We start from the raw sequence: 140,707 nt of genomic DNA on the forward strand, positions 1-140,707 counted from the left end.
AGTTTGTCCATTTTGTGTTTCTTTTCCTCACCTTGATGCTCTCTTCTGCAGATTACATCTCGTTTAGCAGATGTGTTCAATCAAAGGTGTGAAGTGAACCGAAGGGCCTCTGTGAGTGGCTGTGTCATTAACACCTGTGGCTGGGTCAAGGGCTCTGGGTACCAGGCCCTGGTGCACGCAGCCTCAGCCTTCGAGGTGGATGTGGTTGTGGTTCTGGATCAAGAACGACTGTACAACGAATTAAAACGGGACCTGCCTCACTTTGTCCGCACTGTGCTGCTCCCTAAATCAGGGGGTGTGGTTGAACGCTCCAAAGACTTCCGGCGGGAATGTAGGGATGAGCGTATCCGTGAGTATTTCTACGGATTCCGGGGCTGTTTCTATCCCCATGCCTTCAATGTCAAATTTTCAGATGTGAAAATCTACAAAGTTGGGGCACCCACCATTCCAGACTCCTGTTTGCCTTTGGGCATGTCTCAGGAGGACAATCAGCTCAAGCTAGTGCCTGTCACACCCGGCCGAGATATGGTACACCACCTCCTGAGTGTTAGCACTGCTGAGGGCACAGAGGAGAACCTTTCTGAGACCAGTGTGGCTGGCTTCATTGTGGTGACCAGTGTGGACCTGGAACATCAAGTGTTTACTGTTCTCTCTCCAGCCCCCCGCCCACTGCCTAAGAACTTCCTTCTCATCATGGATATTCGGTTCATGGACCTTAAGTAGAGATTGGTAGGAAGCCTGCTGCCTGGGGCATTAGAGATATTCTGGCCATCACCAAACGCAGGTAGACTGAGGTATGAGACTCTGTTGAGGCCACGCAGACGAGTAAACAGTGAACTAGTAGAAAGCATATTTCTACCTCTTGAAACAGGTGGTGGAAACCCAACTCTTCTAATCTTGAACCAAAAGGACAACCATGAGAATATAATTGGTTTCTTGGATCACCAAAGGTGCCACTTTGAATTTTCTGAGGTCCCGGAGAATCCTATTCCACTATGCTACTTGGTGGACTGATTTCTAGGAGGAATTTTTTTTTTTTTTATCATCACTGCTTTATATTCTGTATCTAGTACTTACTATCTCATTTTTACAGGATGAAAGATTGAATCAGAAGGCCTCTTTCTAATAAAGTTCAAACTTGGAAAATTTTAATAAATACTTTTGTCATCTCATAGAAGCTGGTATAATTTTTTAAAAATTTTGTGTTTCCCCCTAAGCAAGAGGGAAACATTATTGGAATGAGTTATGGCTAAATGCTTAGAGGAGAGGAAAGCCAAGAGCCAAGCAGGTGAATTTTTATAATGACTCTCCTTTCCTTGTACGTAAATAGATTCTAAATCTTTTGTCAATCCCAGGTTTACGCTGAGGAGCTACAGGGGCTGGTGATAAACTTGGATTGAGGTTTCTGGTCTAATCATTTCCCAGACATAGCCCATTTGCTCTCAGCTGCAGCTATCTTTCCTATTCTCTGTCTGATTGGAACTGGGCCCTATGGCAGTGTAAATTGAGCTTTCAGGTGGTGAGAAGCTGGGAAAGCCCCATTCTCCGATTCCTTTTTTTTAAGATTTTTAAAAATTTATTTGACAGAGAGACAGCCAGTGAGAGAAGGAACACAAGCAGGGGGAGTGGGAGAGGAAGCAGGCTCCCAGTAGAGCAGGGAGCCCGATGTGGGGCTTGATCCCAGGACCCTGGGATCACACCCTGGGCCGAAGGCAGATGCTTAACGACTGAGCCACTCACGTGCCCCCCATTCTCTGATTTCTTGCAAATGATGTGTGTTCCTAGTTTAGACTGGATTATTGAGTACTGTCTAATGCCCTTCATCCATTCATTCTTTAAACAAATATTTATTGAGCATCTATTTGCCAGGAACCATTCTAGATGGGGAACATGTTAGGCAAAGTCTTCCGGAGCTTGCTTAGAATAAATAAACAAAAAAGGCAAGTGCTATGTAGAATTAAAATTGGGTGGTCTGAGACAGAATGACTAGGAAAATGCTTTAGATTGGTCAGGAAAGGCCTCCCCTGAGCACATTTCACATTAAGACCTGAATGGCTGTGTGAAATTGGGATATCTTCCTGGTGGAGGAAACAGTGCAAAACCCTAAGGAAGGGAAAAAAAACCAACAAAAACCTTGATGTATTTGATGAAGGGAAACATGGTGTATCAAGGGGCGATTGGTAAAAATTGAGGCTGGAGGGGGCGGGAGAAACCAGATAATGTAGGGCTCTTGTAATCTAAGAGCAGTGGCAAAGGATGGGAAAGGGGTGGTATCTTAGTTCCTTCAGGCGGCTATATAACAAAATGCCACAGACTGGGTAGCTTATAAACATCAGTGGTTTCTCAGTTTTGGAGGCAGGAAATTCCAAGGTCAAGGCACCAGCATGGTCGTGTTCTGATGATAGCTGTCCTTGGGGTTGCAGACGGCTTACTTCTGGCTGTGTCCTCCCATAGAAGGGCCAAGGATGCACTGTGGAGCCTCTTTTATAAAGGCACTAATCCCCTTCATGAAGGTTTTACATTAACGATCTAAGTGCCTCTCAAAGGCCCCACCTCCTAATAACATCATCTTTGTGGGGTTTTTTTTATTTTAATGTTTTTTTTATTATGTTAATCACCATACAGTACATCCCCGGTTTCCGATGTAAAGTTCGATGATTCATTAGTTGCGTATAACACCCAGTGCACCATGCAATACGTGCCCTCCTTACTACCCATCACCAGTCTATCCCATTCCCCCACCCCCCTCCCCTCTGAGGCCCTCGGTTTGTTTCTCATAGTCCATAGTCTCTCATGCTTCATTCCCCCTTCTGATTACCCCCCCTTTTCTTTATCCCTTTCTTCCCCTACCGATCCTCCTAGTTCTTATGTTCCATAGATGAGAGAAATCATATGATAATTGTCTTTCTCTGCTTGACTTATTTCACTTAGCATTATCTCCTCCAGTGCCGTCCATGTTGCAGCAAATGTTGAGAATTCGTTCTTTCTGATAGCTGAGTAATATTCCATTGTATATATGGACCACAGCTTCTTAATCCAGTCATCTGTTGAAGGGCATCTCGGTTCCTTCCACGCTTTGGCTATTGTGGACAATAATACCATCATCTTTGGGGCTTAGGATTTCAACATAATGAATTTTGGGTACATATTCCAGACCAAAGCAGGTGGTTAAACAGAGGAATGGCCTGATTTTGAAAAGATCATTGCTGTGTGGAAAATGGATTATAGAGGGAAGAGTAGGAGCAAGGATACATTAGGAGACTTGCGGTAGTTTCAATGTGAGAATTGATGGGGGGGATTAGACTAGCAGAGGTGGAGTAGGAGAGGAGATTTGCCTTTGGATCTTTTGGAGGTAAGATGGAACTTGCTGGGATGGGAGTGGTGAGGAAAAGAAAGTGGAATCAAAGCTGATTCCTGGTTTTTTTTTTAATATATATTTTTTAAAGATTTTATTTATTTATTTGACAGAGAGAGACAGCCAGCGAGAGAGGGAACACAAGCAGGGGGAGTGGGAGAGGAAGAAGCAGGCTCCCAGCGGAGGAGCCTGATGTGGGGCTCGATCCCAGGACCCTGGGATCACACCCTGAGCCAAAGGCAGACACTTAATGACTGAGCCACCCAGGAGCCCCTGATTCCTGTATTTCTGACTTGAGTAACTAGATTGGATAGGAGGTTGGGAAAACTCAGGGAGGGGATGAGAGATTACCAAGAGTTCTATTTTAGCAATATTAAGTTTCAGCCATCTACTAGTCATCCATATGGACATGCTGTGTGGACACAAGGAAACAAGCAGTTAGAAGGTTTGGGGGTGTTAGTGCTGAAGGTTCATGGAAGCTATTGGCTTATAGAGGGCTTTTTAAGGCAGTATTATTGGAAGAAGTCAGTTAGGGACTCCGTAAATGGAAATCAGAAGACAGAGATGGACTTTCAGGGCACTCCAAACAAAAGCGGTGAAGTGTAATGGGAGCTAGCAAAGGAGACTGGACTATGGATCTGGAAGCATGGATGTCAGTATTGACCTCAGAAGTGTAGTTCTGGAATGGTAGGGATAAAACTCCTATTGAAATACATATATTATTAAAGAAGTAGAGATAACCTCCACAGACAAGAAGCTTTGCTAAGAAAGGGAGGGGGGGCCAGATGTAGGGTCAAGGGAAGGTTTGTTAAGTTTTTTAGATAGGATGCCTCAGCATATCAACAGACTAGAGAGAGAGAATTTAATGATGGGGAGGAGAATCTTCTTGACACCATTCTATTTTTTCTGTATTTTTCTTTTCTTTTTCTTTTTTTTTTTTAAAGATTTTATTTATTTATGTGACAGACAGCCAGCGAGAGAGGGAACACAAGCAGGGGGAGTGGGAGAGGAAGAAGCAGGCTCCCGGCAGAGGAGCCCGATGTGGGACTCGATCCCGGAACGCCGGGATCATGCCCTGAGCCGAAGGCAGACACTTAACGACTGCGCCACCCAGGCGCCCCTCTGTATTTTTCAAATACAACATCAAAGAGGGGCACCTGGGTGGCTCAGTTGGTTAAGCATCTGCCTTCGGCTCACATCATGATCCCAGGGTCCTGGGGTGGGAGCCCTGAATCAGGCTCCCTGCTCAGTGGGGAGCCTGCTTCTCCCCCTTCCTCTGCCTGCCAATAAAAATCTTGATTTTAATTATTTATTTATTTGACAGAGAGACAGCGAGACAGGGAAAACAAGCAGGGGGAATGGGAGAGGGAGAGCAGGCTTCCCACTGAGCAGGGAGCCCAATACGGGGCTTGATCCCAGAACTTTGGGATCATGACCTGAGCCAAAGGCAGAAACTTAACAACTGAGCCACTCAGGCACCCCTAAATAAATAAAATCTTTAAAAAAAAATGTCAAAAAATTCGGAAAATGCAGGAGTGAAGGGGATGGGATCCAGAGCACGAGGGGAGAAAGTGCTTTTACAAGCAGAGACATTGCCTAAGGACAGGAGGAGAGGCAGCGGTATTTAAACATAAAGAGGTTGGGGTGCCTGGCTGGCTCAGTCGGAAGAGCATGTGATTCCTGATCTAGGGGTTGTGAGTTCAAGCCTCACGTTGGGTGTAAACATTATTAAAAAAACCAAACCAAAACAAAAAATTTCAAAAAACCCAAAGAGGTCACTGGCGATTTTGGGTATTAAAAAACTTCTCCGTGTCTATACCCAAGGGTAGCAGTTTGTTATGTCTGACTGTTTATTTATGGTAAGTTAACTTAAAAATGACCTTGTGGTTTGCCATCTATAGGCATGCGAAGATGCAAGAGAAGAGGACTGGAAAAAGTATGCACTAGAAAAAAACTATAAGGTGGGGCGCCTGGGTGGCACAGTGGTTAAGCGTCTGCCTTCGGCTCAGGGCGTGATCCCAGCGTTATGGGATCGAGCCCCACATCAGGCTCCTCTGCTATGAGCCTGCTTCTTCCTCTCCCACTCCCCCTGCTTGTGTTCCCTCTCTCGCTGGCTGTCTCTATCTCTGTTGAATAAATAAATAAAAATCTTTAAAAAAACACACACACAAAACTATAAGGTGATTACATGATAGCAATTTATTTGAAGTTTGGTGGCCTTGATACCCCATTGTTTTAGCCTAGATTCTACTGTGCAATATTTTTGAGAAGTGGCTGCTAGTTTAAACCTTATGTTCTATTAAACATCCTTTCCAGGAAATATCTTGCATGATCCTAAAATAAACTGGACAAGAAAATGTAATTGTGTGTAAACCTTGGGATAGTGATTATGTCACCCTTAGTGTTCATGCAGCTAAAAGGCTGGCATCCAGTAGTACAGCGTCCTAGGAGAGCTTTAGTATATGTGGTTGGTTGGTGGAAGATCAAATTTTTATTTTCATTTGGCAGTGTCTAGCCAAAAGACAAGACAATTTACGGGTTCTTTGACGGTTGAAAGTAGGAAAAGAAAGATGCCTAACTTGTGAAGTTGGGCAAATGGAAGTCTTAAAGATCCAAGAAAAATATACCACAGAAAAATGAAATTTGATTTCTTCGTAAGGAAACAAATTAACCTAATTTACAGACAGAAAAGCCTCTATAAATAAATACTGTATCTCCAACAATAACCTTTTATATAAAGTGTTTTGAAGATTTCAGTTTTTAATACACACTGCTCATTAAAAGAGAACTCTCTAGTGTGTTACAATAAATGGTGGCTTGAACTCCCTAGCAAGGATGAAGTAGACCCTGATACATATGCCATGTCAGAGAAGGTAGACTAGACCCCATAAAACTGAAGGCAGACCTTTCCCCTTTACTTTGCTGCCTAGCACTAATTAGACCACAGTTCAAACGGCAATATTTGACACCAAACCCGAGGACAGACCGCAGGATTTAGAATCACACTTTACGGGTGAGCAACTTTGGCTTCAGAAAAGTGGCTGCTGGAACACTTTTTTGAAAGACCGTTATGTAATAGCCAGAGCTCCTTTCAGGAGAGATGGCTTCGAGCTAAAAGAGGAGAGAACAACACCTGGCCTTGCTCTTGGGTTCACAGCTGGGTAGGACTAATTAGAGCGAAAGGGTGGCGCTGGGATGGATCTATGTAGAGTCGGCTAGCAGCTCGCCAGGGACAGCCGGATTCCAGCCTGTATTTGCGGCGAGGTTAGGGAAGCGCGCACCCACCCCTGTGCTGCAGTGAGAAACTAAGGGAATGAAGCCAAGAGGCCGCTCGCCCTCGGGGGGGGGGTGCTGCCCCTCAGGGGGCGCTCACTTCCGCGCCTCCTTTCACGGTTGGCACTACGGTGGGCTGCAAGCCTCGCGCCGCTGGGTGGGTGGGTGGGAGCTATTTAGTCGCCAAGCGGTTGGCCAATGCTCGAAGGGGCTGAACAAGGAGGACGGCGGGGCCGACTGATGATTGGTTATACTAGAAGCCTGTCTGGGCCGTACCACACTTACTTGGAGGGGGTCTGGAGAATGAGAGTGGCTCCTCGCTTTTGAGTATTTCCAGCACCCACATATAACTATTTTTACTTCCGAGGATTTCTTCTTGGATACTGTAGGAATTGAAAATAGGACGCAGGAAAACGGAAGACTCTCCCAGCTACTTCCCCACTTCTGACTCCTGCGCAGTACGCCAGTCTTTCTCTCCCAGTCGTCTGCGGAACCCGACGGCCGTGCGCGCGCGCGCTCGTTCTCTCGCGTGCGTACGGCGCTGTGCTCCTGCAGCCAATCAGGCCGCGAGGTCGCCGCGGTCGCCGGGTTCGCGCGCACGCCCTAGAGCGGAGTGGGGGTGGGGGCTATGGGTGAATGGGAGAGTGAACGGGGGCGGGCGCGGCGTCGCGAGCCGCATGAATGAGAGAAACGTGCCGCGCGCGAGACGTTGCGCGCGCCCGGGACAGGGAGCCAATGGGAACGCTGGGAGGGCTCGAGACCCGGCGCTGAGGGCAACGGCCGCGCGCCGGCTCGAAGACGAGCGTCGCCGGGCGGGAGCGCGCGTAGCAGGGCGGGCGTGGAGCGTGCGGGGGCCGCGCGCGGCCTCTCAGAGGCCGGACGGCACTGCCGGGAGGCGGCGGCGACAACGACGGCGGCGGTGACGGGAACCGCGCCGGGGGTGAGTATCGGGGACACCGGCCCCTGCGGAACCGGAAGTGCCGGGCCAGTGAGGTGGGAGGGGAGAGTGACCTCTAGGGAAGGGGGACCGAGGAGGGGGGAGGTGGTTTGAGGCCCCATTCCTTCCCCGGGCCGGGTCATCCAACTGCGGCGGGACCCGTGGGCCCCGGAAACGGACGACGAGTAGAGGCCGGGGATCCGCGGCCGCCGGGGCTCAGAACGGGTTAGTGCCCGGCCGCCCGGTCCTGGCTCGGGACCTCCGCGCCTGGCGCCCGGCCGCCGCCCCTTCGGCCCCCGGCCCTGCGCCCCCGGGCTCTGCCGTCTCCCGCAGCCTCAGTGGGCCCTACCGCCGCGGATTCCGTCTTCTCGGTCTTAGCCAGTTCTGCCTCGAATGGTGATTCTCCCTGTCCCAGCTCCGGGGTGGGGACGGGGTGCTGTTCCCCTTTTATGTCCCCGCATTTCAGGTCCCTTGCCCCCTTTTGCTGGTACTTATTTTGGCTCACGCCTCATCCTGTTACCTGTTCTCTCCCATCCGTCCGCTTCCTCCCTACCCCCATCAGCTGGGTGCTCCGTGCTTTTAGTACTTTGTACTTTTTGCCAGTGGAGCTCGAATGTGTTTGCCAATATTTTACCTATAGGAATCTCTTTGTGGGACAGGGAGGTGGAAAGTGTTTTACCCACTTGGCCAAATGAAAACACGCTAATGAGAAGTAAGAAAGTGACTTAAAAGTTATGGAAAGAGGTGTAGGATCGGATATGTGTTATACCCTAGACCATTTTTTGCGTTGGATTTTTCACTTCCTGGTTAATGCCATCTTGTCTAGGTTGATCTTATATCACATCCCTATCCTTTTATCCCAGTACCCCTCGTACTCTCTCAGATCTTTTCAGAAGGCTCATTATCACTCGTTTTTAAAAACCCACCTAATGCTTATAAGAATCGTATTGCCATGTACTTGGCTACTTCCGTATGTAATAACACCCTTATTAAACTTCTGCTTGTCTCTAGCCAACATCTTGACATGTGGATTATTCCTGATACCTTGAGTACTTTGTATTCAGATTTACTATATTGCAGTGTTACACTACTTTATTTCAGCATATGATAACTTGTGTTATCGGTGGTACTGCTGATACCCATCCACCCCTTTGAGGTACCTACTTGTAGTAAACATTTATACAATGTGATCTGTAGCTTGTTTTCTATGTACATATTTTCATTCCATAGATTACTTTGTGCCTGAATATGTCATACACATTCTTGTACACCTTTCTCATGCTGGTACAGATCCAGACTGCTGGTTGTGATGAACCACATTCAGCCTGCAGTCTCATCCCTACTGCCCACAGCACATTCTTCTGCTAAGACTTGGTGCGTCTTTGCTAAAGCGAATAAATTGTTCCGTTTTTGTCTTCTCCCTTCTGATGTATATTCCCTAAAGATTTCAAATGTTTATCACTTTTGTTTCCCAGTATCGTACTCCCCAAATTGCATGGCCTTTTATAACCCTGCATTACTATGGCAATATTAGCCCATGTGACTTTTCTCCTGTCAGAAGATATAATCAGAAATAATATGTGGTATCTAAATGATACTACTTACTTTAGATAATATTGAAGCAATGTAGTTTTCCATCTTCTCTAGTCTTTGGGGTTTTGAGGAGTAAGTTTAATAGTACTGCTCACAGACCAAGAATTTGCTTCTCATTGTTCACAAAGTTACCCAAATTAAGAAGGTTGGGCTTTGATTCCTATAGAAACTGAGTGGTAAATAATCATAAAATCAGGGGCTAGAGGGGGTTTATCTTTTTTAGGCCTTTGACAATTTCTTTTACTCTCTGAGTGGTCACTCTATTCTAATATTGCCGTTTGGCCCTCTAATACTCTGTTTTTTAAGGAGAGAGACAGTGCATCTTGAAGGAAGGTGTCTTTGCCTTCCATGCCACTGGTAAGAGAGGAAGTGATGAATTCCAGGGCACGTTTATATTTCACTGTTTGAATCTTCTGACATAGGAATTTCTGCCATTGGTGTTAAGGAAGATAATTGCTTGGGTCAAATAAACTTTTATTTTTATTTTTTTATTTTTTTTTTTAAAGATTTTATTTATTTATTTGACAGAGATAGAGACAGCCAGCGAGAGAGGGAAACACAAGCAGGGGGAGTGGGAGAGGAAGAAGCAGGCNAGAAGCAGGCTCACAGCAGAGGAGCCTGATGTGGGGCTCGATCCCAGAAGCCGGGATCACGCCCTGAGCCGAAGGCAGACGCTTAACCGCTGTGCCACCCAGGCGCCCCAAACTTTTATTTTTAAATTCTAACTTGAGTAAAATTTTTGGTCTGCAGATTCCAAGATGCAGTCACTGGGCAAGTAGTGTAGTGGATGAGAAAGTGGTAGAAAGGCTTTGTGTTGGCAAAGGGGCATGTGAACTCTGGTTCTTAACTTGACTGCTCAAGTGATTAAGTAAAATGGCCTTAGGCATTCTCTAGCCTTCAATTTTATGGAGTGGGGTAAGGGACTGTGTCACCAGATAATGTGAGTTAAGTGCTTTGAGATCACTAGATGAAAAGCGTCCTATAAAATCCAAAGTGTTACTTGGCTACTACTGTCAACAGAAATAATTGTTACTCTTAATCATATGGGGAATGTGGGGCTCAGCTGACTTCTGATGGGCCAGTGTAGGAATAAATTGTTGAATTGGGAAGAAAAGGACCAGCACCAATGGCTGACTCAGTTTCTCCAAGAAAGCAGCTCACCTTTTTAGCTCAAGGACAGTTCTCACCCAGGTCCTTTCATGGGTTATTCCAGCAGACCAAAAACTCGGCTTTTGCCTCTTCAGGGTTATAACTAAAAAGCATAGAGAGATAAGAGACAGAGACATACACAGAAGGGAAATGAGACATACTGTCCTAATTTTGAGGTTACTTTTTTCTTTTTTCATTGTTGCAATAAATACTCTCTGTCCAAAGAGAACTCTCTTTTCTAGGACTGCCCTTCACTGCTGTGCCCTTGTTTGTTTTTAGATTTTTATATTCTTGATATTTGGTACTGCCTGTTTGTGTCAGGTGAGATGCACCCCTTATAAGAGCTAGTTCTTTGATGGCCTCAGGCCAGGTGAAGCCATGTTCTTCTCTTTCCAGTATGAACAGCACTAAGAAGAGTGAAGGATTCTGAATCCATTGTTCTCCCAATTCAGAATCCTTTCCCACATGCACATAAGTTAAGTATATGCCATAAAAAGGCACTTTTTAAACAGAGTAGCCTGTGGGGTGTTAGCCTTGATGTTCTTAAGAAATTCTCTGAAAGAATTTATCTGATGAAGATACTTGTGTTTTTTTTTTCCAGGTAAGGCACTGTAACCCAGTTGAATTCTGCATCTAGAAAGCCCAAGACTGAAGAAGAAAGATCAAAGACATTGACTAACCTGGAAACAGGAACCTCTTTGGAACTTTGCTTTCATCCACTGTACCCTTTTAGAACTATCATTGAGTGGAATTGATTTCTTCATCTTATTTTGCTATTTGGAAAGAACATGGCTTCAGGGATTTTACGTTTCTCTTCAGTTTTGCATGAACTCGATAGGAAACAGAACCCTTAAAAGGGCTTGGGAATAACAAGAAGAGATTGAAGACAGACAAGCTTGCTCGTGCTCACTCTCTCTGTTTTCCCTCCCCCTTGGAAGAAAAGGATTTACAACTCAACCTTGTAACAGCTGCTGCCCAGCTTTAGCCATCAGGAGAAAATAAATAAAATTAAACCACCATTGCCAGACTACAAGCCCTGAAGTCAAGGTGTGGGAGTGGTGGCATTGAGAAAACTGTCTAAAAGAGACGAGGACTGCAGTAAAAACAGCTTCTCTTTAAAACTGGAAGGGGCCTCGGGTTCCCTTTTGGATTAAAATAGAAACACGGGACACACCTCTTGTAGGTGCAGCTCACATCTCGTGGAGTGTGGTAGTCGGGGAGGTGCTAGAGTGTTTCCTCAGAAGAATTTTGCCTTGCCCACAGTGTCCTCTCCTATCCTGATACTCTCCCCTGCTTGCCCTTTGAAGACTTGCCTCCATCCATGAGCTATTCCCTGATCTGTCTGACGGCCCATGTTCTCCACCTGCAGCCATTTGCATGTATACAGCCTACTGTTCGTCTCTGGTTTTTAAACTGTACTAGTTGTGTTTCTTAATCTCTCCCTCTTGCCTTGTTCTGGGGAGGTGGTTAGTCATCATTTGGAATTGCCTTTCCCCCTCCCATATGCTTTCCTTCATTTGAGATCTTTTGAACTTTGGTTTTCTTTGGGAGGGGGAAGGGTGATAATTTTCAATTTCTGTTTCCCTGGTTTCCTTCTGTACTCTTTTTCTCCGTTGTTTCCCTCATCCCGTTTTCTTGTCTGTTCTGCCGCTGTGTGGGCCTGGGCTATGCGGCAGGGCAGACCTCCCATCAGAGCTCCAACATGCCCGCAGAGTCTGGAAAGAGATTCAAGCCCAGCAAGTATGTTCCGGTCTCAGCAGCCGCCATCTTCTTAGTGGGAGCTACGACCCTCTTCTTTGCCTTTACGTGAGTTTCCTCTCAGTGGTGGTACTTGGGGGGCTCCATGGGAGGTGAGGGGGGTATTGTCACGTGAGTTTCGCTAGTTACTCGCCACGTGCCTGGGCGTCTTGATGTCTGATCGAGGCAGCAGCACATCTCAAGAGACGCGGTAAGCACGGGGAGAAAAAAGCCTGTCCTGTCAGCCTTGTTAGAAATTTTACTCTGTGGAATTCTCTCTTTTCACCTGCCTCCCTTCCTTGGGAATCACAGATGTCTTTGTGTTTTCCTACCCAGCTCTCCATCATGAGTTGATCATGAACTAGGAAGGAAGTAGGAGGAAACCACCAGAGAGGCTTGAATCAGCTTAAGCAGTTGGTTCTGTGAGAGAAAGAACTAGACTAGAGGTTTTTCACATAGTAATGGCTTTTCCCCAGGATGTCTGGAGCTGAGTGTACTGGAGAATTGCAGAATTGATTTAGGAGTTATACCAAGGAGACAGCTGGGCTTTTCCTGTTGCTCAGATGGTTTTCTCTGCACTCTTAAGAGCCGAAGGCTGGACCAGTGAAGGCCACTGGGAAAGGGCAGGTTTTATTTAGGAAGAGTCCTGGCAGGCTGCCTTCACATCCCTTCCTTCTGAAGGAAGGGATGGCAGTAATTCCTGCATTCCCTGGTCCTATTAGGCAAAGCAGCTGCCACCGAAGGGTTTCCTGCTTAGGATATTCAGACTTTGTTCATCTTTTGGTCCCTGGAGGAGACTGATCTTTCCTCTTCCCACAGTATTTTAGCTGTTGACCACCTGACCGGCCTCTTTGCCGTTACCTGTTTATGAATTAACGTGTAGCAGGCTTCTGAGCCTTAAACTGTTGAGTCACTGAGTTAGTGTTCTAGTTGTACCTCGTGGAACAATCAGAGCATGCTAGATTTTCTGGGGAGTTCACCTTACCATGATTTCAGGCTCAAACCTAATTGTGAGATGCTGTTTAGAGCAATGGGATGTTGCTGGGAAGAGGAAGGAAATGGATTGAAGTGGTAGGAAATAAAAGCAGTTTGGACTCATAGAAGGATGAATGAAGCAGGAATTGCTGGGGAGGGGGCAGTTACTATTATGGGGAGAAACCTAAGAACCGATATTAAATCTGAGGAAGGGAGGTAACCCTCTCTTCCCCCCTAAATTGAGCTTCAGATATCAAAAGGAATTCTAAAAGGTTTGGATTGTTTGGCCAATAGATCAGCAAAGTAATGATGTTTTTCGGTTTAGTTTTTAAACAAGGAAAAAAATGAATCTCTTATCTAAGGTATGAGCATCATCCTGCTTTTTACCTGTTCCTCTGGAGGGTAGAGGTCATGGATTCTTTGGCCCCCAGCTCTCCAGCCTGAGCGTGCCTGTTGAGTTCCTCAAGGATTTAAAGCATCACTACTCTTCTCTGTACTCTTCTTTATCTGACTTTTCCTCATAATTTTTTCCCTTGCTTAAATTCAGGGTGTTTAGTGTTCTGTCCTTCTTCATGTATTAACCGTCAATAAGGAGATGTGAGTCTTCAGTCTTAGACTTGTTTTGGTTTCTGCTATTATGGCCAGTAAATAGAATCAGCAATTTTTTTTTTAAAGATTTTTTAATGTTTAAGTAATCTCCACACCTAGTGTGGGGCTCGAACTCACCACCCTGAGATCAAGAGTCACATGATCTACCAACTGAGCCAGCCAGGCGCCTCTAGAATCAGTATTTTAACCAAAGGACAGTTATGTGGGATCTTCATATCCTTGTAGCAGTTGTGGTGCTGTGTCAGGAGGGTATGTTACAAGACCAGGTTGACACCCTTAGGCCTGTTTGATTGAGGAGGGTCTGTTTTCCTTCAAAAGGCAAGGCCTTTGGGAAGCTAGGAAATTCAGGGGGCTGACTGAGTGGTCTCTCTTTTAACCCATCTGTTCTTGGGATAGAGCAAGCAGAATCCTCGTTCTTATTTTGTTAATCTGAAGCCATTGAAGTGCTTGGCTGGTTATACCAGTTTCACCACAAAGAGTTGTCCTGACATAGGCATTTTCTCGACTGATAGCTGAAGCTATTTAACCTACTTTCTCATTCCCTGGTGCCAGAGAAATAGGGGCCCTCCTTATTCCATGGTCTCTCAGCCCCAGGAAAAAGAATTTTGGAGGACAATAATGGCCTTTGGAATTGCTGCCTCTAATCCAAAGTTAGAAGAGACTTAAGTCGTAGCTAGAGTTTCCCCTGGCGGTTTGCTCAGGGCCAGTTTCTGGGCTCCTTTCCCCCTCGAGTCTCCCCTATCCACCTCATGGAGACAAACACCCTATTTATCTTTTATCACCTAGCTCTTGGTACTTGTGAAATTCTCATCTTTTCCTTTACATCTGACCATAGCAGTTCCTCTGTAAGCATGTATCTGGGCTGAGCTGCCACTGTTGTCAAAAAGTGTTCCCCCACAGATTATATCCTTTTTTGAGGTTCAGTTCCTTGGAGAACCCCCCTCCCCCCGTTTAAAACTATATACAACCTAAAAAACAATTTCTGGTTTCAAGTAGACAAAAGGAAGCATCTCTTTGGTTGGTTGGTTGGTTGGTTTTGTTCTTTTAAGATTTTAAGAAATCTCTATACCCAGCGTGGGGCTCGAACTTAACAACCCAGAGATCTCTTGAATCACGTGCTCTATCAACGGAGCCAGCCAGGTACCCCAGAGGAAGGCTGTCTTTGAGCCAGCTCCTATTTGGGGCCCTGAATCTGTAACTATTCTGTCATCCTCCTATTCTCTTCAACCAGGCTATAACTGTCTGTTCTTATACCAGTCTAAGTCCCAAGCGGGAATGACTTGGGGACCTAGAGGACTGGGAGTAGGAGGGAGAGTCCCTTTCAGTTGGCACACATAATTAGTGGAGGCATGTAGGCTTCAACTCATTAGGAACAATTTACCCTTGGTGTTTCTCTGGCAGGTAGGGAAAGCTGTGAGCAGAAATTATCAGCTGGGTTTGGTCGCCAAAAGGTGACCTGCCCTGGAGAAGCTTGAATAGAATAGCTGAGGCCTTCCTTCCAGAACCCTGGTCCCTCTCATTCACTGAATTTGTCCCATACCAAAACTAAGTGGGAGAGTTATTGGGGATTCTGTTTTAATTCTTTTCCGTTTCCACTGTTGGGGAAGGAGAGTGTCTGCTAAGGTAGCCCCCCTCCTCCCAATTAGATCCTAGCCCCTGTGTTTAAGATAATGGGCCTGGATCCTCATCTGTCTTAGTTTAGTCCCCTATTGTGATTGGTGAGGGTAGGGGACAGTGTTATGTAAGAGGAAATCAGCACTGTTTGGGGGTCAGGAGACTAATTTTGGTAAAGTCTGTTAACCTTTGTGAATCTGTTCTTTGTAAAATGAGGAGGTTGACCGAGAGCAGTTTATTTAAGCGCGGTGACCCTTTTTCCAGTGAGATCTTACGCGGAACCCCAGCATGTAGAACATGAGAGGAGGGCTGCTCTGGGTCAAGTGAGGCTGGTGTGCAGAGGCCCAGCCACTTGGTGTCTCCTCTTTGCCTCACCCGTGAGTCTTTCTTAGAGCTCCTGGCAATGCCATTTGAAATAAATCACTGGGGGCGCCTGGGTGGCTCAGTCGTTAAGCGTCTGCCTTCGGCTCAGGGCGTGATCCCGGGATCCCGGGATCCTGGGATTGAGCCCCACATCAGGCTCCTCCGCTGGGAGCCTGCTTCTTCCTCTCCCACTCCCCTCTCTCGCTAGCTGTCTCTCTGTCAAATAAATAAATAAAATCTCAAAAAAAAAAAAATAAATCACTGAACTGCCTCCCTAAAATCTCCTTGAGCTCGGAGTTAAGTCAGCCAGTGTCTCACGGTGTGTCTATTTCTAAAGGTGGCAGGGAGGGCGCAGCGGTAAAATCTCTGCAGCCAGGCGTCCTCTGCAGGGAAGGGTGCAAGTCAGGGTTGTCCAGAACCCACAATGGTCTGCCCAGTGTCCTGTCTGTGGGAGAGCTTGCTTCTCCTCAGTTTCTGCCTCTGGCCCCTCCCAGCCCTTTACCCACAGAGTTGGGTACCTTAGTGCCTCTCCTGCTGGTCCTTTTCTTCTTGACTGCAGAGGTGCTGGCACCTGATTTGAGTGGGAGCAGCCTCGTGATTTAGGGCATTAATTGAGCAGTGGATGTTCCTTTTACTTCCCACGTTGTTTTTTCATCCAGGAATAAGTGCCCAAGTCCTACATCTTGCACTCAGCTGCTTGAAAGTGTGCGTAAGACACGACAAATCCGGTATCTTAGGAGAAACTTACCCACCTAAGAGGGGAAAAATTGTTTTCCCATGGAATGTTGAGGATCGCCAGGGGCAGGAAATGGACCACTCATTCCAGCCTTGCCTCATCAACAGGGAGCTCTAGCCGTAGAGTCAAACTGTGTGCGAGGCACGGGCGGAATGCTTAGACCTATTCTTCCGGAGGTAGCGCCTCTGTTTGAAGCGCTCTTGCATTTCTAGTACCTCACATGGAGGAAGTAGAATTAGGGATGAAGGTGGAACTGGAATGATAATTGATGATGATGGTGACAGTTGGTAATGTGGGGGGGGCATGTTTTCTAGCCAGTGTATGCTCAGTATTAAGCTAACTGGTTTAAAAAGAATTCCAGGATCTTTTCATATATTATCTCCTTCATTCTCATATCTGTATTATGTAGCTGAAGTAACAGATTGGAGAGGTTTCTGTAGATTACCTGAGGCTCCATAGCAAAGCATTGATTGAGGGGGACGGGATTAAGATCCAGAGCTTCTTGACTCCTACTTTCTCTTACCCAGCAACTTAACCATTTTTTATAATAGGAAGTGTTAGGGCTAGGAAACAGATTTTTCAGGAGTCTGGGTATTTTTTTAAGTTTATTTTTTTAAGTCATCTCCACACCCAGTGTAGCGCTTGAACTCACAACCCTGAGATCAAGAGTCACGTGCTTTTCCGACTGAACCAACCAGGTGCCCCAGGACTGTGGGTATTGAAACCCACTCTCTCTGAAAACAGTAGTGCTGGATGGGTGGGCAGAAGAACCTGTTCTTCCTGGGTTAGTGTAGGTCTGGGAGTCTCGTCAGTGAGTCAGCCAGCCTTCTGGGCTACCGCCACTCCCTATGCTTTGGAGCTCTGTGATTATTGCCATAGGCTGAGGACCAGCCCTAACAACTCCGGCTCAGCCCAGGCCTCATCTCCTTTCATCAAAAGCAACAGATTCAGACAGGCCACTTGGAGTGGTCACCTAGGGATTTGGCAAACTACTATAGCAATGACAAGCCTCTCCTTGAGCCAAGTAGAATATGGGATGTGGCAGGAACGGGCTCTGCTCCTTCACGCCTCTCCTTGGTGGGGTGTTCCGTCAGCTAGAGTGTGAAGGTTGGAAGCAGTGGGTCCTTGATTTCAGGCAGGGGGCAGATGCTGCCTGGGAAGTGGAGTCATTTGCATCATTTCTAGTTGCTGCTACTCTGGGGGTAGGCTTTATCTTGGCAACAGATACTGAAACTGGATTGTAGGATTACATGCTTCAGCTGGGATGAGTCGATATCAGGAATGTTACAGGAACAGGGCGCTTGGCTGGCTCAGTTGGTGGAACGTGTGGCTCTTGATCCCAGGGTCGTGCGTTCAAGCCTTCCGTTGGGTGTAGAGATTACTTTAAAATCTTTGGGGGGGGAAGATTGCAGGGGTGACGTTCATTATCCAGGGATGGGTGGGTGGCAGCGTATCCAAGAAGTTGGGTGAGTTTCTTCATTTGGAAATGCAGAAATTGAAGGAAAAAATGGGGTCAGAAAGACTGCCATCTGTGCCTGCAAAGGGCTGACATCTTATTCTCTCACCTTAGCTCCCCTCAGGGATCGAGGAACCTTTAGTCTGTCAGAAGCTCAAGAGGCCACTGTAGCTACAGTCGTCGATTCTAGGAATGAGACTTTTAAATCATGGGGACCTCAGTGTTCTAAGGATTTAATTTCTTTTTCCCTTCTAATTATCTTCCCAGGCTGTAGGAGTCAAGTGAGTCACCCTTTCTCCTCTTCCCCTGGCGGAAATCGAAGCGACAGCTAAGTGCTAGGGAGGGGCTCTGACCTGGATGACTGGTTTTCAGTTTCTGTCCCTCCCTCCTAAGGAGCCTGGGAGGTCAGCCTTTGGGTGGGGCTGTGTAAGGACTCCCCTTGCTTGTATTCCATCCCAAACCCTGCTGGTGTATAGGGACATCTTTTCCGAACCAGAGAACCCCCCCAGAGGAAGAGGCTTCCGTGGGAGATGTGGATAGAGGAAAAAGTCACCCTGGTGACTGAGGGTCTGTTTTCCCTTGAAATCAGTGCCTGCACCTCGCTTCATTATTTTGTTTCCCAGTTATGTGCTCACCTACCTAGAGAAGCAAAGAGTTAATTGATATGTACTGTCTAAAAAGCCTACCACACAATAAACATTTACTTGAAAATTTTTTTAAATGAATGGCGAATTTGAATAAATAGAGGTGGTAAAGACTTGTGAGATGTTTTGTGACAGTGATTTTTGTTTCTTCTTATTAGTTTATATCTGATTAAGGTGCTCAATTCCTGTGAATTGTCTTGAATCGCTGTTCAGGGCTGTGCTTTTTGTTTTAATGGAGACAGATCTCTCTCAACAGAATCCAGGAATACTGTGAATTAATTCTCAGGACTCATTTGCTGTCTTGTTCTTCTGGCCCCTTCTTCCTTTCAGTGAACTCTTCCTTTACTTCTGGCTGGTCTAGATTAAGGGGACAAGGACAGATGCTGTCCTCATTCTGGAGATTAAGTTCTCAGCCACAAAGCAGATTAGGGTATTTAGCCACTGTCTTGTAAGGGGAAGTTCTTCGTGAACTGAGATAGGAGAGGGGGCATTTGATAGTACTGACAAAGCAACCAGCCCATCCGATGTTCTTCTGAAACTTCCAGCTCCCAGGAAATCAGCAGAAAGGAAGAGTTCTTAACAGCATTCCTATTTAGACTCATATCCTGAAAGAAACTGAGTTTAATCCTGGACGAGGGCACACCTCCCTCTTTTTTGGGGGGGGGGTGTCAAGAAAGGTTACCTAACGCATATCTCTTGATTTGGACCCTGTGGAATTTGGATATGTTTGGCCAGTTTCTTTTTCCTAAAGGATTTAGGGCTGATTTGGTCTGCTCCCGCCCCCTTTTCCTCTCCCCTACTCTTCTTCATTTATAGACCTCAAGGAGTCTAGTTTATGTCTTGATATCCATACTTATCTGTGTGTGGTCCCCCTGTCCCCCTTGAGAACTAGCTTTTAGTTGAATAAAACTCTCAGGAATATCTGATGCAGTGAAGAAATTTTAGGCAGTTAAGAGTGGTTGAAAGCCAGCTAGGAAGAGGTAAGGGGAGCCAGAGAGGCAGGTGGTGTCCCATGGGTTGTGCCAGCGTGCAGGTCAGTGGGGCATGGCTGAGATCCAGCAGCCTCGGCCTGTGCAAGAGAAGGGAATGTAGCTGGCATCAGTTATGTGCTCCGTCCCCAGCTCTTGTGCCTGCTTAAAAGGAGATAAGGACAGATTCTAAAATGTGGAAAGATCCACAGGGGAAAAATGAATCTGATGAACGCAGACCTTTAGTACAAGGGGCTATGGTAGGAGAGATTCTGAGTCTTGTACCTTGATCTAAAATGAGCATTTCTGTGGGGAAAGTAGACCCACTTGTGAAGGATAAAGATAATTTGAGACAGCAGAGGTGAAATATAAAATTTATAGGTGTGGGGGCTGAACCTTTCAGATTTTTATATGGTTGGTGTCCCAAGTGTTAGGGGCAGCCCCTCATTTTCTTTATTATCTGTGCAGCTGTCCAGGACTAAGCCTCTATGTGTCACCTGCAGTGCCCATCTACAATGCGATTGTTTTTCTCTTTGTGCTGGCCAACTTCAGCATGGCCACCTTCATGGACCCAGGGATTTTCCCTCGAGGTAAGATCTCTTTCTCCTCTCTTGGAAACTCCTCAACTACCTTTGAAAAATAATGGTTTTTGGACATACACTTTTGGTCCTGGGCCTTAGGACTCTGAGGGTTTTCATATACTTCAATAGTCTAATAATGAAAAGTGGGTCAGAGTCTTCTAGAATAGATGTCATAACTTCTAGTCCTGTTCATTCACTTCGGGTCAAATTTTTGATTTTCAGTTACTCATTCAGCAGAGATTCATTTTGAGCATATGGGTCGGGCGTTATCCCTAGGCACAATAATAATCTAGGATGAATTAGACAGTTTTAACAGTGTGGCGTGAACTGTAGTGAAGGCATGAACAGTGTTTTTTTAGGCCACAGAAAAGGGTGCACTTATATCTGCCCCAATAAATTGGGGAAATGCTGCAAGGAGGAGGCAGGAGAGGAAATGGAGGATGGCAGGAGGCACGTTCTAGGTCCAGGAAGCAGCATGTGCCATGAATGCCGAGCTCAGTGGGGCGGAAGATAAAGCACATGGTGGGGCCAAAAGAGGTCGAGGTAAATGAGAGCCCAATTGTCAAAGACTGTGTGCTAATTAGATTAAATAGATTCTGTTTCTTTCTTTGGACAGCAAGCGGTCTTCAATTGGAGGAATCATGGGATCAGATTTCCTTTTACAAAAAAAATTCTCAAAAGAATGTACAGATACCTTTTGGGAGGCGATTGCCATAATGTAAACCAGATGAGAACTTGAATTCACGGCTGGATTTAGAGATTTTTCCCAGTAGACTCGAAAGATTTCTTCCTGACCATTTGCTTATCAGGGGAGAGTGAGAGAGTGAAGAGTTGTCTAAGGTAGTCCCAAGGCTCCTAACTTGGGAGATAAGTTGGATGCTGATGTTTGTAAACCAAGATAGGAGTTACAGGAATGTTGAACATGTTTGGAGGGAAGATAGCCTCTTAGGCATTTGAACTCGAGATAGTATGGTCATTCCGATACAGTTGCCCAGTGGCCAATTGAGTCATCAGACTCAGAGACCTTGGTCTTAGAGGCTTCAGCCATGTGGTGTTTGAAGCAACAGGAGTAAGATTGTCTAGAGAAAGTAGAACAAGATTAGGAAAGAACCAAGGTCAGATCTGACCAGCATTGGCATTTTAATAATGAGCAGAGGAGAAGGAGGAGCCATTGGAGAGGGATTGGGCAAGAAAGGTTAGTAGAAGAAACTGGACAAAGTGGGAACTAAGGAGGGTTTGTGAAGTTCATGATGGTTGGCAGTATCAGAAATGAGATCCAATAGTATGAAAACTCAAAATTGCCCATTGTTTTGGTAACTAAGGAATTTGTGATCTTTTTATTTTTAAACTTGTTAAAATTCAGAGATTATATGTTTGTTTTTTTAGATTTTATTTATTTATTTGACAGAGAGCACAAGTAGGGGGAACAGTAGACAGAGGGAGAGGGAGAAGCAGGCCCCCCGCCGAGCGGGGAGCCCGATGTGGGGCTTGATCCTAGGACCCTGGGATCATGACTGGAGCCGAAGGCAGACGCTCAACAACTGAGCCACTCAGGCGCCCCAGGAATTTGTGATCTTGACAGGCATAGTTCTAATAGTGTGTTTAGGTATGTATGTGGGGAAAATACATTTAAATTAGCAAAACTGTGATGGTTTGGAAGGCAGCGAATGGGCAGCGAGGAAGCAGAGCCCGTGAGTGTTCAGATTACTCTTTCATGAAGTTAAGCAGAGAAGGCAGAAGATGGAATGTCTTAGGGGAGAGAGAGAGGGGTTTTGGTGTTTTTTTTTTCCCCTTTTTTTGTGACAGAAGATTAAAGCACTCTGGTAGCGTGAGGAGATGGAACTGAAGGAGAGAGAGGAGCTGGATAAGGGAAAGGGGGATAATAGAATTACCTTCTGGAGGGAGGATGTGTTTTCCTGTGCATGTTGGAAGGGTTAAGCTTACAGAAGAAGCAGGGCGTTTTGGGAGAGGAGATGCGAGTCAGGAGCCGTCATTAGAGGTAGAGGTTGATAAGGGTTGGTGCTGATAACCAGTATTTCTCTCACCTGTGAAGTTAACTTGTAAGGGTGAGGCGTGAATCGGGAAGACAACTTTGGAGAGAATGAGGTTTTCCTGAGATCATTGTGCTCACAAAGCCTGTATCACTGTGCTTTGTGACTTTGTCTCAAAGATTAGTTGAACCTAAGGAACTTGGAGTCCCTAGCGCCAAGGAGGGTTTTTTGTTTTTTTTTTTAAGATTTTTAAAAATTTATTTGGCACAGAGGGAGAGAGCACAAGCAGGGGGAGCAGCAGGCAGAGGGAGAGAGACAAGCAGACTCCTCCCTGAGCAAGGAGCCCAATGTGGGGCTCAATCCCAGGACCCTGGGCTCGTGACCTGAGCCAGACACTCAACCAGCTGAGCCAGCCAGGTGCCCCAAGGAGGGCTATTTTAATGAGCCCTGTAATGTTCATACATTAAATATTTATTGATCTGTATGGAAGACTTTATCCTGGTCATTTGGGATGAGTTTTTTTTTAAAGGTCCTTGCTTTCAAATAGCTCAGTCTATAAAGAATGATAGGGAAGACGTTTCCATGAATAAATACCCTGTACTGTGCTGAGTACAGGAGTAACCTAAGAACCACAGAGTACTTTAAGAAGAGAAAGTGCTCACTTCTGGTGTGGAAAGATCAGAAATTTCAAAATAAGTAGCACTTTAATTTTTTTCCTTTAAAAGAAAACTTCTGTAAAAAGTAAAGATTTTAATAAGTAGTAAATATTCATTATGTAGAAAGCATAAAAAAGACAAATACCACCTGTAATTTCACAGCCAAAGGTAATTACTATTGGGGCACCTGGGTGGCTCAGTTGGTTGAGCCATCCGGTTCTTGGTCTCGGCTCAAGTCATGATCTCAGGGTCCTGGGATTGAGTCCTTCATCTCCCTTTCCTCCTGCCCCTCCCCCTGCCTGTACTCACTCTCTCTCAAATAAATAAAATTTTAAAAAAAGATAATTACTATTCCTATTTCCTTTCAGTGTTTTGAAGATTTATATATATAACATTTACATCTACCACTTTTCTATAGCAAATGTACATGCTTTTTTTTTTTTTTTAAGATTTATTTATTTTAGAGAGACTGAGCGTAGCAGTGTGGGAGCAGGGGGAGGGAGGGGCAGAGGGAGGGAGAATCTCAAGCAGACTCCCTGCTGAGCACGGAGGCCTACACAGGGCTCCATCTCAGGACTTGAAATCATGATCTGAGCTGAAATCAGGAGTAGGATGCTTAACTGACTGAGCCACCCAGGTGCCCATATGTGTGTATTTTTTTTTTCTGTTTTCAAAATGGGATCTTTTTGTTTGTACAGTTCTTTATCTTGCATTTTTTTCACCTATTTATATTTTAAAGCATTTCCCCAGTCAATGAAAGTTGGAAACTTAATTTTTAATCTCCTTCATTTATTTAATTTTTCCTTCCCGCATGTATTTTTTTTATAGATTAATAATAAAAAATAAAAATTGCATACTGTAGATGAGAAGGCAAATAGGGCCCTTTAAGTTTTGAAGTAGGATTATGAGTTTCTGATAATTGAAATTGAAAAGGCATTCAGGTAAGGAGAATGTCTTGAGCCAGCAAACAGTACTGAACTATATAGGGAGTTAGTAGAGTTGGGGAAGATCTTTTGGAGAAGGGGTTTGTGCATCAAAAAAGGGTCTTGGATTGCTATAGTTTTCATGTACTTGTAGACATTGAACTGTTATGCAAACTCATTACATATGTGCTTTGATATGTAAGTTATTTCTTTACAAATAGATTCATAGTATGTAAACCAAGTGTCCGCATACCCATATCAGAGCTACCTCTGAGTCATGTTCTCTTGAACCTCATTTCCAGTGTCTTCCGGTATTGTTGTATATAGGGCTGATTTCACAGTATTAGTTATTAGTTCCTGTTCTCTCTTCCCCAGTAGACTGAATTTCTCAAAGGCAGAGGCCATATTTTAAATATCGGTGCATCCCTCATGCCTAGTACAGTGCTGGCATCGTTGTTTTTTAATTGGTTTTTCCTCTCTGCAGCTGAGGAGGATGAAGACAAGGAAGATGACTTCCGCGCGCCCCTTTACAAAACCGTGGAGATTAAGGGCATCCAGGTGCGCATGAAGTGGTGCGCCACCTGCCGCTTCTACCGTCCTCCTCGGTGTTCCCACTGTAGTGTCTGTGACAATTGTGTGGAGGTAAGAACCCTGACGGGGGTAGGCCTGTAGGCCTCATCTAAGTTCTCTTCTTCCTAGCCATTGAATAAGAACTGAATCCTCTGCATTCTGGGTCTTGGGTGCAGTGTAGGCCTGGCTCACTGTCTGGCTCTACTCTGGCTCTGTCAGAAATGTTATCCATTAGATGAATGGATAAAGAAGTGGTGTATATACACAGTGGAATGTTATTCAGCCAAAAAAAAAGAAGGAAATCTTGCCATTTGCTGTGACCTGGATGGAACTAGAGAGTATATGCTAAGTGAAATAAGTCAATGAGAGAAACACAGATACCATATGATTTCATTCATATGTGGAATTTAAGAAACAAAACAAATGAGCAAAGGGAAAAAGAGAGACAGAGACACACACAAATCAAGAAACAGACTCTTAACTATAGAGAACAAACTGATGGTGACCAGAGGGGAGGAGGGTGGGGGTTGGGTGAAATAGGTGATGGGGGGGATTAAAGAGTACACTTACACTTATAAGTGGTATATGGAATTGTTGAATCACTGTATTGTATACCTGAAACTAATATAATACTGTATGTTAAATATCCTGGAATTAAAATTTAAAACTTAATTTAAAAATTTTATTTTGATTTTATATAACAGCTGTAAACATCAAACACTTACTCTTATGTGTATATATATTAGCCTTCCTGACTCATCTTTTTGATTATTTGTCCTGGCTTTGTGTTATCTCTTGGATCTGCTACATCGTGCTGTGTGTTGCATTCCGATCTTACAGCTTTTCTTCCTGCTTGTCCTTCTGCATCCCCTATCTTTTATTTTAACCCTTTTTTTTTCCTAATCAGTTTTTACTTAGCTATAAGCAGTTGCCGGCCAGATTTTCCTTCCAGGCCTCTTTTTATCATGAATCTTGGTAAGAGGCAAAGCCTCTGATACTCATCCCTTTCGGAGTTCCTTGGTCACATTGGATAAACTCTGAGAGGGGGGCCTTGGCCTTCGATCAGCCTCTGGAAGGTCTTCCTTAGAGATTGATAGAGAAGATAAAGTGCCTGAGCTCGTTAATTTCGCAACTACATGGCGAACACGATCACCTGTTACTGAAAGCAGCGCTTCGGTTCTGACATTTGGTCCATTTCTTGACAGAAGTGATCTAGGGCTGTGGTCCAAGGATGCTTCTCAGTGTTTCTCTTTTTGTCCCTAGGAGTTTGACCATCACTGCCCCTGGGTGAACAACTGTATCGGTCGCCGGAACTACCGCTATTTCTTCCTTTTCCTCCTCTCCCTGACAGCGCACATCATGGGTGTGTTTGGCTTTGGCCTCCTTTATGTCCTCTACCACATGGAGGAACTCTCAGGGGTCCGCACGGCTGTCACGTATCCTTCTGTGGGTTGCGGGCTTGGGAGCGGGGAGGAGGCGGCAAGTGGAGCACTGTGGTAGCAAAGGTCAAGGGGAAGGTGGCTCTTGTAGGGGCTGGGGACAGTGAGATCGTGCTGCTCTGTTCTCCTTGATTCTTTGCTTTAGAATGGCAGTGATGTGTGTGGCTGGCTTATTCTTCATCCCTGTAGCTGGCCTCACGGGATTTCATGTGGTGCTGGTGGCTAGGGGACGCACAACCAATGAACAGGTACGGGGAGACATGATGGGAGACCCCCTGTAGAGCTGGGCATGCGAATCTTCGCCCTCTACTGAGAGTGTAGTGGAGTGCTTCCACGGATGGATGCCAGATGAATACTTTTTATGATGAAGTGTCCATGCTCCTCATGAAAGCACGAGAGCAGAACCATTTCTTTCTTTCTTTTTTTTTTTTAAGATTTATTTGACAGAGAGTGAGAGTGAGAGTGAGTGAGCATACAAGCAGGGGGGAGCGGCAGGCAGAGGGAGAGGGATAAGCAGGCTCCCCACTGAGCAGGGAGCCCGACGCAGGGCTCGATCCCAGGACCCCAGGACCATGATCTGGGACGAAGGCAGACGCTTCACCGACTGAGCCACCCAGGCGCCCCAGAACCATTTTTTAGTTAACAGACATTTGCAGAATGCTCACTGTATACTGGACAATGTGAGCTCCAAGCTTGTAGGCCAGCCCTCAGGAAACTCATACTGCCGCTTAAAGGGAACCGCTTATTCTCGTGCTTATAATAAGCTGGCCTTACCTGCTTCCTTTTGTGTGTATTATCTGAGTTTTCAATACTGAGGGAGCTGGGAATCCCCATTTCACATAAGAACACTGATGTGTGGGGTCAGATAGCTACCATGAGGTAGCCTTAGGATTCAAGGCCCTGATTCTGGAGTTCCCATTCTTAACCATTATGATTATAAGCTTCTTGATGGTAGGGTTGTGTTTTACTCATTTTTGTATCTCCCAAGTAGTGGGTGCACAATAATTGGTTGTGGATTTATGTTTTGGCCTTTGGAGGTCAAGGTCCATCATCTAACTGATAGGGCCCGTTTTTCCTTTTTCTAGGTTACGGGTAAATTCCGAGGAGGTGTGAACCCCTTCACCAATGGCTGCTGTAACAATGTCAGCCGTGTGCTCTGCAGTTCCCCAGCACCCAGGTACACCCACCCCTTTGGTCTAGTGTTCACTTTTGGTCAGATCGTTTGTCTTTGGGCTTATTCTAGTATAGGGGAGGTTGGGTGAGAGACTGGCGTTTAGGGAGGGTTCTCTCAGTCTGGGAAGTGCCTGCAAGGGAGAGCCATGGCATCCTTTAGTGGACCCCCTGAATTCAGTTGATATTCTTCAGGTATTATGGTTACTCTCCTTTGAGAGTTGAGGGTGAGATTTACTCCAGGGTGGCTTGAACTAAGTATCTGCCCAGAGGCCTAGTCTTGGTGCAGTTCTTCATGGAATCTAAGAAATCAGTTCAATGCTGAGCTTTTTGCTGTCTTGGTCAGACTGTTTTTGTATTTGTAAAAATGTTTTATACAAGATAGGCAACCCCTAGATATTTTAGAATGAATGAATGAAAGCCCTCTCACTCTTGACACTTAGGTATTTGGGAAGACCAAAGAAAGAGAAGACGATTGTCATCAGACCTCCCTTCCTTCGACCAGAAGTGTCAGATGGGCAGATAACTGTGAAGATCATGGACAATGGCATCCAGGGAGAGCTGAGGAGAAGCAAGGTGAGGAATTTAGGGAAGTAAAGTAGGTAACTTGGGGGACTTTCTGGGCAAAAAGATGGAAACTTGCTTTCAGTTGCCATTGCCCTTACAGTATTTCTCAATTTCTGATAACTTGTGTTAAAAATTACTTAAGTACAGGGGCGCCTGGCCGTCTGAGCTGGTAGAGCATGTGACTCGACCTGGGGATCATGAGTTGGAGCCCTATGTTGAGTGTAGAGTTACTTAAAGAGAAAAAAAAATTTTTTTTTAATTACTTAAGTGCATATCCTCTTTTTTTCCCATTAGATTGTAAGTCCACTGACAGTAGAAGTTGAGTCCTTTCATTTCCATGTTTTCATGGACTTAATGTGGCAGCTTGCAGGTGGTAGGAGCTCAACAGATAGTTGAGGAAATGAACACAAGTGACAGAATTAAGCCCTTGTTGAAAATTTTTCTTTATTCATTGTCATCCCCAGAATGGCTCTTGTCCCTTGTCTTCTAGTCCCAGTTTAGAAATATGTAATTGATGCCCCAGCACCCCTCTAATACCAGTTTAATTTTTTCTTTTAAAGATTTTATTTATTTGACAGAGATAGAGACAGCCAGCGAGAGAGGGAACACAAGCAGGGGAAGTGGGAGAGGAAGAAGCAGGCTCCCAGCGGAGGAGCCTGATGTGGGGCTCGATCCCAGAACGCCGGGATCATGCCCTGAGCTGAAGGCAGATGCTTAACCGCTGTGCCACCCAGGCGCCCCTAATACCAGTTTAATACTTTGAGTTGTCCTTACACCCAATTCTCCAAATCTGATTTTCTCTCATTTATCCAGTCTAAGGGAAGCTTGGAGATAACAGAGAGCCAGTCTGCAGATGCTGAACCCCCACCCCCTCCTAAGCCGGACCTGAGCCGTTACACGGGGCTCCGAACACACCTCAGCCTGGCTACTAATGAGGGTAAGAGCAGTGGCAGGAGCGAGAAGGTTACTACCTGCTGTGGAGAAGACAGGCAGGCAAGGCCTGGGAGGTAATACTCACACTGTGGCTGAAAACACCTAACAGGTGGGTGTCGAGCCACTTCAGACAGCTAGGAGAGGAGAAAGGGGATTCCACGTAGCTAGTGGCAGTGAATCGGACTTTTGTGAGGAGGGAACTCTCAGCATCCAGATAGACCAGAGAACATCCTAGACGTTTGGTGCATTCTCTCGCTCTGAGTTCTGGGCCGGTATGAGTCTGTAGACTTGACTGCAGCTGACTCACGTTCCTGGGACTTTTCTGTTGCTGGTATATCCATTGCTACCTTGTTTTCCCTTTATGGAAACACTGGCCAAGTTAAGGACAGCTTGTAAAGTGGTGTCTATCCCTGGGCCTTTTTTCCTGCAGATAGCCTCTTGGGCAAGGACAGCCCTCCCACACCGACCATGTACAAGTACCGGCCGGGCTACAGCAGCAGCAGCACGTCAGCCGCCATGCCTCATTCCTCCAGCGCCAAGGTACTGAGTGCTCTGTAAGAAGGAGGGCTGTGATGATGTCAGCTGCTCTGGGAAAAAGAATATTGGAGAAGGGAAGGAAGAGAGGCAAAGGGAAGGAGAAAAACCAAAGACATTTTACTAATTGTTGGCACTAATGGGACTGAATCTCCTTGACAGTGTGTCCTTCATGAGAGAGGGGGCAACGTAGCATACTACGTGAAAGCACTGATCACAGCATCATATATCTGAGTTCAAAACCCATCATAGGCGAGTTATTTAACCTCTTTAAGCCTCATTTTTTGCATCTTAAAATGAGATATTATTTGTTCCAACTCACTGGTTTACTTTAGGTGTTGAACAAGAGAATGCACGTAAAAGGTTCTAAGCATATTGGCGGGACATGACTGCTTGGGCTCTGGGGCCTAGCATCGGTCACAAGAGGAGGAACACTAAGAACGTGCTTTATTTTCTCCCTCAGTTGAGTCGTGGGGACAGCTTGAAGGAGCCAACCTCAATTGCAGAGAGCAGCCGCCATCCCAGCTACCGCTCGGAGCCCAGCTTGGAGCCAGAGAGCTTCCGTTCTCCCACCTTTGGCAAAAGCTTTCACTTCGATCCACTCTCCAGTGGCTCACGCTCCTCCAGCCTCAAGTCGGCCCAGGGCACTGGCTTTGAGCTGGGTCAGCTGCAGTCCATTCGTTCAGAGGGCACAACCTCCACCTCCTATAAGAGCCTGGCCAACCAGACACGGAATGGGAGCCTATCTTATGACAGCCTGCTCACTCCTTCAGACAGCCCTGATTTCGAGTCAGTGCAGGCAGGGCCTGAGCCAGACCCACCTTTAGGCTACACCTCTCCCTTCCTGTCAGCCCGGCTGGCCCAGCAACGGGAAGCCGAGAGGCACCCACGTTTGGTGCCAACCGGCCCAACACACCGAGAGCCCTCACCAGTCCGGTACGACAATCTGTCGCGCCATATTGTGGCCTCCCTCCAGGAACGAGAGAAGCTGCTACGCCAGTCACCCCCACTCCCAGGCCGCGAGGAAGAACCAGGCTTGGGGGACTCAGGCATTCAGTCAACGCCGGGCTCAGGCCATGCCCCTCGTACTAGTTCCTCCTCAGATGATTCGAAGAGATCACCCTTGGTCAAGACTCCACTGGGACGCCCAGCTGCCCCCCGTTTTGGCAAGCCTGATGGGCTAAGGGGCCGGGGACTAGGGTCCCCTGAACCAGGCCCAACGGCCCCATACCTGGGCCGATCTATGTCTTACAGCAGCCAAAAAGCCCCAGCTGGTGTCTCTGAGGCAGAGGAAGTAGCCTTGCAGCCATTATTGACACCCAAGTAAGTATAAATCCATCCTGACGGCAGTGGACTTAAAATTAGCGTTAGGGTCCTACAGAAGGTATCATGGCTTCACTTGTGTGCGAGTGGACTCAGAGGTGCCTGCTTGTAGGTAGCTCGTTTCACTCACTCTCTCCCTGCCTTCATGGGCTATTCCTGTTCAGACCCTAACGATTAATACTTGTTTCTTAATCTGGTCTTTCCAAAATGTATTTGCCTGAGGGTAAGTATTTAAGATGGCTGCTGTTGGAGCGAAGGAATCAAGAGGGGTAATAAGGCATCAGGTTTGTTTTAAGCAGGGCAATAAAACAGGTGGGAACGTTTGGGTAAGAAAGTATATATGTAGAAAAGTGTCAGTTTGTTCTCATAACTTTTAAAACAGTCTCCCTTTTCTGTGTTTTGTGTCCCACTTCCTGACACCCATCTCTTTTTCTCTTCCTAGAGATGAAGTACAGCTCAAGACGGCCTACAGCAAATCCAATGGGCAGCCCAAAAGTATAGGCTCTGCCTCCCCTGGCCCCGGCCAGCCGCCTCTCAGCAGCCCCACAAGGGGCGGGGTCAAGAAGGTGTCAGGGGTGGGTGGTACCACCTATGAGATATCCGTGTGAGCCTTCGGCACCTCCCTTCCCCCCACGCCTCTGCGCCTACACCAAAGGGCCCCAGGTGGCCACCTTCCTTTCCTCAAGGGGCTCCCCTCCCCTGCATGGACATTTTTTTAAACCACCGATTCCAAGAGGATGAGGAGCGTTTTATAAAATGCAGTGGGGTTGGGGAGTTGGAGAGTCGGGGCCCTGAGACTGGGGTAGCAACCCCCTTCACCTTCTAAGACCTTCCCTTCTTTAACCCCCTGGACCAGACTCAGTGGACATTTGTGCAATTGCTCACCCTGGAGGGAACCAGATCATTTTTAAACCAGAAATAATTTTTTTTATTATTGTTACGGATTCTATTTTTTTCCTCTCTGCGTTACCAGGTGTGTGTGTACATATATATATATATATATATATATATATATTATAAATATCAAAGAAATTATATATCTATCCTGGGATGGAAAAATGAGGGAGGGATATGTAGAAGGAGGGGTATCTTACTCTTCCCGTTCCTCAGACCAGCAGGAAAGAAGCGGGGACATCCATCGAAGTCTTCCTTTTCCAGTGGTTCCCTCTCTTTTGTCCCAGTTACCAACTAAGGAAACCACACCCCCCTACTACTGTTGGTGGGTAGTGATCAGGAAAGAAACCTTGAGAGAGGCGAGTCTGGGGTCTTGGTCAGAGGAGGGAAGGACTTGAGAGAGTTGAGTTAGTTTTCTAGGTTCATTGGCACTTAGTTTCCCCAGGAAAGGGGTCATAGCCCCATGACTTTGGTGGTGGTGGGGAGATCAGGAAAAGAGCTTGGCTGAGCTCCAGAAACAATATTGGATAATCCACTCCTCCCCCTTCTTGGGGGAGAGGGATTAGGGTGGGCTTCTTTAGTCCCCTCAGAGCCTTCCCCCAACTTACACGGTTAACATTTTTAAATCCAAGGCCGGGAGAGATGAATCCAAAAAGCAATATTTTTCATCACATGCCAAAAACGGGATAGAGAGAAGGAGTGGCAGGCCTAGGCCCCTCCGATTGTCCTTTGGGGGTTACCCCTCAGCCCACCTCAGTATGGTGCTGGGTAGTGGGGGTACCTGGGTTCTAACCTCTAAATAGGGGAGACCCCAGCCTCTAAACAGAGGCCCTTTTATTTTTTATTCTGATTAGCCATTTTAAACCAACAAGGAATAAAAAGAAATCCTGATCTAACCAGCTCCCCCTGACTTGTGTTATTTTGTCTCGTTAAGTAAGGCAGGGTGAACGATCTCTGGTGGGAAGTCGCAAAGAAACCCTCCTCAGCTTCGCTGGTCCTGGCCCACCTTGAGGCAGGACTGTGGTGGGAATAAACACTTACAGGGCCTGTTTTTATTTTGGTGATTTAATTCAAACATTCCTAGAAGAAACCTTTTGGGACCACCTAAGCTCCTTGTCGTTTCAAGGCTTAGAGAACGAACTCTTGGCTGCCACAGTTCTTTAATACAGAAATGTGTCTTTGGACAGTAAAGCTCTTTGGATGTACCGAGAGGTGAGACAGTGGATGATCGGGGGAGGAAAGCCTGTTAGAGGCAGGCTGCCTGGCTATGGCTGGCATTCAGTATGATAGCTCACTGTGTCTCTGTTGTGTTTCCAAAGCAAAAAGGCTACACCCTGATTTTAAATAGGCCACCTCAGACGCTAAATCTCCAGAACCTGGCCAGAACCCATTATTTTCACTGTCCGTGACTTAAGCACAGACACTGTGGAATCCTGGATTAAAACTGTAGCTCAGTGAATGGTTTTCTACCTACTGATCTAGTAATAACCTTGGCTCACAGCAACAGATTTTAACTGCTCTGTGTCACGTTTATTTAAAATCAGATTACAATAGCTTGGGTTTTCCCATGGACATTTCCAGTTACCTGGCCTGCTGTAAAGACTGAAGGAATTTCTTTCACATTCTGCCTTTTTGTGGCTGTCTTAGAAGTTTAGAAATGTTTTTACATCAGCCTAATTCATTGTCTTAACTAAGGAATGAGGCAGGTCAGGGATTCCTATAAATACAAGCGAAGCATTTACCTTTGCTTCCCAGAGATTAAAAAAAAAAATCACAGGCTTCACCAGGAATCGATCTTATTAAAATACACTGGTGATTGTGGGTGCTTTTTCAGTTGGCTGTTCTGTTTCAATGCACAGCTGACCTAGAAGACAGATGAGCCTTCACTGGGTCCGCTCCTCTGGTGGGGCCTCATCCAGCTGCTGGGTTCTCAACATGATGGGCAGAGTGTTACGTGTCCCCTGTGGACAGGTATTAGCAAGCTCTGCCTCACCTGTGCACCATGTTCCCCAATCTCATTTTGGTGGTCTCCCTGCCTGCTAATAATGTCATAAGACCCCAAATTCCCCTCAGATCTTTGAATGCCCTGGCTTAAACCCTGACTCTCAGAGAAAGGCACTTACCTCTTAACAGGCAGCCACAGTTCAGCCAGTTTGATAAATGCAAATTTTTTTTTTTTTTTAAAGAAAAACCCTAACAGATCAGACAATGTCCTCCATCAGACCAATTGCACAAGAGATGAAAAGAAAGCTTCCTGGGAGAGGAAGAGCTGTCCGTGAGAAAGGCAACTGGGCTGAGCCTTACAAAAGCATGGCCCTTCTCACATATAATGCATTAATCTTAGCCCAGCACAGTGGGAGCTGGCTTCTGTCCCGGTTGCAGGGGATGCTCCCACGGCAGTGTCTGAGCCTGGAAGGCAGCTTCTGTCAGCAGGCTCAATACAGCAAGGAAAGCCATTCCAGGAGAGTCCTGTTAGCGGAGGCTGCTGCTGCTGCTGGCCTGAGAGCTGCCCACGCCTGGGTGGTCTGGACTGTGTCGGTTCTGGGGGAGACAAGGAAGGAGGGGTAAGAGAACAACTAGGAAGTGATCTTGGCCTTGATCAGGGCTGTGCAGGAAAAAACTGTAACATGTCCTGGATTTTCAATCTTGGGTCCCCCCTGATGCAAAGGACCATCGAGGACAGGGTGAGACAGGGAGACTCGGGGCTGCAGCAGCACCAGGTCCCGACCCTACCTTCTTTTTCTTCTTCTCTTTCTTCTTCCTTTTCCGTTCAGGATCCTCCTCTTTTTTCTTTTTCTTCTTCTTGTGATCCGAATCAGATGGGGTTTCTGTAGGAGACAGTATGTGCCTATCAAAATTTCCCTACTGCTAGAACTCTGAAGACCACAGGAAGACCTAGTGAGGGGCAACTGCTCTTCTAAAGGCCAGAAAGGATAGGGAGGCGCTGCTAAAGCACCATTCCAGCTTTCTCCTCGCCCGGGAGACCCACTTGCAGGAAACACCAATTACCTTTACACCTGTTTCAGGAGAATCTGGGAGTCTGGGGCTTTGTAAGGAACCTAGCCGGGTTTTTAACTGGGGAGGTCCAACCAGACCCAGGTTTTCTGGCTTTGAACAGAACCGCTTCTTACCTGGGGGGACAGGATCCTGGGTGCGGCTCTGTTTGTGCTTGTGCTTGTTCTTCTTCTTGGGAGGCTGAATATGCATCAGACGACACTGCTCTGGTAACTGGAGGAACCAAAGGAAGGTCCAGGTGAGTGGAGGGAGGAAATGCCCTGCTCCCATCTGTTCTGCTCAATAAGTTATGAAGGAACAGACTTGGACAGAAAAACCACCTCCACGCCTTCCAGGCCTCCCCATTTGCCTTCTTCCCCAAGAGGGGACTCACCGGGCCAGTGTGGAGGCGGAAGCCAGCCAGCATGGTCCCTGTGATAGGATTAAAAGAGCCACCAAGAATAGGGGGTTTCTCAATGAGGGAGCGGAGGCTGCTGTTATCATGGGAACCAGGCAGATCAATCATCCCTGGCAGGTCAGGCAGGAAGTTACTTAGCTTCTCCTTCACCTTCTTCCCACAGAATTTATTATAGGAATGTTCCAGGTTGTAGTGTGTGATCAGATTGGTGCTGCCTGTCAGCTCGGTGCTACCTAGAGGACACAGGGAGAACAAAAACATATTAGTCCCAAGAGTAGAGAACTTTTTTTAAGTCACCCAAAGGGAAAGTGAAGGACTATATTTTAGCCTAAATAAGGAATCTTTTAAGTGAGAGTTATAATGATTTAAAATTATTTTTTAAAGTAAGAAACGGCAAAACTAAATACATATAATAAGCACTAAAAATATATACCATAGAATGGTAAATTGGAGCGAGGAGAAAAATCTTTAAGCATCCAAAGAGGGCGCAGATGGAAACTACCCCAAAGGAAGAGACACTCTCCCCAACTTGCACTAACCACAATCATCACTTACATGATGCTTACTCTGTGCTAAACACTGTTCTGAGTGCTTTCCATATATACTAGTGAGAAATTACACACTCTGACATGGCAGGATATTACCTCAGAGCTCAGGTGACCAGCAAGGTAAGAGCCAAATATGACTCAACGGCTTGAGTGTCTGACTTTTTTTTTTTCTTTTTTTTCTAGCAAGAAACACTAATTACCTTTACATAAGAAACAGGATTTTTTAGCTACTGCTGACTAACTTGTTACCACCGTCTCTGTTACTCATAATGCCAAGTATAATGGTCTGCCTCAAGAAAGAAATGTTCTATTAGCATCTGGGCAACCAGAAGTCTAACCCTAGTGGTACTCTGCCTCAGTTTCCTCTTACCTCTGCAGTGGGGAAACAGCTATCTTAAGCACACTTAATTTTTTTTCAAGGTTCAAATGAAAACATTGAGAAGTATAAAGTATTCTATAGATGCAAGACACTATCAGTATAAATATCGCACGACTGACTTTTTTTCAAAGAATGGAAGCTTGTTAGTAATCTAAAAAGGATCTAGTGGCAAAGCGTAGAGCTAGCTAGCCTACAATTTCATCTAGAGTTACGATGAACACGAAGAATGCAAATGATGACGAAAGTGGCTTATGTGTAATCATTCACTTGGAAAAACCCAGGTTCTGATCTGAGTCCCTTGGGGGCTGAGACAGTGTCTTTCTTGTTCATACATGTTTCGCCGGTGCCCAACAGAGTACATACCTTCAGTGCTCAGTAACTGGTAAGTGAGCAAGGTATTTTCCCTCCATAGCCCAAGGCCTTACCCTATCCTTCCCTTTGTTCCTTCTCGTGCCAAATGTTTCAGAAGCATGGTCTACTCTGATGGCAGAACACTCAGTGCCACAGTACAGTGCCTCCTAACTAGGCAATGCCTCCGACCATTCTAGCATCCTGCTTTTCCCCCTCTGTCAGCTGTCCTCTTCCAAGGGGTCATCCTCAAGGCTCGGGTGAGAAGGCACTCCTGCTTTTCCTGAACACTTTATGAGTCCCATCCATCTTCCTGTTTTGACTATCAGTTCTATGAAGATGATTTATAAATCTCCCCAGCCTCCTTACCCTATGATCCAGCCATCGCACTACTGGGTGTTTACCCCAAAGATACAGACGTAGTGAAGAGAAGGGCCATATGCACCCCAATGTTCATAGCAGCATTGTCCACAATAGCTAAATCGTGGAAGGAGCCGAGATGCCCTTCAACAGATGACTGCATTAAGAAGCTGTGGTCCATATATACAATGGAATATTACTCAGCTATCAGAAAGAACGAATTCTCAACATTTGCTGCAACATGGACGGCACTGGAGGAGATAATGCTAAGTGAAATAAGTCAAGCAGAGAAAGACAATTATCATATGATTTCTCTCATTTATGGAGCATAAGGACTAGGATGATCAGTAGGGGAAGAAAGGGATAAAGAAAGAGGGGGGTGCCTGGGTGGCACAGCGGTTAAGCGTCTGCCTTCGGCTCAGGGCATGATCCCGGCGTTATGGGATCAAGCCCCACATCAGGCTCCTCCGCTATGAGCCTGCTTCTTCCTCTCCCACTCCCCCTGCTTGTGTTCCCTCTCTTGCTGGCTGTCTCTATCTCTGTCACATAAATAAATAAATAAAATCTTTAAAAAAAAAAAAAAAGAAAGGGGGGGTAATCAGAAGGGGGAATGAAACATGAGAGACTATGGACTATGAGAAACAAACTGAGGGCCTCAGAGGCGAGGGGGGTGGGGGAATGGGATAGACCGGTGATGGGTAGTAAGGAGGGCACGTATTGCATGGTGCACTGGGTGTTATACGCAACTAATGAAGCATCGAACTTTACATCGGAATCCGGGGATGTACTATGGTGACTAACATAATATAATAAAAAATCATTAAAATAAAAAAATCTCCCCAGCCTCCTAAAAACTCCCCTCCTAAAAACTAGCCTTATATTTCCAACTTCCTCTTAGTCAATTCCATGCAGATTCATTTTTTAAAACTCCAAACCTTCCCCCACCTCACTCATGGCTTCTCTATTTCAATACATGACACCCATATTCTCTGGATATTTTTGGAAGCAGTACTCCTCTGTTCAAAAATCTGAATGGCTTCCTATCATCCTCAGGAAAAAGCTCAAATCCCTCTGGCACTCACAGTAAAACACATCTTACTGTAACTTAGCTTTGGGGCCTGATCAACCACTACTCCCCTGTGCCACATTTCTAACCTATCCAAATGAGTCTCCACTATCTCCTGAGAAACACACTTCTCATCTCATTTCCCTTTAGGAAGTTTGCTTTAGGAAAACTGATGTAATTAGAAGACAATTCTTCCAAATATTCTTCACCAATATGAAATTGTAAAGGTCTAGCTCAAGTGACAACTCTTTCTGTCATTTTGGATAACAAGAAACAAGTTTTGAAAACCAGCGTGTAGTTCTTTTTTTTTTTTTTTTTTTTTAAAGACTACACATCTACCCCCAATGCGGGGCTGGAACTCACAACCCCAAGATCAAGAGTCGCGTGCTCTACCTACTGAGCCAGCCAGGGGCCCCCATCATGTAGTTCTTAATAGTTGTATATGAGGCAAGACCACGAAGTAATCTTAGCTTTAACAAGAAATACAGTCGCTATCCTTAGACCACATACTTTATATCCCTAAGTAAAATAAAGTCCTTAAAAGCAAGGGCTAGACTTATTAATTCTTTCCCCTTCTCACCACATTCCGCCCTTCCTGCATACCAGCATTTGCCCAAAATAGATACTCAGTATCTGTCAAATGCTTGATATAAATAGGTACAATCAGAATAAAGTTAGAAAAACTGCTGGTAGACCTCAACCACTAACTGACCAAAGGAAAGTCAACCTTTCTCTGCTTCAGTTTTATTCAACTCTAACATGCCCACCTCAAGGGGCTGTTCTTGGTATCAAATTCTATTACATACATAACTTCACCATGAGCTTCAAAGCACTGTACCAACTCGCATTATTATTTCCCTCAACTCCTGATGTGGCAGTGGGACTTGGGAGGAACTGAAAGGCAACCTGGAGATTTAACATGTCCAAAACGACTCTTGATTTACCACCTCCTCAAACTTGTTCCTTCTTGGTCTCAGCACTACCGATCACCCAACTGTTCAATCCAAGAATTTACAAGTATTTTCAGTTCCTCTCTACTTCTTTATTCAATCCTTCATTCCTATAAACTCTGCCCTTCAATAGATGACTGGATATTTATTTATCCTGCATCAGTTCACTTCTCTCCTCCACTGCTACTGCCTAGTCCAAACCATCATCTCTTTCCTGGACTACTACGAAGTAACTTCTAACTGATTTCCCCACTTTCCATTCTTAATGTAGCTGTTTGGATAATTAAAAATAAGTAAATCAGATCACGTCACTTTGCTGTGTTTAAACGGCTCCCCCTGAGGGGTGCCTGGCTGGCTCAGTCAGTAGAGGCTGAGACCCTTGATCCTGGGTGGTGCCTTTGAGCCCCACTTTCGGTACAGAGATTACTAAAAATACATACATACATACATATATAAAATGGCTCCCCCTGAACTTAAAATCTAAAAGCTTTACAAAGGCCTCTGCCTACTCCTCCCCCCTTTGTCTCCTATCACTCTTTCCCTTGAAACTTCACTGGAGTCCAACTGTCTTCTGACCCTCAGATATTCCAAGCTTTTCCCTCACACCACGGCTTCTGACCTCATTTCTTGCATCTTATCTCTCCCACTCACACAAGACTGGCTCTTCACAATGACGCTCAAATATTATCTATTCAGAGATGGCTTCTTTGATCACTCTAGCTAAAGCAGTTCTGCCTCAATTCTTCATCACATTTTCTCCTTGTAGCACTAACGGCTATCTGATGTTATCTAGCGTACTCTGTACTCTGCGCCGCCTCCTCCGACACGTGAACTCCAAAACAGGCAAAGATCTTGTCAGTCCTATTCACAGTTGTATCTTAAGCATTTAGAACAGTGCTTGGTACATAGTAGGTGCTCAACAAAACAATTTTTTGGTTCAATTCTAATCCCTCCTTCCTACAGTGAAGAAAAGCAGAGACCCTTATAAGGAGGGCAATATGCCTCAAACCAATAGCATGTTTGTGACAGATTTGGAAAACCTTAGGTCTGCAGGGATGTTAAATCAGGACTCTCGAGTTCCAAACTCAAACTCTGGATAATTTTTAGGGAACCATAAACCAGTATCAGGGACAGAGCCAAATATGCTGTGAAAGATGGTCACGGAAATGCATTCTCTCCCCCTTCCCAATCCAGGCCAAAAATTCATGTCATCCCTTTGGTCGTGAATCCTCAGAGCCCTTCCGACTTTCAGGTCTAAGGTCCCAACACGCGTTGCCTAGGCTACCTCACACCTACTCCGGCTGGCTGAGAGCCACGCCCATCACCTCCTCGCTATGATCTGATTGGCTGCCTTCGGCCAGGCCTAGTACTTACCTGGAAGTTCCCGCATAAGGTAGAAGGGACCACAACCAGCAGCCGACTTGTCGGCGCCCGGAGGGGCCGTGGCCGCGGTGGGTGGCTGAGCCGTGCCGGGGCCCCCGCCCGGAGGAGGGGGAGGCGGAGGTGGAGGCTTTCCTGGTCCGAAGCCGAGTGCGGTTGGGGGTGGTGGTGGGTCGGCCTGAGCTCCAAACAGAGCCGAGAAATTCTCCATCGTCTTCTCCGCCCCGGCGCGGTCCCAGTGTCTGGCGTCGGTCGTTTTCATTGGACAATCTTTTCACGATGTCCCGCCCTCTTCCTCTAGGAGCCGCTTATCATTGGGTGCTCCGCCTACTTTTTCTGGCAACTACTTCCGTCGCTTTATGAGAACGTTCAGGAAGTGCTATCTGAATTTACTAAATTCTTCTCTGTAGTGGCCAAGCGCCACCGTCGCATATCCAATAAAATGACTTAACTGGAGAAAGCGACATCTAGATCGACCAATAAGATGTCAAATCTCCTTACCTTTCTGCAGCGTCCAATCAGAGATCTACTTCCGGGCGCAGAGGTGGTGCATCCGAGACTAGACCCATGGAAGTCTCAATGGTGGGAGAGGCGGGGCCAGAGCTGCAGACGCCGAAGCTGGGCGGGCGCCGCAAAGGCCTGAAAGATGGCGGTCCTGGCACCTTTAATTGCGTTGGTGTATTCGGTGCCACGACTTTCACGATGGCTGGCCCGACCTTACTATCTTTTGTCAGCCCTGCTTTCTGTTGCATTCCTACTCGTGAGGAAGCTACCCCCTCTCTGCAACAGCCTCCCCACGCAACGCGAAGACGGCAACCCGTGTGACTTTGACTGGGTGAGCGGACCCCGCGACCTTCACTGCCCCTGCTCCCCGAGCTTGCATGCGGGAGCCCCAAGGTTCACCTTTTTGAGGATACCTGAGGTTCCGAGCCTGTAGCGGACTTACAGACTGTTAGAATGTAGGGCCTGGACCATCATCGAGCCTAAACCTCTTCGTGCTTACTTAAAATGGGAAAACAGCCGGTGACCTTGCACAACAGCCTGGCTCTTAGGATTCTTGAGTCCAGGGTTCTTTCCATCTCACCATTCATGCTGGTCAACAGCGGTACCCTAACTCTACACACGTTCACTATTTTACAGGGCTCCCCATTATGTAAAGCCTCTTGCGGAGCCAGTGAGGTAAACAAGGAGGGCATAGTAGTACTCCCGTTTTATTAATGGGGAAGTTGATCTCGGCGTGGTTAGGCGAGTTGCCAAACTAGTCACTAGTTAGTCAAATGGTGAGTGACTGCGACCTGAAACCACTCTTTTGGCCATACTACTTTCACTCTCCATCAGCTGTCTCTTAATTCAGTTAACATTTCCAGAGCGTGCGCTGTCTGCTAGGCACTCGGCTGCATCCTGAGGATGCAAAAATGAACACAAGTGTCAGATCTGTTGAAAAGAAATTGTAAAAACAAAACAAAACAAAAAAAAAAACTGTAAAGAAATCTCTCTTGAGAGTCTTGCTGACTTGAGTAGGAACGGAGAAAAATGAGTTGAAGCTCTGTGCTCTCATGCTGTACAGCCGCAGCTGTGTTCTGAGGGAGGAGGGTCAACCTGAGTTTTTGTCTTTTTTCCCAGCCCCTAAAGGGAGTCTTGACCTTTACCAGAACCCACTCCCTTATTTTTATTCTCCATCCCTTGTTAACGCTTTCATACTTCCTCTGTCCTTTCCCAGACAATATTCCTGATAAGCTCCAAGATCCTACTTTTATAGTGGTCCCCCTTATCTGGGGCAGGTGGGGGGGGTGGATATTAATTGCAAGACCCCCAGTGGTTGCTGAAATCCTGGATAGTACCAAACCTTCTATATATGATGTTTTGTCCTATAGATACATACCTGGGATAAATTAGTTTACAATTTAGGTAGGTACAGTAAGAGATTAACAACAATAACTAATAATAAAATAGGACAATTATAACAACGTAATGTAATGAAAATTACGTCAATGCAGTCTCTCTGTCTCCCTCCTTTAAAATATCGTACTATACTCATCCTGATGATGATGATGGTATCAGATGATAAAGTGAGGTGACATGAAGTGAGGTGAATGACATAGACATTGTAACATAGCATTAGGCTACTGTTGACCTTCTGTTGATAAGTCAGAAGGAGGATGATCTGTTACCAGACTGTGGTTGACCACAGGTAACTAAAACCACAGACAAGGGAGGACTACTGTATTCCATACTGATTTAACCAAAATGGGACTCAAAGATGTAAGTGGGTAGTAGTAAAGATTTTAATACATGTAGGGACCTTTTTTATATAACTAATTTCTCTGTATACTCTTGTTTAATAATATGCAAAATACTGGAATTTTTTGTATTTTACTATTTCTCTGATAGAATTTTTTTTTAATTAATTACGTAGAGTTCATAACCAGTGTTTGTTTTCCTGGAAAATCCATGTTTTACTGATTTACCTTAGTGACTGGGAAGTTAGGATATTAAAGTAAATAATGTTAGCAATAACAGGTAAATAAATAAAAAATAAAATAAAAGGTAAACCTTGAATTTTCAGTGACATAACAAAAGTTTATTTATTTATTTTAAAGATTTTATTTATTTGACAGAGAGAGCACAAGCAGGGGAAGCAGGAGAGGGAGAAGCAGGCTCCCTGCTGAGCAGGAAGCCGGATGTAGGGATGTGGGGCTAGATTCCAGGACCCTGGGATCATGACCTGAGCCAAAGGCAGATGCTTAACCGACTGAGTCACCCAGGCGCCCCCAAAAGTTTATTTCTAAATGAAAAGAAAGAAGCTTTTTGCATTTCCTGTATGTATTGTCTTTCAGAGTAACCAAATAATTGACAAGGGAATGTTGATTTCTTAATAGGCAAATTTGAGCTAATAAATATAGAAGGATTGATAAGATCTATTTTTTTAAAATATTTTATTTATTTATTAGAGAGAACATAAGCAGGGGAAGCCCCAAGCAGAGGGAGAAGCAGGCTCTCCACTGAGGAAGGAGCCCGATACGGGACTTGATCTGAGGACCCTGGGATCATGACCTGAGCCAAAGGCAGACGCTTAACCAACTGAACCACCCAGGTGTCCCAGGGATTGATACAGTTTAAAAATCATTTAGCAGAGGTGCCTGGTTGGCTTGGTCAGTGGAGCATGCAGCCTTTGTCAAGGTCATGAGCTCAAGCCCCACGTTGGGCATAGAGCTTACTAAAAAAAACAACCATACAACAAAAACATTTAGCAACCCCTAATGAAATAATAAACCTAGGCAATGATCATGCTAAAACCATCAGATCAAAGGTTGATGTGTCCTCTGAAGAGATACAACGGGGAGCGTGTAGCATTGTCTTCAAGCCTCTAGATTTCATTGCCACTTTACAAGAAATATGGGAGATAGAAAATCATCATCAGAAGAACACATACCATAAGTTTGCAAGCAGCCAAATCCAGAAAGCGGGAAAGTCGAGAGTACACATGACTCAATGTCTTCAACAGATAAGTGGCCTGGAGTAAAAAGGAAGAGTAGATATTCTTTAGAGGTAAAGGAAGACCAAAGAAACACACAAGCCAAGTGCACTGTGTGTATCTGGCTTGCTTGTTCCTGATTTGAACAAAAAACTGCACAAAGACGATTTGAAATTATGGGGATCATTTGAATAAGGACCAAGTATTAAATGACAGTAAGGAATTATTAACTGGGTTAAGTGTGATAATGGTATTTTGGTTTGTTAAAAACAAAAAAGTCCCAGGGCGCCTGGCTGGCTCAGTTGGAAGAGCATGTAGTTCTTTATCTTGGGGTTGTGAGTTTGAGCCCCTCATTGGGAGTAGAGATTACTAAAACAAATAAACTTTTGAAAAAACTGGGGGAGAACTTCTTTAAAAAAAAAAAAAGGCCTTGGGGCATGTGGGTGGCTCAGTCGGTGAAGCATCCAACTCTTGATTTTGGCTCAGGTCATGATCTCAGGGTCCTTAGATGGAGCCCAGCGTGGGCTGGGTGTGGAGCTTGAGTAAGATTCTCTCTCTCCCTCTCCCTCTGCCCCTCTCCCCCTTAAAAAAAAAAAAGTCCTTATCTGTAAGAGATACACACTGGAGTATTTGCAGGTGAAATGATATAGTTAGAATTTGCTTTAAGTTTCTCCAAAAAAACTGGGTAGCATAGATGAACTGTTTTGGCAAAATGTTACTGTTAAATCTGAGTAGTAGGGATTTATTAAAGTATTGTAGGGGAGAAAATTAATTTTTCCTCTACCTTTCTGAGGTCTTGCCTGAGACCCCTGTAATAAAAGACAGATTAAAAACAAAAGATAAACAAGTTTATTAACATGTATACCTCATATATGCATGGGAGAGACCCAGGGAAAATGAATTAACTCAGAGGTGGATTAGAACTCTGGCATATATCCATCCTTACAAAGAGCAATACATTTTTGGAGAAATGACTGGACAAAGGAAAGAAGTTTTAGGCGTCCAAGGACGGCAAACTGTGGGAAGGTAAACTCATGGTAGATAAAGGGTCTCGTTTGTTATGTTAGTTTCCTCTGGTGCTGTCTCCAGGCTGATAGGGTCTAAAATTGTCTCCCTTGATTAATTTTTGTCCTTCCTGGTAGAGAGGGTTAGAGGAATACTTTAAAAAATTTATGTCCTGCTTCGGGGCACCTGGGTGGCTCAGTCAGTTAATCTTGTGACTCTTGGTTTTGGCTCAGGTCATAATCTCAGGGTTGTGAGATCGAGCTCCGAGTGGGGCCCTGAGCTCAGCACAGAGTCTGCTTGTGATTCTCTCCCTCTCCCTCCCCCTCTGCCCCTCCTCACACCTGTGCCCAGGTGCACGTTTGCAAGCGCGCTCTCTCTCTCAAATAAATAAATAAAATCTAAAAAAAAAAATTATGTCTTGCTTTTAGACAAATGGAGGGCAAGGAGCTTTTCTTATATCTACTTTTTTTTTTTTAAAGATTTTTTTTTATTTTTTTCTTAAAGATTTTATTTATTTATTCGACAGAGATAGAGACAGCCAGCGAGAGAGGGAACACAAGCAGGGGGAGTGGGAGAGGAAGAAGCAGCCTCATAGCGGAGGAGCCTGATGTGGGGCTCGATCCCATAACGCCGGGATCATGCCCTGAGCCGAAGGCAGACGCTTAACCGCTGTGCCACCCAGGCGCCCCTCTTGTATCTACTTCTTAATTGCTTTTAGGCTCAAAATTATTATGCAGAATAATCCAAAGTAGCATATTTTGGGGGGCACATTCTGCTACCTTTTAGTATCCTATTTTTATGTATGTTTGAAATTTTCTATAATAAAAGGGTTAAAAACAGGGAACAAACAGGCAGAATAACCAAAGGGACTCTGCTTCATACCGTTTGTCTGGAACCCAAGCTCATTCTGCTTCCCCCTATGGCCTTAAGGTCGTGCCATCATCAGCCAGCCAGCAGATGAGTACCGGAAGCTGGAATGCGAGGACATGCGCTTGCTTACTGCCCGGCACAGACATGGCACATCGCTTCCACTCCCATTCCATGCAGGAATGCTAGTTGCACAGTGCTGCTTCGATGCAAGCGGACTGCGAGTCCAGCAGCAGTATGCCCAGGAGGAAACAAGTGGGGCTGGGAGTATACGAAGCCAGTCTTTGCCTTTGACCCACTGTCTTTTCATTCCTACATTTGGTCTCCTGCTTGACCACAGATCCTTTTTTTTTTCTTTTAAGTTCATCTTCCACGTTTGTTAAGTGCCAATTCTAACCCAATTTCATTTGTGAAAATGTGCTGCTTTCTGTTCAGGTATATTTAGTAAGGTCTGTCATATTCCCTTTCCCCCACTTTACATGTCTATTGCTAAAGCCAGTCAATACTTTTTGTTGGAGATTGATGCTAAAAACCCAGGACCTAAAGTCCCTGACTTCTAGGTGTAAATTTTAGTTGATTGGTTCTGTGTGAAATAGTGATTTGGGTTCCTGTATTGTAAACAAAGGTCTGGAAGGCCTCGGACCGTCTAGACTCTAGTGCCTCCCCTTCCCATGCTTTCTCTCACAGGGTCCTTGTTACGCATTGCAGTCTTTACTCTTTGAAGTTACCTTGTTTCTTTGTCATGGTTATTGTCTGTCTCACAGACCTTAGAGTCTAGAAAGTAAGAAAGAACTGGAAGCTCCAGGTACTGAAGGACCTTCTAAAGCTCTGAGAGGCCCCCTTCAGCTCTCAAATCCTCTTAAAAGTGCATGTTTTATCACTATGAATATTGGATGGCGAGGAATGATTTAATGTAAACAAAACTCCAGAAATGGAATAGCCAAATGTTGTATTAATGGAATATTACAGAGGAAGTTTTCCTGGGAAAGTTTTATTTATTTTGTTTAATTTTGAGTTGGTAATACTGTCTTCCGGTATTATATGGTATTAGGCTTTATGCAATTCTTTCATACGCGTTAGCTCATTTACTCCTCACAGTAACAGCTTGAGACAGATATTGTTCTCCGAGGAAACCAATGCTCAGAGGTTAAGTGATCTGCCGAAGGGCACCAGCCAGTTTGTGGCTGGGGTAGAGCCTGACTGGTGTTTGTCCCACTACATCTTCGCCGACTCCAGTTACTTCTTTGCTGGTACCATTCCCAGGTTGGATCTCTGTTGTTTTTTAGTCTATATCTGGCTCCCTTACCCACTCAAAGCATCTGTGTTTATGGCACTCTTGTCCCTTTGATTCTGTTCCAGAGAGAAGTAGAGATCCTGATGTTCCTCAGTGCCATTGTGATGATGAAGAACCGCAGGTCCAGTAAGTTCAGCCTGCTCCTCGGTCTCTCGAGCTTAGGCCTCCCGCCCTCCGGAGCTGCTTGCAGTCTGGTCATGAGAAGGGCATTATTTGGTGAATGAGTCCCTCTTTCCATGCCGGGGCCGAATTTGATCTCGGACTTTTATCCTCTTCCCCCTCTCCCATTTCAAAGCACCACAGGAAGAGTGACAAACAGGATATAGGAGTGTGCCACCCAGCCTGACCTGTGACATCTTTGTGTTTCAGTCACTGTGGAGCAACATATAGGCAACATCTTCATGTTTAGTAAAGTGGCCAATGCAATCCTTTTCTTCCGTCTGGATATTCGCATGGGCCTGCTTTACATCACACTCTGCATAGGTAAGGAGACTGGTGGTGGAAACCAAATCCCAACCCCAGACAGGTCTCTCCACACCCTTCTTCCATATCTTCTACCTAATTAATTATGTATGTGGCCCAGGTGATAAGAATCCACAGTAACTTTAAGAGGAAGGAAATGTGTCAGTGGTCTGCATATGTCCACAAAGTGTATTCTTTGGTGCCTAAAATCTTTGAGTTGGTTTGAAAGTAAACCCCTGCTGCAGGCCTTATATGCTTCCCCTGACATCTTTTTTCCGTGTTTAGTGTTCCTGATGACGTGCAAACCTCCCCTGTATATGGGCCCTGAGTACATCAAGTACTTCAATGATAAGACCATTGATGTGAGTTCTCTTCCTCTCTCCCTGTTTCTTGGGTCCCTTGTGGGTGATTTTATAGTTGTGCTTTTAACTCACTAGGAGGAGTAACTGCTTCAGAATGGAAGTCAAGGGCACTGAGGTTCATGACTGGAGCTAGGGAGATGGGGGAGGGAAAACCAGCGCGGGGAATAGATGCTCAGGTCTGAACCTTTCTGGGAGCCTCTGTGATCCAGCTCACTGTTTCTTCCCTGTGTGTGGCAGGAAGAGCTAGAGCGGGACAAGAGGGTCACTTGGATTGTGGAGTTCTTTGCCAATTGGTCTAATGACTGCCAGTCGTTTGCTCCTATCTATGCCGACCTCTCCCTCAAGTGAGTACTGCACAGGGAGGGATGATGGAAGCAGACGTGCTGTACTTTCCCTCGCATTGTTTTTGGCCTTGATTTTTGTACATTGCAACCAAAGGCGTTTTCCCCTCTCTCCAAATATCTGTATTTCCACTTCCCTTGATCCATTCTCTTCTTTCAGTGTGTTAAATAATATATTTTTCTTAGGTACAACTGTACAGGGCTGAATTTTGGGAAGGTGGACGTTGGACGCTACACTGATGTTAGTACGCGGTATGTAAGGGCCTGGACAGAGGGTCTGAGCAGTAAATCACTTGGAGTGATGTAGACAGATGCATTTACAGAATACTTTCTGGGCCCTGTAGGTACAAAGTGAGCACGTCGCCCCTCACCAAGCAGCTCCCTACCCTGATCCTATTCCAAGGTGGCAAGGAGGTCATGCGGCGGCCACAGATTGACAAGAAAGGACGAGCTGTCTCTTGGACCTTCTCTGAGGTATCTGAAAGAGGGAGCAAGTGGTTTGGAGAAGGGTGTAGAACAGTGGTGGGCTTTGGAGCCCAACCTGGGTTTGATTCCTGGCTCTGCCACTTGGCCCACTAGTTTTGAGAGCGTGGGCTAGTTACCATATTTCATTCGTGAATTCACTCAGCAAATTTGTTGTGCTTCTACCATGTGCCAGAACTCCTAGTACAGGGGAACAGTTATTAAGATTCAGTCTCAAAGGCCCTCATCAGTATAGTCTGTAGGCCTGAGGCTCCTCAGCAGTAAATTGGAGAGAGTAACACTTGGGTCACAGGGTGGTTTTGTAGAGGACATTAATTAATGTAGCTGTAATTCTTGGCACCGTGATTGTCACAGAGTTGACTCTTCCAGGTACCCAAAAAAGGAGAGTTAGTTTAGAGTAGGTTTCTGTCCTTTCCTTCCTTCCTTTCCTAGACTATGTCTAAATGCTTCTTACTTCCCAGTAAGAACTCTCCAACCAGAACCCTGATGTGTGTATGTACCTCTTTTGTGCAGGAGAATGTGATCCGAGAATTCAACTTGAATGAACTATATCAACGGGCCAAGAAGCTATCAAAGGCTGGAGATAATATCCCTGAGGAGCAGCCTGTGGCCTCAACTCCCACGGAAGTGCCAGATGGGGAAAGCAAGAAGGACAAATAGAATGCCTGCCTTGTCAGTGCTTCCTCACCTTTGAGGCCCTGCCCCTCCTGTAACCATAAGCCTTGTGTGAGGCCTGGGCCTTTTATTTATGTTTTCTCCTTTGGCTATCCCTGAGTGGGGCAGGGTGCTGCTTCTGATTTTAAAGAGGCTTCCGGGGAACTGACAGGCACCCTCCAGGACAGCCTCCACTGCTGTGGCCAAACTTTCACTGGAAAAAGGGAGAAATCTACGATGGCTGAGATAATGCTTTCCCTCCAACTTGAGTCAGTGTATCAGTTACTGTTCACCACTCACATGTCTCCACCATGCTGTGTTTTCATCCCTCTTAGTGGACCTGTACAGTCTGCTTACATTAGATTCGGCCTAACAGAAGATGCCTGTATATGGAGTCTGCGCTAGGGTTTCTCCCTCAAGGACCCTTGCTTCTTTAGGCACTTCTGGCTTGGTCTGTGGCCTTCATTAAAAAGTGTAAGGCTAATTTTGTCACTGGTCCCAAAGAGACACCGTTAACCACTGAGTGTACTCATTGAAGATAATATTGAATAATCCCCCTATTTTTTGGAGTTTGGGAGGAAGGGGATAGGTTTGAGACATTCCTTTGTGTGATGGGGCCTCCGGGAGAAAGCCCTTGGGCAGGAATGGGGTTTCACTTACTCTCCCACCTACTCCCAACACCCAGTTGATGGTTTTCCATAATAAAGCAACGGGGATTGCCTTTTGTTTGCGCCCTTGTGTGTGGCTCGCCTACTGGAAAAGCCTGGCCAGTGCAGAGGAAATGCCTACCTCCTCAACTTCAGAGTACCTTCTGCTGAGTTTCTCCAACTGCCCAGCATTGGTTCCCAGGATCAGGGAGAGTCGGGGAAGGCTAGTTACCGCAATCCCGGAGTTCTGACCTCTCCGAGTTAGGCTGTGGGTTTGGTTTGGGATTGGTCCGCCGTTTCCAGGGAGCAGGTGTGGCGGCGGGGATGGGGTTTGTGTGTCGTGGTCCACGCTATTGACCCCGACGGAGGCTTACAGAAACGCCTGTTAGGAAGCCAGGCTTGTTTCAGAGCTGCCTAGTCCGCGCCCCTCGGCAAGTGCGGGTGGTCGGGTCTGGAGCTCCCCGTACCTCCCCCCCGCCGCGAGCAGAATGGTTGTGTCCAGGGAGCGCCGCCCCCCCCCCGCCGCCGGGGGCTGAATGGTTGTGCCCAGGGACCCCCGCCTCCGGACCACGTGTGCGCGCCGCCACGCCTGGCGCAGCTCAGGAAGACGCTTTGTGCCGTCGGCCGGCTCTGGGGCCTGTGGTTTGAGCTCCGAGCTCCAGGTCGGCTCGGCTCACGGCCGGGCTCCAGGCGCCATGGCTTCTCGCGGGAGGAAGCGGAAGGCCGAGGTGGCGGTAGTCGCGGTGGCGGCGAAACAGGAGAAGCCGGCGGGCGGCCGGAAGGCAGTGGAGGAGGCGACCGTCGTGATCGAGCATTGGTGAGGGGCCTGGAGAGGCCCGGGGAGGCGGGCCAGGGCGTCACAGGCCAAGGCCCCAGCCTCTGACCTTCCCCATCTCTCCCTAGCACGAGCTGACGCGTCTACGGGCGCAACGCCGCGGCCCTGAGCCAGGCGCTGCGCCAGGAGACGCCGGAGCTTCCGGTGGAGGTGAATCCTGCCAAGCCCCGGAGGGGCAGCTTCGAGGTGACGCTGCTGCGCCCCGATGGCAGCAGTGAGTGCGGGCCCGGGAGCAGGCGGGAGGCGCTGGTCTCAGCCCGCGGGCACCTCGGCATGTGGGGGACATGCTGGTGCATTCCAGAGTGACTTCGCTTCCTCGGTCTTTCCCCAGGTGTGGAGCTCTGGACTGGGATTAAGAAGGGGCCCCCACGCAAACTCAAGTTCCCTGAGCCTCAGGAGGTGGTGAAGGAGCTGAAGAAGCACCTTTCGTAGGGTGTTTTGGGCAGAAGTCCTCGCGCTGAGGTTTGAAGCGGGGGTAGGGGTGGATGGGGGTATTTGCGAAGCAGCCCTCACAGCCCTCTCATTTCATACAGGATCTACAACTTGTAACTCTTTTCTTGCTCAAGATTTCCCCTTTCTGCTGGTAGGAAAAATAGAAGTCGGCAGTAAAATGTTTCCTCTTACTGTGCCCTTTGCTGATTGCATGTTTCACTGTTTTTGAGCTAAGCTATTAGGCCGCTGATCATAATGTGAATGACTACAGAAATGCAATTTGTGCCCTTTGAANGGGGAGGGGTATGGACCCTATTTGTATGTTAAAAAATTTATTTTGCCCACCTGTTGGTAGTTGTTTTGTTCCTTAATGCTGGTGGTGTAAATCCCACCGGTTTCCTCCTTTGTGAGTTAAAATCACGGGCACTTTTTTATTTTTTTTTTCCCCTTGTACGGGCAAAATCTGTGTAACCTCCCTGAGGTGTGCTTATTACCCCTACCCTAATTTCTTGTGTTTTTGTTCCTAGTATGTTTTCTGTTACTCCCATGTGAAAACTACAGTAGTGTCACTTGTGGCCCCAAGCATTTGACTGGTCTTTATCCCTAGTGCTTGCTGAGTGAAATGTGGGGGAGGATGCAATCCTTGAACTCTCCTGGGTTTGTGGATTCTAGGGTGGGGGGCACAGCTTCTTCAGGCTTTAGGATTGCCTGGACCCCTTCTCTAACCTTTTTTTTCCCCCTGTCATGTTTACAGTCTCCTGTCCCTGGTGATGTTGGAACATTTATGATGGAACATGGCCAAACTTCAGTCATGTACCTGAAGCCATGGTTTCTTCCCCTCCAGAAAGGATGGTTCAGTTGTGAGGCAACGCTCTAGTAAGACATTGAAAAGTTCTTGGATTTGGTTTAATAAAAGTTGAAATAAAGTGTTTGAATAATAAAGTAAAACTTAATCTTACGGTAAGAAATGGACAAAGCCAGCCTTTCGTGGGATTGGCTCCCCTTGTATTTTTTCATATTCTGAGGTCACAAATTAACCTGGAGCTCCTAGGTTCTCTGGTAGATCATGTGAAATACTTGCAAAAACTGTAGGGGGAGAAAAAGTAAATTTATTTTTTTAAAAAAGCATCTGTCTTTTTCAACTCACTTCTTGGAAGTGATGATGGAAGTTATGTCTTTTTGGCCCCTGCAGAGGTTTGGCTAGACCCCATATTGGATTGAATAAGCCACACACATTAGGTATGGGAAAATGTCATCACTCGTACCCACTGGTTCCACCCCAGCACTGTTTCACACCTTCTGGAACATTTTCTGTTTCTCAGAGGGTATTCCTTCTCATTTACTATTGAATTAGCAGTGACTGGAAGCTTCTCAACTTAGAAGACCTGGTGTTGGCTGTTATTTATGACTCAGTAGAGTCGGGGACCACACAGTTTATAGTTTCACTTGTTTATCACTAACTGGAACATAGATTACAAAGAAATAAGATGGTTCAAGTTCATAATTTTGTACCCATGGTACTACTTTTGCCTGGTTCCCAAAGCCTGGGGAGAGGAAGGGACCTAAAGAGAACTAGGAGTACACCTGCCTCTTGTGCTAGGAGGACCGGGCACGTGCTAGCCCCTGCCAGTACCCCTTTTGCTAGCCAACATTTCCCACCCTCCCACTGCCCCTAACCTGCACTTCCTGTTCTACGTTAGTATGTCCACCTCTGTGTCTGACTCTGAGGAAGGGTCGGGCCACACAGAGGGAATACCAGCGGGCACCAGCCTCCCCTCAGATGTCCAGTCCACCACATCAATCTCTTCCTCTTCGGAGCTGGCAGAAAGTGGGTCCAACAACTCAGAGTTGCCAAGTACCTCCTTGCCTGCCTCTGGAGCAGGATATAATACCTCATCCATACTTAGGGACACTTCTGGCCTAGTGTCCATCCAGTTTGAACAGGGAGGGGAGAGGTCCTCATAGGACCTTTGGGGAAGGTCAAGAGAGTCAATATGAAGCTTACCTCTCTGACTATCCAGTGGTTGGGAACTGGTAATTTCTAGATCTGGAGTCCAAGAGCCTCCTACTGAAAGTACCTCCCCTTCACTCACCTCAGAGGATATAACAAGGGGACTAAGGGACTCGATTGGCTCTTTGTTCTCACCAACAGGTTCCTTTTCCAGTCCCATAAGCTCACTGGGCCAGAGGTCCATGTCTGGCAAACACCATTCCTCCCCTTCGATCCAGTTCTTTCTTGTTTCTGTCAGGTGATAGCTAGGGGTCCTGCAGCCCTCGGCTCCGGGACTTTCCAGAGACCCTGTGGGGGGCTCAACGTCTGAGCCACACAGCATGAAGTCCAGGATCTCCTCCAGCTCACTTGTGGCGGCAGCGCTTGTGATGCGGTACTCTTCAGCTTCGCAGGGCTGCCCCAGCAGGGCTGGGTCAAATGCGTAGGGCTCGCTGCAGTCAATATCCAACCCGGGTTCCTTCCCTACCAGTTCTAGACTGGACCCGAACTCAGACTTGACCACCGGGTGGTCTGGGGAGCAGCTAGCAGACAGCAGAATGTCTTGTAGCCTAGAGCACACCGGGGAGTCCTGACACAGGTCTACCTGAGCAGATGACGGTTCCTGCTCGTCAAGGGAGGATGGCTCAGTAACAGCAGGCTCTTCTGAGTATTGAGGTTCTGGGATCTGAGGGCTATGTGGAGAGTTTTTGAGGGGAGGCTCTTGTACCACCTCCCAGCATGTCCCATTGACAATCTTCCGAAGTTTCACTCTTCCCACCTGCCCCTCTTCTGCAGAGTCTGAGTTTGGTGCCCTGACTTCAGGGCTCCGCTTCTTGCTCCCACTTGTCTTCCCAAGGCCAGATGGGCTTGGGACGATCTGTAGAGGAATAGCTCTCCCTGGTTTCTCCTTGTCCTCTGGTACTTTATTTATACTCTTCTGCCGCCAAAGACGCCGGCCAGGGGCTGTGGGTACTGAGCTGGGTCCACTTACCATGCTGGAAGGCTGGGATGTACAGATATCAGGAGATGGCTTCGAGCGACTCAGTCGGATCTTTCTGGGCAGTAGCCGCTCATCCACAGAGGGATACAGACTGGGTGGGGAAAGTGCTGGAGGAGCAAGGGCAGGGTCACTCTTATTCTCTCTTGGCCCCTGACTGTGACTTGATGGTGAAGAGCTTTTTTCTTGTGGAGTTGGGCAAGCTCTGGCCTTCTTCTTGAGCAGATTGCCAGACAAGTTCTCTGCATTCTGTCGGTTGCTTTTCTCCAGGGGCCCCTCCTCCTTCCCCGAGGACTTCAATCTCACTGGCCCAAGAGGACAAGGAGTCTGGGTTGCAGGCAGTGGAGTCCGAGGGCGGCGGCTGGATGCCAGCACCCTGGCAGAGATTGGTGCAGCACTTGGAGGCTGTAAGCACTCCCGGTTCAGTCTTCGGCCCTGCGGGGCCTTCACCAACTTCCCACCCTCTAGCTGAAGGGATTCTAGCTCAGATACACGGAGCTGACGGGCAGCAGAAAGCACATCCTGGGCTTCTTCTCGAGATACTTCCATCTCTGAGGTATACAAAAAGTCCACCAGCTTCCTGAGTGTCCTGATTTTCAAGCCCCCCAGCTCCAGCACCACCTTCCGACCCTGGGCTGGCCTCTCCCGCTCCAGGCGCTCTGTGAAGAAGGGGCTGCAGGCTGAGAGGATGCAGCAATGAGCTGGGACTGCCTCACCTGGAAGGAAATCCAGACACTGTCATCTCATGCAAACTGGCATGTACATGGGCTAAGCAGAGTCTTTACTACCCAGATGTGCTGTCCCTTCTCTCAATTTTCCTCTGTGGAAGTTCAAATAGGAGAAATTTGTTCCTTCTGTCTGCCTGGAACCTTCTGTCATTACCTAACTAACTCCATTTTATCCTTCAAAATTTAGTTTAGGAGCCCCTTGGGTGGCTCAGTCCGTTGACCATCTGCCTTCCGCTCAGGTCATGATCTCAGAATTCTGGGATTGACCCCCACATCAGGCTCCCTGCTCAGCGAGGAGTCTGCTTCCTCTCCCTTTGACCCTCTGCCCACTGCTCGTGCTCTCTGTCTTAAACAAATAAATAAAATCAAACAAATAAAAGCTTAAAAACAAAACCCCTAAAATCTAGTTTGGACATTACTTCTTTCAGAAAGTCTTTCCCCACCCTACCTCAAGCCATAGGTGCTCAGGGGCACAAATGCTCTAGCTATCAGAGCATTTAGCTATGCGTATTTTAAGTGTCCACCATCCTTCACTGAAGTGAAGCTGTAGGAGGACATTGGCTGTATCTGTCTTGCTCACTGAGGTATGTATACTCATTGCTTGACAGAAAGGAGGGGATCAAATTTGTTTTTAGACTCACATAAGGGTTTAAAAAATTTTTATAGAAACTGTTTGTAATAGAATGTGAGCCTCGGATGTAGACAATTCAGGGTTCAATTCCTTCCTGACTCTCTTAGGCACTGCCTACCAGGCAGTAGTCTGTCCTCAGCAGACCTTCTTTATAGGCACTTCCCTGGCAATCTCAGTCTCATGGCTTCAATTTCCAAAGGCTTGCTGCTGACTCCCAGGTCCTACCTCTGCCGAGATACCTTCTTCCATGACACACTAAACATGCCATAGCCTGCATCAACCTTTCTAGAAAGTGAACTCCATTTCCTAACCCCCAAACCTCCGGTTTCTTACTTCAAAATAATTATCCACTTTACCCAGCTGCTCAAGTCGGGAAACTACAAGTCATCTTTGATTGTTCTCCTTTACCCACTGCATCTAATCTAACATTAATTTTTATTTATTTATTTTTGGGTAACCTCTACACCCAACGTGGGGATTGAACTCAAAACCTTGAGATCAACAGTTGCATGCTGCACTGACTGTGCCAGCCAGGTGCCCCGCAAACGTTAATCTATAAAAAAATAAATAAAAAGCTACTATTTCTTGAGTCCTTATTGCATACCATGTAATGTACGAAGTATGGGTTTTACCAGTATTCATGCATTTACTCTTCACTACAATCCTGTGAAGTACCTGTTTTTACAGATGAGTAAACTGTGGCATACCTAAGTAATATAACCATCACAATCGCACAGTTAGCAAGTCACAGGGAGAGGATTTGAACCCAGGGAGTTTGGTTACAGAGCCTATGCCCTTAACTGCCCCAAGTTTTGTAAATTCTTTTTGTTTAAAAACCATGCATTTTTCTCTATTCTCAATGCCTTAGTTTTAGGCCACCATCCCTCTCCTGGATTCCAAAATGGCCTCTTATCTGGGCTCAACAACAATTCTTCTTCTCATGCAGCCCAAGTGCTATTTCTGAAGTAGGTATCTGATCATGATCTCCTTCTTAATACCTTTAAATACATTTCCCGGGGCGCCTGGGTGGCTCAGTCAGTTGAGTGTCTGACTCTTGGTTTCGCTTTGGGTCCTGATCTCAGGGTCATGGGATTGAGCCCTGCGTCAGGCTCCACACTCAGCAGGGAGTCTGCTTGAGATTCTCTCTCTCCTTCTCCCTCTGTCCCTCCCTGCTTGCACACACTCCTTCTTAAAAAAAATAAATACATCTTTAAAAAAATACATTTCCCAATGTTCTGAGGACAAGACCTACTTCCTTTGCATAACACTTCAGACCTTACACATTGCTGCTAATTTCTCTAGCCCTATCTCTCTCATCAATACACTTGTTAGAGTCTGCCCTCTAGCCATAGTGAACCACTCACAAATCCTTGGTCATATCTAAATCTCTGTAAATGCTGTTCTCTCTGCCTGGAAAAATCTTTCCCCACCTCCTCCTACTCCCGTTTGTCCTCCAGATTTCCGCTAAGAGGTTATTTTCTCCTAGAAAATCACCCTAACCTCTGTGCCCCAACCTCCTCACGTCCGGGAAGGTGCCCCTCTCCTTGTGCTCCTGTATCAGCCTTTACTTACTCCAATGTTATTTATTGTGTTGCACAGTTACTTGGATCCACTGGTTATCTCAGAGTCTCTCTCCCCTTTACATGATTTCCATACAAGGAGGGATTTTATTTTCTTATATATTGTATGCCCATGCTAGTACACTGTTCTAACATACAACAGGCAATTGATTTTTTTTTTTTTACCTTGAATTAAGGGATGAATCCCAACTCTGTACTTACTAAGAGAACCAATAGGCAAGTCAGTTAACTCCCTAAGCCTCAGTTCACTCATCTCTAGAACTGGAACCATATAACATTATCTCACAAGGCTGTTGTAAAAATCAAATGAGACACTATACTGTATGTACTCTGCAAACTGTAGAGTGCTACACGATGTTGGTTGTCATAATTCTTTTTTATAAATGAAGAAACTGAGCTCCAGAGAGATGAAGAGGGAATTGCCCATTTGTCACTTAGTTTCTAAGTAACAAAGCTAAGACTTAGACTCCTCGTCTTGGGCTTTTTATAGGATACCAGGCTCAGGGTGCCTGGGTGGCTCAGCTGGTTAGGGGTCCAACTCTTGATCTCAGCTGAGGTCTTGATCTCAGGGTCATGAGTTCAAGCCCCGCACTGGGTTCCATGCTGGGGATGGAGCCTACTTAAAAAACCAACAAAAATACATGATACCAGGCTCTACTTCATACTGATTGAACATTCCAAGTGTAAAGGAAAGGGGTGGAAATAGACTGTACGTTTTTAGGTCTAACAACAAACAACAAAAACCATCAATCTGAAGATGAGAAAAATTAAGCAACAGCTTGGCAAGAAAATGGGAAAATGTATAATAGTATTGTCTAACACTTATATTGTGCTTAGTACCTTAAAGCATTGTTCTAAGTGCCATGTGTATATTAACGCCATCTTCACAATCATCCTGCTACATTATATTATTATTTTAAAGATTTTATTTATTAATTTGACAGAGAGAGACACAGCGAGAGAGGGAACACCAGCAGGGGGAGTGAGAGGGAGAAGCAGGCTTCCCGCTGAGCAGGGAGCCCGATGCGGGGCTCTATCCCAGACCTGAGCCAAAGGCAGACGCTTAAGGACTGAGCCACCCAGGCGCCCCCATCCTGTTACATTATTATCATCCACCCTTTACAGAATTTCTATACTTACTAAACTTTACATTACTTTCATTTTTAAAAAAGATTTTAATTTATTCACTTGAGAGAGAGAGAACCAACTGGCGGGAAGGGGCAGAGAGAGAGGGAGAAACAGACTCTCTGCTGAGCAGGGAGCCCCACACAGGGCTCATTCCCAGGACTCGGAGATCATGACCTGAGTCGAAGGCAGTTGCTTAACCATGTGAGCTACCCAGGTGCCCCTACTTTCATTTTTTTTTTTTAAAGATTTTATTTGAGAGAGAGAGTAGTGAGCAAGAGAGAAGGAGCAGGGGGAGGAGCAGAGGGAGAGGGAGAAGCAGATTCACCAGTGAGGAGGAAGCCCGACATAGGGCTTGATCCCAGGACTCTGAGATCATGACCTGAGCTGATGGCAGATGTCTAGCCAACTAAGCCACCCAGGCACCCCCCCCCATTACATTTTTTTTTTAAATATTTTATTTATTTACTTGACAGAGATAGAGACAGCCAGAGAGAGAGGGAACACAAGCAGGGAGAGTGGGAGAGGAAGAAGCAGGCTCACAGCAGAGGAGCGATGTGGGGCTCGATCCCATAACGCCGGGATCACGCCCTGAGCCGAAGGCAGACGCTTAACCGCTTTGCCACCCAGGCGCCCCCCAATTACATTTTTTTAAGAAAAAAAGAGCACAGTCTCATTTTCACTCTTGGAAACAGTAACTGTCCTAGAAACAAACAGCTCTTTACCAAATAACTTATAGTTCTCAGGGGCAATAATACATCTTCTCGGTTTTGTGTTCTACTCCCTGACCCTGGACTCATTTTATCTTAGTCTATAATAGTATTCTATAGTGACTTTTCAATTGAGTCCCCACTAGTGTCTTACCTTCTGCCTGCAGAAGGACATCACAGAATACACCAGTCTGTTGCTGGTGATGAAGCTGCAGAAAAGCTAACCGGAGAAACCGGGGATTCCTGTATAGGATTTTGGAACTGGCAGGAGAGCACATGTTGGTCTCTTAAACCTTCTAGGTTTTCACAGATCAGATTCCTGTGGATGAGAAAGTATATTTCAGAACAACGGCTGTACCTAATTTTTTTTTAAAGATTTTATTTATTTATTTGACAGAGATAGAGGCAGCCAGCAAGAGAGGGAACACAAGCAGGGGGAGTGGGAGAGGAAGAAGCAGGCTCATAGCAGAGGAGCCTGATGTGGGGCTCGATCCCATAACGCCGGGATCATGCCCTGAGCCGAAGGCAGATGCTTAACTGCTGTGCCACCCAGGTACCCCTGTACCTAATTTTTTTGTCTTTGAAATGGTAGGAAAATCTTGAAAGTTGGAGATAATAGCCATGACCTGAGTTACCATAAGCCCAGAAATTGTGCCAAAGGTCTCTCAAGAAAGAATATCATAGTGGTTACATATGGGAGCTTAGAAGCAACTGTAGATTTGAATCTCAGCTCTGTTATTTATTAGCTTAGCTGTATAATCTCAGGCAAGTGACCTAACTTTTCTGAGTCTCACTTTTCTCATCTATGAAATGGTAATGATAACAGTACTTACCTGGTAGGGCTGTTTTAAAGATTAAATGAGTCAATGCAGGTAAAATTGCTTAGCACTGTGAGTGCCTGGCACATATAACTATCACTTCTAAAATGGTAGCTATTGTTGTTCTCCTTAAACCTCGTTCATTCACATTACCACTGAGACTCAAAGCCTGCAGTGCTGACAACTCATATTCTTCCTGAGCAACACATTTCTGAGTTCCGTAGGTATAATCCTCAATTTAACACTTCATTTTTTAAAAAAAGATTTTATTTATTCAGTTGAGAGAGAGAGAGAAAGAGACAGCACAAGCAGGGGGAGAGGCAGAGGGAGAGAGAGAAGCAGACTCCCGGCTCGGCTGGGAGCCCAACGTGGGGCTCGATTCCAGGACTTAGAGATCACGACCTGAGCCAAAGGCAGATGCTTAACCAACTGAGCCACCAGGCGCCCCAACTTAACACTTTTAAAGAAACAACATTGAATAGGAAATTCCCTAGGAAGTTGTCCACACCTTCTTTTCTTTGAGCTCACTCTATCACACTAACCAGCAGAGGGTGCACAGTAAAGAAAAGCAGGTGCTGGACTTGGTGGGAAAGTCTCTCACAGAAATGACACCGCCACCCTTGCTTCAGATGTTCTTGACCAAAGCGAGCCTAATGAGGCCTGGAAACTGGCAAAGAATCTGGCCTTTAAGTTTGTCAGTCTGGTTAATTGCTTGGCTACCAATGGAGCAGGGATAATTAAGCATTCTACCCTTCCTGATAAAAGCTGGATATTCTGAATTCAGGCTTACTCCATTTCCAGCTTTTTGCACTGAAACCCCCACACTCACTGCACAGCTGGTGTTCCTTTCCTGGCATACAGTTTTCTGTCAGGTGGCACCGAGGATCTGAACAGTTCCTGGCAAACTATGAGGAAAGAAAAGAGCGGAAAGGTTAATTAAGAAGGGGTAGGCTCAATTCCTATTTCAGCCAGAGAGATGGGGGCAGAGAATGGCTGCTCTTGCAAGGTCCCAAACAGAGGCTCTGGGGAAGCTTCCCAACCCACCAGCACCCGGCCTTGCCTCCAGACCCAACCTGGAAGAGCTCTGCCGTCAGAATTGCGCTTGCCGACCTCTTTGTACTTGGGTCTTCTGTTCAGCCTGCCTTGCTTCCTCCCAAAGTCCAGCCTCGCACGGGAAGGTTTAGCAAAGCAGCTCAGGTGGGCCAACGGCCTGAGGGCTCGTCTCTCCCCCCCCACCCCCGTCCACAACCGAGGAATCGGGGTTGGCGGGGAAAGCTGGGCTTCAGGGAAGGCCCTGCAATGCTGGGCGTCCCGCACGCTCTGGGTGCCCCGGCCCAACTCCTTTGAAGAGAGGCGTCTCGGCGCGAAGGTTTCTGGGAATGGAGCGTGGGGCTCCCGGAGGCCCGAATTCAGGGCTTACCGTCACCACCACGCCCGACCTCCGGGCTTTGCAGCCACCCCCTGTTGCCCTCGTACTGCCGCGGGCCCCGCCACCCTCCTGCACCAGGAAGTGCTGACAGCGAGGGCCTGAAGGCACGCGGCCGCCACACACCTCGCGCCGCCGTCCTCGCGCACGGCGCGTCGCCGGGCCCGACGTCCTTCCTCCTCCCCCAGCCCGGGCTGACGTCTGCCTGAATACGTCATCCCCATTGGCCAAAGGCTTCTCCGACGGCCAATCACAGGGAGAGGAGCACTTTGGGCGGGAGGCTAAGTCTCGAGGGACTTGAGGGCTAAGCCAAGGTGGTCCGGCTGCCAGAGGTAGGCGGGAGGGCCCGCTCGGGAGGGATCCTTATGGAGGCCGTCTTCTCGACCTCAGCACTCCATGAAATCACAGTGACAAGAGGGTCAGGATGCCCCAGTAGTGCATGCTCGAAGTCTTCCCTTTGAGGAGGCTATCAGTAAATGGCCCTGGCCCTGTGAGAGCGCTCCCGGCTTTCCAGAGGAAAAAGCCCGTGGATGGCTCTCCTCGCACCTTGATCAGGTCTCTCCACTCTCGGTAGATCTCAGTCCGGGGATGTTCGGGAACGAGGTCTTTAGGCTAGTGTCTAAATTCAGGCTTTTCACAGATTCTACCCCACCCTAAATCGCGGAGAATTGGTGCAACCAAGGGGGTTGCAGAACTTCCCGTGTGGAGTGGCCTCCGGTGTCCTTCCAGAGGTGATTTATTTAGCGCATTTCCTGACTGGAAACAGCTGTTTTCAGGGGTGATATGAAAAAATCAAATGATTTCAGGATCAAACATTTAGAGAGAATGCCAACCCACGTTATGGATCTGGACAGCGATTCTTACCCGTGTGTGTGTGTGTGTTAGGACCTGGGGCCTGGTTTCGGTTAGATGCCCCGCGACGTCCAGCTCTGGACGAAGAGGGCTGAATCCAAAGCCATTGGTGACGGAGTGTGGCGAATTACAACGGAGCAGCTTCCACGGAGGCCAGCTGCAGGCATAACGCCAAAATGCCTGAGACAAGGGGAACCTGCAAAGAAGCAGACAAGAGTGTCGAGAGGTGAGTAGTACGGTGCTTTCAAATACGTCTTTATTGATATCTAACACCTTTTCAAAAAGGATTTGAAGAGTATGTCAATTATATTATAATTAAATATTCTTAAAGGATTTGGGAAGGTTGACTGAAATATGGGGGGGTGGGGTGCATTTCCAAGTCAGGTAGTATTTTCCTAGTTTGAGGCCTCTGCTCTCAAGGTGGGTAGAAGATCAAGGAACAGAAGGCGTTTTTGGTCGAAGTTATGTTTCGAAGAGCAAGCAACTCCTGAAAGGACATAAAACTTAACAGAAGGAGGACACACACAAGCAAGTAAGAAAACAAAACAAAACAAAACGAAACAAAAAGAAAGAAAGAAAGAAAGAAAAAAAGAAAGAAAGAAAGAAAGACAGACAAGGCAGAACAATGTTTGTTTATGGACTCTTACTGTGGAATCAAGACTTGAGCGGGCAGGTGAAGTACCAGTAGAGGTGATCCTGTGGACTTGTAAAAGAAATAGAAATATTATATCCCCTCATGAATTTATTGTTATTAGGATTAGATTAATATTCAAGAAGTAGAGAGGACTCACTTCTTGGTTTCTTCTTCTTTTTTTTTAATCCAACACCATCTAAATAAATCTTGTGATAGAATTTCTAAAGGGAATGATAAACGGCCATCCTACCCAGGGCTTTAAAAATGACAAACATTGGATGGTAAAGTGTAGCCACCAGAGGGTAGAAATGAGTAAAAATATTTTGTCTTCCTTTGTATGGGTAGCCAGTGCTTTTTGGAGTTGATTTTTCTTTTTTTCCGTTTCTTCTCCTTGGCATTTATGGTTTTAGCTATTTTAGAAGTAGAGACAGCACAGCACTCAGCCCTACATAATAATTTTAATATTCCTTTTTTATTTTTATTTTATTTAATTAATTTATTTTTAATATTTCTTTTTTTAATACAAAATTATTTTGCAGGTCTTTCCTAATCTTTTACCATTTTATGGAATGTTGTTTTTCTTCTTTGTGTGTTAAGGTAATGGCTGTGGCAGGGTGTGTGTGTGTGTGTTCAACTTTGAGAGTTGTAAAACCGAGCACTGAATGTAATATTCCATGCGTTAAAAACAAAACAAAATGAAAACAAATGAAAAGGAAAAAAACCCCTAAATAAAAAACAACCACAGATCTCTAAACATATTCTCAATCCATGGACTTCTCTCCATTTTTACTGCTACCATGTAATCAACTCCTTATTACTGCAGCTTGACCTTCAAACTAATTTTCTTGCTTTCACCCTTGACCCTCTTTACTCCATTTGTCACATAAGCAGGCAGATCTTTTCAAAGTCTGAGTTAGATCATGTCATTCTGCTGTTGAAAACGCTCACAGGCTTCCCTCTACCTGAGAATAAATTAATCAAAATTTTCTCTAACCTGAAGAATCTTTCATATTTCTATCACTCCCTCTTCATTTCAACATTCTGCTGGATCCAGCAGGTTTCAGCCTCACACATGGGGGCTTTGGCATTAGTAGTTACCATTGCTCGTATGTTCTCATGGTTGGCTGCTTCTTCCCAGATTTCAACTTAAATGCCAAACTCTCTGGAGAGTTTGTCCTTGACATCCAATGTAGCACAAGCCAAAAGTCATTCTCATCAGTCTGTTTTAAATCTCTGCTTAGTGTTCCATCTGACATCTTATTTATTAATCTTCTCTCTCCCTCCACTAGAATGTAAGCTTTCTGAGAGCCGGGAACTTGTCTACTCATTATCTAGAAGAGTGCCTGGCTCATAGTAGGTGCTCAGAATAACCCAAGCGGAACTCATCTTTTTACTTTCAGTCACGTGAGTGTAAACAATTTTTCCCACTGAGTATTAATCCTTGTGATGCTTTATTTAGAGACAGCTGTTTCAGATAGATTTAACTTTCAGCAACTTTTTCACCACCGAGTTATCTTTTTTTTTTTTTTTTTAAGTAGGCTCTTCACCCAATGTGGGCTTGAACTCATGACCCCGAGATTAACAGTTGCGTGCTTTACCAACTAAGCCAGCCAGGTGCCCCCTGAGTTATCTTTTTCGATTTGTACATAACTTTATTTCAAATGTTATCTATAAATTCATTAATATAAAATGATTTACCCAGGATTACGCAACTAGTAAGCTGAGAGACTTCATTTACTCTTCCATCTGTTGCTAAATGTGAGACATTAGGCTGAGCTCTGGGGGTACACCATGAACTAGAAAGACCCAATTCATGTCTTCATAGAGCTTATCTTCTGGTGAGGGAGATAGGAAAGCAAAAGGAAGGCAAAATACTTGCAAGTTTTTATTGGTGATGTGAAGGAAGCAAGAAAAATCTATCTCTAGAAGATCATAAAATATTCTAGAATATGGCTCTGATCTAGGACTCAATGAATCAATAAACGTTTCTCCCCCCCCCCCAAACATTTCTTGTGCTGGTTGTTTTCCTTTGGCAATCATCTTTGGCTTTTGAACTTGCTATGGAGGATCAGGAATACTAGATGCAAAGTAGAGGTAGAAGCTGTGATAAGAGGGGCGGCTGGGTGGCTCAGTGGGTTAAGCGTCTGCCTTCAGCTCAGGTCATGACCTCGGGGTCCTGGGATCAAGCCCTGCATTGGGCTCCCTGCTCAATGGGGAGTCTGCTTCTCCCTCTCCCTCTCCTTCTGCCCCTTAGCTCGCTCGTGCTTGTGTGTGCTCTCTCTCTTAAATAAATAAAATCTTTAAAAAAGAAACATCTGATAAGATAGTAGGAGAAGATTCTTAGATAATGAGAGTTAAAGGTTGTTCATTTCTCTGCTAAATGTATTCATTTCCCAGTCTGGTTTGTTTAAAGCCCATCAAACAAGTGCTGTGATGCCTACTTGAGAGAAGTCCTTTTTTTGGTCACATGAGATCAAATATGAGGGTCTGTGAAACTACAGACAGAATGTGAGAGGATAGATAATGACTGGATCAGCTTGATGAGAAGGCACATACTGAAGAGAAGTGGAATTCCAGTTTAGATAGATAAGGAAAGGTCAGATCATGGTAAATAAGTGTGAATTTAGTGTATTGAATGAATAAGTGTAGCACTTTGAAAGCAGACGAGGAACTTGGCCTTTATCCTGACCACAGTGTAAAGCAATGGAAAGAGCATGGGCTTTGGAGTCAGATGGATGAGGGGTTCACTTCATAGCCAGCTAATCTCAGGCAAGTTTCTTCACCTTGTTGAATCTTTTTTTTTTTTTTTTTAAAGATTTTGTTTATTTATTTGACAGAGGATAGAGACAGCCAGCAAGAGAGGGAACACAAGCAGGGGGAATGGGAGAGGAAGAAGCAGGCTCATAGTGGAGGAGCCTGATGTGGGGCTCGATCCCATAACGCCGGGATCACGCCCTGAGCCAAAGGCAGACGCCCAATCGCTGTGCCACCAAGGCGTCCCTACCTTGTTGAATCTTAATTTCCTCATTTGTAAAATGGTGGTAGTACTCTCTCCATGGTGTTGTTTTAGAAGTTAGAGATAATGAGTGCAACGTGCCCTTCACTTGATATATGCTCCGTTATTATTTGCTATTATGGGGCATTGTTGAGCCACCGAAGATTTGGGGGCAGGGTTGATACTGGTAGCTCATTCTAGTGAGATTATAAACAAATGCTGTACGTTGTTTTAAGAACTTTATGTGTATTTTAATTCTCACAGTAGTCCTGTGAGAGAGATATAGTTATTATTCCCATTTTACAGTTGAGGAAACAGAGGCTCAGAGAGGTTATATAATTTGTCCAGGGTCACATAGTAATACATTTACTTAAGTGTTCTTGCAGAGGAGGAAGGTTTGCAGCCAGACAGTCTGAGTGCAGACCTATGCTCTTAACCATTATTCTAGGTTGTGAAATCTTATGAAGATTCATTTGGCAGTAGTCTACAGGATAGAATTTAGATTTGTCACTAAGAAAGAAAAAGGAAATTTTAAATTCATCATTATCATCTTTGTTTAGTAACCACCGAATGACCATAAAATACTAGTCTTTGTAAGCCTATTATAAAAAAAAATCCAATCTCTGTCCTTCATGGCATAACAGTGTTAAGAACATATTTTCTTAACTCAGGAAAAGAATACTCATATAATCCTTTACTTGGGTTAAATGTAAAAAGAGAATGTACGAATTAGATCATCTTGAGCTTGAAGTGCACAAAGAAATAGAATTTTCTTAACAGGAGGACTTGTTTTTTTCTTACACATGCTGTTATCTCCTCTAAATATATTGGTTACTTATTGAATTCCATTTATTTTCCCCCTCAAACCCACATTATTTTGCTTTGGGGACAAATGGGAAGACAGTGATTTTCCTCAACAGCCCAATGGATTCAGCCTCCTTCTAGTTGAAAGTATAGACACCAAAACTGTTAACAAGTCCAGGCATTAATTTTTTCTCATTAGCTCTAATGCAGTTAAATGAAAACAATGAAATTGAGAGTTTACCTCAGATATTCCCTACCATCCCAATCAATACATAATAGTCCTATTTCTAGGATTTTTCTTTCCTTCCCTTCCTGTCTTCTTTTGGGAAAGTGCCTTGGGGTTGAAAGCAACAAACCAAATACCAGCAAATAAAATCAGCTTTTCTTCTCCTATTTTCCTACCCAGAAAGGAAAAGGGAAAGAGAGCAAGAACCCCGCCATCCAAGAGAACTGATGCTTAGGCGTGCCATCCTAGAAAGCCCTTGTTCCTTCACGTACCCCCCCCCCGCCGGAGCTCTGCAGCAATTCCTCAGAGATTGTGTAGTCTCCACTTTAAATATAAATATATATATAAAACTTCCCCCGGTCTCTTTCTCTCCTCCTCGCTCTCCTTTTTTTTTTTAATTTCCTATAATAAAGTTTCCTATTGGATAAAATCAGCTCTCTGATTTATGCCTGGTTCCTATTGGAAGTTCTCAGGGGCTGACATCACTTAGGAAAGCGAGGGGGTAGGGCTGCCAGATCAGTTTGTCACCACCCAGGCTCCCTAGCCTTTGGCTGGGTGCAACTTCCATTTTAGGTGTTGGATCTGAGAGAAAAAAAAAGAGAGAGAGAGAGAGACTGAGAGAGAGGGAGAGAGAGAGAAAGAAGAGCAGGGAAGATCCTGAAAGGAGGAAGAGGTGGCGAAAAATCAAGTACCTTGCTGGATTTGTCTTTCTCAGCACATTGACGAAGCCTTGGGTTTCTTTCTTAAAGGATTGGTTTTTAGAAGTCCACATTTGAGGTGTGTGCCTTTTTAAAGAATGTGTGTACAGACGGGTAAAGGAGGAGAAGCCAAGTCGAATTTTTGTCTTACGGTAACCAGAAGGAAGTTAAAAGCGAGAGAATCTGCTCTGCTGACGGGTGACTTTTAAGCGATTACTATTTTTCTTTCTAATTACTTTGGGGAATTTGGGTATTTTATTAAATTAAAAAGTAAAATATTTAAGACCCAGAAACAAACTTCTAGGTCTCTCTAATATAGAGATGAATAGATTCAGAGGGGTGAGAGCAAATTTACATTTACATGTAAATTTACATTTTGGTGTGTTCTCTGATTTTATATTTTTTCTGGTTTTAAGCTAACAAACTTCTATTTTCAGAGCCCAAACCAAAAGTTCAGTTTTTTGGCATGTTGCGTGTGGGTTGGGAAAGGAATTTGTCCGGGTCGGAAGCTAGTTATACAGATGGTTCTTCATATGTTTCAAAACTTTTTTTCCCCCGTTATCATTAGATTTGTGGAAGTGAGAAGTTGTAGGGGAGCTTTGCAGTTTTAAATGGTGGTGTTTTTTCACCCCAGAGAGTTTGAACGGCCCAGATCAGTTTCAGCCCTGCTGTTCCTGGGTGGATCCCTCTTTTACTTTTCCAGGTGCGGTGGGTGGGAGCCTCATTCTCCTGCTAGACGTAGCCTCCCTGCTTTGCTTTATTATAAAAGAAAACAAATAGATCCACGTTAAACAGACTGCCATTCCTTTCTTCCTGAGACTACGTTTGACGGCAGAGATTTGTGGAGGTGTCGTGGATTTAGTTTGCAAGTACATAACGTTTGATTTATGTGCTTCAAGGGATAAGGAAATTCTAATCATGCGTTTTCAGTTCACCTGAATAAAGTGGCAACACACCTGGAAATATTTTCAGATTTGTACCCTCTGAAAGGGCCATGGATTAAATAAGATGAGGCTAAGAGAAAACACTCAATGCAAACTTAAGTGTTCAGAATGCATTTAAGAAAGCACAACAGGAATTCTTATTTTTAAGCCAACTGAAAGTTGTTTTTTGGAGGTGAGTTTTTTTGTTTGGTTAATTTGCCGTGAAATCAGATGTCTGTAAGAGCTGGAGGCCCATGCCTGCTTTCATATATTTAATCTTAAGATTTGTTTTGATTTTGTTTTTGCAAATACATTCTTGCAAAAATACTGTTTGTAGATAATTATATAGCCAACTCATCAGTAGCTGAAAACTGAGTGTTCCCTTCTTTCTGTCTTTGAAAATGCGAATCGGTCTGAAAATTACAGCTGGAATAGATACTGCCCTGATTGTAACAAGATGGGCCTTAATAGATAAGCTGCTCTTTAGCTTTAAACTGGTATGTATCTTTAATAATCCTCTCTGGTTTTGTGCCCTCCCCCCATTCTTTTTATACCACAACACTTCCTTGAATTTCTTTTCCAGAATGAGAGTATTTCTTGAAAGATGATTTCATCCTTGTGAGGTTGTGGCTTCAGAGGAAACAACTTTGTTCCCTCTTTTAATACAATCTATGCGAGGGCTACAGTAAAATCTTGATGTCTGGATCTCATAATTACAGCAAGTGCAGTTAAAAAGAGAGGAAAAAGACAATGTGTACAGTTTGTTGGGCTGTAGTTCTCATTTAATATTTTCTAAATTTTCTTTCAAACATTTCTCTGCCTTGACTCCAGCCTAGGGGAGATTTCTTGGTGGATCTTCGGAGGGTTGGTCGTGTTGCTGCCAGAGTGTCGGTTTCCCACTCAACCTTTAGGGGGAGGGATGAGGGAATCTGAAGAAGGAGTACAAAGGCAGTTTGAAAATAGGTTCTGGATGACTGAGTGGTGGTGATTTGGTTCCAGCTTTAAATACTGGGCTTTGTGTAGCTGTAGTGAGCATCCTAGTAACTAGCGTCCAGGACTATTTCCACGACTGAGGCTTTGTTTTGACTGGTGTGTACTATAGAGCCTTTTGGTTGATAAGACGGAAGATTTGTCTTTCACCTCACCTCTACTAGTTCTTTCAGGAAATATAAGGGGTGCAAATAACTAAATCTTTTATTTCTTTGTTTTGTTCCTCATTTTGGTTTTGGGGTAAAAAATGACAAGTATGAATTGTGCAGATTTTTCTTGTTTTTGTTTGACTCCTATATACTGTTGGTTTCTTTGTTACATGACTAAGGTACGGTCTATGTATTCCAGGTGGGTGTCTCTTTTGGGTGGTTAGAGTTCTAGTGCCTTTCTTAGGGTTCCAAATTATGGAGTGTCACAGGGGCAAGGATATGTTTTCTGAGTATAAAATTGGGACTATTGGAGATGTTTTAAAAAAAAAAAAAAAAGCTCCGAGTAATTGCATTTTACCCTTAGGTTTATGAGGTAGTTGTTCTCTAGGGACGGGTGAGACAGGATGGATGCAAATAAATTAAGCATAGATCACCATACAATTGGAATAACAAAATGATTAGCTCTGTATAATTTATTGCTTTCTATTTTAGTACCTGATGGTCCCCTGTTTCTTCCAGCCCTCTCTCCCCTCCCCCTTGCTGTTTTTTTTTTTTACTGCATGCTAAGCATTTTGCATAAACTATTTACTTAATTTCCCACAACTGTTTTTTAAGGAATGTGAGCCTCAGAGAAGCTGAGGTTTGCTGAAAATCTCACTGGCTGTAAGTGGCCAAGGCCAGGATTAAATCCTTGTCTGACTAACTACAAAGTCCATGGACTTAGCCACTAATGTACTACTGTTCTCCAGAGAGAACAGAAACAAGAACCAGAACTAAAATGAGCCCTTGCTAGAGGCAGAAGTGTTTAATTTTGCAGAGGGCCAGTCCCCACTTAGATTTCCAACCCCCTGCATGTTGGGATAATAATATGTAAAAAGTCCATTTTCCATGAATCCTATAGGGAGCTGAATATGTTAGAATGGGTATCATCTCAGTCTTTAAAACAGGGATCTTCCCATATGCTCATCATTGCTGTTCTGAATTCTTAAACTTACCGGAAATGCCTCCAACTTTGATTATCAGTGAAATTTCTTCTTCCAGACAATTTTTAGGCATGTGGTTTGGAATGATCTTGCCAACTTGCAGGGAGAGGCTTGTAACAGTAGCTCCAATAATGTTTATCACACTGCGTTAAAATTGTCTACTTACTTTTGTCTTTCCCTCTAACTGCGAGCTGCTTGAGTGCAGATGCTGAGTTACTTCTGTGTCCTCTTAGCACCTATCTCAGTGTCTGGTATATACCGAGGTGTCAGTAAGCCTTGGTTAAATAAGGCACTTGATGGGAATCACTGAGGGACTTTTGTGGGGAAGGCTGAAAGGAAGTTGAGATAGGAAGCAATACAACCTAGATTAATGAAATCACAGTGTGATTTCTGCTGTAGTTTGTAGTTTTGACCTTTTACACATTTCCTACCTCTCATTTTTAAGTAAGATTTCTGGAGATAATCGGAGATTTAAAATTTCATTAAAAACAAAATTCTGTTTCTTTTCTGGGCAAGCTGTCCAAAATAGTATAAAAAGTAAGGGTCCTAATATTTCATAATCTGGGCAGCTGTTAACTTCAACCCCTGAAACCTTAAATAAAGCCATTGTCTAGGGGAGAGGCACTGCTTACCTGGAACTTACTAGGGCAGCAGCAGGGAAGTATTGCTATCAGACATGTTGGAAGTGAGTGGTTTTTATACTAGTTAATAAAAACATAAAAAGCTTGGGACGATAGTTTTGAACATCAGTGTTCTAAAGAAAGTATGTTCGAATATCATTGTATTTTTTTTATCAGTGCTTCTGCCATGAAACTGCAGGAATTTTGTTCAAAATTGGGAATTTTATGAATTTAAAAACCCAAATTAATTTTCATGGGTAATTTAGAATGATAGTAACAGGAAACTTGCCTAAAAGAATGATGCGTAGGTTATCAGTATGTGATTTCATGTTCTCTTTCATTGCACAAGGATTCAAGTGCCGTGATCGTAAAGCTGAAATAGGGATCGTGCTGCCTAAATGCAGCTGCTTGCAAGGTTTCCAATAGAGAGCATTGATACAGCCTGGCAAGGACAGAGTAAGGAGGGAAGAACTGATATTCTGGTTAGAACTAGCAAGGGGGAAATAAGTGTATGGATAGATGTGTATTTGGTTATATTGTATAATGAATTTTTGGGAGTAAGTGTGCCCCCCTCCCTCTGTATTTGGGATTACATGTCATTGGTTATTAAATATTAAGCATTGAGAATGGAGCCCGCACTTACTGTTGTGGTTCAGGGACAGTGTTCCGCATTTTTAGGGCCATTTCCTCTCCAGTGAGTCCTTCAGTCTGACTGGAGTGGTGTGGGCAATTTAGATCAGGCATTTAGTGGGGACATTATAAGGATCGTTTTCTTAAAGTCTTCTTTGCTGGCCAACAGGTAATTTGGTCATCACTTTTACAAAAGATACCCCATTATATGATGATAAAAGCAACTTCAAACTTTTAATTTGGAAAAAAATTTCAAATGTAAAGGAAAGTTCCGAGAATAGCACAAGACCGCCTGTGTATCCTTTAGTCACCTAGACACCCACAGTTAAGCTTTTGCCTCAAATGCTTTATTATTCTGTATTTTTTGATCAATATGCTGACCAAACGGAATTTCCAGTCTAAGAGTTCCACAGATCTGGAGAGGCAAGGCAGTGTAGTGTAGTGGTTAAGAGCAGGGATCACTGAGCTAGTCTGCCCGAATCGACTCTTGCACTGCTGCCTACTAGCGTGTAGCCTTGGGCAAATTGTTGAACCACTCTATGCCTTGATCTCCATTGGTAAAATGAGGACAGTATTATTGCTCTCATAGAATTGTTGTGATGCTTAAGTGATTTAATATATGTAAAAATGTTGCTCAAAGTAATGCCTTGTAAGTTTTTGCTATTAGAATGGATGCTTTAAATGAATTCAAATATCTTTTGTCTGTTGGACTAAATACCCTCTCAGGTCTCTTAAATCCTGATATTCTGTGGTATAGATGTTTGTGTTAAAGATTTTATTTATTTATTTTTAAGGATTCATTTATTTACTTGAGAGAGAGAGAGAGCGGGCGCACGCAGCAGGGAGGGGCAGTGGGAGAGGGTGTCTTAAGCAGACTCCACATTGTGGGGGGGGCAATCTCAGGACCAAGGTCACAACCTGAGACGAAACCAAGAGTCCCACACTTAACTGACTGCACCACCTAGGCGCCTCTAAGATTTTGTTTGTAAGTAATCTGTATATCCAGCATGGGGCTTGAGCTTACAGCCCTGAAATCTTGCATGCTCTACAAACTGAGCCAGCCAGGCTCCCCAAGCTAACTTTTGGAAAGGTAAGTGTCTAATAATAGGCAAGTCTGGGGAGTTATTTGGGCAGGGTTGTCCAAAATACAGGGATGGAAAACTTTTTTCTTTTTTTTTTTAAGATTTTACTTATTTATTCGACAGAGATAGAGACAGCCAGTGAGAGAGGGAACACAAGCAGGGGGAGTGGGAGAGGAAGAAGCAGGCTCATAGCTGAAGAGCCTGATGTGGGGCTCGATCCCATAACGTCAGGATCACGCCCTGAGCCGAAGGCAGACGCTTAACCGCTGTGCCACCCAGGCGCCCCAGGGATAGAAAACTTTTAATAAAGTAAAGTGAGGCATTACTGGGAGAAGAGAAACAGATTGCAGAGCTTGAATATCTTACAGTAATTTCTTCAGAGACTTGGAGACTTTAGGGAAAAGAGCCCTACAGGTTTCTCCCATCTTTTCTTTTTCTTTTTTTCTTTTCTTTTACTTATTTATTTGAAAGAGAGAGGGAGAGGGCGCCCACATAGATGGCGGGGGGAGGAGTAGAGGCAGAGGGAGAAGCAGGCTTCCCACTGAGGAAAGAGCCGTAGGTGGGGCTTGATTCCAGGACCCTGAGATCATGACCTGACCCAAAGGCAGATGCTTACCTGACTGAGCCACCCCGGTGCCCCCTCTCCCATCTTTTCTATCTACAAGAGACAAAACTCTAGCATCCAAGGGTAAACTTTAATTTTGCAGAGACTGGACTGGAAAAGCTTTGTTTGGGCTTATTATTTTTTACTTTGGACTAGATTCTTTATCTTGAAGTATTGTCCAACCAGGATTTTGTAGGATAATATTCAGCAATGAATGGTTGTACAAGAAACTACATAGAAATGAGGGCAGGCTTTTACTATCCCTTTTCTTGAAATAAACTTCCCTCTTTTATGTTCAGGGAACATCATTCTCTATTTTTAACCCTTATTTCTGAACATTTGTAAAACTGGGGTGTGTAGAAATTTTGAGTTCATTAATGCTTCCCATGAGAAGTGTGCTTCTAAGAAAGAGGTCTGCTCTTGTATGTAGAAAAGGCAAACTGTGGCCTGTGGGAAATATATATGTGTTACATGCACCCTTGCCTGGAAACTTCTAGGTTTCTTCTAGCTAGAAGGTTTTCCTTCTCATCCTACTAACTAACCCATGACTGGTGTTCTGAATAGTATTTAAACTAATTTCTGTTGGCACTCCATAGCTTCCTATCATAACTCCCCACCCAACTCTTTACATTTTTTTTTTTAAGATTTTATTTATTTATTTGACAGAGAGAGAGACAGCCAGCGAGAGAGGGAACACAAGCAGGGGGAGTGGGAGAGAAAGAAGCAGGCTCCCAATGGAGGTGCCTGATGTGGGGCTCGATCCCAGGACTTTGGGATCACCCCCTGAGCCGAAGGCAGGTGCTTAACGACTGAGCCGCCCAGGTGCCCCTGTGGAAGAAGTTTCTGATTCTGACCATAGAATAAATTGTACTTATATGCTAAAGGTACAAGTATTAGGATACTGCTTCTGGTTTATTTCAGTTAGATCTAGATTAAGATAAATTGTGATTCAAGAAGATTTCTTCTAGTAATTCAGATTAGTTTTTATCTTTTTGATTTTCAGATCTCATCCACATTTACTAATGAATTACCCATTTTGGGTCACTTGACAGTAGAGCTAAAAAAATGTACTTTTCCAAGAGTAAATTACCAGTTTTATATGTGTGCTTCCTGTGTTGTTTTCTGTTGGAATGCAGTAGCACATTGAGAGATTGCTTTGTGGTGTGAAAAGATTTTTGTTTTAGGGAGCTTGTATTTTAAGAAACCAAAATATATTCTGATGGTTGAGGACATAAGACATTGTTATAGAAACTAGGTCAACTTTTCAATACTTTTATCAAAGCACCTACAGTTTCCGTTTCTTTGCAAGTGGAGTGAATCTCATTGAAACAAAGTAGCAGCACACTTTTAAAATAGGGTAGCCTGTTTTAAAGGAGAAATTAGTGCCAATCTGATTTGTTTCCACTCTTTCTGTGTTGGAATGGGGGAAGTTCTGTAACCTCTCTGCTGTTCTGCTCTCCAGTGAGTACTTTGTCAACCAGGGCAGAATTTGTTGTTTGAATGTGTACCCTGCTGAAGGTCAGCCAAATGTGCAGGTCAGGCTACAAGAGACCCCAGCTAATGGGCCTAAGATCACAATTAGAAAAAAAAAAAAAAGTATAGAAAGTTACATTAAATGGAAATCAAAGATGTTATTAAGTGCATTTCTAAAATTAAGTGTTATCACAGATCTCAGAAAGAGGGCTCCCAACAGTAAGCAAGAATCTTTTTACTCTTTCCTATTTTTATTTTTAAAAATTGCCTTCTTAGGCTATTTTAAGAAAACATGACAGCATTCTTTGTCCCATCCTTTTATCTTACTACCTTACATGAGCTCTTATATACATGTGGAAATATCTGTTTCTCAACTATTCCTAAGACTCAGAAGACAATATATAGCCCAGCATATTAATTGAAAGAGTGAATTGTTGGGGCGCCTGCCTGGCTCAGTTGGTGGAGCACATGACTCTTGATCTCAGGGTTGTAGGTTTGAGCCCCATGTTGGGTGTGGAGATAACTTAAAAATAAAACATCTTAAAAAAAATTAAAGACTGAATTGTTTTGAATTGTTTTGCACATGTATATGTCACTCTCGGTATAGAACTTCATTGCAAGAAACTTTTTTTGGCAGGAGAGGGGCAAGATTTCTTTACTCCAAATATTTAGTTGTAACAATACGAGAGTTATCTTTTAAATCTCCTAACAAGATGTAGTGAATAAACCTTCGTGTGCAAAAGTATAGAAAGAAAAATGAACAAAGCTGATTTATTTTTCTAAAATTTAACTTTTTGTTTTCAGTGGAAAAGTGAAACATCTTCATTTATTTAAAAAAAAATTAGGGGGAGCCTGCTTCTCCCTCTGCCTGCTGCTCCCCCTGCTTGTGTTCTCTCTCTCTGACAAATAAATAAATCTTAAAAAAAAAAATAAAAAATTTGAGAGCCTGTGGTATGCTATGCACTAGGATATAATAGTACACCAAATAGACCTCACAGAGTTTATAGTCTAGTTGGAAGAGATAGATAATAAGTAAATGTATAGTATGCCAGAGTTGGTGATACAACTGAGAAAAAAATAAAGCAGAATATGTGGAGTGGTGAATAAGAAGTGCAAGGGTAGGAGTGAAGTTTTTAAATATAAGGAGTGGTTGGGGAAGGCCTCACCTAATAAGGTATGTTTGAGAGAGACCTTAAAAGATATTAGGGTGAAGTCATGTAGATAAGAGTAGAAAGTGCAAGTCCTGAGGCTGCTTGTTACCAGTGAGCAAGAGACATGGGGGAGAAGTAGACCTACTCAGAGAGTTTCAATAGATACATGTTGGGGGGAAGAGGGGATAATTTAGGACCTTCTCATGCACTGTACAATGCAAAAAAGTGTTTCCTCCTCACTTAAGACCCCAGAGACAACGGATGGTAACGAATTTTTGCGTGTTCTCTGTAGAGTTGAGGCCATACCTGACCCAGTGTCCATCTTTGTCCCATTGCAGAAGTTCCGTGTGAGTATAGTCAGCATGTAATTTGCAGAGTAGCAGATTTTGCATAGGTTGATGACCCTTGTCTTGGAGAATATAATAGTAGGGCACCTATTTACAATAAGCTTATATGTGTTTGGGAAGTGAGATAAAAAAACATTTCTTCCCTAGAGAAATATATTTCTCTACTTTCTTATCTACATAGTTTTCTATGAACAGGAGAACTGAGAGATCTGGTGTAGTTTCCGTTTGAGTACATTTGTTGCTTTGGTTTATGACCACATATGCCCCACTTACCTGTTGCTTTTCTTTTTGTTCATTTGACCAAAAAGCTCCTGCTTCCCCAAAGTTGTAATCATTGGTATTTAATGGCTTCAGGGACCACATTATAGGTCACCATAGTCCTATTTCTGTTTTGCACTGTTTTCCCTTTCCATATGTGTGTTTAAGCATTAAGGGTTATTAAAGCATATACTGAACCACTTGGCCTGGTTGACTTTGGTGGGATGGAGGAATAAGCACCAACTATTTAGTGATTGATGTTCTATGGCAGCCACATATGGGAAAGTAAAAGGATATTTGATTTTCAGAGTACTTGTGTCTTGAATCACCCATTCTTACTTTCCCTCTCAAGATAATCTGGTTTAGCTAGTCTTGTCCTTTAGTGAAAGAATCTCTCTGTCGTCCTTTCTCTCTCTGGAGTTTAGCCCTGCAACTTGATCTGGTTACCCTCTGTCCTTTTCTTTAATTATACCTATCTAGTTGTCATCCTGTTACTTAATATCATCCTTGGGAGATGACCTCAATCAGGAAACATTTATTTCCTTACCATCCCCTTCTCCTTTGGTCAAGTAACTGTGTCATCTTGCATAGGAAATACACTAGGTAATCACAGAATCCCCTAATTTTGAAGTTGCTTTAAATAACTGCATGATGCATATTACTTCAATATTCATAGATGCTTGCAGTTGTCTTTTTAAAAAATATTTATTTTAGAGAAAGAGATCATGCACACACATGAACGGGGAGGGGCAGAGGGAGAGAGAATCTAAAGCAGACTCCCCACTGAGTGCAGAGCTCCATGCAGGGCTAGATCCCACAACCCTGAAATCATGACCTTAGCCGAAACCAAGAGTTGGATGCTCAACCAGCTGAGCCACCCGGGTGCCCTGTGTTTGTAGTTGTCTTGGAAGTATGTTTTTCAATGGCATTCTACTTTCCTAAATCTTTAGTGATGCATGTTTCCTGTGGAAATACTTCTCTTTATGGTTCTTCTAAAAAACATTTTGCTACTCGCTCTTTACTCAAACCAGAGGTTAAAGTGACTTTTGCTTGAATGAGTGTCAGAGGTAACTCTTGAGTCAGTATTTTCAACTGGACTAGAATTATCTAGGGTTGTGAATTCTAGATTTGGAACTTTGGACTTTTTTTGGGATGGGATATAGAACCAGTCTTTGAAAATGTTGGCACAACTCTTCGTTTCTTGGAGGACAGTTGAACTACGTTGTTTTAAAAATAATCAGGGCTGTCCAGTCTGCAGTGTAAATAGGATGTTCTCCAGTGTATAGCTCAGGATTCCAAAAAAATGAGATAATTCTTTTTCTAGGTTCTGAGTCTAGAGTATAGGATTTAGGACTGTGTCATTCAAGCCATCCTTGTATTTAAACCCATGCTTTCCGACAGCCTCTAATCTAGCCTGGAATAATGATCTGAGCTGTCTGGTGGACAATAATAGGCCCAATACAGTATTTAATAACCAGTGCCCTTCTTTTTTTTTTTTTCTTTTTTTTTTTTAAAGATTTTATTTATTTATTCGACAGAGATAGAGACAGCCAGCGAGAGAGGGAACACAAGCAGGGGAAGTGGCAGAGGAAGAAGCAGGCTCATAGCGGAGGAGCCTGATGTGGGGCTCGATCCCATAACGCCGGGATCACGCCCTGAGCCAAAGGCAGACACTTAACCGCTGTGCCACCCAGGCGCCCCAACCAGTGCCCTTCTTGCTAGAGGAGTGTGGTGGTCAGAGGATTGTCAGGGATAGGCTAGTACGGTGGTTCCCAACAGCTGACTATCATTTTGAGAGCTTTTTAAAAGCATGAATTCCCAGGCATTCCCTCTAGAAATTGAGGTATGGGGGACGAGGAGGTAGATTTGGGAGATTGTATTTTTAATTTTTTTATTCTTTTGAAGTTTATTTATTTATTTAAGTAATCTCTGCACCAAACATGGAGCTTGAACTCATGGCCTGAGATCAAGAGTCACATGCTTCTCTGACGGAGCCAGCCAGGTGCTCCAGAGATTGTATTTTCTTAAAAAGCTTCCCAGGTGATTCAGATCACTTAGGTTTGAGAACCATAAAACCTGAACATTTGAGTTAAGCTACATATCTATGTGATTTCTCAGTTGGGTGGTTATTTAAATTAATATGAGAAGTAGAAAAGAATAGTTCATGGTAGTGGACATGGTGAGAAGGTGACTGATTTGAAGTTTTCTACCTCTGTATGTTGTATTGTTTAGTAATTACAGATGTCACTGCCTGACTTGGGGGTTTTGCCAGTACTTAGCACGGTATGGAGGACTGGCCTGTTGTGAGGGAGGGAAGCTTTTAGACCATATCTTCCCCTCTCCATTTTGAAATTGTGGAACACAACGGAGAGGATGTTCTCATTGAAACTCAGCTGGACAGTTTGTTTAAAACTTGGACAGGAAGGGCCAATGTTACTTCCTGTCTGAAAAGGAAGTGCTGGCTTCCTTCCCTTCCTCCTTGGCTAGCTCTGGCCAACTTCTAATATGGGTGGGGGAGGGGCTAAACATGTTAATACTTTTCACTGGCTACCCATGCCTTGGGAAATCAGGTTACCATCATTGTTCAAGTGTGGAAATATCATGTTTATTCCCTTCTTGCCTCATTTGAAACATGGAGACAGGTGCTGTGTGGTCTCTTATCTTTTTGCCCTTGTGTGAGAGCCCTGTGCTGGGTTTGGCTGTTGCAGTCCAGGGAGCCTCCCAGTCTCCCAGACATTACTTTACATTTAACCTTATACCTCCCCTGTATTCCCTGACATTTGAAAATAGATCAAGGAGCTGTAGGGAAGAAACTCAAATCCATTTGACACTGAGGGGTAGGTTGCGGAAAAGAGAACATAATTGGGCAGAAGGGAGTGGGTGACAAAGGTTTCTTATTTTTAAATTGAGCCAAGAAAACATTCTTTCTGAGTGGGGCCAGTTGGCACTCTTCCTGCTATTTTAGTCCAGGCTTGTCCTTCCTACTGGCCAGTCAATTGTATTAAGTGTTTGATGTGAGTTTGAACTGTGGTCTCTGGGGTTGGGGGGAGGGAGAGTGGTGGAAACAGCTGGTGCCTTCATCAAGCTATCTCAATTACGCTGCTTTTCAGAGTGTTTGAGGGTGGGGGGATGGAGGATTGGAGGAATTGGATGTATGTTAGCAGAGCCCCAGCAACTCCCATGTAGTGGGATTGGATTCTTAGGCACTCTTAATACCATGTGGGATGCTGGCTAGTTGGAATGTAGCTAAACCTTCTTCAGTCACATTCTTTTCTCTGCCTCCCCACCCCCCTCAATTCTCTCAGCTTTGGGCCTGATTTGGAAAGAGGGGTATGTTGGAAGTTAGATAGCAAAACAGATTCATGCCCTTCCAACCACTGAGTATGCAGCATAAGTCTTGGGCCCCTCCATTGACTTTCTCCTTACCCATTCATTACTCCTTTGGTTGGGTTTTCTAAATATGTCTGCAAACGGCCAGAGATACAATTAGAACCAGGATCTTTGGTGAAGTCATGCTAAATTGTAATCGGTTGGCTATACTGTTCTCCTTCCTTCCCTCACACCCTGGGGTGACTGTATTTCTGAGTCAGCACAGCTTTTCTGTCTCACCTGCTCAATTTGAGGCAGAGAACCTGCCAAGCATCCTTTTGGAGCGGCAGCATTGATATGGGTGTGGCCAGTCCTCTGGGGCGAGTCTTTCACAGCCCTCTTTTTTTTTTTTTTTTTTTTTTTTTTAAGTATCTCTGAAAACACTCCTACTAGATTTTTTGGTCTCGTTTTGTATAGCTATCTCACATGATACTACTTAATTGACTGATTTATTTGACCTGGGCTATGATGAGGGAGAATGGGAAAAGAATAACAATTGGGGGCTCCTAGGTGGCTCAGTTGGTTTAGCGTTCCACTTTTGGTTTCTGCTCAGGTCATGATCTCAGAGTCTTGACATCAAGCCCCGAGTCAGGCTCTGCAGTCCGGGCGGAGTCTGCCTGAGATTCTCTCTCCTTCTGCCCCTCCCACTCATCCTCTCTCTCTCTCTCTCAAATAAATAAAATCTTTAAGAAAAAAAAAATACTAACATTTGAAACTACTTTTTCAGTTATTCTTTAAAAAAAATATTTATTTTACTTAGAGCACGCACGGGTGCGTGCACGGGGAGTGGCAGAGGAAGAGGACCTCAAGCAGACTCATGCTGTGCACAGAGCCTGACATGCATCTTGACCCTGAGATCATGACCTGAGCTGAAATCAAGAGTCAGACCGACCCTTAACCGACTGAGCCACCCAGGCGCCCCTCGGTTACTTTTGAGAGAAAAAGGGAGTTAGTCTGATTCAGTGCTAGGTAAGGGATCTTAAACTTTTGTGTGCGTGCTTCAGTGATAGTTTGCAGTGGCTAGGCTCTGCTATTGATGTTCTGTTCTAAAGCCTAGTGTTGCTAAATACCCATTTTTCTACCCAGCCCTAGAATGGCTGACTGTTGTGTATATTCCTGCCCCACCTCCTTCTGCCTGGTTATGCCAGATCCAGATATGAGTTAATTCCTTCTAAGTTGTGCTGTTTCAGACTTAGGCTTCTTTTGCATCATATACTATCTAGATGACGGTTCAGCCCAGACTACTTCTAGCAGATCCAAGAAAAAGGGGGAAGGAGTTTTTAGGGGAAAGAAAAGGAGAAGCAGCGATGGGAAATGATAGCGTATTGCTAGTACCCTGGTTGGAGAACTGTGCTGAGCCTGAGCTATGCTTCAAGTGGAGGGAATTGAGCCCTGTGGGCAAAGGGTGTTCCTTTGGATTTCAAGAATCTCTGGTTAATAGATTAGCTTGACTTCTATCTGAATCTTTGCTTCTGGGGTTTAGGGCCAACGTCCAGTGGGCTTGTACAAGATAACAGAAGAATGCATCATTTTTCCCATTCTTGGAAGTAGCTGAGGACCCTTATTAGAAAGGAAGGCTCCCCCCACCCAGAAGAGGCTCCAAATCTTTAGCCCCTGACCCACTCCAGGGGGAGTAGTGAGCTGGAAAGGCTGAGGTTGCTGTCTTGACCTCTTTGCTGCCAGGACTACTGTGCAATTCTAGTCCTCCCCTCCTTCCCTAAGGAGGTAGAGAACTTTGCTCCCAGCACCTGCTGGTGCTTATCCTGCCTCTTTGTAGGGTGGAGCCTGCTGCCTTTGTTTGTTCTCTGTGGGGCCTCTAAGAATCAACTTTATGCTTGTGGGGAAAGGGGTTTGAAAGACTTTGGAAACAGTGGAAATGGGTGACAGAGGATGTGTTTTAAAGTCATTCTCCAGGTGGGAATGTTCCGTTGACTGAATCCAGAGTGGCAATCAGATTGCCATCGTGAAGTTTTCTTTGGGATGTATCACATGTATTGGAACTGAATATCAGAGCAGCAGCAGCTTTAAAATCCCCAAAGCCGTGCTTCCAAAGTGAAGAAACTTGCCAAGTAGGAATCTTAAAAATCCTCTCACCCCCTTGAAACCCTTAGATCCACACGCAGTGTCTTTCTGCGGATTCTCAAAGGCCTTAGCTTTGTCCTATGTAGTGTTGGCTTGGGGCAGGGAGGAGGGTTGTTTTCCCGAACATGATAAGGAACTGAGCAGGGCAAAGTGGGAGCTCTGGCTGGTGATTGGTAGACAGGATGCCCTGGAATGCGGTTGGCCTGCAGCCCAGAATCCAGCACTTTGTATTTGTTTGTTTCTGGGAGACTGTGGTCTGGTGCTACTGTGACAGGAAGTGAGAAAGCTGGGAGTGGGGGAACGGAGAGGGGCCATGTCTTTGTGGTTCTCCTGTGAAATCTCTTTGTCCCTGGAGAGCAGCTCTGCTCCCGGGCTCTACTGAGAAGAGAGCAGCCTTTGTGTGTCTTAATGGGTCTCCGAGCATCTAGCATCTAGCTACTCCGAGGGTTTAGGGAGTGTGAATTCTGACTGGCCTTTTGCGTCTCAGCACTTGAGTTATATAAATGGCCTCCATCTCCTAGCATTGGGGAATTTCACTGAGTTTTATGTGTGTTGCTGTTATTTATAGATCTCTAGGATTTAATTAAGAAAGGAATTCTAGAAAGAGATGTTTGTTTATATTATGTTTATTCACTCTGTATTGCAGATACTTTGTTGGGTCTGAAAGGGACAGAGAGAAACAGGCGATGCTGGGGGCCCAGCATTTTACTGTTCGCCCTTCCAGTTGGCACCCTACTACACACAGAGCTAGAGGAACCTACCCATTCTTTGATTCAGTATTGGGAGGTATTGGCAGTTCATTGTTTGCACATAACTAGGGAATGGTTGGTAGTTTCCTGGGATTCCCCTCCCTGCCCCCCACTGAAATAGCACCTGTAGCACTCTCTGTGCCCCTCCTCCTTCCTTTCCCCCCTTGTTTTGTGTTTTCCCTGCCATCAGTTCCAGCTGTGAAACAGGCATCTCTTCTAACTTTGTGGATTGGGTGGCTGAGTCCTCAACTTCTTGCCAAGCTGGCTAGTCCCTGAGGACACACACAAACCGGCCTTTGATTGCCCAGGAGGACAGCTGCCCCAGAGGCAGATTTCTAACATACCGCTAGAACAATCCCTCCCCTCTGTTCTGATGCTGGCCAGCACAATCTTCCCTGCTTCTAGTTCCTTCTGTTTCCTACCCAACTCTGATTTCTGCTTTTGGTTTAGTGAGATGCCACATTAAAAATGGGAGTAGCGGGGCGCCTGGGTGGCACAGCGGTTAAGCGTCTGCCTTCGGCTCAGGGCGTGATCCCGGCGTTATGGGATCGAGCCCCACATCAGGCTCCTCTGCTGTGAGCCTGCTTCTTCCTCTCCCACTCCCCCTGCTTGTGTTCCCTCTCTCGCTGGCTGTCTCTATCTCTGTCGAATAAATAAATAAAATCTTTAAAAAAAAAAAATGGGAGTAGGGATATTTGTGATCAGGTTTTCTTTCTTGAGGTAGGGATGGTTTGAGAATGTGGCATGTAGCCAGATTTCTAGAGCAGGCCCTCCAGTGGAAGGATAGGTGATTATGTAAAAAGTTGTATTACCTTTGCCCTTAGCACCTTCCCTGAATTCTTATTCCTTTATAAAATGGGAAATCTGAGGTAGATTGCAAGCTATTCTTCCTCAGAATCGGATAAGTTCTTGCTCATTAAAATGAAGATAAGAGCCAGGGACGCCTGGGTGGCTCAGTCAGTTAAGCACTCCACTCTTGATTTCAGGTCAGGTCATTATCTCAGGGTCAGTCAGATCGAGCCGTGTCAGGCTCCGAGCTCAGCACACCTCAGCACACAGTGTCTGCTTAAGATTCTCCACCTTTCCCTCTGCCCCTCCCCAAGCTCACGTGCACACTTTCTCTCTCTCTCAAATAATAAATCTTTTAAAAATTTTTTAAAAAAATAAAGTGAAGGTAAGACCCAAAAGTTTATCTGCTTCCACACCATCCCCCCCTCAAAAGTTTACTCTTGGTCAGCTTCTCTATTGGAATTAGAATGACTTTTAACCACAAGATGAGTAGAAAGTTCATACCCCCTGTACTCGATCAGGAAGAAGGAACGTGAACTTGGAGCAGAACAGATGCATTTCCACCACTCACTGGCTCTGTGACTTTGGGCAGGATACTGAGTTCTTCTGACATACAGTCTACTCATTTATAAAAAGGGGCCAGTGTCGGGGCGCCTGGGTGGCACGGCGGTTAAGCGTCTGCCTTCGGCTCAGGGCGTGATCCCGGCGTTATGGGATCGAGCCCCACGTCAGGCTCCTCTGCTGTGAGCCTGCTTCTTCCTCTCCTGCTCCCCCTGCTTGTGTTCCCTCTCTCGCTGGCTGTCTCTATCTCTGTCAAATAAATAAATAAAATCTTAAAAAAAAAAAAAGGGGCCAGTGTCATCCCAGAGGTTGCTGAGAGGATTATGTGTGATAACTTGGGGAGATCACTAATTAATAACTCACAACTTTTCTTCCCCTATAAAGTCAGATTTTCTTCTTTCTTTTAGATAGGGAAAAACGTTTCCTTCTGCACTCTGTCCTATAGCTGACACAGGACCTTCACACTTCTCTGATTTCCTCATAGACTCTTTGTTGTTTGTCTCAAAAGGGGTGTATATTCTAAACCTGATGGAGGGGTGTCTTACTGCTCTTTCCAGTGCTTTGAGGAAGCAGGACTGTAAATGTGACTCAGTTACTTGCTTTCAGCTTTCCCAAGTCACCGTCAAAGGATGGGCAAGAGGGATGCCTGGGTGGCTCAGTCAGTTAAGCGTCTGCCTTTGGCTCGGGTTATGATCTGGTCTTGGGATCAAGTCCCGCACTGAGCTTCTTGCTCAGCAGGGAGTCTGCTTCTCCCTCTCCTTCTGCCCCTTCCCCTGCTTGTGTTCTCTTTCTCTCTCTCTCTCTGAAAAATAAATAAATAAATAAATAGTCTTAAAAAAATGAAAACAAAGGATGAGCAGGGAAATGTTGAAAATGCCATAGATGGAAAGTAAGAGGGTTTGGTGAGAAGCTGCCTCTTTAAAAAAGGAATGTGAGCTCAAACAGTTGGGTGACCTCTAGAAAACCCTAAGGTTAAGCTTTTTTTCCATGAAATTTTTTTTTTCTAGCCTAGGGTAAGGACGGGTATAAGGTATCCTAGTTAATTTTAGGATATCTCTTTTATGACACAGGAGTTACACAATACCTTCCCAGTTTGATTAGACTTTTTCTCATTTCCCATTGTGTACTTGACCTCCCTCTTTTTCTCCCTTCTGTAGGAAGGAGAAAGGCATTTGGCCTCTCCCCTTCCTCCAGTCTGACACCTCCTTCTTTTTGCCCCTCCCTCTTATCTTTGTTTCCTTATCGGCCTCTCCCTAAAGCTCTGCTTTCTCCTTATAAGGCTAGGTGAGGCTCCTTTGGCAGGGTTGTGTCAGGGATCCAGGTAAGTAACTCGTGTATCTCAGACTTTCAGGATTGAGAGAAATTCAGCGTTGTCTGTCCCAGTGGAGGGCCTTGGAGAGGCACTTGGGTAATGGGGGTGGAGAAGGAGGCGGCCTGGCCTGAGAGATCAGAAGGACTTGTTAGACCAGTCCTGTGTGTGTGTCATACGTGCCCCAGAGAGAAGCAGGTTTTGTTTCTTTCCATACCCTTTCAGTCCTGGGCCCCTTACTAGCTGAGAGCCACACCCTTCCTTTGCTTCAAAGCCAGTCCAGCATTCAGCCATTTAGTATGTTTATGTTTTGGGGGGTTCCCAGAATACTCGGTAGGGGAAAAGAGAACAAGGAGAATGTTCCATCTGGTTTCTGAATTTAGGGTCAAGATGATGGAGTTTTTTTTTTTTTTTTCTTTTAAAGTCACAGTAAAAAACTAAATTCTGATTATTACTTTGGGTCAGGATAAGAAGACTGAAGTGAGTTTAAGGTGTCTTGTTGATCTCTGGAGATTGCCAGCTTAACCTCCTTTTAAAAAATAGTTTTTTTTAAAAAAGGAAAACGTTCATATATTTATTTTCCTTCTTTTCTCTGAAACTCCAATCAGAAGCATCACTCTTTCCTAAGAGGACAGTGATTTGTCAAAGACTCCCTTAATTCATCAGAGAGGTTCATGGTGGACACATTGAGATCTAGTCTTTCCCTGTGAAAATGAAAGTCCCCAGTCTGCCTTTTGGGTGCTGTCAAGTGGAGAAGCTGGGCCTTGCATCAGGCAGATCCACAGGGAAGCTCAGAAACTGCTAACACCGAAGAGAAGGCCATTTCAGGAGTATCAGTTGAAACTCTGAGAAGTGGTCGGTTGAGATCCCGAAGTGAGCAGAGTACTTAGGTCTCAGTACAGATCACGTCCAGGGACTGGGGCTTAGTGTGGGAGTTAGGTCTTCCTAACAAACAGAGGGAATACTGGAATTGTTCTCACTGAGCTTGGGATGGTGGAACCTCAGGTGGTAGGTGGGGCACTTAGACCTTGGACTCTGGTACAAGCACTCTTGGTGATAAGAAGCCAGAGAAAACTATTGACAAAATACATTCCTTTGATTTAAAAATAAAATGGCAATTTTCTGTGTGTTGTGTGTATGGTTGAACAGGAATAATTGCTTTGAATTTTGGAGCACATGCCATTTTAGGCAAACAGATGCCTTTTAGGGATCTAGAAGACCTATCTTTGTTGGCTTGAGCGTTACGTGGTACAGCTCTGGTGTTACAGGTGCTATATTTTCTTGATTGGTATTCTTCAGTGTGAGGCTCAGTGTGCTTTTTAAAGTAGCCATTAGAAATCCCTAGGATGACGCAGAAGAGGAGTTTTGCTTATCCTTGCTTTTGGAGGGAAGGCATCACTTTGTGACATTGGTTTTGATTTAATAATAAAAAGGAAGGAGGAGAGCTGGCTTTGGGATTGGCTGCAGAAGATAAAATTTCTTTCCTAAGAAACCCAAAGACTATTTTGTAGGGTTTTAGAGTTCTCCATCTGAGGACAAATACTTTTTCCTCTTTCCACAAGGGCTAGCTTGCCTAATTCTGGTCATGTCTTTGGATACACTTATCAGAATAGCATGGATGTAGGAGAGACGTTCAGTCACCCAGCCTGTAGTTTTACATATATTAGCCATTAAAGCTAAACCCTGACATGTAATAAAAGTGAAGCTTATAGGGTTTATAACTTCCCCTGCAAGTTAGTTCTCACAGCTATTTTTGGGCAGAGCCAGGACTTGAACCCCAGGTCTTTTGACCCCTAGTCTGGAATTCTATTTTGTTTTTCCATTTGAGAGTGTCAAGAATTCCTGTAGTTTATTGGGCTACTTGTAAAGCAGGGAGGGGAGCATGTGGAGACATGTGTGGTTTATTCAAAAGTCCCATTAACACCACCAAGCTCTAGTCCCTTGTGTTAGCTATTTGTGGTAGTGTTTGTATCAGTAACCATATTAATAGCTTGCTGTGTTCAAGATATTTATTTTTCTAAGCACTTTATATGTATTGTCTCACGTACTTCTCACAACTACCCTTAGGTGTATTTTGCCCAAAGTTCTACAGCTAAGAAGCAGTGGAGTTGGGATTTGAACCAGGTCTGATTCTAAAGCCTGTATAACTTGTAAGAATCCTATTTCCAAATTACATTCCTATGGCCAGGTTACAGTAGAATAGGCCATTCCAGGGACTGTGTTATTGGTGATGTTTTCTACCCAGCCACCTGGTTGGTATCATCTCTCTGGTCCTTCTGGGTATCTGATCCAATTTAACTTTTGGTTTGGGTTTCTTATAGAAGAGACTGAATTCTTACCATTGTCATCGCCTGAATGTTGGAGCCTGGCTGTAGACTCATAGGTCTATAGGGCCTATGGCTTGTTACAAGTAAAACCAGTTACAGTCTTAGGGGAAAGTCTAGTCTTAGGGGAATGTCAGGGCTCACTTTATGTGTGGCCTTTCTCTCCTCACTTTGAGAATTCTGTGATGGTCTTTTTGTAGTGAGAGTCAGTGTAATTCATTTGAAAATCTTTTAAGAAAGGTGTTGGCCTGGACTTCTGTGACTTTAATTGCCAAAGTCCATTCATGGTTTGCAGATTCTGGTTTAAAGCATAATTTTTATGCATATGGCATGGATGAAGACTCCTAAAGTCTGAGTTGTGAGGAGGCAGTGTACTGTAGCTCGCCAGCAGCTTCATTCTCTTCCCCTACTTCCGCCTTTTCCTCCCATTTGTTTCCATTCTCCCACTTATGTCTTATATGTAGACATTACGAATAACCCTTTAACGTAAGGGAAAATGGAAGTCCCCCACCCCCCCGCTTTTTTCCTATGATGTTTGGGCAGAAAGTGCAAAGACTGTGGAGGAGAAGGGCTGGACTGTCCATCTTATACTGGGCTGGTACTTTCTGGACTTGACAGCATGTAGTAGAAGGAGAGCACATTCTTTGGAATGGAATAGATCTGACTTTAAGTTCAGAATTTGCTATTAACCGAAACCTTGGGTAATTCCTTCACTCAGAGCCCATTTTCTCATTTGCAGTAAAACTTCCTTCCGTAGGGTTGTATTACTATGATAATAAATGTAAAACTCTCAGTAATTGCTAGTTCTTTTCACCTTCCCTTTCTCTGTGGTCATAAACTGCTAAGGCCTCAAATAAGGGGTCAAGAACTTACTATAGCAGATGTGTAATGCTGTACTCTGTGTCCCAAAAACACTGGTCTGGGTGGGACTTCCTGGTAAATAGAGTTGGAGTAGGGGAGCCAGCTCATCCACTCCTTAGAACCCAGTTATACTTTTGATGCAGTTAGTCTCATCTACTAGTTCACAAAATAGTTTTGGGCTGAGGCATTACCATTAAGTAATATAATTGGGAGATAGAAACTAACTCTTGAAACAACTTAATACCTCACATTTGTATGACATACATTATCTCACCTGATCCTCTTAGTAACTCTCAGTTAAACTGGGCTGGTGATGCTGGCATTGCTCAGATGAGAACATGGCAGTGACTTCCTGCCATTGTTGGCTAGTGACAGAGCTAGGACTGGGACTAGTCTTCTGCACCCTATCTTACACAGCCTCTGTTTCTGCCCTCTTTCAGGCAGAAAATCTCCTGATGCTATTAGGCCTAGGAATCTGATCCTCTCTTTCTACTTAACTGTGCTGTCCTCTTCTCCAAAATAGAGCCTGGCGGTCAGCCTTTAAAGCCATGAAGGGTGGGAAAAGATCCTGCGTATCTAGAGCCCTGGGTAGTTTTCCTACTAACCTTCCTTAACTCCCTTTATTGAATTAAAGTTGTAGGGGTAGAAAGTAGCTGTTTACGGCAAGAAGACAAACAGTTTCTCTGCAGCAGGGAGTGTTGTCACTGTATGCCCCATAATAGTGGTAGTTTGGGCTTTTATTAGCAAAGAAGATTACAGGGCGGAGGCTGCCAGAGTGGTAACTGCAGTTCAGGCCCTGTTGAAATCTAGAACTGGAAGAATCTCTCTTGAGCTTAAAGAGTCCTATTGGTGTGGAAGGATCATAGGTCATCGTTCATAGCGGATAAGGACAGTGCTTAAAATGAAGCAATAGAGATGAGGAGGGAGCAGCATTTTTTTTTTTTTTTAAATGAGGATGCTTATTAAGACCTTTGAGTGGCCTGTTGGGATGTAGGGTGGGAATAGGAAAACTCAGCAACAGACTGGAAGGAAGAACAGGAGTTGATAAGTGACTGTGGGAGCCCAGAGCCAGGGTCGGAGGAATTTAAAGAAGGGCTGCCACATTCTTGGATTTTGGTGCTGGATCCACTGGAAGGAGTCTTAGTGGCGGAGGATTAATTGGGAATTTTATTGGACACCTGTCTATCTGTTCCTCTGGGTGCTCTTGCTTGCAGAATGCTGCATATACTCTAAAGCAAACAGGCCCAAGCGTTTGTGTTTGGTAGGGCCGTGGGGAGCGTGGGAAAGGGAACTGAAGCAAAAGGCTCAGCCTAGGCTAGTCCCCACATGTCTTCCTCACTACGACTATTGCGTTGGTTTCTCAATGTCTTTGCGGACATGCTAGGACTGGGCTTTGAGGTTTCTGCCTTAGAGGTGGGAAGGAGGGGGAAGAGAATTCCAACAACAGAAATTTTTCCCCCCAGTTTGATTGCTGGGAATACGGGGTAAGTGAATTTTTATCTATATTATAACCTACTCCTGGTTCTGTACAGAAGTATTCCATGACAGTAAAATACAGGTTTTAATAAAAACTACATCCAAGGTCCAGGTATCTGAAGACAGAGTAAAGTCCAAAGGGCATTTGTCACATTAAGCAATTCCAAGTCATATTTTACATTACTCCCTTCCATTCCCAGATTGTCTTTCTCCCAATACCTGCCCTGTTCCTCTTTTTTTTTTTTTAATGTTTTGTGTATATTTTATTTTCCTCTCAATCTCATTTTTCCTCCAAATATTTCTGCAGCTCTCTCCTTCCTGCTTCCTCCTTGCTGTGGTGGCTGGGATGCTTCTCCCATGATATTTTGAATCTAGACTGGGCTGTTCTCTGTGTTAAAACCAATCAGTTACGACCTTCTCTTAACAGGTGTGTATGGAAATACGTTTATTAAGAATAAATTTTTAAAGTGTCTTTTTTCTTTAGGGGGTTGAGAAGAGGGTGGGAAATAGGGGAAGAGAGTTTATTTTAAAACTTCTAGACATGGTGTATGGTGGACTGGCCATAAAGTCTCCTATAGCCAGTTTGTAAGCGAGACACCCTATGGAGTCCAGTGGTGTGACTACCGTGCCCCCCACTTACTGGCCAACTTGCAGGTAATGCAGTAGGGTATGGGGAATTCTTCATTTTTATACAACAATCATACATTGTATAAATAGCACACAAATCCTCTAGATACTTGGATATTTACCCTGAGTTGGAATAAGTAAAGATGTAAAAATATAGTTGATTTATTTAGAGCTTTCTGCAGGATAACAGGGATGTAGGAAGTTCCCAGCCATTGACTGTCTGGAGGTTAGAATGTGAACTACTTCGAGGGGCAATTTCAGAGTTTGAGCCTATGTTCATTTTACTCTTTCCCCAAAGAGGTGAAGGTTGCTGCAAGTGGAGCCTTTTTACATAAGAATTTTTTGTGGTTTTACTGCTCTCATGTCTCCTTTAGCCAAGGCCCACGGATTGCCTTCAGTATTATAGGAGGGTCTTGAAAGAAAGACTCCTTCATAAATGTATTAAATATGAGGGCCTTCATTTTGTTACCTGCGTTTGATGGTAGGAAGTGTTTTACTATTTCTATTTCCGATGAGCATTTTCACTTTGCATATTCATTTAGTAAATTTTGCCACCACTGAGGCAATTTCAGTGTTCAGATTTGGGGAGGTAAGTAAGATCTGTAGGTCTTTACTGCTCCCTTAATTCTAGAAATGGCTTGCCCCTGCAGGACAGTGAGTGCTGGTGTGTACTGTGGAGTTACAACTTTCATTGAGTTAATGCCAGCAAATTTTTCCAGGGAAAAATAATCTAATATGAATCTTCTGTCGTGACTACAGCCCTTAGCCATATTCTCCCTCTCCTGCCAACAGTGTAGACTTGGACCTAGTTGCACCTTTCCATTCAATGGTTATTTCTGGTGAGGTGTTAAAGGGTAGTGGGCAAAGGATCCTGCTTGAGCAGACACTGGTGGTGGGCTCCCAGGCTTGGTGGTGGCTGGCTTTCTGTGTTGCAGTAAAACCACAAGAGGGCATCTTTGGCTCTGGGATTAATGATTCATCTGTCTTCTCTGACCTGTGACCTTTTCTCTCCTCTCCCTTACCTTCTCTCGGTAGTGTGAAGTGAGGGGGGACTTCTCCCTCCTTGCTCCTCCCTCTGTGATCCACACCTTCCTTTTTACCCTGCCCTGCGGCGGCTCCGCCCCTTACCTTCATGGACGACTCAGAGGTGGAGTCGACCGCCAGCATCTTGGCCTCTGTGAAGGAACAAGAGGCCCAGTTTGAGAAGCTGACCCGGGCGCTGGAGGAGGAACGGCGCCACGTCTCGGCGCAACTGGAACGCGTCCGGGTCTCTCCACAAGATGCCAACCCACTCATGGCCAACGGCACCCTCACCCGCCGGCATCAGGTAACCCCTCTCTCCATCAGACCTGCAGGTAGGAGTTTGGCATGGTCATAGAGAGGCTATAATACTACTTGGGAAAGTGCTTGCCTCATGGTGATGGGCTGCCCAGTGCCCATGTATCATGGTGAAACTTTCCAGTACTGATGTAGGAAATAGGGATATTGCTGCTCTGCTGAGTTGAATGGATGTATGGCGAGAAGCAGCCATCTGACTTCCTGTTTTGTCGGAGTAGGGTTTCTGGTCTGGGATGTAATTCTAGTCGTGGTGGATGATGTCGTTTGGAGCTGTACTTAAGGTCCTTCTGTTTTCTCTGATGTTTTCCCCCCAACTTGGTATCAAACATTCAGGAAGATAAATGCCTGCTTAGTGGTTGGCGAGGTTGGGCATCTTGTGCTCTCAGCTTCAGTTCAGTCTCCTTCAGGGAACAGTCTGCTCAGAAGGTGTGGCAGTGTCCATAAATTGTGTATTCCTGCTCCATATTGTCCTTGTATGCTTGTTTTGTTAGCTTTGCAAATCATGCCTTGGAGGGAGGGGGTCATTGTTAATTCTGTTGGTTAGAGCTTGAGAAGGAGCATCGTGCTGTTATTTAACCCAGATAACCACAGGAGCCAGTGGTCTCTGGGTTGGCTGATTCTGTGAGTGACTTGGGGGAGTTGGTGTTAGAAATGAGAAGTATCTTGTGTTTCCTATGGTTTCTCTGGTCTGACTTCACTGTGATGTAATCTGTCTGAGGTTGGTTTTGTGTGTGTGTGTGTGTGTGTATAGAGTAGACCTTGCCTGGTAGACTCCATCTTAAGAGATCTCCGGTGGGAACTAACGACAGTACTTATGCTTCAGTAGTCCTTTCTATTGATTACTTATTTATTTTTTAAGACGGAGAAGATCCCTCATGCTGAGGAGCATATTGTGTGAGAGGACAAAAGTCCATTTAGGGGACTTCGAGGCAGTATGTTTGCAACGTTCCTAGGATTTTTATAGGAACCAGAATAGAGGGTTAGGAATGAGAGGTATATATTGAAAGGGGAGAGTGGGACTGCTGAGGCTCGGAGGTGGTGGGGAATTCCAGGATTTAGTACTGGCTTTTTCTCCCTCTCTTTTTTTTTATTTTTAACTTCTGTTCAGCAATGAAGCCACACCCTTCCTTCTTCCTGAAAGTAATGTTTAACTTCCTCTCCCTGCAGCATTACACTCCCTATGTAATGGGAGTAGGGTGGGGGAAGTCTCCCAAGGTGGCTGCATCTCACTGTTTGCTATTGGAAGAGGAGCAGTCAAATAAATTTTTACATAGTATAATGTTGTTAGATTATTTCCTGCTGCTCAAAACAGAGCAGCTTATGTTCTATGGCTCTAAAAATTGGTGATGATGATGTTGAGACAACTGTTTTTGCTTGAGGGGAATTGGGGTACTCATTTTCTTCCTACTTGGAAATGGAGACTCCTGTCTCACATCTCTCTTTCAAAAGCTGGCTGATGTGGGGGTTTCCAGTGGTGGCAGAACACGAAGATGCACCGAGCAATAAGGAAGGCTTTGGAAACTCCCCAACCTAGCTTTTCTAACTCTATTTATATTTTTAAGGACTTACCTGAGTCTCTGCTATTTACTCAGTAAATAGTTTTTGAGTGCCTGTTATGTGCCAAGCATTATTCAAGGTGCTGGAAATGTATCATTGAACAAAACTGACCAAAAAGTAAAAATACAAAAAAAAGTCTGCCCTCATGGAGCTTACCTTCTTATGTTCCAGAGACCCAGTCTGCCAGTTCCAGGCCCAGTGCCACTTTTGAGGAAAGTGCTAAAACTAAGGAGTGATGTGGTTCTTTTATAAGTACTTGACAGAAGGACTCCAGGCCACAAATATCTTTTTGAAAGCCCTTTTCCTGTTTGGGAAAAAGATCATTTGTATTTGATATAGCAAAGGAAGGCAACAAAATGAATTGTCTTCTTGTGGGCTGTTTTTCAGAACGGCCGGTTTGTGGGCGATGCTGACCTTGAGCGACAGAAATTTTCAGATCTGAAACTCAACGGACCCCAGGTAGTGTCTTTGGTTCAAGGTCTGGGTTTCTTCATTTTTCTCTTCCTACTTCCCTAGCCTATAAGAGCGTATTGGTGTCTTGCAAAGTGCCTGGGACATTGTAAGGACCCACCCATTAATTAGCTTCTTTCATTTAGGAAAATAAAATAGTGGAGCTTAAATGTATACCCGTAGTTATATTTTGGAATGAGTTTTAATGGCCATTGATCCTGTATTTGATCCCTCAGTTACGGCATCCCTTTTCTGGAATGGGCATGCTTCTATTTCTACCTGAAATCTGGCTGGTCTTGAGCCTTAGGCAGTTTCTAAAGAGTAACAGAGCCAGTCAGAAGATGGTTTTTTGGGGGGATTTTCTGGTTCACCTTAAAAGTTCTTTACTGGTGAACTTCTTTTTGAAGGATCACTCACATGTAAATGTAGCCACAGTTAACACAGTTCATATTCACGTCCATGACCAGAACTGGGAAGTTAAATCTGCCGTCTCTGTCACTTGGGTGTGGTTGTGGCTATAGTTAACTCAGTTCATATTTGTTAAATGACTAGACCTGGGGACTTGAATCTTCTGCTCTTTTGTACAAGTTCAAAAGGTGGGGACAGCTACCCCACTAAAACTCCTGGGGCCCGTGGGAGATGCATGAGGAGTCTGTCTCTAGGGCGACTGCTTTTCATTGGGTTGGACTGTTGATATATATGGCTTAATAGTCATTCCTTCCTTTTCCGCTTTTCCATACAGGATCACAGTCACCTTGTGTATAGCACCATTCCCAGGATGCAGGAGCCAGGGCAGATTGTGGGGACCTACACGGAGGAGGACCCTGAGGGAGCCATGTCTGTTGTCTCTGTGGAGACCTCTGATGATGGAACTACTCGGCGCACAGAGACCACAGTAAGCTAAGACTTGTGTAAGGCCTGGGATAATAGAGGAGGTCCTCCTCTGGTCTTCAGTGGTGAGGGGGAGAGATTAAGCACTTAGGGTGGATGAAAAGTATTGATTCGTAGTGAAGGCATAAAGAAAGTGATCTCTGGCCAGACAGGGAAGATAGAAGAGAGGTGGGAAAATTGAATGGAATGGGGAAGGGAGAAGTCTACAAGGTCTATAGTAGCTTCCCTAATAGGCATAGATTTCCTGCCTGGGCACTTCCTATAAGGTGGAGAGAAGGGTAGATGGTAAAATGTAAGGCATTTCTATATAAAGTGAGCTGGCAGTAGGGGTTTGTTTCATTTCTTGGGTCTAAAATTTAGGCTTATATTGTTCACTCTTTTCTCTTTCTTACGTGAAGGTCAAGAAAGTAGTGAAGACTGTGACAACACGGACAGTACAGCCAGTCCCCGTGGGACCAGATGGACTGCCTGTGGATGCCTCATCAGTTTCTAACAACTATATCCAGACTCTGGGGCGTGACTTCCGCAAGAATGGCAATGGGGGACCTGGTCCCTACGTGGGCCAAGCAGGCACTGCTACCCTTCCCAGGAACTTCCACTACCCTCCTGATGGATATAGCCGCCACTATGAAGATGGTTATCCAAGTAGCAGTGACAACTATGGCAGTCTGTCCCGCGTGACCCGCATTGAGGAGCGATACAGGCCCAGCATGGAAGGTTATCGGGCGCCTAGTAGACAGGATGTGTATGGGCCCCAGCCCCAGGTTCGGGTAGGTGGGAGCAGTGTGGATCTGCATCGATTTCACCCAGAGCCTTACGGGCTAGAGGATGACCAGCGTAGCATGGGCTATGATGATCTGGATTATGGCATGATGTCCGATTATGGCACTGCCCGTCGGACTGGGACACCCTCTGACCCTCGCCGACGACTCAGGTAGGGAAGAAAAGGGGAAGGTAAGGGTCTTAAACCAAGACAGTGAAAAGGGGTAGCTCTTCCTTTTCCTTCTACGTGTTTTTTTGAATCAGAGACACTTGGGTCTTCCCTTTTGTGACTTTACCAAATATTGACTTGCTTTTTTGTCTTTTTCATGACAAAAGGCCTGTATTCTAGATTATCTATAGATAATGACTTGTGGTTACTGGTGTACATCCTGAAGAGTGGCCTTTGCTTCCATGCCAAGAGTTTCTGCTATTTCTGCCCAAGATCTGGCTCCCTTATAGTGATAGCAGCACAAAGGAGCTTGATGCTTTAGGGCTATGGGATACTCCCTTGCTCCTGTGAATTTCTTCAGCATCTGGTTTGGCAGTAAGACAGAATTGAGGGTTTTAGGCTTTCAGGGCCAGAAGAGACAGTTAAGGGTGTATGTGAGAACCCTCCCTGTGGTGATTTTAGTCTCAAGTTAAAAATAAACCTTGATCTCATCAAAGCCCTGACACTTTGTGTTTTGGTTCCTACGTTTGATTATAAAGTGAAATGGGGGTAGCATCCTTTGAGGGTGGTATATTAGTGACTTTGAAAGGTCACTAAGCAGCTGCCTATTCTGACTTTGCTACTCATCCGTGGGGATTCTTTGGTGATGTGAAAAAGGTAGTGATTGATGTTTGGGCTGGTAGAAGGTTTGCCTTGAAAGAATGCTTTGGAATGGGGGTTGGCAAACCTTTCTGTAAAGGACCAGATCGAACTATTTTAATACGCTTTGCAGGCCATATATCGTTTTTGTTGAATGTTATTGTTCTCCTTTTACAACCTTTTAAAAATATAAAAACCCCTTTTTACTTCTGGGACTGTACAAAAACTGGTTTGGCCCATGGGCTGCCAACCCTGTTTTAGAATAAATCAGAGACATAGTGTTTTCCAGGCAAGGGAAAATAATAAGAAATAAATAGGAGAAGATCTGCAGATGTCTTGGTAGTAAGGATATCCTAGCAGCTATTGTTGAATTTCTGAATGGGGTCCTAACCTTCTAAAGCAAATGCCTTGGTGCTCGTTTTCCTCATATTAGGTAGCTTTAGTTAATAGTGAACTGGGCTGGGCCCAGGGTAGAGGCCCCATTATCTAAACCTGAGTCATTCACCTTCTAGGTATTGTATCATTTGGACAGCTAGGCCCAACTCCCATGTTACTCACCTTTTATTGGGGCAGGGGCAGCAGGGTGGGCACCAGACTTCAGCTGGTGCGACTTGAAGCAGTGGTAGATAACAGCTATCACCAAAGGAGTCTGTCCAGGGCGTTGGCCTGTCTGCTTGTTAACAAGTCTGCTTTCCTGACTTCCTCATTAGTAGAGTGATTGGACCTAGGTGGGTGTGGGTGGCCAGGTCATTCTCTGCTGTGGCAATTGATAGAAAAAAAGAGCGTTTTGGGCCTGGTTTTTGGGTCTGTTCCAGGGTGGCACTGGACTTGGAAACCTGCTTGACTAGCAAGAACATTAGCTGCTTCCTGTTCCAGGCCTAGGAGAGTAATACAAGGTCAAACGGAAACAGTAAGGCAGAATGATTAGTGGAAAAAGCACTGAACCAGAAGACTTCTAGTTCTAGTTGTGCCTTTGCCACTAGCTATATAGCCTCAAGCAAGTCATTTAATCTTTCTGGGCACAGCTTTGTTATTTGTAAAACAAAGGAAAGAATGTCATGATCCACTGCTGGTAAAAGAAGGAAATACTACTGAGGGACTGAAATCTTCTTGGTTGTGGCGATTGTTTTTGTAATTGCTTATACTAAAATAATAATGAAAGTAAAACATGCTCACTACAAAACTGGAAAAACCCAGAAAGGCACACCAGCCACCTGGAAAGAACTATGGTTAACATTTTGGTACACTTGCTTTGGGTTCTTTTTTCCTATGCAGGTAGACTTACTCGACATACTCTGACTTTATTTTTCCCCTACTGAAATGGAATCTTCCTTAACATTACTGTTCAGTAGCCTCCTTTTAAAACTTAGCCTTAGCGGCACCAGGGTGGCTCAGTTGGTTGAGCATCTGCCTTCTGCTCAGGTCATGATCCCAGGGTCCTGGGATAGAGCCCCACATCGGGCCCCCTGCTCAGTGGGGAGCCTGTCTGCTTACTTGTGCTCTCTGTCAACTAAATAAATAAAATCTTTAAAAAAAAACACAAAAACTTAGCTTTATCACCTGTTCATTTTGTTTCAATGATATTAAAAAATAGAGATTTTTCTAAATGCTTTGTCCATCAGAGTTGCTGTTGAGTGGTATGAGGCAGGGCCTCTGCTCCAGCTAACTTTGAGGGTTTGGTGACAGTGGGAGGGGTTTTGTGGAACAAACAACAGGCTTATTTGGAGAGTTCCACACAATAGATTCTCCTCTCTCCTATGGGAGCCAGAGAGTGAGATGAGCTCTCAGATAATGGGTCTCTTCCTTCCTGGTGGTTATGAATAAATAATGGTGTGACTGATTCACCCTCTAGTGGTTGCTGGTAGTACTGAAATTAGGAAGAATTCTCTCCGGTGAGACTTTCTCTAAACCTTCCGTTGCTTCATCTGTTCTTTTTCTTAGTCACTGGGTATCCCAAATGCTGTGGTGTTCAGTAGCCTCTGTTTTGACAGAATCCAAGGTATTGTCTTTAGAAATTTGGAGGCTAGCAATCATATCTGGAACACATTTGTTGAGTAGCAGAGTTGACGTTGGGTTGAACTGTGAAAATTAATGTTCAAACTTCTACCAAAGCCGGGTCCCCTTATGATGTAGCTTGAAGGCCTATACTGTTTTTACTCTTATCATCTCCTCTTTTATAATTTCCAAAATAAGATAAGGAGAGGCTTAAATAAGAAGTGTGTTTAAGGGTCTAATCCCACCAGCTGTTTCCTGTGTGTAAATGCCTCATTTCCTGTGTAGCTGAAGGCTTGTAAGAATTGTTCTCAGACATTGTTTGCTGACTTCTTTGGTTTAACTCTGTCGTCTAAGGGTTTATTTCAGTCTCTATCCAGAGAGCTTAGCTGTCAGGTATCATTTAAGCGCTAAGCAGTCAGGATTTGGTTCTGTTTTTGTGATTAACATCTCTGAATGCTTGTTAACTCTCCTCCGAGCTAGTAAACTTGACAGGAAAATGGTAGTTTTAATCTAACTGCAGATGCCTTTAAAATTGTTCCCTTATCGCCTTAAGAAAAATTGATCAGTATATCATTTATGCAAAGGAGAGGTAAGACCTAGAGTACTAGAGCTGAAGTTACTCCTGCCTTCTGCTTTGGAGGTGAGGGGTCATGGGAGCTCACCAGGAAACCAAACTCGACAGTTTGATGTATTCTTTCCCTCTTGGTTCTTCCAACACTGTAGGAGCTATGAAGACATGATTGGTGAAGAGGTGCCGTCGGACCAGTACTATTGGGCTCCTCTGGCCCAGCATGAACGGGGAAGTTTAGCAAGCTTGGATAGCCTGCGTAAGGGGGGGGCCCCACCCCCCAACTGGAGACAGCCCGAGCTGCCGGAGGTGATAGCCATGTTAGGGTTCCGGTTGGATGCCGTCAAGTCTAATGCAGCTGCATACCTGCAGCACTTGTGCTATCGCAACGACAAGGTGAAGACCGACGTTCGGAAGCTTAAGGGGATCCCAGTACTCGTGGGATTGTTAGACCACCCCAAAAAGGAAGTGCACCTTGGAGCCTGTGGAGCTCTCAAGAATATCTCTTTTGGGCGTGACCAGGATAACAAGATTGCCATAAAAAACTGTGATGGTGTTCCTGCCCTTGTGCGATTGCTCCGAAAGGCTCGGGATATGGACCTCACTGAAGTCATCACCGGTGAGTTACGGGCACAGGGGCAACTGTTGGGTTGGGGCTACTATGACCCCTAGAGATGTTGAGAGCTAAGAAGGACTTTCAGCCCTTTTATATTTGACTCAGGGTTGTGGACTAGTGGTCTTTGGGGCAGATCCATCTCACTGATTTGTTTGGATCACAAGGTTTTCAAAATTTTAAAGAATTGGTTGCTGATATTTAAAATTCAGAAGATTTCACTTAAAATTCCAGGTGCTTGGCTTCTATTAAAAATGGTGAGAACTGGCAACAATGGATCTGTTGTGCTACCTGACACTAGTTGGTCCGAGCTGACTGGTAACAGGTGTTCTCCCGTTTGCAATAATCCTGAACATACTCCGTTGTCTTTAGCCAACTACTGCTATATAGCAAGTTGTCTCCCCAGCACTGAAGCTGAGTGTCTTGCTATTTTTCCACTCTCTTGTAATTTCTTTTAAATATCTGCTTGTCCTGACTCACCTGCCTGGCATGTGTAGACATTTGAGCTTGTGATCCTTGCTTTTAGAAGAGTTGTTATTCATATTGTGGTTTGTGATCCATTAGTGTGTATTGAGCACAGTTTTGTGGATCCCAATCAGTATTTCAAAAGAAAGAAAGAACAAAAAGTGGGATAGATTATTAGTTCTCAGTTAGGACTGATCTTGCCTGCCAGAGGACATTTGCAATGTCTGGAGACAGTTTTGGTTGTCATAACTTGGCTTGGGAGGGCAGGAGTGCTACTGGCATCTAAGGAGTAAAGGCCATAGATACTGTTCAACGCCTAACAGTGGACAGGTCAGCTTCCCACAACAAAGAAATACCTGGCCCAAGAGGTCAGTGGTACTGAGGTTGAGGAACTCTGATGTAGATAACCCAGAGAGCTTTGTTTATATATAGTAAATATTGCTTTATGAAACTGTATTTCGTGATGTACATGTATGTATGTATATGTTGAGCCATAATGTATGTTTCTTATCATGGGTCACAAACAAAAGCTTGAATATCATTACAAGGTATTTGCTCATTGGGGAAGACTGAGAAATGATAGAATAAGGGATTCTCTTTGACATTCTTCTAACATCCTGTCTTGGGTGTTGGAGAGGTATCTGATGAGTTGTCTCTGCCAGGAACCCTGTGGAATCTCTCATCCCATGACTCAATCAAAATGGAGATTGTGGACCATGCACTACACGCATTGACAGATGAAGTGATCATCCCACATTCTGGTTGGGAGCGGGAACCTAATGAAGATTGCAAGCCGCGCCATATTGAGTGGGAGTCGGTGCTCACCAACACAGCTGGCTGTCTTAGGTAACATAAGGGCTTTGAGAGAATGAAGACTGAATTTTTGAGGGCTAACTTAAATTTAAAAAAGAAATTCTTTTTTAATCCTTTAGCCTGTCATTCAGCTTCCATTCCTATCCATATTGCATACTGTGACTCCATCCTGTCCTACCTTTGTCACTACTCGCTCGTGTGCCCATACGTCTATGTTGGTTTACTTGTTCCCCTGCACATCCTCACTTCTGTGCCCCTTTGACTTTGTTCATTTAATTTTGTGAACATTTGTTCAAAGTCTACCACATGGAAGGCAGTTGTCTAGTCCAGAGCTTGAGTGTATCTGTGGCTCTGTCCTCAATGACCTGTATTTCAAGTAAAGCTGCAGGGGCGCCTGGGTGGCACAGCGGTTAAGCGTCTGCCTTCGGCTCAGGGCGTGATCCCGACGTTATGGGATCGAGCTCCACATCAGGCTCCTTCTGCTATGAGCCTGCTTCTTCCTCTCCCACTCCCCCTGCTTGTGTTCCCTCTCTCGCTGGCTGTCTCTATCTCTGTCGAATAAATAAAAATAAAAATCTTTAAAAAAAATAAAAATAAAAATATCAAGTAAAGCTGCAACAAATGCAACATAAGGAGTACAAAGTACTAGAATGGTGGTGGTGTGAGGGAGAGATGTGTTCTTTCTTCAGTGCCCTTGTCTCTTTATCTTTTTTTTTTTTTTTTTTAAAAAGATGTTAAGTTGGGGCGCTTGGGTGGCACAGCGGTTAAGCGTCTGCCTTCGGCTCAGGGCGTGATCCCGGCGTTATGGGATCGAGCCCCACATCAGGCTCCTCCGCTATGAGCCTACTTCTTCCTCTCCCTCCCCCTGCTTGTGTTCCCTCTCTTGCTGGCTGTCTCTATCTCTGTCAAATAAATAAATAAAATCTTAAAATAAAAAAATAAAAAGATGTTAAGTAATCTCTACACCCAACATGGAGCTCAGAGAGATCAAGAATTGCATGCTCTACCGAATGAGCCAGCGAGGCACCCCTCCTTATTTATCTTTTGAGGCTAAACTCAAAAGTGCCTTTATTTCATGAAAGTTTTCCTGATTTCTTCTTATAGCCTATAAATGCTGCAATATATTCTTTCTCTTTTTGGAATATACCCCTGTGTGCTCTGCCCCATTCTTCTATTTATTTCTTGCACAGAAGTACAATCTATTTGATCTTAAAGTATTGTTCTTGGACCCTCCGTAGTCATGTGTCATTCCCCCACCCCCTCTCCCCAGCCTTGTTATAAACGCCCTGAAAGCAGGAATTGTCTTACTCAGCTTTCTCTCAACTGCAGCGCCTTGCTTATAATAAGTACACATTAACTGTTGGAGTAAAAAGAAAAGGTATGGAGGTGGCTGTAGATGGTGAAGATACTAAGGGAGGATTTCTAAGTATGAGTCATCTTGAAGGCTCTCCCTTCCCCCTCAGGAATGTCAGCTCAGAGAGGAGTGAAGCTCGCCGAAAACTTCGGGAATGTGATGGTTTAGTGGATGCCCTCATTTTCATTGTTCAGGCTGAGATTGGACAGAAGGATTCGGACAGCAAGGTAAGTTAATGGCTGAGTGAATTTCATTCACAGCAACCGTGAAGGTACCTGTAGTGCAGACCTCACCATCTAAGGCTTTGAAGTGACAATAAGTATCTACCAGCCCCCGTTCCCTAAAGTAGATGTTCACTTTAGAAGAAAACAGTTTTCTTCAGAATTTCCTTCACCTATATCATCTATTTTAAAGCCGTTTAGCTGTATTTCCAAGGTTATATATTTTCCTAAGTAGGAAAAAGTCAGGGTGATCCTTGGTTTTGTGTCACACACCTAATGGTGGCGGAAACCTTCCATTAGCCTGAGGCTGTAAGGATTTTGAGAAGCTTGGTGCGCTTAAGAGGCTTTGTGAGTGATGATGGATGGGGCTGTGTTTTTGGGGATCAGTATTTTAATACTTGAATCATGGAAACCTGTACTTGCTGGGAAATCATGCTAGGCATTCTCCTCGTTCACCGACCCCTTTATGTTGTGTTTCCAAGCTTGTGGAGAACTGTGTTTGCCTTCTTCGGAATTTGTCCTATCAAGTTCACCGGGAGATCCCACAGGCAGAGCGTTACCAAGAGGCACCTCCCAATGTTGCCAACAATACTGGGCCACATGCTGCCAGTTGCTTTGGGGCCAAGAAGGGCAAAGGTGAGTCTTCGTTCTTTGTTTCTTCCTCTTTAATGTAGGATGGGAAGAGGAAGGAACACTTTTAGCTTTAGGTACAAAATACTTGCTGAGCAGTATGTGAGTCTGCCTAGTCAAGGATGTCTCCTTGCTCTGTAGCTGCTTCTCTGTGTCTTGTGTTTCATTCAAGGCGGTGATAATGGTGGTGGTGGTGGTACTAGTATCAGTATGGGGGCAGCGAAGGACAAGAACTCAACTAATCTGGGGCCTTCTCCCCCATTCCTCCTTTGTGTTTCCTGTGTTTTTCTTTTCCTTTCTGCTTTCCTACTTATTTGCCTATGATCCTGTTGACATCGCTTTCCTGCGTTTTTCTTCCTTCCTTTCTTTCTGCTTTCCACCTTGGGTGACGCACTGGAAGATGAGTGGTTCTCCAGAGGTGAGTGAAATCTTTTAAGGCGCTTTCCTACTTCTAATTTGCATGCTTTGGTTTTAGCTTCCCTAGTATTTCCTAACCCTTCCCTGTGGATGCATGTAGGAAAATTCAGTTGAGGAAGACCATTGAAACAAGTTCAGCTCTTTGGAGCCGATGGCTCATGGCATGCTATTCCTGGGCAGTAATCCCAGTTACCAGAACTCAGGACAACAGCAACAATGGTGTTTATCCTCATCTTACCTGTCTGCTGCCTGTTTTCTGTCCTTGTTTCTGTGCAGCCACCTGCTGGGACGGGGGAGGGGATCTTGGTTTTTTGTTTTTTCTTTTTGGTGTTTTTTTTCCCCCTCTTGATGCATCTCTGATCCAAAAAGATTTTGACTGAAGAATAAAAAGTGCACCAAGTGGACTTTTTCCTTTCTCAAACTTTTTATTCCTCTCTCCTTTTTTTAATTTCCAAAGGGAAAAAACCCACAGAGGATCCAGCGAACGATACAGTGGATTTCCCTAAAAGAACTAGTCCAGCTCGAGGTAAGTTATCTTTTTCTTTTTAGTCTCCAGGAATCTCATACACATAGTCCACAGATGAGTCGGGTAGCTTACATTCGACTGTGCAGTGTAATTACTGTTCTGTCCTCCAGCTGTGGATGCAGAGTGATGGCGAAGCATTGGGAAACTGGTATTGTAGCAGTAACTTATGAAGGACGGCTTGCTTTGGCAATTTTCAGATTATTGGAGGATGGGTAAGGTCCTGATGGCAGTGTAGGCCAGAAACACAGGTGCCCTAAGTAACCGCTACAGTTCTTAGGACTCAATCATTACCTGTTATCAGAAGCCTCTTTCTCACAGTTTGGGGGTTCACGTTTATCAGTACAGTGGCTTTAAAATTCATAGCTCTTCATGGATATAAAAACCTTACATGTTGTTAAATCTAGGATAGGACTTTCACTTAGTCGTAGTAAAGGTGGGCAGAATGACTCAGTTAAGTTAGAAACAATTCATTTGAGGTGAGGAATCTGTTACCCTTAGTGTTGTCAGTGGACAAATGAATCCCCCGAGTACTAAGGCCAAAGTAAACTGTGAAAGAAAAGAGGAAAGGAGGAAGGAGAGAGAGGAGTGCATATGATGGGTTGATGTCTCCTCTTCTCCTCTTACCATGGATGAATTATTCTTAAGAAGGTATGGACTCGAGCCTCTGAGTTGGCTGTTGGGTGGGTGAGAGAGTGTAGGGAGCCTGATGGTATAGAAGCATAAATCCATCAATCCAGAATACTGAGGCTGGACTTCAACTAGCCAGAGCCTGGCATGTAAGGACTGACTAGCCTCTGTTTTTCTGCCCTTTCTTGTGCAGGCTATGAGCTTTTATTTCAACCAGAGGTGGTTCGGATATACATCTCACTCCTCAAGGAGAGCAAGACTCCTGCCATCCTAGAAGCCTCAGCTGGAGCTATCCAGAACTTGTGTGCTGGGCGCTGGACGGTGAGTACCTTTTAGAAAATGGATTTAGAGGTGGGAGAGCTCAGCTAACGAGTTTGCCGCCATTTGTAATCTGTTCCATTTCTTTCCGTGTTACTTCTAGTATGGTCGATACATTCGCTCTGCCCTGCGTCAAGAGAAGGCTCTTTCTGCCATCGCCGACCTCCTGACCAATGAACATGAGCGGGTAGTGAAGGCTGCGTCTGGAGCACTGAGGAATCTGGCCGTGGATGCTCGCAACAAAGAACTCATTGGTAAGGGGTTGGATGTGAACCATTAGTTCAGCGTGTGGAACAGAGCCTCCATCTGGCTGGTGCTATTTAGTTTATTACTGAAATGACAGAGGAGGGATCCCAGCTAGCCCTCTGTAGTTTGCAACCCCGAGGGTTCCAGTTTAATCGTTCTTAGAAAGACAAGAAGTGATGACTCTTCAAAAGCAGAACAGAAACAGCTTTATTTATTAAGCATATCCTTTGTTAGTAGGCATTGTTAACACTTCCGCACGTTCTCATTGATCATGACCGTTTTATAGAAGTCCAGTTTTTTATAGAATAAGGAAACCAAGGGTCAGGGAAGTTATGTAATTTCCCCAGAGTTAATATAGGTGGGCTTTGGCATAGCTCAGTTTTTAAATTCATTATGACTATTTTATTGAACTATTACAATTTAAATATGTATACTGTTTTCATTAGACTGAAAAGACTAGCATATTTGATACAAAGTATCCATGTTGTTTCAATGTGACTAGAGGAGAGAATAAAGGAATAAGAAGGACCATAAATTCATGGCTATTCCAGGTCCTTTGCTCTTCTGGTATGATAATCCTGTAGCAGAATGAAGTTGATTCCTGTGGACAGTACCTGCGTTTTCTGTGATCAGGGTAGTTAAGTACAGTCTCAGTTCCTCATAGCTGGTCTTGGCTTGTTCTCCCTGCACACGTGCCTTTCGTCTTAACGCTGTAGGTAAACATGCTATTCCCAACTTGGTGAAGAATCTGCCAGGAGGGCAGCAGAGCTCTTCCCAGAATTTCTCTGAGGACACCGTGGTGTCTCTCTTGAACACCATCAACGAGGTTATTGCTGAGAACTTGGAGGCTGCCAAAAAGCTTCGGGAGACACAGGGCATTGAGAAGCTGGTGTTGATCAACAAATCAGGGTGAGAGTTTAATGCTTAAAATGACAGCTGGAAGAGTTTGAGTGTGAGAGGGAACCTGCTAGAATGGAGTGCTCCCCTTTTGCATTTTTCTAAAGTTATTTTCCCTTATTTACATGTGAAGTGTGAAGAGATGTTGCTCTGTTTTTTGTCTTAATGTTGAGCTGTCAATTGATAACCTGATTTTCCATCGAACTTTTTTTTGTGTCACTGTCGGGGACAGAATATAGAACTTGGTGAATACTTGATCTTGCCCATTCTGGCATTTCTGTTGTTACATTGTATTAGAGAATACAGGTTCTCAGCTTCTTCCCGGGTCTTAACGTCCAAATTCCATCTGGTATTACTTTCCTCCAAAGGAACCGTTCAGAAAAAGAAGTCCGAGCAGCAGCACTTGTATTACAGACAATCTGGGGCTATAAGGAACTACGGAAGCCACTGGAAAAAGAAGGATGGAAGAAATCAGACTTCCAGGTAGAGCAGCTCTGGGGCCTGAGGCGTGTACCTTTCTGTGCTGGGTCTCAGGTACCACCTGTCTTCGGCTTCTTCTGCCTCACTGTCCCATTAAGCCGTACTTTATCCCAAGTCTCTGTTAGGAAATCATTTGGCTTACTTTCACCTCCTCCCGAAAAGAGTGGTGCCTACGCTTCATTTGCTGCCCAAACAGCTGTGGTCTTCCTCTGCGTCACAGCATGCTGTCAGTGCTGTCGTGATGTAGGAAGGTGGCCTTTTTGACTTTTCCCCAAATCTGCCATGCCCTTTGAAGGAATTTGCCGGAGACTGTGTCACCTTCTGATAGTATGAGTGTTTGGTACCTCTTTTGTCTCCTGAACACCATCAGGAACATAAATAGAAGCTGTAACATCCTAGTTTGTTTCACTGCAGAGTATATTTAACCTGTATGAGTCATCTTTCGGTAAGAGTTGTATTTGAGAAAGGGCCCTAGAGGTCTCTGCCCACTGGGGAAAAAGATGTGGGTGAATTCAGTATTCTGTGACATTGTTGCATTTTATGTTTGCCTCCAGGTGAATCTAAACAATGCTTCTCGAAGCCAAAGCAGTCATTCATATGATGACAGCACTCTCCCTCTCATTGACCGGAACCAGAAAACAGGTGCAGTATCCAGGGGGCATACCCCTCTGCTTTTATTCCACCACTGCTGTTCTTTAGTGGACAGACTACCTAAGGAATAGAATATATATTTATTAGTGAATAAGCTAGTCTTTTAATAAAGGGTAATAATACTTCACCTGGGGATTGTACGAGGCAGGAGCCTGGATGAGATCCTCTATCCTTGCTTGTACTTACAGTGACAGGACAGTGAACCCTCGTCTCACCATATTCTCTCTTTGAGAGAGAATGGACATCTGTCATTGTACAAATGTAAGGTGTACAACACAGTGATTTGATATATGTATATATCACCTAATGATTATTTTTTGCTTTTTAAATTCCCACATAATACCAAGTAACATATAGGCTGTTAAAAATTAGAAAATACAGACAACCAGAAAAGTAACAACAACAAAACCACTTACTTCTATTACCCAGAGATAACCGCTGCTCTTTGTGGTTTTATCTTTTACACACTTGCCATGTGAGCAAATACATTTTCTCCCAAAAGATGAATTACATATTTTGTTTTATGAAATGTTTTCTTTTTCGTGGAAGTGTATATTGTAACCCTTATTATCTTGATGACACTTGGCTTTTGCCTCAGGGCTCTTGAAATGTGATGTGAGGATCCCCGTGTCTGTTGACGTTTGTGCCAATTGTGTGAAAGCCCTGCTGGTACGCACTGCTGGTGCACACTGGTACTTGCTGCGGCAGCCCTGGCAGTGACGCCAGACCAAAGCAGTCGTCACAGTCTTTATTGCGTGGACTCACAACTTAAAAGAAGAGCCAGTTTCACCTAAGAATGTACTTGATGGAGCTCTAGAAATTAATTTTGCTGTTTCTAACCTTGAGTATGCATCTTCTTGAAAGATCCTGTGCTGCATACAAAGTATGATGGTCGACCTGAGGGAAAGCACTGGCGCTATAGCTGGAGTTTCTAAGTGGACTAGCCACTCTTTTTATGGAATGCCATTTTTCCTTGAAAAAAAGACCAACTACAGCTCTTCAGACTTGGATATTTGCTAGATATTTTCTCAGAAATGAATGCAGTGAGCTTGTCACTCTGAGGAAAATTAAGTGTGACCATACTTGTTGCCTGAATTTTCAAGTGAAAATGATAACTTTGGCAAACTTGTACCTGCCATTATGAACCTGGTAACACCCCAATACTTAAAAGACTTTTTATTGAAATCAGTGGTGATGGTAATGAATGTGATTTTTTTTCTTTTTGATATAGGATAATGAAATGTGTTAACATTTAGAAGATCTGTATTACGCTATGAACCAGTGTTTTCCAAGTGACCAATGCATGATGTTTCAGAATCATGCATGGGTAATTGACCCGTTCAAAGTGCAAGACAGACCAGTGCATTTTAATTTAATGAAGTATGAAGAGTTCATTCATTTGGATTCAGGTTCCATAGTGTTGCTAGCCTTAGAGGAACTGTACTTGTTGAGCGTTAGTATGCTATCAAAGAATATCCACAATTATCTGAAAAGATTGTTAAAATTCTCCTTTTTCCAGTGTTTTATCTGTGGGAGGCTGGATTTTTCTCAGTTCAGCAAAATAGTAATACATATGGCATACACCAATGAATGCTTTTTGGATCTTCATAATTTTTAAGACTGTAAAGGGGTCTGGAGACCATTAATTTGACAATTTCTGGCTCAGAGTGAATGGTTTCTTATGTTAGGAGTCCTTTGGAAAGGGATCTCTTTAAGTCCCATGAGGGCTTTGTCAGTTGTCTGGCACATAGTGGGTGCTCAGTAAAAATTTGATGAGAGGGAGGGAGGACCAACCAGAGAGCAGTTTTTATTAGTATAGAATTTGAAGAGTTGGTTTTTGACCTGGATAACTTTCTGACTCTGTATAGATAAGAAACCTGATCGGGAAGAAATTCAGATGAGCAGTATGGGATCAAACACAAAATCATTAGGTAGGTGATTAATTCCTGCCTGAGGACATGGAGTAATATTTCACTGGGATGAGAACTGTCTGGTCTTGCAGTTTTTTTCTAGCACCTTCACCATTTACCATCCTGGGAGAGCATTCATTGGCTGGACATTTCCATTTATAAGGATATGAGGAGATTTAGTGAAACTAGATCCATCTACTTTATTCCACATTCCCACATACTAAAAGGTTTAAAAAAAAAATTCTCCACCCCCACCCCACCCCCACTTATTACAGAATCAAGTGTGGGTCCTTAAACTGTCAAAGCCTTTCACCGGCTGGCCCCAGGCTCCCTCTCCATCTTCCTTCCATGTATTCTGTTTCAGCCCCCTGGTCTAATTTGCTATTTTGTCTCTTTATACTTTTTTGATTTTGCTCAGGTAATACCTCCTACTGGAATGCCCTTCCGTTTTGCTTTGCTAAATTTTCTTCATCCCCAAAGGCTTAACCTTAGTCCTGTCTCCTTTGTTAGGTCCTTCCTGACTTGGCTGCGCACCTCACTCTCTCTCCTCTTAATTCCAATACCATTTATAGACAGCTCACTTTTGTTTAGCTTTATTATCTATGTCCTACAAGTTCTTTTTAAGTCTGGGACCTTAAGTCAAGGACCAGACCTTAATGCCTTTCTGGAACGTTTGACAAAGTTTACTTCCCAACAGGGGTACCTCATTCACACTTCTTTGCTTAATATATATTGTACACCAGAGGGAATATCCTGTTGTACTTTTTTCACTAGATAACAACTATTCCACACTGAACGAGAGAGGGGACCACAACAGAACACTGGATCGATCTGGGGATCTAGGTGAAATGGAGCCATTGAAGGGAACACCCCTGATGGTAATTTCTCTTTTATATACTATTGTCCTTCTAAGACTAGTTCTGTTTTGAAACCTCCACGTTTTGTGAAATAGGAAAAAGAGTACCTAGTGAAAGACAGTAAGTATCCTTTCCTGGTAGGGATTTTCAGGTAAAATAGGAGTTTTGACTCTTGTTGGGATTTCTTGGGTTATAATTCTACAATGGTCAGGTTAGGGGAAGGAAGACAATAAATGTGTTACTGATGTGACTAATGCTAATTTATCTATTCTCATATGTTACTCTCTTCCTGTACCTGTCTTGTCTTGAACATCTTGCCCTTTTCTTGCTATTCTCTTGTTTTGTTTGAGTTGACCAGTTTTGGGATTTTTCCTTAGATCTGGCACACACTCACGAGGTTTCTATTTCCTAACCTCATACTAACAAATTGCATGTGTTCACAGCAGGACGAGGGGCAGGAATCTCTGGAGGAAGAGTTGGATGTGTTGGTTTTGGATGATGAGGGGGACCAAGTGTCTAACCCCTCCATGGTATGTCCTCCAGCCACCCCCAAGATCGTCTTGAGGAAGGAGGCCCCTGTGTGCCAGCAGTTTGCCAATCATGCTGATCTGATCAGGCCAGAGACCCTAGTCTCAGCCATTTGGAGCTTGGGGGGTGCTGCTTCTCTGATTGTTGCGTCTTAAGAGTCTGGGACATGCCTCTGGTGATCTGATTCTCCATTATGTGCTACTTTCCTCCCTCCAGATTTGCTCAGCTGTTGTTTGGTTCTCCTCATTCCCAACTCTATTAACATCTCTTTCTCTTTTTTCCCTACAGCAGAAGATTTAGCACCACTATCTCCGCTACATCTGAGCTTATAATATATGTACTTTTATTTTTTGGTGGTGAAATGGACTGATGATTTTTCCCTTTCTTCGCTGGACTATTGTGCCAACTGCCAGGCTGCCTCCTGCCCTTATAGCCCTTATAAGTGGCCGCCTTCTTTCCACCAACTCCTAACTTCTTCCAGTGAAGCTTAATTGTCCTTCCTCCCCCCTCCAGATCCCCTCCAGTTGCTCCCAAGAAGCCTGTCAGTTACATGCATATCACAAGAAACTGCTGCAGATTAGCTCTTTTTACCAGTTCTCCCTGGAACTCATGGCCTTGTATGGAGGGAGGGAGCGAGTGGGAGTCCTCACTGGAAGCCATGGGAAGAATTGGAAGTTACATGCTGTATATGCAGTGTCCAGCACTCTGATAAACTGATGATTCTTATCAAGATTTTTTTTTTTTTGCTGGTGGGGAAGGGACTTTTGTTTTTTTTTGGAGAATGGGAAGTGTGAGCTCTTCCCTTATCCCTGATGACTATTTTTGAATCAAAGAAGGCTGGCAACATTGGCACATTCCACCTGGTAAGGGCCCTTGAGTAAGTGAAGGTCTCCTAAAACTGAGATTAAGAAACCTTGCTCTCCTCATCTCCAGGGCAGGGACCATCATGGACCTACAGACTCCATCTCTTCTCCAAGCCTTCTGCCAACCCTGGGCTCTGCCATTGCCCCTCACTGAGGCTGTCCTTAATCTTCCTCTCCCGTCCTGTGATAATGTCTGCTGACTTGGTCTGGCCATTTGCAAGAGGCTGTAGAAAGAGGAGACTGTATCAAGGAAGATTTTTTGGGTGAGAAGGAGCAGAAAGATGTCTTCTGGGGAGGAGAAGAATCTCTAGGAGGAGCTAGTAGGAATATACATGAATCAAGTTAGTCTGAAACTGGCAGGAAGCTTTGAAGCTGGCTTCCCCCCACCCCCTCTTTGTGTCTCCCTTTCCTACCCTGATAGCCCTGCCCTCCCCTGCCTCTTCCCTGGATTGGTTGGCTGACAAAAGGACTTGATGTACATAATCCTGCCCCCTTTACCCTTAAAAGGTGGGGATCGCCCCTGGATTTGCCTCTTCTTTGTGCCTTTGGCCTGGGGTGCATCTCCTCCTTCCCTTCCATGTGCCTTTCTTTGCCTCTGCGGTCTCATTTTCATGATTTTGCAAATTATATTTTGTTGCTTTCTTACCCACTATTGGCCCTAAATAGCAGAAAGGAGAGGTGACCTAGAGAACCTCAGATTCTCCATTGGGAATTAGTAGAGCCTCTGATTTCAGCCATTCAGCTTTTGCTCAATAGTATATGGTTGGGATTTTGCAAAAATCCTGTTCTGATGAATCTCAAAATGTGGGAGGAGTGAGTGGTGTGACTCTTACTCCTTAGTTGCCCAGAATTTACTGTCATCTCTGAAATGGCTGGAGGGAGGTCACTTCAATGCCCTCCCTCCCTGCCTCCCCTGCCCCCCACCCCAGTACCTCCTCCTTTCAGTTAGTGTTTATTAGTGGGTTGGGCTAGAGGAATCAGCTGCTACGCTGGTTGGTGTTTTTTTGTTTTTTTTTTTAACTATTCTCCTTTTTTGCCTTTTACTCCTCCCCTTAGTCTAAAAGCTCTGTTGAATGCAACTGGAAGTCTTTATCCTTCTCTCTCCCCCTCCCCTTATATATTGAGGCTATGGGGTAGGAGAAAAGTGCACAACCCACCACCACCGTCCCTTCCCCTATGCATTAGAATCCCTTATTTACCCTTTCCCCCCCTCCCATTTCTTCCCACTCCTTTTCTGGCAAAAAGGAGCCTTTTCCTCTCTTTGACCCTAAAAACATACTGCACAGGGGAAATTGCCCCCATCTGGACCTGGCTCCACTCTTGGTTTCTCTTGTCCTCTTCTGCGCTTTTCCTGGTGCTCTTTTTCTCGGTGGGGTGTGGGTAATAGAACAGCCATGGGCTTTTGGGGACCTTTAACTATTTTTTTTCTTTTTTGTTTATAAAAACACTAAACATTCAATTCCAGAGAACCAAAAATCCCACCTCTCCACCGAACACTACTAAGGGGCATGTCTTCTGCTCCATACCTTTCCTGTTTTTCTTTCTCTCTTGTTAATGCTTTTAAAAACAAATGAGTTTTTTATATAAATAAAGTTTTTAAAGTGTGTATGTGGGGGGTCTGTGTCATTTCTTCACTTTAAGCTATATTTCTTCCCTCCTTTTCATCTTGGTTACTTCCTTATGTGTATCCATGTCCTTCTTCTCTCCAGAGCAGCCAGAAGGGGGTTACGTACCAGGATGGATTTATTGTGGGCTCAATGCCAACTCTTACCAAGCAACGTTCTTTTTAATTACGTGTGAAACATTTTTCCTCTTAAGATTCTTAAAAATTAAATGTGGCTAAGTAGAGTACAGGAAACTTACTGCTAACTTAGAGATAGGAAACTGAAGTACAAGGAATTAATTACTTTCTTAGTCACTGGAATTCTTTTGCAACATTTGATAAGATGAATGTTGAACAAAGCCCATTGCAATACATGGCCCTCTTGAACATTTAAAATTTATGACTAAAGGGTTAGAAGCTACCAACTCCAACTGCCTTCCTAATAAGAAAATGTATAACTAAAAGGCGCATGTATATAAGTACTGAATACTGGGCCACAATGTTGCTTTTCAGGCTATCGGTAATCCTTTAGTAAGAAGACAAGGGACAGACCTGTAGCTGTTCTTGTGTCCTACCAAATAATAGGTGGATGGGTAGCGAACACTTGTTGGGTTGCTAGGGATTGTCTTTACTGCAGAGGCCAAGGATTAAGATCTATGGAAAGAGACTTATTTTTCTGGGGCCCCTATTTCCTGTTATATAATTAAAAAACTTGAGAATTTATGTAAAATGCTTGCTGTATGCCCAATCTTTGGATTAAAAATCTAGCGTCTGATGATGGTCATGTCTCAATTTTGTTGGACTAGGTCTTGGGTATGAAAACTTTCTTTGGGCTAGTGAGACCAGGAAATCTAAGTACTGTGACTGGCCCCTTTTTTTTTTCTTCAAAGATTTTATTTGTTAGAGCACAAGCAGGGGGAATGGTAGGCAGAGGGAGAAGCAGCCTTCCCTCTGAACAAGGACCCCGATACGGGACTTGATCCCAGAGTCCTGGGATCACGACCCGAGCTGAAGGCAGACACTTAGCTATGCCACCCAGGTATCCCATAGCTGGTCCTTTTTAAAGCTTGTATGTAACAGCTGTAGTTTTAGACTAGAAGGGTGAATCAGAGCTAAAAAGCTATCAGAGTTTGCTTTCCAAAGAGGTTTGATAGCTTCACTTGAGATGGTTTTCTGTGTCTGGAAAACCCAGGCTACAGGTGAATAGCCTTTATTTCTGTTGTGTTTATTATCCACTGATACTGAGCTATAAACAAACCTTGCTCTTCTCCCTCGTCCCTAGGCTGGTCCATTTGTTTGATCTCATGAAATATTTACTGAGCATCTTCTATGTGCTACACATTGTTTATATTAGGGTTAGAGAATGAAACAGATGGATACTTTCTCTCTACAATCCATGAGAATCCTATATGATTAAGATCTGTGGTCTTCTATTTTTTTAAGCTCTGCACCCAACATGGGGCTTAAACTCATGACCCCAAGATCAAGAGTCGCTTTCTCCACCGACCGAGCCAGCCAGGCACCCTAATTTGTGGTCTTTTAAAAATATTTCTCCTGTCTCTACCTAAAATAAGGTGTCATAAAGAATGATCTGTAAATCCCCTATACCTCTTAGGTGTCTTGACGCTGATTTAGTAATGCTTTTGAAGCTTTTTGGTATCTCCTACTAACATCGACTTGAGGAATCCGGTGGATTTTGTCAAGATTTGCTGATGTACTTCTTGATCCTTTAGAGCCTGACTTGTTTTCTGGAAGTGGGTATAGATGATACTCCACGCTCTTCGTTCTCAGTGAGGCTTTTTTTGGGGGAGGGGGTGTGAACATGTTTGTGAAATAGCCGACTGTAACGGGTCCTGCTGTGACATACTTTCTGACAGCTCAAAGCTATGACCTCACTTGGCCACTTGTTCTTTCTTGCTGAACTTCAAGTATTTTGTTACAAAGTGGAAATATCTCCCCCAGGAAGTACTAAGGACCAACCAGCCTTTCTAGATCATTATTTCTCAATTTGGTCTTTTTATCTGGAGTACAGGATAGTAGAGATTCATGTTGGTGTTTATATGGATAGACTTAACAGACCAACTAGACCTCACCTTCTGGATCTGAACAAGTGTACAAGAATTACCTGGGAAGCTTGAAACATGCAGGTCACTATGTTCCATTTCCAAAAACTGATAGAATAAAAGCGACTCAGGAATCTAAGATATTGATAAGTCACCTAGGTTATTCTGATGCCTGTGGTCAGTTAATTGCAACTTGAGACCCTGATCTAGTTAATGGCGTGCTTAAGGTTCTAGCCTCAAACTAGAACCCGGGAAGGCTGGCTCCAACTCCGGTGGTGCTGTTACTAGCTCCGTGGTGGGTGAGATGATAATCACAGTAAGGGAGAATTCATAGGGAAAACTTGATTTCAGAGTAATGAATTTCTTACAGTCGAATTTGGGATAATAGTGATAGGCTGGTGTGTAGGTAGAAAGAGTTCCTATCTTTACAAATCGTGCCCTACAGATAATGTTTAGGCTGCTGAGAGGTGAAGTTAGTCCTTGGTATGGGGCCTGGTAGTGCAGAAAGAATCAAAGCTTTGGAGTTGCTGACTTTGACGAGAGTGTCACTTGTGGCTACAAAGTGTACCTGAACTGGGGAGTCTGTGGCCCCATTGGCCAAAGCCAAGGAGGTGTGTCTGGAAACTTAAATCACTCCTGAAAGACAGGCTACTGCAAGAAAGCGCAAAGAAAGACAAGACATTGTAGGAGGGAATTTCTTTTACACATAACCTATGACTTCTGACTTTCCTGTTGTCTGACAGTGTCACTCAAAGTATTAGTTCTTCAGCTGACCCATCCGGAAGTTACAGGCAGACATGGAGAGAAAGCTGGAGGAAGTGAGGTAGGGAAAGCATGAAAATAATCATTTTGGTTTGTCTGCGTTATCATATCCTGACTTAGTTTTTCTCTTCATGTGGTCTGAAGTGACCAGGACCAGCTATCCACAGGTGGACCGAGTCAAGAGCTTTACACTTGTTAGTATACATTGTAAGAGCCGTAAACATAATTGTAAGCATGGTGCTTTATTTTTAGCGGAGGAAAAAGTGCTACGTTTCTCTCCATATACATCTCTATCATTGAAAAGGGTAGGTTCTTCAGTGAGGATGCAGAAGGGGATACTATCTTGCTGTCTTTCCTCAGGTCCTCTGTTAATGGGCACAGTCTGAATGCCCTAAGGTGGTTGTGCCTGAGAAAAAGAAAATACAGGTTATCTGTGGTGAAGTTGTTCGAGGCACTTACTCTGCTCTTCAAGCTTTTTTTCCTCCACCTTTAAGGCAAGGCAAGGTTAGCTTTGATCTTTTGAGAACTTTGGGCTCTGGGTGGTTGTACAATCTATTCTTGCCAGAATCAAGGGTGGGCGGACTGTAGCGCGTATAGCTGGGACTGGTTCAGGCTTCTCTTGGCATTTTGGTGGGTTAGATAATCTGAAATGTCATTTCAGCAGAAACAAGATGCTGGGTAAAAGTATTTATAAATAATACTTATGAACACATTGATGAGCAAGCATAAAAATAAGGAATCTACGGATCTTCAAAATGAAGTGAAAACTGGAATCCTAAGAAGTAAGCAATTGCTAAAAGCTAGCTTTTACCCCGAGTGTTTGCCAAACTCAGCAGACTTTAAGCATCTATTTTAATGACTCTACAGGGTATGGGAAACTGGAAATCAGTTTTGCAAGTGACTCCAGGTAAAGCTGGAATACCCTCAGTGTCAAGGTAAATAAGAAATGAACTGTGCAGAAGGCAGCAGCAGGGAACTTACTTGTCTCAACCATGGTGCTAGATGGAAGGAAAAAGAAGTACAGTATCTTTCCTGAGAATTCATAACCACAAGATGGCCCTCTGTGGGTTGTCAGTACAAATTCTTGTGCACTGCCTGTGTGGTCCAAAAAAATTGTAGGTGGGCAATTTAAAGTGCTACTTAGTTGGTCATGCCTCCAGGTGATTTCCAGAAGCAAATGCAATCCCTGTAATGCTTCAGTTCCCAACAGATACTCCTAAGGCAAATGAGCAGTCCTACTCCAAAATAATGATGCACAAAGAAAAAAGGCCCCATGAGAGAAAAGGACGGACAGAAAGACACAAGCTGATCCTGAAATACTTCAGATGTCGGCATTGTCACACAGATGGTAATGAAATAACGTTTTGATTACAAACTAAAACAGGCTTGAAAATAAGAGGACAGCAATCCAGATTTGAAAAAAGCCATTTTCAATGAGGAAAAAGACAAAGTTGAACTAAAAACTTAGATGAAATAGGTTGGAGAAGTTGAAGGGCTGCTAGTGAAATGGAAGATCTCAACAAATTCTCCAGATGAATTCCACACAAGAAAGAGAAGAAGGAAGAATGGACAATAGCAACGATGTTGAGGTAGGAAGAGGCAATGTCCAAAGATAGGATGGCTGATAAATTTTCAAATTTGGTGAAAGGCACCAGACCTCAGATTTAGGAATCCCAGTGAATTTCAAGCAAGATAAAAAGGCAACTCATTTCTAGAGACAAGGTGAAATGCAGAAAACTTAAAACCTTGAGCAGCTAGAGTGAAAACAGGTAGTTACCTGTAGAAAACAGCCCGGATGGGTAACTTCTCAGCATCAACAATGCAAGCCAGAAACCTGGAATTCTTACCATTCATTCTGTTGAGAACTAAAGAACTTTTATCATGGAAATTGACACTTTGTGGAACTTTAAAGAAAGGGGTCTAAGAACATTTTCTGATAAAGGCAAGTTTTGCCTCTTGGAAAAGGTAAAATCTACAGGATGTTCTTGAGGAGGAAGGAAGATTATCTCAAATGGCAAACCAGATTCTAGAAAGGACACTATAAACAAAGACTGGTAAATGTTGGTAAAAGTAAGAAAGCATTAACTTAGAGCAGTATGTAATTTCTGAGAGGGGGATATGGCCTGGAATAAAATTCTGGACAATAGCATGTCAGTTGGGGTGATGCCAGCACTAAATTTCATGTTCTTACATTCAGGGGGAAAGACTTGTGTGGAACTATGCTTTTTTAGCTAAATAGCTGAAGAATAGACAGAGCATATAAGTTCCAAACCATTCTTAGGAGGTAAAGAGCCTACCTCTCTTTCACAGCCCTGGGGCATTGTGTGTGGCCTACGAAGTAGCTGTGTGCAGGGAAAGAGCAGTGAAGTGTAAGAAGGGGAAAAGAACAGATTCGAGCAGTTTCCGTTAAAGTGAAGTTAAAATTTAAATGAAGATTGTTTGCAGGCTGGTATGTGAGTTGGTCAGCCTGACCTAAAGACAGAAGATCAAGACAGAGTATTTTCTTTTTTTTTTTTTTTAATATGTAGAATCTACATTTTATTTTATTTTATTTTATTTTATTTTATTTTATTTTATTTTATTTTATTTTATTTTGACAGAGATAGAGACAGCCAGCGAGAGAGGGAACACAAGCAGAGGGAGTGGGGGAGGAAGAAGCAGGCTCATAGCAGAGGAGCCTGATGTGGGGCGATCTCATAACGCCGGGATCACGCCCTGAGCCGAAGGCAGATGCTTAACCGCTGTGCCACCCAGGCGCCCCAAGACAGAGTATTTTCATATTTTGTTGACTTAGTTGCTGATCCCTTGAGTACAAAGTCATATTTGCCTGAGTGGTCTCACCCTATCCTAATAGGGCTTGACTGAGTAGGGCTGGGCTAAGGCTGGAGGCTGTCTCTCTGACATGAGGGAGATGTACCTTTTGGGGGGCACTACTGGCTCTAGGTTAGAAGAGGTCAAGGGGGGGAGCACTGGGCTCTTTTTCTTCCAAATCTTTTTTTTTTTTTTTTAAGCTTTTATTTATTTGAGAGAGCACGAGTGGGTGGAAGGGTCAGAGGGAGAAGCAGACTCCCCACTGAGCAGGGAGCCCATGCATGACTCGATTCCGGGGCCCTGAGATAATGACCTGCGCCGAAGGCAGATGCTTAACTGACTGAGCCACCCAGGTGCCCTACACTGGGCTCTTCTAGCTCATCTCTGGGTCTTAGATCATTCCTGGGCTCTAAGAGGGGCGTAGGACTCAGGGATGTTGGTTCAAATTTCGGGTTGTTGATACATCTCTGTGACACACATTTGTAATATTTCTTTCTCGTATATGATCCACTGAAAGCATGTGCATCTGCAATGGAATGCGTAGATTTTAGATGAGACCAAGATGTGCTAATGTCTTATCCAAGTGCCTGTTGCTTTAATACATTATCTATTTTCTCTTTTTTGGAGTTAATACCTCTGAAATCTAGCTGATAGGTTTTTGAGATGATTCAGAATGATAATCTATATAAAAGAACTCAGCACTAAATGCAGGCTCTGGAACCAGACTGCCTGAGTTCAAGTCCTTATTCTGCTACTTAACTGGGAGACCTTGGGCAAATTTCTTAAGCTTTTGGTGTCTCTCATCATGTGTAACATGAGAATAATAATACCTACCAATAGGGTCATTATGAAGATTAAATGAGATGATGTAATTGCCTTAAAACAGGGCACATAGACTTTTACTGTATTGTTATTCTATCAGTCACCAGGTACCTGTCTTCTGCATATATGTATATGTAATCTGTGTTCAGCTGTGTGAGTGCTCTGCTCAGTTATTGTATCCAGCTGCTTCAGGGATGATTTCAAGGGCAACCCAATTAACCAGCAAGTGGTGCACATGTCCAGCCTCTGGTTGAGGAAAAGCTAGTGGTAGTCGCTCACTGGGTACTTAGGACTCTTTTGTCCCAGCCCCATTCTCGATGTGAGGACCTTTAGGAATGAACCTTACAGAATTCACAGTAAGCGCTTGGGGACTACTGTGCCACAGGCCCAGGCGGACATGTCCCTTAAAGCTGGTGGTGCTTGTGACACATAGACTTCTCTGAACGAGAGACATTGCAGTTGTTGTGTATGTCTGAAGCCTTGAGACGTACTTTACATACAGAACCCATGAGAGATAGGAAGGGATTCAAGGGAAAGAATGAGTAAAAAGCTACATGTGTGTGGGGAGGGGTGATTGGGTGATGCGGATTAAGGAGCAGACTCATGATGAGCACTGGGTGTTGATGGAAGTATGAAATCAGTATGTTGTACACCTGAAACTAATATGACACTGTATGTTAACTGACGGGAATTAAAAGAAAATTCAAGCAGTGTAGGAATTCAACAGAGAAAAATGAGTGTAGTAACTAGATGGGAAGTCAGTGCTTTTATCTAGGTATCTTGGTATATATTTTACTGTTACTTTTCAAGGCAAAGATTTTCTGAAATTAAAATGAATAACCTTAATCAGAAAGGGAAAGCTACCCATATTTGCTATATGCTACGTCTTAGGCTGGTGATAGAGATGTTGCAGTGACCACACACCCTTGTCCTCAAGGCACTTAAGGTGAACGACCCTGAGAGCAACGAGTTTTCAGCAGTGAAGTGACCAGGTCACTAGCTGTAGAGAATAGCATGGAAGGTAAAGGACATGATGACCAGTTAGAAGGAGCTGCAAGATTCTGGGTGAGAGATGGTGGCTTAGATTAGACCATAATGTAGAGACAAAAGTTTACCAATTTTAGGTCTGTTTGGTAATGATAGTAATAATAGCTAATATTTAGTGCTTACTATTTCTGAGACGTTGAATTCTTTGAGTATATTAACATTTAATCTTCATATCAACGCTATAAGAAGGGGAATGACATGCACATATATAGTAATAGCAAATACTTGGGACGAACCTTTGTGATAAAGGCTTCATGTGCATTATTCTTTAATATTTACTACAACTCTGATTATCCCCATCTTACAGATGAAGAAATGAAATCTTACAGCAGTCAAGTAACTTGACTTTGGTTACACTCTGGCAAAAGTCAGACTTTGACCGGATGTGTTGGATTCTAAATTCCACAGTTTTTTGTTTTTTGTCTATTTTTTTTTACTGGAGGTGTAATTGACACATAAAACATTAGTTTCAGGTATACAATATCGTGATTCAATATTTGTATACATTGTGAAGTGATCATCACAATAGGTCTAGTTAATGTCCATCACCATGCATAGTTACAAAGTTTTTTTTCTTGTGATGAGGTCTTGTAAGATCCACCCTCTTAACTTTCAAATAATGCAATACAGAATTGTTATCAAAGTATAGATTAACCTGTAGGTCAGACTTTAAGCTGTGGGAGCATCTAGGTGATGGGGCAAGGAGTGTTTATGTGAGAAGAGCGGAGGGTTTAGATTCCAACGCTGGTGTCACATCAATATTTAGGAAGGGAATGGAGATCCTGGGGAAAAAAAAGACTAAAAGGACTGGAGAAGAGTCTGTTTCCTAGAATGTTTGATGTCACTAGGGGCTTGAAACTAGAGACCTGCTTGGCTTAGCACTTTTTCTCTTTTAAAAGAAGCCTGCAGGGGTGCCTGGGTGGTCCAGTCTGTTGAGTATCTGACCCTTGATTTCGGCTCAGGGTTGTGAGATCGAGCCTCATGGGGTGGGGGTGGGTGGCTGCACTCAGCGGGAAGTATGAGGACTCTCCCTCTGCCCCTCTCCCCTGCATGCGCGTGCACGTGCTCTCTCTCTCTCTCAAATAAACAAATCTCTCTCTCACACACACACAAATCCTGCATGGCTGCCCAGTGCCAAGAGAAGTAACTTGGAGCAAACAGGGTTTGCTTTGATCTGTTTCATCTTTGGATGATATGTTTGTTTTTCTTCTGATCTTCCTTTAGTATGTGTGTGGATCTTGGTCTGAGGTTTGGGGTCTGGGGTTTTGGAACCCTAGAGGGCATGGATTCAGTCTTTAAACTCTTCCTCTGGTGTAAAACTAAGGTTCAGTATCCTGAAGGACCACTGTATCAGTTGGACAAAATGGTCAATAGCTCAGTTTTTTTCTACTTTCATCCATGTCCCTGACTGTCTTCTCTCTCTGCTCCTCTCTTGCTGGTCCCTTGGTCCCTCTCTTTCTTTGCTTTCCTCTTCATTTCTCTTCACTCTGTCTCTGGTTGCTGCTGCTCTAGACCTGCACTACCTGGTAGCCTGTGAAGAATCATGAATCTCTAGTTCTATGTCTCCCTGCTCAGAATTTTGGCATTAAGAGTGGTTAGCACAGCCCGTAGAGCAGAGCGGTCTTCCATCCTGTGACTAATAGAAGGAAGCCGCTTCATGGGAGGGTGCCCTTGTAGCAAAGTCTTCCTTGCAGAGCAGATTCCCAGCCCACTCCAGATAGGGATCCTCAAGGACCGGTAGGACTGACCTGGAAGGCACATCCATCCATTTTTACTCTTTCCATCCAGGGCCCTTACCCTGTGGCTCACTGATTACAGCAGACTTCCTGCCACATCACTCCGTGCTTTCAGAGGTCAGATGGGACCTGTGCAGGTTGGAGACTTGTCCTTGTGGACCAGTTCTCCACCTATGAGTAGAAGTAAAACACCAAGCACAGAGCGTAGGTACATGGAAGCCACCTGGGGTAGAAGAGGTAATGAGTAGGTGCCCCTTGCTGGCAGAGCCCATCACCGCCAGGCATCTCCACCTCTGCAAGGGGGCATGGACGTTCAGCAGCACATACCTTAACCTCATCCTGCCACATCGATTTTTTAAAACCTTGGTTTAAATGATAAAAGCTTATATAGCTCCCCCCCCCCAAAAAAAAAATTTAGTACAGCAGATTATTGAGCTAAAACTCTCATTCCCTTTTATGTCACTCCTCAGGGATAACTACTGGCAATCTGTTGCATATTCTTCCAGATGTCTTTCTGTATGTGCTTATATACTTCTTTCTAATGGACTTAATGTATGCATGCTAAACATATTGTTCTGTAATTTGTGTTTTGTCATGGACATCTTTCTACTACATCTAAGTCTCCCTTGGTTTCCTCATGATTGGCCAGCTTGCTTCTGCCATAAGGTTATTTAGACCCTGGCACATTCCTGCTTCTGGGCTAACATGGAATCCAACAGCCCGATTCCTCAGGAGATTGGGTGCCCATGATCCTGTTAGCGTGAGCAGTCTTCCCCTCAGCCTGACCCTCTCTCAGTGGGTCAACCTGTCAACCTCCTCACCCCAGCTCCCCAGAGGATTTGGAAATAAGCTTCGTCCTGCTCTGTGCCCATGGGCAGAGATGCTAAGCATCATACCCTCGCCATCCCTCAGAACACATGGAGGGTTTTGGTATTTTACTTCGATTTCTTTTGAAGATAGGAGTTGCTTTGCCTGCCATCTCCAGGCATGATTTGAGTGGAGAGACACCAGGTGGGATGTAGTTGGCTTTGAGTGCTGGCCAGCCATATGAAGGCTGCAACCTGCTTCTGACTCGCTACTGATGGAATTCCTAGGACCCTGGGCCCACTTGATTCTTACTATGTCTTCTCTGTACTTTTGAGAAGACAGGCTTCAAGCTCTTCTCTCTTGGTCTGGTTAATAATGTGTGACTACAGACACTTGGGAACTCAGCTCTGATTTCATCTTTACTTTTTGTAGAGTGTCTTGCATTCTGGTAATTCTCATTCCAGTGATGGTTACCTCATCGCCAGTCAGTTGCTTTTTAAATTGCATTCTATATGATCTCACTTAAATGTTACTTTTCTGAACAAATCCTGACTCCATCAGTATTTCATTCATCCTGCAAATATTTGTTCAATAACTATTTTATAATCAAAAGCCATTCCTGTCTTTGAGGAGTTCTGATCCTAGGGATGGAGAGATTAAATTTGAGTTAATGAGATAAGCATTATTATAATGATGACTTTCTAGCATTGTAAGAGGGGTGAACTGCTGGGAAGGAGGGCAAGGCTTCACTGAGGTAGTAATTTGTGTTGGTTTCAAAGGATATCTAGGATTCCACCAGTTGGAGAAGATGGGAAGTCATGCAGGTCAGGTGCAATAATGTGCAAAAGTACAGAAGTGTAAAAGGAATATGGTTCACTGGGTATCCTAGTTGAGGGAAAGTTTCTCTTTATAGAAACATTTCATCTAATAAATGGCAGAGTGATCAAAGTAGAATATCATCACTTTGTAATCCTTAATAACTAGATCTTAATAACTAGGCATTGAGCATCAACAGCTGTTAATGTCACAAAGAGAGCCACTCAGATACCGTCTGCAGAGTGGTTCTGAAAAAAAAATCCTGAATCTGATCAAATCTCTGGATCCAATTATTATAAGAAATACAGAGGATGGAGGAAATGATGGAATTATAAAACAAGTGACCCAATTTATAAGATGATTTAATAAGGAAAAAAGATGAAAGGATACCTACAGATGAAAAGAAAGTCATCGATTCATCTCAATACGTGAGTCTTACTTGGATTCTGATATAAAGATGATATTTTATGAGATAATTAGAAATTTGAACACTGGATACTTGATATTACCAAGGGATGGTATTTTTTTTAGATGTGACAGTAATATTGTGGGTTATAATTAATTTCTTGTCACTTCGATCAACGTGATGAAATTTTAATGGCCTAAATGTTATGAGGAATTTGTTTCTAAGTAGTATGAGGCAAGAGCAGAGAGGGAGGTATAAATGAAATAAAATTATCTGAGAGCTGATAACCACTAAAGCTGGGCTATGGGTATATGGAGGTTTATTTTAATATTCTATTTGATTTTTATGTCTGTCACTCCCCATAATAAGATGATGTTTTTGTTTTTGTTTTTGTTTTTTGTTTTTTGATGGTGATAACCAGTGTGGGAGCTAATTGTTCCAGGTAGCCGAGGCTTGGGGTCATGTAGATAGAAGCAAGAAAGGACTAGCAAGGGGGTGGCGGTGGCAGCAGTGGTGCTTGGGTTATGACGTTCTTTTCCTGTCCTTACGCAGGCAGACAGGTTTCAAATCACCCTGGAGACCTAGGGTTCTGTGGTGATGTCGCCCAAGCAGCCGCAGGGACAGGAGAGGGGCTGAGTGGAAGATACGCCAGTTTGCCCACACATTTGAACAGCTTTGCTTCTAACTGCTTTATTAAATCGGGCTTCTGGATAATATTTCAGAACAAGATTCTGCGGTGTTAAAATCTTTCTCTAACCACCAGGGGAACAATTGAATATTTTAAAGGTTATCCCTTGAGCTGTAGCGCAGAAGATTGGAGGTAGCGAAATTAGCTGTGAGACTGTTGTGATATCACAAATAAGAAATTTGCTTTGCGAGGAATTTGGCTAATGAAGATTTGGTCCAGGAGGTAAAGATACTCTATGATAGTATGTGCAGTCCTCAGAAGGACAACAAAGAGGGTGAGGAAATAACGCTCACTCTTCCAACAGCAAAGTCAGTCTCTCTGAGCACCTACGTGAGTAAGGGCTGCACCCCAGCTCCCTCTCCTAGCCCATTTTTGGCTGAGCACCGGGGAGCTCGCATCCTCCTGGCTGCAGTTTCAGCCTCACTGATGAGAGTCTCTAGCCTGGTCCTCCTGTGCACTGTGACTAACAGTGTAGGGAGGAAGGGAATGATGCCAGTTATTTGGGCTCATGGTGACCACTTCTGTCATTGATGCCCCTGTCTCAACTACAGCTGCTTCAGATAATGCCTTCCACCATATTTACCTGACCATACTCTAGCTTAGTATAGCAGTTCTAACTCCAGACCGAAAGACCCAATAGTGAACTCACTTTTCTTCCCTTATCTCCGCAACCCAGGGATCTCTCTTCCTAGGACTATCCACTGACCTTCCCTCCTATTGCTCTCCCCTGGAGTTAATATCTCCCTGATCCCTGTGCCTTTAAGCCACACACCCACACACGCACCAAGTTGCCTATGCTATGGCTAATAAAAATAAGCTATCAGTGTTCCAGACTTATAGGGGAAAGTGGCTAAGTTACATCCCTCAGGGGCCTCCAGCCATTGGCTTTCACTGTTTCTGATGGTTTGGCTTTGTGGGCTGTTTTTTGTTTTTGTTTTTTAAACTTGGCCCTTGCCCCTCTGACTTGATGCTTGAATGAAACCTCCTTAGTTATTTTTGTGCTCATCAGGATGGTTCTTAGCCTTCTTCAATTATGGAACACCTTGAGAATCTGATAGTTATGGACCTTCTCTAGAAAAGTGTGCACACAGCATTTTGCCTACAATTTCAGAGTCTACACTTTTAAAGCTGTGCTCAGTGGATCTGGAAGCCTTTTGGTGGTGGTGGTAAGGACTGCTTGATAAACACGCAGTGTTCTTGGATCTACCCCAGACATATATATTAACTCAGAATTTCTGGAGGTAGAGCCTAGGAACCAGCAATTCAAACAATATCCCTGGTGATTCTTAATTATGCTACAGTTTGAGAAATGTCTATTTCATCTACTCTGCCAACCACTTAACAGTGGCTACAGGGATTCAAACTCTGCAGTCTGGGCCCTCCTTCAAAGAAAACTACAGTTGACCCTTGAACAATGCTGGGTATAACTTTTGACTCCCCAAAACTTAACTACGAATAGCCTACTGTTGAAACTGTATTGCTAATATAAACAGTTAATTAACACATTTTGTATGGTATATGTATTCTTACAATAAAGTAAGCCGGAGAAAAGAAATGTTAAGCACATAATAAGGGAGAGAAAATACATTTACAGTATTGTATTTATTAAAAAAACAAAACAAAACTAAACCATGTCTAAGTGGACCCATGTAGTTCAAACCCGTGTTGTTCAAGGGTCAGCTACGCTCTCCTCCAGGGCTGCAGGGAAGCCCCTTCTAGGAGAAGCTCTGGAGCCTGACATTGAGTCCGGGTCTCTTTCATTTTCAGGCGTAGCTCTTGATTTGGAGACCTGTCCCAGTGACCTATCCCAGAGAACCACACTTCCCTCTTTCCTTGTACCCATCTCCCATCAATTCTTTCTGTGCTTACCTTCCCCAATCCAGAGTACAAGCTCCCCTGTCTGGAGATGCACATTTCCACCCAAAGCAAGAGGTCCTGTGCTTTTGCGTGTTTGCCTCATGTCGGGCATGTTATTCCTGTGGGTAGCAAGTGGTTCAGAGTGAGAGGGCCTGGGGAGTGGGGTGGAGGGATACAGGAAACAGATTTGCAGAGTTAAGCCTAGTGCTGGCCGGCCCACCTATAGCCTACCAGTTCGAAACAGATGACGAAAGTAGGGTAAGTCATTGGGTAGCTTCCTTTTAATTGATTCCTTTCACTGGCTGGCTATAAAAAAACCCCTTTAAATGTAATCATTGAAAACAATTTAGAAAGTGCAAAAAGTTTTTTTTACAAAAGGCAGAGGGTAAGTCCATTGTAATCTTAGGCCATGCCACTCTGAGGCAACCACTATTAACATTTTGGCACCCTTCCATCAAGTGTTTTTCTATTTTTTAAAAAACTTAATAGAGCTTCTGCAATATAAACAGCTGCTTCTCTAACATTGTTTTACGACATTTCCCAGCTAATTCTTCAAGACCATAATATTTTTCATGGCTGCATGATACTTAATCAGATGGATATACCGTTATTTATTTAACTTTTGCTCGGTTGTTGGATACTTAGCTGTAATACTTATGTATAGTATTATAAATATGCCACAATAAACATCTTTGTGCCTAAATCTTTGTCATCTGGATTATTTCCTTAGAAGAGGAATTTCTGAGTTAAAGGTACTGAACTATTTTCCAGAAAGGTTAGCTCAGTGGGAGTGGCTTACCACACGTGGAAGTTGCCCTACACCACAGAAACACTTCAGAGGGCTTCCACACAAGCAAGATATTACAGTGAGGGGTGGGTAATTAGGGTTGAGAGGCCAGGATAGTTGGAAGCAACCCCCTTGTCTTCCGAGGAGGAGGGGTCTAGTTTGTTAATACTAGAAGTATAACTTTTCAGTCCTACACCGCTGTCTCTCAGGCTTGGAGCTTGAGTAAACATCCTGACGAGTTTTGGGCTATGACCCCCAACCTAGTTTGCCATTCTTAGTCTACACTCTCTAGAGACTTGCCTCTGTCGGTGTTCTTTCTGCTGTGGCTGCCGTTCTTTCCCCTCTGGCCCCTCTCCTGAGACTACTATTGTCTTGTGTCCATGCTGGTCCTGTATTGAAATTGGAGAAGTCCTTGTTGGCCACGTCTGGATCCTCAGCTCTACTGACCAAGGGGCTTTACTCTTTCAATTTCTTACTGTTTCCTCCATTCAAGAACTTGGAATGCGTTCCCCAGAGAATAAGCCGGGGAAGAGTCTCATGCAAGTAAAACTCCAGGGTCCTGTCTTATCCTAGAGCTCCTGAGGACAGTTTGCACATCAGGACCAGCCCCCCTTGTGCCCACTACACCCCAATTAATAAATGAATGCATCTTAAAATTTCCTAAGGCTAAGCTCTTTGAAAAATTGGTAGATTAAACTTAGATTATGTTCTGACTAGGTGAAAAACACTTAGGAACTTGTCCTCTTTCTTCCTATAACCAGTTGCATGACCACGATTTAGTCTGTGTACTCTGTGTGCCCCAATTCCCCATCTATAAAATGAGTCTTTTGGGTATTATAGTATTTAGGTTCCTGTCAGCTCTGATGGTCTGTGATCTGAAAGGGAATAGACATTTTTTTTCATTTATTTATTTGACAGAGACAGCGAGAGAGGGAACACAAGCAGGGAGAGTGGGAGAGGAAGAAGCAGGCTCATGGCGGAGGAGCCTGATGTGGGGCTCGATCCCAGAACGCTGGGATCATGCCCTGAGCTGAAGGCAGATGCTTAATAGCTGTGCCACCCAGATGCTCCTTGTTTTTTTTTTTAAGATTTTTATTTACTTGAGAGTGTGTGTGTGTGTGTGTGTGTGGGGGTGAGCAGAAGGGGAGGAAGGGGGCGAGGGAAAGAATCTTAAGCGGACTCTGTGCAGAGGGCAGAGCCCAACTCTGAGATCGTAACCTGAGCCGAAACCAAGAGTCAGACGTTCAACGGACTGAGCCACCCAAGTGCCCCGGGAATAGACTTGTTTTTGAAGTTCACTGTACAAATCAGGGACATAGAAGGCTAAGAATAAAGATAAATTTACGGGGTGATGAGTAGATCAATTGTAATTGAAAATGTTAACTGGACCGACAGAAATAGGTGCTGCTGTACCTAAGAATGTGATAAAGCATTGCAAGTGAGTGAGGGAGGAAAAGTCAGTAGATGATGTTGGGATGATGGAGTTAACAATTAGGAGAAAAAGACTTTTTAGGTTTCAGTGTTACACAGAATGATTTCACCGCTCTAAAAATTCTCTCTACTCTCCCTATTCATCCCTTCCTTCTAAAACCCTGACAATAACTGATATTTTTATTGTTTCCATAGTTTTACCTTTTCCAGCATGTCATGTAATTGGAATTTTACATTATGTAGCCTTTTGAAGTTGACATTTTTCACTTAGCAATATGCATTTAAATTTTCTTCACATCTTCTCATGGCTCGATAGCTCTTTTTTTAAAAAAAATATTACCAAATAATATTTCATTGTATGGATATACCAGTTTGTTTATCCATTCACCTACTGAAGGACATCTTCATTGCTTTCAAGGTTTAGCAATTCTGAAAAAAGCCGCTATAAACATGCATGCAAATTTTGTGTGGACCTAAGTTTCCAAGTCATTTGGGTAAATACTAAAGGGTGTTTTCATTGGATCATACGGTAAGAGTATGGTTTAGTTTTGTAAGAAACGACCAAACTGCCTTCCAAAGTGGCTGGACCACTCTGCATTACCCTCAGCAATGTTCGAGAGAGTTCGTGTTGCTGCATATCCTTAACCGCACTTGGTGTTATCAGTGTTTTGGATTTTAGCCATTCTAATGGCTGCCTAGTGCAACTTGTTTTTTGTTCTTGTTTTAAGTTGCAGCTCCTTAATGATGATGTTGAGCAGCTTTATGTCTTCTTCAATGAGGTATCTTTCAGATCTTTTGCCAATTTTTAAATTGGGTTGTTTGTTTTCTTATCGTTGAGTTTTAAGAGTTCTCCATATATTTTTGGGGTGCCTGGCTGGCTCAGTCGGTAGAGCATGAGACTCTTGATCTCAGGGTTGTGAGTTTGAGTCCCATGTTGGGTATAGAGATTACTTAAAAATAAGACCTTAAAAAAAATTAAAAGAGTTCCCCATATATTTTGGATAACAGTCCTTTTTCAGATAAGTGTTTTGCAAATATTTTCTTTCGGTCTGTGGCCTGTCTGAAAAATTTTTTTTTTAAAGATTTTATTTATTTATGTGACAGAGAGACAGCCAGCGAGAGGGAACACAAGCAGGGGGAGTGGGAGAGGAAGAAGCAGGCTCCCAGCGGAGAAGCCCGATGTGGGACTCCATCCCGGAACGCCGGGATCACATCCTGAGCCCAAGGCAGACGCTTAAAGACTGTGCTACCCAGGTGCCCCTGAAATTTTTTTAACTTATAAACTTTTAAAGGGTAGAATTAACAAAAAAGGGAAAGATATGTTAAAGTACTCAGACATATAACAGTCCTCTATATACGTAACCAGAATAAAATGAGACATGACAAATGGCAAAGACGCACCAAATATGACATGGTTAATGTGTTCATGGTAAAAAAAATTTATGTAATAGATGGTCAGAAAGCTTGAATGAATAAATCAAAAAGGTTATAGAACTAATAAGTATATGGGAAACTGTTGACTCTTGCTAGTAACAAAATAAATGCAAATGAAAATGACGGTAAGGTTCTCCCACTTTGGGGTCTTACCCAATTAGCCAAGGAATTTCCAATGCTAACGTCCAATATGTGTTGAAAGGTATTCCTACATTGCTGATGTGTCTAAATTTGCTAATAAATCAAGGTCTTTTAAGATTTCGATAATGAAGCATAGTTGTTAAGATTGCAAACTTTGGAGTCGTAAAAACTTGATCATAAACCCAACTCTGTCGTCATTAATATTGGGAAAACAATGCTGCCCATCTTGTGGGGTTGTTGTGAGGTCTAAGTGAGACAGTACCTGTACGACACTTGGAAGAGCAACTGACACATGCCGGAAGCCCAGTAACTATTAGTTGTTATTGTTATTAGTAGTAGATTTGTTGTAGAGTCAGTGATAGCAGGAGGTTATCCTGGTGCTCTTCAGATCCTAGTGCCTGGACAATGGTCTACCCAGAAGGGAAGGGAAATTCCACCAAGATTTACTGAGTACCAGCTGCATGCCAGAGGCTATGACAGAAGCCTTTTCATACCTTGTCTCATCTAATGACATGACATTCAAGGAGGTTGATACCATTGTCTTTAGAGATGATAAAATGAAGACTGAAAGGACAGACTTATCCAAGGTCACACAGTGAGTGGCAGAGCTGAACTTCCAACTGAGTTACCTCTGATGCCATGCTCTTTCTTTTCTATTATTATTTTTTAAGATTTATTTTATTTATTTGATAGAGCACACATGAGCAGGGGGAAGGACAGAAAGAGAGGGAGAGGCACAATCTCAAGCAGACTCCCCTCTGAGTGCAGAGAGCCCTACGCAGAGCTCTATTTCATGACCCATGAGATCATGAGATCATGACCTGAGCTGAAACTAACAGTTGGTCACTCAACCAACTGAGCCACCCAGGTGCCCCTCTTTCCTATTTTTAATGAGTAGGATATGCAAACAACATAGAAGTTAATAAAATATCAAAGCTTTTCTTTTTGCCTGTCCACCCCCACTCCAATTTTCATTTTCCACAGAGAAGCATCCACTGTTAAGAGTTTCATCCAGGGATGCCGGGGTGGCTCAGTTAAGTGTCTGCTTTCGGCTCAGGTTTTGATCCCAGAGTCCTGGGATCGAGTCCCACATTGGGCTCCTTGCTCAGAGGCGAGCCTGCTTCTCCCTCTGCCTGCAGCTCCCCCTGCTTGGCTCTCTCTCTCTCTCTCTCTGACAAATAAATAAAATCTTTAAAAAAAAAAAGTTTCATCCAGAAACTTTCCTATATGTTTGTGTACCTAAAGATAGATACCTTTAGGTTCACAGTTTCCTCCGTCGTCCTCTGCCTCCCTTCATTCTTTCTTTCTTCCCTCCCTCTCTTCCGTCCTTCCTTCCTTCCTTAAACAGTGATAGTTCATGTGTATTGTTCAGAAACTTAACAATATACTTTGGACATCTGCCCAGATTAATCTTTATGCATTGTATTCTATCATATGGCCCCACTAAATTTATTTACTCTTTTTCCTATTGATGGACACTTTGGTTGTTTCCAATTTTTGCTCTTGCAGGAATGTTTCATTGAATATCATTTTGACCATCTTTGTATATATGTAAAAATAGCTCAGTAGTGTAGGTTTCTAAAATTGTTGTTTGATCAAGCAAATCCCTTTACATATCATGTTGGATTTTGGTCCTGCTTGGATCACATGGCGGTGATATAAAGCATTTGTGATGCTCACCGGAAAAAGCGTAATGACAACACTAGGCTTATTCTCTCCAACTTCCATCCTCATTCGACCATATTCTGGCAACCTGGGCCTTCTCCAAAGTTAGAGAAGGAGGAGTCCTTTCGTGAATTAAGGAGGGATGGGAAGTTATTTTTACCTGACCATCTCCTTTAGCCTCTTAGAATGAATGTCACTCAGTTGTTCTTTTAAGCTTCTTATTTATATCTTGTCAATGGAATGGCAAGGAGTTGTGATGAGTTCTGTGGGGTCATGCTTCCACTTCTATCCCCTATGACTACCTTAGATTATGAGCACATATTGGAGGATGCAGAGCTAGAGCTAACTATAGGGTAGATAGCTTGGGGTCTTGAAGTGGAAATATGCTGCATGCATAGGTAAATCTCAGACACTTGCTATATTTTTATCCATTTTTCTCCACCATTGTGCTGCAGACCAAATCATTAACATGAATTGAGCTGTATGCCCATGCCTTTGGTAGCTGACAATGTGCTGAGAGCAGTGGTAAGAGACTTGTGCAGAAGTTGTAGAGATAATAAGTATGCAAAATTTTGGAAACTTTAAAATCACAGGCCTTGCCACAGCAATCAACAAAAAGAAATGAATTCAAATTGGTAAGGAAGGAATAAAATTTTCACTGTGTACAGATAACATGATATTATATATAGAAAACCCTAAAGACTCCACCAAAAATGGCTAGAACTGATAAATGAATTCAGTAGAGTTGCAGGATATAAAAATCAATGTACAGAAATATGTTGCATTTCTATATACCAATAACAAAGCAGCAGAAAGAGAAATTAAGAAAACAATCCCATTTATAATTGCACCCAAAATAATAAGAGAGAGAGATACCTAGGAATAGGTGGAAGACCTGTACCCTGAAAACACTGATGAAAGAAATTCAAGATGATAACAAAGAAACGGAAAGACATCCCATGCTCATGGATTGGAAGAACAAATATTGTTAAAATATCTATACTACCCAAAGCAATCTACACATTTAATGGAATCCCTATCAAAATATCACCAGCACTTTTCACAGAGCTAGAACAAACCTAAAATTTGTATGGAACCACAAAAGACCGTGAATAGCCAAAGCAATCTTGAAAAGCAAAGCAAAGTTGGAGGCTTCACTATTCTGGACTTCAAGTTATATTAAAAGGCTATAGTAATCGAAACAGTATGGTACTGGCACAAAATACATGCATAGATCAATAGAACAGAACAGAAAATCCAGAAATGAACCCACAATACTATGGTATTGTCAAAGATTAATCTTTGACAAAGCAGGAATGAATAACCAATGGGAACAATTCTCTTCAACAAATGGTGTTGGGAAAACTGCACAGCAATATGCAAAGAATGGAACTGGGCCACTTTCTTACACCATACACAAATGTCAATCCAAAATGGATTAAAGACCTAAACATGAGGCATGAAGCATAAAAATCCTAGAGGAGAACGTAGGCAGCAACCTCTTTGACTTTGGCCATAGCAACTTTTTCTAGATATGTGTCCTGAGGCAAGAGAAACAAAAGCAAAAATAAACTATTGGGACTTAATCAAGATAAAAATCTGCACAGCAAAGGAAGCAATCAACAAAACTAAAAGGCAACCTATGGAATGGGGAAAGATATTTGCAAATGACATCTGATAAAGGGCTAGTATCCAAAATACATAAAGAACTTATCAAATTCAACACCCAAAAAACAAATAATCTAATTTAAAAATGGGCAGAAAATATAGACATTTTTCCAAAGAGGACATACAGATGGCTAACAGATACATGAAAAGATGCTCAACATCCCTCATCAGGAAAATACAAATAAAAAATACAATGAGATACCCCCTCATACCTGTCAGAATGGCTAAAATTAACAACTCAGGAAACAACAGATGTTGGTGAGGATGCGTGCGTAGAAAGGGGAGCCCTCTTACACTGTTGGCAGGAATGTAAACTGGGGTGGCCACTCCGGAAAACAGGATGGAGGCTCCTCAGAAAGTTAAAAATAGAGCTACCCTATGACCCAGCAATTGCACTACTGGGTATTTACCAAAGAACACAAGAACACGGATTCAAAAGGATACATGCACTCCTATGTTTATAGCAGCATTATTAATTATTTTTAAAAGATTTTGTCAGTGAGAGGGAAAGCACAAGCTGGGGGAGCAGCAGGCAGAGGGAGAAGGAGGATCCCCGCTGGGCAAGGAGCGCAATGTGGGACTCGATCCTAGGACTCCATGTTCATGAATAGGAAGTTTTCATATTTTTAAAATGATGGTGCTCTCCAAATTGGTCTACAGATTCAATCCATTCCTTATAAAAATCCAAGCTGACTTCTGGGAAGAAATGGAGAAGCTGATCTTAAAATTCATATGGAAATTCAGGGGACCAAGAATAGCTAAAACAATCTTGAAAAAGAATAGTAAAGTTGGAGGATTCATGATTGTTAATTTCAAAACTTACTACAAAGCTACAGTAATCAGGCACCTGGGTGGCTCAGTTGGTTAAGCATCTGCCTTCAGCTCAGGTCATGATCCTAGGGTTCTGGGATCGAGTCCTGCATCAGGCTCCCCACTTGGTGGGGAGTCTGCTTCTTCCTCTACCCTCCCCCCTGCTCGTGATTTCTCTCTCTCTCTCAAATAAATGAATAAAAATCTTTTTTTTAAGATTTTATTTATTTATTCGACAGAGATAGAGACAGCCAGCGAGAGAGGGAACACAAGCAGGGGGAGTGGGAGAGGAAGAAGCAGCCTCATAGTGGAAGAGCCTGATGTGGGGCTCTATCCCATAACGCCAGGATCACGCCCTGAGCCGAAGGCAGACACCCAACCGCTGTGCCACCCAGGCGCCCCTAAAAATCTTTTTTTTTTAAGCTACAGTAATCAAAACAGTGTGGGAAATGCCAAAGAATAGGCATATAGACCAATGAAGTAGAATTGAGAGTCCAAAAATAAACCCATACATTTATGGCCAATTGATTTTTGAGAAGGATGCCAAGATTATTTAATAGAGAACAGTCTCTACAACAAATGGTGCTGAGACACTTGGACATCCACACACAGAGGAATGAGGTTGAACCCTTTCCTCATACCATATACAAAACTGAATTCAAATTGGATTAAAGACCTAAATATAAGAGCTTGAACCAAAAATCTGTTTGAAGAAAACACCGAGGTAAATCTTCATGACCTTGGATTTGGGCAATGAAGTTTTAGATTTAACACTAAAAGCATAGCAACAAAAGAAAAAATAAATGTCTTAGCTCAGGCTGCTATAACAAAATATCAGAGGCTTAACTAATAGAAATTTATTTCTCAGTTTTGGAGGCTGGAAGTCTGAGATCAGAGTTTCGGTGTTTCTGGTGAGGACTGTTTCTGGCTTGCAGATGGCTGCATTCTCATGAATGTCCTTAGCAGCATTATACAACAGTTAAAAGGGGAAGCAATCCAAATATCTATCAAGTGATGAATGGATAAATAAAATGTGGTGTATTCATACCATGGAATATTATTCAGCTGTATAAAGAAATGAAGTACTGATAAACCTTGAAAAATTTAAGCTAAATGAAAGAAGTCAGTCATAAAAGACCACAGTTTTATGATTTCATTTATATGAAATGTCCAGGCCAATCTCTTGAGACACAAAGTAGGTTAGCGATCATGAAGGGCTGAAGAGTGGAGGCACTGGAAGATGGTGGCCAAATGGTGCAGAATTTCTTCTGGGTGTGATGAAGATATTCCAGAACTGGGGCACCTGGGTGGCTCAGTCATTGATGTGTCTGCCTTTGGCTCAGCTCATTGTCCTGGGGTCCATGCTTGCTCTCTCTCAAATAAATAAATAAAATCTTTTTTAAAAAAATAATGTTCCACTGTATGTATATGTCACATTTTTGTCATTCATTTTTAAAAATATTTTATTTATTTATTTGTCAGAGAGAGAGAGGGAAAGAGCACAAGCATGGGGAGCCACAGGCAGAGGGAGAGGGAGAAGCAGGCTCCCCGCTGAGCAGAGAGCCTGACACAGGCTGTGGTGATGGTGTGAGGGTAAAGGTGTGGTGGTGTGAGGGTAAAGGAGACACAGCAGCAGAAGTGTGGTTTTTTTTTTTTTTCTATTTAAGTGAATTGTAGGGTATGTGAATTATAGCTCAATAAAGCTGTTACAATACAATTGTTATAATTCTTCATACTTAGAGATGTGAAGGTAGGGAGAGTAGTCATTAATTTACACAACTGGCCCTTTCCTATATTGTATGTCCACACCTCTAAACTTCCTTCCTCAACCAAATCATACTTTTCTATTTCAGCAAATAACCACTCTCAGTTACCTCGCGGCACTGCTGTCTGCCAGCCAATAGCTTCCTCTTAGCAGTGCAGCCATCTAAATATGGCAATGTGTGTGTATTTACTTGAACATTTTATCGCATACTTGCCCTTATTTATAAAAGGATAGTGGAAAATGGAAAAATTAAATGCTGATGTTAATGATTTTATAATTGAGACAAAGGAAGATATCATTTGGTAGGCCAAAAACAGTAAATTTGATGCTTATTGAATTTAAGCAACTCTGTCAACTGTGTTCAATTATAAACGAAAACAATGTAATTTAGAACACATGTACAAAATGCTGTAAGTACCTTGCCATAGTCTGCGGCTAAAAGGTAGGGTGTGGTGGTAGAGCAAATGTGTAGATCTTGACAATTATGTTTAGTTGAATATTATTTTGGGGCACTGATTTTGTTTTTCTGATAACGTATTTATTTATTTTTTACTCAGTGGTCTTCCCGATTCAAACTAGACCCGTTGGCAGCCGTGCCTCAGGCTAGGGTTGTTACCGCATATTGCAGATACCAAAAAAGTCTATCCCTGGCCTTTGAGGTTTAAAATATGTTTTAGAAACCCAAGGCAGAGATAAAACTTTTGTGATAAGAAGCTTTTGAACTTCAAAAGCTAGAACCATCAATAACCCAGGGCAGAAACTCAAGCCGCAACCACAGGCATATAAGAATATGTGATCAGTCAGAGCCAGGTTTCCTAGTGCCTTTCTGTCTTTCAGAGGCTAGATAAAAGTTCCCTGGGCTTGTAAGGAAAAGAAAGTCAGAGCAGAAGTAAGTTTAGAGGCTGGTGAATCCCTAGGAAGGAATCCTGTGGCCAATCTCTGGAGGTCCTGTACCTCTCGAGGGGTAGAACAATGGAGAAGAAAGGGCCGTGTGGCTGAGAGCTTCTGAACTTTCCTTCAGACGCACAGGGTCATGGGAGAGTGGGTGGTGCCCTCTGAGAGGGAAGAAGGAGTAACTGAGTCCTTTTGGACATGGGGTCATGACCGTGATCACCATGGTCTGACAGTCGGAGACCAAATGGGAAGAGGTTGTCTCAGTAAATGCCATGGAGACCATGACAGAGGACCAGGCGACATCCCAGCTGATCTACCTGTGCTTGCTGATACTCTCTAAGCCCTGAGAAAGGGAAGGAGTGTGTGTACAGGTGGGTGTTGGGGAGGGGGACTCTTAAATTGACCGATATTGCCCAGAATTGATAGAAAGGATGTTTTCGCCATCTGGCAGATGAGGACTTCAAAAGAGAATTTGCCACGGGGAAAAAAAAGGTCACACTTCTCATACAGGTGAGTTTGGGGCCTTACATAAGCACCTATTCTAACTGGGCTGAGAATCAGCATCCTGTCAGCTTCACAGAGGGAACCTCACAGTTCAACAAACTACGATGATTTCCTGTGTTCCAGGCTTCTTTATCAAGGGAGAGACCAGCAGTGTTTAAATCCTCTCTTTACAAATTATTCAGGAGCATTGAAAAGACATTTCACAGTCCTACAATCTCTTGCTCTATCGTTTGCATAATTACTATTAGCAGATCTTTATATCCGACATCAAAGTTAAATTTTCTCTTTACCAAATACCATTTTAAGTAAACTGGATGAACAAGGACTTTTTTGAGTTGCAAAGTTATAGCAGAAAATTGAATTTGATTGTCAGTATTTCAAGTATAATCTATTTTGAATACTTTAAATATTCATTTATACGGTACATAACGTTCAGATATAAAATCAAATTAAGCAATTATATCATATTTGAGACTTTATAATTCTTTTTAGCTCTCTGAATTGTATCCCTTTCCTTCCTCCTTTCCTTCCAAACAAATAAAACATGTAAGTATAAAGTTCAAATTTCAGGCATTACACTTTCCAAAACATGTTCCAGGAAGGCATTTCCAGGAAAAGCAAGGATTGTCTGAATGGGGAAATAACTTTCCTGCTCACTCCCCATCCCAGAATATCTAAATAAAAAAAGATCAAGGCACTGAATCTTCCAATAGTTTATCTATTTTTATCATGGATTTGGCCCAGCAATTGCGTTATGAATTAGAAATGGATAAATTCACTGGAGTCAGTTCATTTACTACCTTGTGCCAAAGGCAGGGCATAATGGAAATAGTGCCGGATTTTTTTTTTTTTTTAAAGTAGGCTCCACCCTCAGTGCAGAGCCCAACTCAGGGCTTGAACTCACCACCCTGAGATCAAGACCTGAGCTGAAATCAAGACCTGAGCTGAGATTAAGAGTTGGATGCTTAACGAACTGAGCCACCCAGGTGCCCAATAGTGCTGGATTTTGAGTCTACGTATCAGGTTTTGGTTTCAGTTCTTTGTCATTTAATGACATTTGTCTTTGTATTTATATACATTTTAAAAGTTTTGAAAAACTTTATTAGAACTATATGTTTTTAAAATATTATTAAATTGTGAAATATATCATGCATGCGAAAGTGTTATAAAACCTATACTATTTGAAGAATATCGCTAAAGTAAGCACCCATGTGTGTACCATCCAGCGTAGAAATAGAATGTTGCAAGTCTCTTTGATGTGTTTAGGAATCATCTGGGGATCACGTTAAAATGCAGATTCTGATTCAGTCTGTTTGGGGAAGAGCCTGAGATTCTGCATTTCTACCCAGCTCCCAGACAATGCTGATGCTGGTGGTATACTTAGTAGTGTGATCTAAGAAGGCTCCTGTGTGCCTCCGAAATATCACCCATGTGTTTCCCACCATGAGAAGCGCTATCCCAAATTTTCTGTCAGTCACTCTTTGCTTCATTTTAAATAGTTTTACCATCTGTGAATGCATTTCTAAACATTATGTTTGTTTAGTTTCGCCTGTTTTAAAATTTTATACAAATGGAAGGATACTGTGTGCATCCTTCTGTTGCTTATTTCTGCCCTTACTTCACTCAAGCTTATGTTTTGGAGACACGCTCATGTTGGTACATGGACCTGTAGTTCACTTATTTCTGCTGCTGTTTAATTTCTGTTGGGTGACTGTGCCCTATTGTATTCATCCATTTCTACTGTTATAGACATCTGTGTTACTTCCGTTCTTTTTTGCCATGACAGACAATGCTGCTATAAGCATGTTTCATAACGCAGTGTGCAAGAATGTCTCTAGATTACTTTTAGATAAAATGCCTACTTTTAGAACTGCTGGCTCAACTTTTTTTGTTTTAGGACTTATTTATTTATGAGAGAGAGAGAGAGTGCAAGTGGGGTAGGAGCAGAGGGAGAGGGAGAGAATTCCAAGCAGACTGCCTGCTGAGCAGGGAGCTCCACATGGGGCCTATCCCACGATCCCAAGATCATGACTTGAGCTGAAATCAAGAGTGGGAAGCTTAACCGAGTGAGCCACCGAGGCGCCCCTGCTGGCGCAACTTTTAAATTTGATGTCTAGCTGTGGTCGAAGTGGTTGGTACGATTTGTCAACATGGATTGTCTGATTTTTTAAAAGATTTTATTTATTATTTATTTGTGAGAGAGAGAGAGTACATGCATGTGGGTAGAAGGGACAGAGGGAGAGGGAGAAGCAGACTCCCTTCTCAGCAGAGAACCCAACATGGGGTTGGACCCCAGGACCCTGAGCTCATGACCCAAGCTGAAGGCTGACGCTGAACCGATTTAGCCACCCAGGTGCCTCTAGATTGTCTGATTTTTAATTTTTGGTGTTTTGGAGGGTATAAAAGTATATCTTGGGATTTTAATTTTCATCTCGTTAATTGCCATTGAAGCTTTCAAATGTTTATTGGCCAACCAAGTCCAGCATGTCTTATTAGCTGTGATAACTTGGATGTGTTGCTTAAGTTGGATCTTCTTTTCTTCATCAGTAAAAGGAGGATAATGACATACACCTCACAAGATATTGCCCTTTGGAGGTAGGACCTGCCATGGTAAAAATGACATTGACTTAGCTTACTTTTAGATAGCATTTTGACCAGTAATGCTCTTAGAAGTAGATCGCTGTGGGATTCATGTCCAAATGATGTAGCCATCAATGGAGAGGTGACAGTTTAGAGAAGCGGCTGGGGAAAGGAGAGGGCTGTATTAGTCTGTTTAAAAAAAACAAAACCCTGGGTGGCTCAGTTGGTTAAGTGTGTGATTCTTGGTCTCAGCTCAGGTCTTGATCTCATGGTTGTGGGTTTGAGCCTCTGGTTTGGGCACCACGCTGGGCATGGAGCCTACTTAAAAAACAAAACCAAAAAGAAAAAAAAAGGAAAGAAAGAAACCACCTATAGTCATTATTCTATTTAAGGTAACACTAACAGCTTTAATAAACAAACCCTAAATTTCAGTGGCTTAACAAAACAGAGTTTACATCTGGTTCTCGTGTTCCCAATTAGGAGGCAGCTTTTCTCCATGGATTTAGGAAACCAGGCTCCTTCCCTGTGGCTCCACTATGACCTAGGGCCATGGCATCTCCTGCTTCCAGCTGGCAGCAGAGGAACTAAGAGAGTCAAGAGGTCCTGACATCCACCCACTTCTTAAAAGTATGCCTTGAGATGAAATCTCTCTTCTTTTTTTTTTTTATTTTTTTATTATATTATGTTAGTCACCATACAGTACATCCCTGGATTCCGATGTAAAGTTTGATGCTTCGTTAGTTGCGTATAACACCCAGTGCACCATGCAATACGTGCCCTCCTTACTACCCATCACCCAGTCTATCCCATTCCCCCACCCCCTCCCCTCTGAAGTCTTCAGTTTGTTTCTCATAGTCCATAGTCTCTCATGTTTCATTCCCCCTTCTGATTACCCCCCTTTTCTTTATCCCTTTCTTCCCCTACCGATCATCCTAGTTCTTATGTTCCATAGATGAGAGAAATC

The 140,707-nt window shown here is 43.9% G+C and overlaps 7 protein-coding genes across 19 annotated transcripts in view; 5 read left to right on the forward strand and 2 right to left on the reverse strand.

The window, feature by feature from the left end:
• The window catches only part of CLP1 (cleavage factor polyribonucleotide kinase subunit 1), a 3,050-nt gene extending 1,878 nt beyond the window's left edge, over nt 1–1,172 (forward strand). For all 3 annotated transcript variants that reach the window (XM_002922710.4, XM_019803220.2, XM_019803219.2), the window contains exon 3: nt 52–1,172. In XM_002922710.4, coding sequence (XP_002922756.1) covers nt 52–723 — 672 coding nt within the window. In that variant the 3' untranslated portion in view covers nt 724–1,172. The remainder of the gene's footprint in view (nt 1–51) is intronic.
• A 6,070-nt stretch (nt 1,173–7,242) lies between these two features.
• Nucleotides 7,243–31,886, forward strand: ZDHHC5 (zinc finger DHHC-type palmitoyltransferase 5). Of its 2 annotated transcripts, XM_034645124.1 has the most exons (12): nt 7,243–7,568; nt 10,909–12,113; nt 19,878–19,999; nt 24,045–24,202; nt 25,394–25,566; nt 25,715–25,817; nt 26,655–26,746; nt 27,183–27,315; nt 28,120–28,243; nt 28,670–28,779; nt 29,237–30,096; nt 30,539–31,886. In XM_034645124.1, exons 2-12 carry the CDS (start codon nt 12,010–12,012, stop codon nt 30,702–30,704), a joined length of 2,145 nt encoding a protein of 714 aa, XP_034501015.1. In that variant the 5' UTR covers nt 7,243–7,568; nt 10,909–12,009; the 3' UTR covers nt 30,705–31,886. The 2 variants fall into 2 exon arrangements, with proteins under 2 accessions (XP_034501015.1, XP_019658780.1); XM_019803221.2 differs by lacking the exon at nt 19,878–19,999 and having other exon boundaries at nt 7,244–7,568.
• On the reverse strand, nt 31,070–39,698 carry MED19 (mediator complex subunit 19). Its single transcript, XM_002922713.4, has 5 exons — nt 39,428–39,698; nt 34,379–34,635; nt 34,122–34,218; nt 33,724–33,818; nt 31,070–33,531 (listed from the first exon to the last, which is right to left on the reverse strand). The coding sequence occupies exons 1-5, from the start codon at nt 39,693–39,695 to the stop codon at nt 33,463–33,465; spliced, it is 786 nt and encodes a 261-aa protein (XP_002922759.2). The 5' UTR covers nt 39,696–39,698; the 3' UTR covers nt 31,070–33,462.
• A 289-nt stretch (nt 39,699–39,987) lies between these two features.
• TMX2 (thioredoxin related transmembrane protein 2) lies at nt 39,988–49,100 on the forward strand. 2 transcript variants are annotated; one of them, XM_002922714.4, is made up of 8 exons: nt 40,080–40,268; nt 46,140–46,200; nt 46,444–46,557; nt 46,822–46,898; nt 47,136–47,242; nt 47,426–47,491; nt 47,584–47,713; nt 48,236–49,100. In XM_002922714.4, the coding sequence occupies exons 1-8, from the start codon at nt 40,080–40,082 to the stop codon at nt 48,380–48,382; spliced, it is 891 nt and encodes a 296-aa protein (XP_002922760.1). In that variant the 3' UTR covers nt 48,383–49,100. The 2 variants fall into 2 exon arrangements, with proteins under 2 accessions (XP_019658781.1, XP_002922760.1); XM_019803222.2 differs by lacking the exon at nt 48,236–49,100 and having other exon boundaries at nt 39,988–40,268; nt 47,426–47,480; nt 47,584–47,676.
• A 479-nt stretch (nt 49,101–49,579) lies between these two features.
• Nucleotides 49,580–51,262, forward strand: SELENOH (selenoprotein H). The gene is made up of 4 exons (XM_011229245.3): nt 49,580–49,840; nt 49,927–50,072; nt 50,190–50,320; nt 51,045–51,262. The coding sequence occupies exons 1-3, from the start codon at nt 49,719–49,721 to the stop codon at nt 50,288–50,290; spliced, it is 369 nt and encodes a 122-aa protein (XP_011227547.3). The 5' UTR covers nt 49,580–49,718; the 3' UTR covers nt 50,291–50,320; nt 51,045–51,262.
• A 719-nt stretch (nt 51,263–51,981) lies between these two features.
• On the reverse strand, nt 51,982–96,342 carry BTBD18 (BTB domain containing 18). Its single transcript, XM_002922716.4, has 7 exons — nt 96,226–96,342; nt 92,913–93,060; nt 61,160–61,343; nt 59,943–61,061; nt 59,699–59,774; nt 58,206–58,370; nt 51,982–53,993 (listed from the first exon to the last, which is right to left on the reverse strand). Exons 6-7 carry the CDS (start codon nt 58,327–58,329, stop codon nt 51,982–51,984), a joined length of 2,136 nt encoding a protein of 711 aa, XP_002922762.1. The 5' UTR covers nt 58,330–58,370; nt 59,699–59,774; nt 59,943–61,061; nt 61,160–61,343; nt 92,913–93,060; nt 96,226–96,342.
• On the forward strand, nt 66,324–113,022 carry CTNND1 (catenin delta 1). Of its 9 annotated transcripts, none has more exons than XM_034645120.1 (21): nt 66,324–66,583; nt 89,542–89,661; nt 90,897–91,188; nt 93,144–93,215; nt 93,949–94,101; nt 94,496–95,031; nt 98,386–98,849; nt 99,971–100,154; nt 101,585–101,702; nt 102,179–102,332; nt 102,727–102,744; nt 103,201–103,269; nt 104,090–104,217; nt 104,318–104,468; nt 105,177–105,369; nt 105,726–105,840; nt 106,392–106,479; nt 108,357–108,419; nt 109,173–109,276; nt 109,699–109,785; nt 110,072–113,022. In XM_034645120.1, exons 3-21 carry the CDS (start codon nt 90,994–90,996, stop codon nt 110,081–110,083), a joined length of 2,904 nt encoding a protein of 967 aa, XP_034501011.1. In that variant the 5' UTR covers nt 66,324–66,583; nt 89,542–89,661; nt 90,897–90,993; the 3' UTR covers nt 110,084–113,022. The 9 variants fall into 9 exon arrangements, with proteins under 9 accessions (XP_034501011.1, XP_019658784.2, XP_011227551.2 ...); XM_034645121.1 differs by lacking the exon at nt 66,324–66,583 and adding an exon at nt 66,590–66,702; XM_019803225.2 differs by lacking the exon at nt 108,357–108,419.
• The last annotated feature ends 27,685 nt before the right edge of the window (nt 113,023–140,707 follow it).

The sequence above is a fragment of the Ailuropoda melanoleuca genome, chromosome 16 (genome assembly GCF_002007445.2).
Source record: "Ailuropoda melanoleuca isolate Jingjing chromosome 16, ASM200744v2, whole genome shotgun sequence".
NCBI classification, from domain to species: domain Eukaryota; kingdom Metazoa; phylum Chordata; class Mammalia; order Carnivora; family Ursidae; genus Ailuropoda; species Ailuropoda melanoleuca.

Coding starts and splice junctions, on each gene's coding strand:
- ZDHHC5 (XM_034645124.1), top strand. CDS start 12,010: ATGCCCGCAGAGTCTGGAAAGAGATTCAAGCCCAGCAAGTATGTTCCG. Junction 25,567..25,714: donor GGGGTCCGCACGGCTGTCAC/GTATCCTTCTGT, acceptor TCTTTGCTTTAG/AATGGCAGTGATGTGTGTGG. Junction 28,780..29,236: donor CTCATTCCTCCAGCGCCAAG/GTACTGAGTGCT, acceptor TTTCTCCCTCAG/TTGAGTCGTGGGGACAGCTT.
- MED19 (XM_002922713.4), bottom strand. CDS start 39,695: ATGAAAACGACCGACGCCAGACACTGGGACCGCGCCGGGGCGGAGAAG. Junction 34,219..34,378: donor TCCGCCTCCACACTGGCCCG/GTGAGTCCCCTC, acceptor TGGTTCCTCCAG/TTACCAGAGCAGTGTCGTCT. Junction 33,819..34,121: donor CCAGGATCCTGTCCCCCCAG/GTAAGAAGCGGT, acceptor TGTCTCCTACAG/AAACCCCATCTGATTCGGAT.
- TMX2 (XM_002922714.4), top strand. CDS start 40,080: ATGGCGGTCCTGGCACCTTTAATTGCGTTGGTGTATTCGGTGCCACGA. Junction 40,269..46,139: donor ACCCGTGTGACTTTGACTGG/GTGAGCGGACCC, acceptor ATTCTGTTCCAG/AGAGAAGTAGAGATCCTGAT. Junction 47,492..47,583: donor TACACTGATGTTAGTACGCG/GTATGTAAGGGC, acceptor TGGGCCCTGTAG/GTACAAAGTGAGCACGTCGC.
- BTBD18 (XM_002922716.4), bottom strand. CDS start 58,329: ATGTGCTCTCCTGCCAGTTCCAAAATCCTATACAGGAATCCCCGGTTT. Junction 53,994..58,205: donor TGTCCTTCTGCAGGCAGAAG/GTAAGACACTAG, acceptor ATTTCCTTCCAG/GTGAGGCAGTCCCAGCTCAT.
- CTNND1 (XM_034645120.1), top strand. CDS start 90,994: ATGGACGACTCAGAGGTGGAGTCGACCGCCAGCATCTTGGCCTCTGTG. Junction 93,216..93,948: donor TGAAACTCAACGGACCCCAG/GTAGTGTCTTTG, acceptor TTTTCCATACAG/GATCACAGTCACCTTGTGTA. Junction 94,102..94,495: donor CTCGGCGCACAGAGACCACA/GTAAGCTAAGAC, acceptor TCTTACGTGAAG/GTCAAGAAAGTAGTGAAGAC.